Source organism: Nelumbo nucifera, chromosome 7, assembly GCF_055504915.1.
Source record: "Nelumbo nucifera cultivar China Antique chromosome 7, China Antique-T2T, whole genome shotgun sequence".
NCBI lineage: Eukaryota > Viridiplantae > Streptophyta > Magnoliopsida > Proteales > Nelumbonaceae > Nelumbo > Nelumbo nucifera.
In genome coordinates, this window is record NC_142655.1 from 60,856,483 (window position 1) to 61,000,661 (window position 144,179).

The window sequence follows — 144,179 nt, forward strand, 5'->3', positions numbered from 1 at the left end:
TCAATAAGTGATAAAATGAGGGGGAAGTAGAGTAAGATGGTGATAAAAAATGTTTTTAGAGCGAGATGAACAAACTTAAGGAAGAAAACAAGATTTAACCAAACTATATAAAGATCCATATGATGAACACAAACTTAGGATATAAGTGAAATAGATCGAAGGAAGCAAACAAACTTTAACCAGATAGTTCTATAGGTAAGTAAAGATCATTGACTAATAGGGTTCTAATTTTTTTTCTCTGCTTGAAGCGTAGACTTCCCAAGGCAGTGCTAGTGGACAAATTCGGTATTTTTAAGAATAAAAAATAATTATCTGTTTATCTGATTAGCAACATTCAACCACTAAAATTTATAAATGTGTTCCAAAATAAAGAAAAATGTCCTTTACAGACAAAAAAGAAAAAAAAAAATGCAAGTGTTTCCAATATGTCCATTCACAATTTTTTGTGGTACTAATAATCCAGAAAACAAACTTGAGATCAGAAAGGAGACTGTAATGATTAGGCTGCATAAAAAGAAAAGAAATGGTAAATAAAAGATAATAGCTCCAAGAAGAGGATGTACTGATTTGGAACAAGAGGACTATAGACAATATTTGGCTCCACAATCCCCCCAAAAACCAATATACCTCCACCAATATTAGCTCCTATCAAGCAATGAGAAAGCATGGTGCAACTCCTCATGAGGACAGTTGTAAAATGACAGATAGTTCGTACTGCATAGACCCAAAAATCCCATCAATGGCTTGGCTTGGTCAAGTCTCCAAACTGATAGTTGCTGCATCCGTCTCAAGCACAAATCTCAATCATGTAAGTTTCAAATAACATAATACTATTCCCACCACCCAAGTCATGCAAATGAACAAATCTAATACACAATGCCTACCCTAAAATTATGGTAGCCGAAGAGTTTACAATCAAAGACTTCCTGAGAATTGTGTCTAAGAAGAACATATCTTATACATAATAATCCAATGTCCGACATCTATCACTATATCCGTCTCAAGCACGAATACCCTCTTCTACCTTTTAGGATCTCGAGACTTCCCCCAAAAATAGAAGTCCTCTTCGTATTGAAAATCATAAAATCCTTGGCATTTGTCACCTAGCACTCCCGAGTACTCTCATTCTCTCCAATTCTCCCATTTTCACATCCTTTATCCAAAAATCTCATTCCCTACTCACATGCCTCTCTCTGTCTTTCAAATAGACCATTCCCTAATTGTGCCTTACCCCTCCTACAATTGTAATATTATTAATTATTAAAAATAGTAATAAAATAATTGATTTAATTATTTATGAAAATGATTATTAATTATTATTTTTTAATATTAATAAAAATAATTAATTATTATTGGTAATTAATTAAAATTTTGTTGGTTATATATCTAATATTAATTACTAAAAATAGTAATATATTTTGGTAATTTTTCTTTAATGATGAATATATAAATAATAGATTTTTAACTGAGTTTCGGGAGTTTTTAATTAATCTTGATATTAAAGTAGTAATAAAAATAATTAATTTAATTATTAGTGGAGATAATTATTAAATTATAAATTTTAATATTAATAAAATAATTAATAATTACTATTAATTAATTAATTATTTTGTTGGTAATAAATAACTAATTAATTATTACTTAGTTGCTACATGATTGTATGTAACATGTGTTATGTAATCTTCTATATAAGTTTGGATGCATGCACGGTGTAATTTTATATGTAAGTCTACATTTTCGTAAAGGTAGTAGAACCTGAATTGAGAAACAAACAAACATGAAATTTAGCGCGGAAACTCATGTTACTCTATAAGAATCAAATGACCTTTTTTTTTCCTGGCAGATTAAATGTCATTTAAATCTTGATCTATTTCGTCGCCTAAACCTTTAATTCACTTTGAACGTTTGATCAAACCCTCCAAAAACACAAAAAAAATCTCATCTTTCAACCCCAAAGCCTCCAAATTCATCGTTAAATCTATTCGATACCTATCTAATAGCCTCGACCACCCCTCACTTACACCCCAACCATTATATCATACACAACCATCTAACCCATGACCTCCCAAAACACCTACTCATAAAATTTCATCTCAAGATTCCCCCATTTACACCTTTATCAAACGAAGATTCCATTTTGACCTCTCTCGTTAGCCTAAATACCCACTACCCAAATCACCCTGATTCAAATACATTCAAACCAATCAAATCACATCTTTAAACTCTAGGTACATCAAAACAACTGCTCATAAAATTTCACCCCCAAATTCTCTCACTTAACCTTCTATCAAACAAAGATTTCATTATAGAACATCCGGTTGACCTAAATTCCCATGATCTTGACTCTCTAAGACTAATCAGACCTCGTCATCAGATCATATCCCAAAATACCTCCATTTACCCTTTAATCGCACCAAGATTATATTTCAAGGTTTCAGATTGACCAGATTACAAATCTGCTCGATTTAGGCCCAATTGGCTCAATCCAACCTTACCAATCACCTTAGGCTACCAAAAAATCATATCTTGTGAAATTTCATCCAAAATAGACTTTGTTTGCCACTCAATCATACAGAGCTTTTGTTTTGAAACCAAAATTAACCAAATTAAGCCCTTTTTAGATAATACCCAATTCGAGCCTATTTGGGCCAATTTGACCCCACCAATCAATTCTGAATGTCTAAAAACCCCACCCTATAAAATTTCAGCAAAAAATACCCTAATTTACCCTTCCATTTAAAAAAATTTCATTTTAACAAATCTTGGTAACTTGTTCATACAAAACCTTTTTCAGCGGTCAGACCCATCAATCTTCCACCTTTTGACCCGAACCACCCATCATTGAACCAGACCCCGGTCTGCCTCCCATAGACTGATCCTGACACAAATTTACAAAATTACAAAACTACCCTCGAACTTTCAAGTATTTACAATACTGTCACTATGCCCTAGTATAAAGTGGAACTTATTTTTCCTATTTGAGGGAGGAAAAAGAAGGAGAGAGGGCACTGTTCATCATCTCTGATCTCCGTCGAACAAAGGAGTGGCGGGTTAGTCTCCCACTCTTCGGTTTCTTTCATTCTTTTGTTTCATTCACTCCCTCCTTCTTCTCCTTATCCCTTTCCACATTTCTCTCCGGTCGTCATCTCTCCTTTCATCTTCCCACTGGCGGAAGTGGAAGATTTGCAGCGGTGGATCTGAATTCGACGACATTCTCGATCTCAGCAGACCCCTTTCATCTCCGATTTTTATTTCACACTCTCTCTTTCTCCGTCATTATGTTTCCTTCCCTATCATTTCCCCCCTCTCCTTCGTCACCTCTGGTCTCCTCAACTCGTTCCCCAGGCCCTGTTTGATCCATGAGCTAGCAGAACCAACCGCAGTAGAGGCTACTTGGATCTATCTTCTCACAGTCTCCGACAAGATCCCCACCTCAAGAGATTACTTCTGAACTATCCCGCTGAGTTCCTATCCATAAAGATCAGTGTTTGCAGCATCTAAAGGAGAAAGAGGTTAAGAACATTGTGGTACCGTCTCCTTTTTTCCGTCGGCTAATTCCAGGCTCAAACATAATTAGGTAAACCTTGATATCACCCCTTTGTAGTTAATATCCTTTTTAGTTCTTTTTGTCACTATTTGTTTTCTTGCATTTTGCGCAATTAGGATTTGAGGGAGAATCAGAGGGTTGACGGAACTCGGTGAAATTGGTTCCTATAAACTCTTGATGCCTACCCAACCTTGTCGTTCTTGTTCTCTCACGAGATCTTGAATGCCTTTGTTCTTTTATGCAATTGATCTTCTTCCCTTATGATTATAGTTGCTAGCCTGCCTCTATTTGTTTTTTCTTTTTTGTTGTTGTTATAGTAGATAATGGAAGACGATCCAGTTAGATAAAAACAATAATGATAAAATATGTGATAAGAGTGGAAAGAATAGATGAGGATGCCATAGTTCAGACGGTGGTCAGTAGATCAAATCAGGGGGAAGGGAAAGTGTCAGTTATTGAGAGTAGTCCAGTTCTGATAAAAAGTTATATGTATAAAAAAAACAAAAAAAATTAATTATAAAACTTGGTCATGATGGATTTAATTTGTTAATCGAATGGCTCACTCAGTAAATATGGGATATTAGCAAGTTCAGCGGATTCAGAGAAAAAGAGTTGGCTGATCAATAATTGATAAATAAATTTACAAATAGGTTTCAGCAAGAAAATTAACCAAAAGATGAATAATTAACAAAAATAATGCTTTTTGGTATTTGTTATTGCAATTCTTGTGGTTATGGTTGTTTGGAATTCCATGTGGGCCCCACCTATTGGACCCGGGAGAGGGGTGCCTAACCCCTTCCCTCTTCAGTTTTAACCCCCTCTTGAACCCTAAAACTTGTTTTGAGAAGCTGATCAAGAAACTAAACTTATCACAATCAGATGAAAAAGAAAATATATAGAAGATGTTAGTGCACAAGCACTCTTCATATACTGTGGTATAGTTCCTCCGTACACCACCGTACTCCATGAAGAATGAGATTTTTTGGGAAGGAGGCTCATGTAACACTTGAAGCATCTATTTTGTGACGCTTCCATGCCCTTTGGTTGATTCTAGGGCCGCAACATGTGGAATGGGAAGGAGGCTAATGTAACACTTAAAGGATCTATTTTGTAATGCTTCCATGCCCTTGGGATTAATCTAGTGCCCCCAGCCTGTGGAATGGAGAAGTACGGAGGTTTAGTTCCTCTGTACACCATCTTCCCTTCAAGGCACCCTTCCCCAACTCTTCCACCTTCTTCCACCTCCAATCGTACCCTTGTTGTACCTTCTAGGTGGGATGTTGCTACCTCTGTTTTAGGCATACTACATTGGTTAGTAACCAAAAACAAGTTGACATCCATACTTGGTTGGAAAGGGATAGCACAAGGAACGCTAGGACTAGACTGTTTGCCAAATCTGACTGAAGTTGGTGTCGTTTCCTTACAGGGAGACTTCTGTGGAGTAGACATGGTGGAGCAAGCACCACCGTCTAGCCTACCCTCTTGAAAACCCAACCCTAATACTCCCCTTCCTAGTTCACCCTTATCCATGCTCACAAGAGAGAACTATTCTCTTACATTTAAGTCTTGTACGCCTTGAGACTTTTTGTTGGCTCCCTCATGATGGGATAGTGGAATCTGTCTAGCAAATGCAGCACCTCCTACCCTTTGTTCTTCCTTGGGAAAATCTGTAGTAGCCCTTTCTTCTTTTAAATACAACACCTCCGTATTCAAGCTCCCTGTTTCAATCAGATTTTGTTTAGCTTACAAATCGGGGCTACCCAAACTTGAGGCTCCATCTGACTCATAGTCATCATCATTGATGCTTTCATCTCCAAGCCAAACTGCAAATTCTAGCTTTTCTAAAACAATGCGCTTGACGCATCTAGGATACCGCCTTTCAGGCGACAACCGAATCAAACTCTTAGTTGGGATTCATTGAAAAGAGTTACTAGAATGCACACTCTGCCCTGCTTTCTGAACTCGACCTAAGGAACTAAAGGAGGAAGAAGATAGACGATTAGAATTGTCTATCAACAGATCCCCCCCAACTTCAGTCATGTGAAGGTTTAAGTGAGCATGTGACTGAGCCCCCCCCCCCCCCAACTCTAGTCACATGTTTTAAGTGGGCATGTGACCCCCCTAACTCTTGTCGTGTGAGGGTTTAAGTGAGCATGTGACTGAGCACCTAAGGAACTAGAGGAGGAAGAAGATAGATGATTAGAATTGTCTATCAACAGATCCCCCCAATTTCAGTCATGTGAGGGTTTAAGTGAGCATGTGATTGAGCCCCCCCAACTATAGTCACATGTAAGTGGGCATGTGATTGAACCCCCCTAATTCTAGTCATGTGAGGGTTTAAGTGAGCATGTGACTGAGCCCCCCCAACTCCAGTTACATGTTGTTTTAAGTTGCATGTGATTGGACTCCCCAACTCCAGTCATGTGCTGTTTTAAGTGAGCACATGACTTAACTTATCCTTAATAGCTATGGGCTTAAAACTGGGCCCAAGAGAATTAAGATTTCCTCTCTCCCTTGGCCTAGGAGAAATAACTGGGTCCATGGGTTCAATGCTCTTAACCGACCCCACAATGCTACTTAGCCCACCAACTCGACCCACCTCAGCTCCCAGTTCAACCATCTTGTTTCTTACTTCAACTCGCTTTTTAACACTTGTCACCTCTTTACTCTCCTCTTCAACATTAAAGTTTGCCTTGGCAGTATTCTCAACCACCTGTGCGAAGGTTCTGCTATGCGTCAAAGAGGTTTCTTGTGTTTTAAGCCTCTGACTTTCCATATGCTCCAAGTCTTTTTGGCTCCCCAGAAGTTGTTGGCCCATTTTAGTATAAGTTCCAGTCTTTTTTGAACCCTTCAATCTGCTTCTTCCACGTATAGCTTCTTCCTTAAACTCCTCACCTCCTTCCATTCTAGCTTCCTTCCACAAGCCTGCTTTAATGGAGGAAGCCAGCCAGATTGAAATGAAGACACCCTCCACTCTTATTTCCACCTTCCTTGGTATATCTTTAGGCCTCACTCTGCTTAGGAGAATAGCCGCAGAATGGAGGTCTCCCCAGTAAGCACCATCCAGTCTCCCTCCATAGATTAGTGCAATGACATCTGCTACTTCTTGCTTCCAAAGATGGAAAGGCAATCCAATCTACTTCTTGTTTTTCTTTTTTTTTTTTCTTATAAACATAGTCACATAAACATTACAGTAATTATTATCGTGAAAGGTTTAAAATGTCAAAAGACAAAAGACAAATAAAAGAACTGCTTATATATATATTGTTGATGTGCTTATGCAATCAATTATTAAATGGAGCAAAATGGATCTGCCATTGAAGCTTTATGCTTCAGTTGCAAAACATAATGAAGCACCATGATCGGCTAAGGGAAGTATGATAAATGTAGGGGGCATGTGGAATCATGGACAATGAGAAGAGGTGTAAATGTAGGGGGTGTCTGACAACTCTTTCTAAGTGATCTTTCAAGCTTTTAAAAGCTTAGAAGACCTGATTTTGGTTATTTTTTTTTGTTTGGTAACCAGAAGACAGAAGCTGAAAAAACAGCCCCCTACCCTCAGAAAGCTTAGATTTGTCTTCAATCTGAAAGCTTCATTTGAAGCTTCAGGTCTTTTTGAGCATATGGATATTTTCATTTGAGAAAGGGCATTCGAAAAACCGTCGTTTCCTCTTCGAGTGTTTAGGCCAAACAGATCTGCACCAGGTATGTTGTCCTCCGTCTTCTTTCTTTTTTCCTTTTTTTTTCTTTCTTATTAGATCCAAATCTTTTCTCGTACCTCGGTTCCTTTCAGATCTTATCTCTCCCCTCTCTTTCACTTGCTCCCGTCTGAAGCTAGGAAATCTAATTCGAAACCAGGTATCATCTCCATCATTTGATAGTGATGCGATCTCCTGATTTGCTCGTGGAACCATTTTTAGTTTGTTTCTTATTTGTAGTTGAATTTAGTAAAAATGAATGTTTACAGAACACATAAGAGGGCAATTTGTAGAACAATTTCATCAAAATGATCGCCCGATTGACAAGTTAGTTAATAACTATTGTTAGATACCCTTTAGGGCTGTTTAGTTGTGCAATAAATTCTACAATGATGGAATGAATCTTCATCTTGAAATTCCTTTTTAAACTTGTTTACGCCGTCCAAAACCAAGTTCATATTTAAACTTCAAGCTTTAAAATTTTGGTGAAACTTGTTTCCACTATATCAGACTAGCTCAGAGAACTTGTTTCCACTTTCCAAATGAATTCAACATTCAGCTCAGACCAATCCAAATTGATATTTGGAACCTTTTAATTTACTTACATCATAATATTGGACCCAGTGCATGTCATTTTGAACAATGCACCAAATGTTTTTCTATTTTACTTGAGCATGTCCTGGAGTTAAACAACTTCTGGACTGGTATCCATAATAAGAGTTTGCATAGCCTATTCTGGAATGGAGTCCATGAAGTTGGAGCAAAGAATAAACACTTTTACTTGTTAACTCATGGGATTCAAATATTGTGTTCATCTTTGATATCTCTATATACTTGTTCTTTTTGGTTAATAATTGATTCCACGTCTTAATTGTTGAGTCCATGATGAAACTAATAATTTATCTAAGGAATTGTAATCATATCTAGATTGAATACTAATTTATAGTCTGTGAGTAGCCTAACTAAATCCTTGAACTTGTTCTTTTCGGTTAATAATTGATTCCACGTCTTAATTGTTGAGTCCATAATGAAACTAATAATTTATCTAAGATATTGTAATCATATATAAGATTGAATACTAATTTATTGTCTGTGAGTAGCCTAACTAAATCCTTGAACTACAGTGTAACCTTTTTTCCTTCTTATTGTGTTTTTCAGGACTTGAAGTCTTAGAAAGTGATTGGGAGTGGCCATGAGGCGAATGGAATATACCTGCTGGATACTCTTGGACAAAGCCAATGACAACCTGGGAAAGCTGTTTTTGAATCTACCTCCAGAGTTCAGAGTCTTTTAGTCGTGTCATGTTATGTCATTTTCGTTCGGGTCATTTATCTTTTTCTCGTTTGAGTCATTTATTTCCAAAATTGTTTAAGGGAATTAATTTGTTCAACCTTCACTATGAGTCCTGTGAGTTATCAAAACATTGTATAAACAATTATCCTTTGAGTAATAAAAGATCATCCTCTCCATTTCATATTGTGCAATCTGATGTGTGGGGGCCATACCACTACCCTCTATGGGAGGTTATAGATATTTTATTTTGTTCATTGACGATTTCTCTCGATATACTTGGTTATTTTTGATGAGATCCCAAGATGAAGTTCCCAAGCTTGTGAGGTAGTTCCATGAATTTGTTATTCACTAGTTTGATACAAGAATCAAAACATTCAGTTTTGAAAATGCAAAAGAATAATTTGAGAAAAATCTAACCTATTATCTCACTGATTTTGGGGTCGTTCACCAGATTTCTTTTGTTTGTACTCCAGAACAAAATTTAGTAGCTAAGAGGAAGAATCGTCAAATAGTTGAAGTTGCAAGAAGCATTTTGTTTGCCTCACATGTCCCTACAAGATTTTGGGGGGATGCTTTTCTCATTGCAACCTACCTAATCAATCATAATCCATCCAAAGTGTTGGGTTTTAAGTCCCCCTTTAACCTCCTTCATCTGGGTAAGGGCCTTTTTCCTATTCTCCTTCGTGTCTTTGGCTGTATTTGTTATGTATACATTTTTAGTGCCTAGAGACATAAATTTGAGCCAAAGGCTCATAAGTGCATATTCCTTGGTTATGCCTCCACAAAGAAGGGTTATTACTGTTTTGATCCTAACATTGGAACTCGTTATGTTTCAATAAATGTTATGTTTGATGAGTCCACTCCTTTCTATGATTCTACTTTGAGGAAGCATTATTCGAAGGGGGAGAATTTGTCACAGTTGTTTGTACTCTCCCTTCTTGTCCCTATTGAGTCTCTTATTCTTGAAGAGTCAAGGGGGGAACAATCATCTTCAGTTCCTTCCAATATTTCTATTCCTCCTCCATTACCTCCTCGTCCCCTTTTTAATCCCAGGTGGTACTAGCGGCGAAGGACCAGAAGTGAGTAGATTGTTTCCTCTACATCACATGAGCCTCCTGCACTTTCAGTTACTGAAGGGACAATAGGTACTGATACCATCCCTTTGCAGCTACCCTTCCTAGATCTTGATGTCCCTATTGCTATCAGGAAAGGTAAACGGAAGTGTACTGCACATTGCACATTCAAAACATCTTTTCAATGGCTTGATTTCTCCTTTTTTATTCTGTTGCTTATAACCTTATACCTAGGTTTGTATCAAAAGCACTTACTTTTCCAGAATGGAGGGATGCTATGAGAATTGAAATAGATGCTCTGCACAAGAATGACACATGGAAAGTGGTTGATTTGCCTGAAGGGAAGGAGCCGGTGGGTTGTAAGTGGGTGTATACCATTAAATATCATGCTGATGGCTCCATTGAGAGGTACAAAGCTTGGTTGGTTGTAGAAGGTTATACATAAACTTATGGGATTAACTATCTGGAGACTTTTGCTTCTATTACAAAGGTGACATTTGTGCGGGTTTTACCATCTTTGGTTGCTCAATTAAATTGGCCTCTTTATCAATTTGATGTGAAAAATGCATTCTTGAATGGAGAATTACATGAGGAAGTTTCTCTATGGATTCAAATAGTCACCTAGGTCATGGTTTGAAAGGTTTAGGGCTTCCCTTGTTATAGTCTATGTTGATGATATAGTAACTGGCACCGATTTGACAGGGATTGATGATCTTAAATCTTTCCTTCATACAGAGTTTGAGATCAAAGATCTGGGGGAGTTGAGGTATTTCCTTGGCATTAAAGTGGCTCGGTCTGAGGATGGAATTTTTATTTCTCAACGAAAGTATGTACTAAACTTTCGCACTGAAACAGGCAAGATGGGTGCAAGACCAGTGGCTACTCCTATTGATATTAGTCACAAACGTTTTGCCTCTAATGGAGAACTGTTGAAGGATAAGGGAGTGTTTCAAAGGTTACTAGGGAAATTGCTATATCTTTGCATAACTCGGCTTGACATTGCATATGTTGTTAGTTGCATTAGCCAATTCATGCATTCTCCCAGGGACACTCATATGGTAGCAGCAGAATGGATTTTATGTTATTTGAAGAGTACTCCTAGGAAGGGAATTCTTTTTGCTAAGCATGATCATATGAAACTGGAGGCTTACATAGATGTTGACTGGGTGGGAAACATTGTTGATGGGAGGCAAACTTTTGGATACTGTAGCATGGTGGCAGGTAATATTGTTTTTTGGAGAAGCAATAAATAATCAGTTGTTGCTAGATCTTCAGCTGAGGCCCGAGTACAAGGCTATGGCTCATGGAGTTTTTGAGTTACTTTGGCTTCGATCATTGATGGAGGAACTAGGCGTTGAGTATGATAAGCCATTGGTGCTATATTGTGATAATCAGACTGCCATCAACATTGCTCACAATCCGGCACAACATAATAGGACTAAACATATTGAAATTGACAGGCATTTTATGAGAGAAAGAGTGGCTTCTGGAGAAGTTTGTTTACCATTCATTACATTTGAGGAATAATTAGCTGACATTCTTACCAAGGGAATCTCCAAGGCCAAACTACAACATGACATTGGCAAGCTGGGCATGATTGACATCTATGCTCAGCTTGAGGGGGAGTATAGAGAGAATGGGCCGAATGGCCCATGGGATGTTCTCATTTAATTCTATTTCAGTTTCTTTTGTTAATGGGGCTTTTATGTTTCTTTATGTTTATGCGTCCAATTAAGGGCCTCTTTATAAATACCACAACTATGTAAATTACTTTTTAATGAAAAGGATTAAATGAGAAGGGAGTAATGTTTGATTGACTCTTCTCCCAAAACACTATTGCCGCCAACTTCTTCTTCTCTCTTTGTTGCTGATATCTACTCATTTTTCACAACTTTTAAATCAGTCCTCTCATTCTTTTGGACTGTTTTTCTTCTTATACATATTAGAAAAATACACTTTTATATAAATAAAATGCACATATGTGTTTATTCTTCTCTTACAGGCTTAGGTTGGGTTTGGCCAGGCTTGGGCTACCCTAGACCTCAACCAAAGCCCAACCTAAGTTTAGGTTGGGCCAAAATTTTCTAGCCTAGGCCCAACTCGTAATCCAAACACTTACGCCCAACTCGTGCAAAAACTTGGGTTGGGTCCGTTCGTGCTTGGATTGGACCCACCCAAGTTGCACCCCTATTGAGGACGAGCCGAACAAGGACCAAAGGACCGATACACGATAACGAGTAGGGGTGGAAATTTTTAACCCAACCTGTTGAACCCTCCCAACCCACCTGTTAATTAATAGGCTTAAAACCATTATTTTAGTCACGGGCCATTTGTAGGTTGGTTAACCCAAGTAGTCATTTAACAGTGGAAGTGTGAAGAGATTGGCAAGTATTCCCCCACCAATGCAGAATCCTTACTACTACGAAAAGCAATTTTGGATGATTGTCTCTGTTTTACTATAGTTTTCTTTTTCTTTAATAAACCATATAATTGTGTCTGATGACACTGGCTTTATCCTTTTCTTTTGCTTCCTTAATAGATCTTGTCTAATTAGATGTGTCTTCATTGCAAGGGAAGTTTCCAAGGGGCATTGTGGACAGTCATGAATATTTGGATATCCTCTAGCCAAATGTTGTTGCAAACGAATAACATCACCACATTTAGATTTAAATCCAGGAAAAAAATTGTATTTCATTTTAAGTCTATTCCCATCAATCCTGGTTCCAAAATTCTAGCTTATATCAGCTTCTTCATCATCAGAGGTGCCATGTCCAATCTAACTATTGTATCCATAGAAATTAATTACAATCATAGAATGACAAAAGACTCCGGTTCTTTTTATTTGGAAAAGATGACAAGCTCTCTACCATGATATGCTAGACATTCTTTTTATTTGGAAAATACCTTGCTAACTTTTTCTTGTCGTTTTCAGAAGAGAAATCTTTTACCTCTTTTGGTAGTGGTTTTATCTTTGTTGGTAATTCCCTCAAATTTTCAGAGCTACTTGAATTGCTAGCCCTTCAGCAGCTGAACTTGCAATCTGAGGATAGCTGGACTTGGAACTGGAGTTCAGATGGCCAGTTCTCTCAGTGAAATCCTTTGCTCATTACTTATCTGATAACACCCTGGAAGAGATGCCTGCATCTATAATCTGGAATCCACTCTCTCCTTCAAAGATTAATGCTTTGGTTTGGGATGCAATTCTAGAAAGATGTTTAACCAAGGTTCATCTCTCAAAAAGACGTTTTCAGCTTCAAAATTTGCTTTGTGTCCTTTGCGGCCAAGATTTGGAGGATATTAATCATCTTTTTCTTCACTGTCCTATCTCGGCTAAGACCTGGAATCATTACTTTTCTGCCCTGGATCTTCACTGGGTCATGCCTGGGTCTGTAAAGGAGCTGCTGAGATGTTGGGAGCTGCAAGGTCTGTCAAAGCTGGCAAAAAGTCTGTGGAGGTCCATTCCGGTGGCTGTAATCAGCACTATTTGGGCAGAAAGAAATAAAAGAATTTTTCAAAATCTGTCCAAAGATCCAGAAGATCTGATTGCATTTACATTTGGAAAATTGCTCTCTTGGATCTCTGCCCTAAATGGGTTTTAGGTCTCTCATCTGGGGCTAGACTGTCTTTTGAGGATTTATGGAATTTGTAATGTTGTATGTTCTGTTTGATCTTTTCCCTGAAGTCTGTTTTTTTTTTTTTGGGGGGGGATCCTCTTGTACTTTTATCTCATATTTAATGAAATTACTTTACCTTTTCTAAAAAAAAAATAATTCCCCCAAATTTTATTCGTGCAGGTTCTGCTAATTTGTGGATAAACATTGCATCCATCACGGATTCTATTTTCACTTATGTTTGGAAGTCCTACAGCAATTCCTTCTAATAGTCCTCATCTACGGCGTTCTGGTAGCAGGCCTATTTTGTCTGACCTAGGTATCAAATTGAAAGGTTTGAGCAATGAATTTGAAATGATTTCTCCTTTTCTGCCACATTTTGTGGAAGCACTATTTACACTTCTGATTTGGTTGATCCTTATTTTGGTTCAGGTGAAGCTGGAAACAATTTTGAAGAAGGTTCTGTGAACCTGGGAGAATTGTTTGAAATGAAAACTGCAAATTCTCCAATGCAGGTGGCTGCAATAATGCCATTCCCAATCCTTCTACGGAGATTCAAGGTATTTGTTTCTTATTGCTTAAGATATATACTTGGTACTCACTTTTGTTCTTTTTTTGCTTTAGTCCATACTGTGCCTTGATATCAAGGGGTGCTTAGTTAAAGATCCTATGCTCACAAGGAGTTTCTCCTTGGTGGTGGGAGGCATTAACATTTGGAATTTCTATTCCTTTTTCTTTTTTTTAAATCCCAAAAGAATTCACTAAAACCTTGATACCTTGCAGTTGAGGACTTGTTTGGATGTTAATGATCTCATTGTATTGTGCATTTGCAACTTTTTAAGTGATGTGATGATAACTTGTTATTAGACAAAAAAAAAATAGAGAAAATTTTTTGTTGGTTACATTGTTTATTTGCTGTACTTGCAACTACCACTATCATACTGTTACTATTCATTTATAATGAAGTACTGTTACTACTGTATTAGAGTAAGAGAAAAAAAATACATAGGAATGTGTTGATGGAGCTAATTTGAGAGTTTGAAACATTGGGACTAAAAATCTCTGAGGTTAGGTAACACTATCTCATTTGCACCCTTGGCACATGTTGGCATACTTTAATTGCATTAGGAAACATATTGAGCTTGAAGATGCACAGTTTTGGTTTTTATGTACTTATTTTGTACCATTTTGATACTTGATACTATATGTGTTGTTTCCATCCTCCTAATTCTAATCATGCTTTGACATAGACCTGATTGAAATTGATTTTTCCAGGTTTTGCTGTTTATTGTCTGGGGTTTTGGTTGTTGCAAGGTCAGTTGTGATTCTTGTGTTCTTGTTTTATGCATGGGACATTTGGGAGGTTGTTGAGGATGTATTCGAAGAACCTTTAAACTTGATTGTCTTATTATATGTTTTAGTTGGATCGATTTGTCCAAATTGCAGATTGGCTGGGATTCTGTCATGAGAATGAGTGTGGATTTACGGGATTTGTTTTTGTATGAAGCTTTCTTGTATTATAATCCTCTCCTTCTTGTGGTAAGTTAGGTTCGCTTGTTGATAAGTCATGAGAATGGTTGTGGATTATTTTCTTTTTTTTTGATATTAAAGATTTTTTCGTTGTGTCACAGCTCACATACCATTTTTTGGTTTTGTTGTGGCAGACTATGATGGTTTGGCTTTGGGGAGTTAATCTATGGGTTTTTGCTCAGTCTGGTGTCAGTTACATGAAGATATTTGACCTTGATCAGAACCATCTTACTCATAGGGAAATATGGAAGGTATTAACATTCATATGTTAATTGGTGAATTATATAATTTTGTGCTTTCAATAACTTGTGTATATCCTTAAAAGTTTAATTTATTTTTGATTCTTTAAGCCCCATGGATATCACGGCCTTGGTTGGCTCCAATGTTTGAGGAGAAATAGGTTGGGTAAGATTGAAAGTGGCTGGACCCCCTGGAGGAGCTGCACTATGTATCCTCTGGAGAGGGATCAAGCCATTGTAGTTCATGCGGCAAGTGTAAAGTTTGAGAGAAACTGAGAGAGGAAGAGGGGAAGAGAGGCTGTGCCCTAATGTTGGGGGTGCTACCATTTAGTTTAGGAATATTTATGTTTTGCTCTTTTTTTTTTTAATTAATTTTTGAAGGGCTACACAATGGGGGGTAGCCCATCCCCCAACCTATTACCCCCCAACTCTGGTGCAGGTGGTATTCGATCCCAAGTCTCTGCTACGACCAGCAGGAGACCTTACCAACCAGCTGGTTGGCACCTTGCAATATTTATGTTTTGCTCTGACTTACTGCTTGGTGACTTGGGTTGGTCATTGGACTGAGTTGACTTGGTTTCCACTTGGGTGGTTTAAACTAGGTTTATGGAGGTTTATGCTCTCAAAGAAGCAGTTTTTGTAATGTTCTTTTTTTTTTTTTTTTTGCTTCTGTAGGAAAACTTAATACTAACAAAAACCCAAAAAGCAAGAAACTTCTTCTATTATCGATATAGGCATATATGAGCAAGACACTGCTCCGCCTGTGTTTAGTAGGGGTATTTGGTGGTTTATTTGGTTAACAAGGTATTTGTTGAGGACGATCGGGTGGCATAATGTTAGACCTCCACAAGTCTTTGGTAGGGATATTTGATGGGTGTCATCTTGAGTTTTTGAAGGTTGAGAGATGGTTATCGCAAGGGTGGCCATCATGAAACCAACTTCTGGGTAGAGCTGGAGGCTCTTTTTTTCCCTTGGTCATGGTGATGGGTTGTTCAACACCTTGTGGCTTTGCTTTGAGAAATAGGGAGTGTTTTGGGGAGATCACTTTTTCAGGTTGTAGCAGTAATGGTTGATGGTGGGTCTAAACTCTTATGTTTCTTCTCAATTTTTGGTGTGGAGATACATTCAAGGAAATTTGAGATGCCTTGAATGGATTCTCAGTGGTGGAAGAAAATAATTTTTGTTCAATGGAGAATTGCAAATTTGGTGTGTCTTCTAGTTTAGGGGAAGTAACTTTTGATGGTGCCAATTTTTTTGATCAGCAACACAAAAAATTTCATTAATTATGAGAGGAACATGATTACAACAAGAAGTTGTGAAAAGAACCAGCTATAGAAGCTGTCCCAAATCAGTATTACATTTGAGCCCAAAACATGTGTTCTATGTATCCCTTGCTTGGCTAAGCTATCTGCCAGGCTATTAGCAGTCCTCACCCATTTCACTCGGATTAACATGTCCTGTGACAGCCATTTGAATTTTCTGAATTCATTCCTCAAGTGCCACTCCACCCCCTCCCCTTCAACCAGCCACTTAACCACAGTTTTAGAATCTCCCTCAATAATCAGCCTACTAATACCCGGTTCTTTTGCCTTCTCAATCCCAAAAACTGCTGCCAAAAACTCTGATCTTGCCACATCACCCTGCTCCACAGGGCCAGAGTATAAAGCAATTATGTTCTAATCTTCATCCCTAATGACTCCCCCAATACCTGAGGGGCCTAGGTTACCCAAACAGCTTCCATCAAAATGCAGTTTCTTCCAACCATTTATTGGGGGAGACCAAGCCTCAACAGATCTTTGTCTTGTAGTTGAGGATGCAGCAATAATATCCCAAGCTCTGAAGAAATCTTCAATCTTGAAATCCGAAAACAGCTTCAAACTTTTTGCCCAGTGTGCTACTCTCAATGTTTTGTTTTGAAATATCAGTAGAAAAATTTCATTAAATTGAAAAAGAGGTACAGTACAAGAACTTTTGGTTGTCAAGTTGACAAACCGAGCAAAGGTACAACACTCAAACTGAAAAAAAAATCTTCATTATGGGGCTGTAGCTCAATAGTACTCCAGAAGTTTTCTAACAAATCAACTTTGTTCACTGTGTCTGGGAGCTGTAGCACCCAATCTGAAATCAGATTGCTCACTGCGGCTACCAAGTGATCAATGGACTTATCTTCAAAGATCCTTCTGTTCCTCTCATTCCATATAGCCCAGAAACTGCAAATGGAGTGCAGCTCCACATGATTCTGGCTTTCTTGCTTCCTCTGAATTTTGGCCATTTGGAGAAGATTTCTGCTGGCGATAGAGGTTGAAAGACATTGACCCCGAACATAAAAGAGAAAAACTTTTTTTTTTTGATGAATAATAATAAATTTATTAATTCGGAAGCAGATTTAGAGTGAGTTCATACAACATCCTAGAGAGAGGCGCGAGCTGCAGCCCCTCCTTGAATCTTACAAGTAAACTAGGAAATAAAAGCAAGAATCACAACTGAGCCCAAAACAATTATTCCCTATTTACCCCTTGCTTAGCTAACACACCTGACAAAGTATTTGCTGATCTCCCCACCCACTGTACAGTGACCAACATATTCCTTGTCAACCAACTAAATTTCTTCATTTCATTCTTGTAACGCCACATAGCCTCTTCAGGATTTTTCAACCAACCCACCACCACTTTGGAATCCCCATCGATTGTTAGGTGTTGTACCCCCAACTGATAGTTTAAAGAGTTTAATCAAGAGTTTTTATAGGGCTTTTGGAGTCTAAAGGCTCCTAAAGTTGACTCCATCACCATTTTTTTAATCAATAACAAATAGCTTCTTTTGGTGGGAGAGTTAAGAGAGCTTATCTCCCCCCTTATTCCTGTACTTGATTTTCATATTTTAATGAAAGCTATTTGTTATTGATTAAAAAAAACAAAATTACACATGAGCCCAAAACAAAGCATCCCTATTTACCCCTTAGCTAACCCATTCCCAAATACAATTAACAAAATGGTTGGAAATTCACAAGTGATAACCATTCTCACTATTAGCTTTGCAAAGAACACACCGACGAGGAGACAAACAACTTTTACGTCTCTTTTTCTGAAGCAAGTCACAAGTGTTGATTTAGTTCAGAAATGTTTCACAACAAAAACCCCCAACCCTAGGAGGAATAGGATTACACCAAACTTCCTTAATAGGGAAAGACAGCCCAAGGGAAAATTTTGGTTGAGCTAAGGGTTTGAGAAAGAAGGCACAAGTGAATTGCCAGAGGCCGAGACAGTCCAAACCCTACAATTTGGTTTTGTAGGGTCCAAGTAAACCCCATCAAGGATACCCAAAAGTGAGGATGTTCTATTTAACTCTGAATCCCTAAATGCCCTTCTTAAACCCAAATTCTAACCAAAGCTTGAGACAGAGTTTGAGGGTACTAGAAATGTGGTAATTGGTCCTTCAAAGGGAATCTCCAATCCATACTTGTTCCTAGAATTTAATAAGGTTACCAGAATGCAAATCATACATGATCCAAGGCAAAAAAAGAGACAGGATAGCTTGAATGGCTTTCCATGGTAAAACTCTTGTAGTCCTAGTCAGAATTCCAGCATCCCAACCATTATTTTTCAAATCCATGAATACTTCTTACTACCTTAGCCCACAACTTTTCCTTATCAAGCAGAAATCTCCATAGCCACTTCCCCAAGAGAACCAAATTCCTTTTCTGAATATTTCCAAGACCGAGACCTCCAAACTTCTTATTTCTACATACTAGTTCCCACCTCACCCTATTGTCTCTTTTCTCCTCCCCTGGTTCCAAAGGAAATCTCTCATTAGCTCCTCCAACCTTCTTCCAATCCCTTTTTGAAGCCTAAAAATTGACACAAATCTCCTTTCCTTGGGCTATCTCATAGAGGCATTCCTAAATAATTCAGAGGCCAAATGGACACCGTACAACCCAAAATACTTGCACACTCTACTACCTCCCCCTCCATATTGATTCCAACTATACAACTTTCAAATTAGACAATTTTTGTTCACTTTTCTGATTCAATCAATAAAGCTTTGAAATTCTTAATGCTTTCTATATCTAAATAACTATATATTATTATTCATCCTTCTTGTTCTTCCCTAGATTACTGGCAAGTAAGTTTTGTATTTCTACTAGGATGCTGTTTTGAGGAGTTTTGTTGCATTTCTATTGGCAACTCTTTAGTTTCTTACAGTCTAACCCAAAAAAGTGAACCCTAGATGGAACATTGGCCTTTAACATTTCGGTCTCAAGGGAAAGGATCGTTGATGCACCTGAGCAGTGAGCTGTGCTACATTGGAGGATTTAACTGAGAAAATATAATGGGCCTTGCCTTCCATGTTCTAATTTTGCTGCCTTCCATATCCTACATACATCTAAGTTCTTTTTTCTGTAATAAATATATGCCTGAGTCTTCATTTTAGACAAAAGTGGTGTTAATTTTTAATTTGACGTCAGTAAGTTTGAATATAAGTCTGCAAATGGATTAAATTGTGGCTTTTCTTTTTCTATTGAATTGAGCATTCTCATATTCTTCATTTCTTTGTGATTAATATTCATTCTGGTAACTATCTTCCTCTGGTTCTGGATTGACTAGTTGAACTCTCATTTAAACTTCTAGGGACTTGTTTTAAAGTAACTTGAGTTATGAAATTTGTTGTTTTGCAGTCTGCAACATGGATGACAATTATTGTCCCAACTAGCATGACAGCTTATCTTTATCTCTACTCCCATGGAGAAGTATCATTGGCTGCCTCACAACCAGTATAGTATCTGCCTGCTCTATCAAGTCTCAATTATAAATTATGGGTTTTATATGAAATGTTTTTCTGGATCCTTCTAACTTCATGCTGTTAATTTATGACATAATAAAGTTTTGATTTGACCTATTCTGGACTAGATTTCATATTTTCTACAGGGTAGAGAAATTGCATGTCAAATTCTAGTTGCTAATGAGTGTGGACTGATATTTTCTCTTGATGGTCATATTTTCTACAAGGATTGATCTATAAACTTGATATTGATAAAGCATACAATAAAGTGGATTGATATTTTCTCTTGATGGTTATGAGAAACTGTGGTTTTGAGGAAAAGTGGTGCAAGTGGATATTGGGTTGCCTCGAGATTTTTCATTACTCGTTCTTGGTGAATGGGCCAGCACTAGATTTTATCTTGACATTTGTGCTCTTAGACAGGGTGACATTCTTTCTCTCTTGGCATATGAAATATCTAGAATTACCCCCAAGAGCAAGCCCCCAAAAAAAGAGCATAGATTTGGACCCCTATGATTGAAAGAGTGTCAAAGAGGTTAGCCACTTGGAAGAAGGGGTACGCTACCTTTGGGGGCATGATTACCTTAATTAGGTTAACATTGGCAAATCTCTTGGTTTACTACATGTTAATTTTTAAGATAACATGGGTGGGAAAGCAAATAGAAAAATTGGTGATAGACTTTTTGATGTGAGTAGATGTAAGAGGCATGGGGGGTTGGGAATTGGAAATATTGGAAAGAAGAATTTGGCATTGCTGAGAAAATGGCAGATAGGAATAAGTTATGGTATAAGGTGGTGATCAACATTCATGGGCAATTTGAAGGGAAGGGAGATCCATCATATGGATGGCCGAACCATGCAGGGTGGCTGGGCAAAATTTCAAAAATTTTCTTTCTACCTTTGGGGAATCGTATTCCCAGTTTTAGAAAAACTGCACTTTTCAAGGGTCGTTCTTGAAACAAACCGGACTAGATCTGAAACCAAAATAAAGGGAGGGCTATACCTTTTACGGAATCCACAAACATAGCTCCCAAAGTAGGTGTTCGCGCCCAAAGAGGGTACCAAATCCTGCCTTTACTGAAGATGGCGCAGCTTGAGGTGAAGTAGTATCGGCAATGTAGTCCTTCAGCAAGAACTGCAATCCTTCAACAAGGATCAAGCAAAGGGAGGTGAGCACGAATTCAGATATGATTTTTCTTGCAAAAATCAGAATCAAGATCCAATCTTGATCAGTCCAAGAATGAAGATCGAACAGGGTATATGGCAGCAAGAGCAGAAGGAGAGGGAGAACTAAAAGCAGTGTGTAACCTTTAAGCAGTTCGCCCTCATCTATTTAAATAGATCTTAAAGAGTTAATTTCCTAATCTAATTAGGAGTTTCCTAATCCAAATCTTTATTTGGATCTGAACTCTTTAAGTGGATAAGACTTATCCTCTTATTCTTATCTGCTGATCCAAACCCATATCTAAACCAAGATTCACCCATATTGATTAATCATATTAATCTTGGGCCCTAGGCCCATTAAGTAAGTGGGCTCGCCTCCCCTTTTTATTGCTAGCTAGTTTGACTCTCTTTGTATGGCGTGGGACCTTAACATTGATCTTCACAAAAGCCATATGAGTTCAGCCTAGCCTTTGTTACAAGGTTTGGCCAGATTCACTATTGAACACAGTGAACCCCTGAGCCTATCAGTATGGGCTCTTAACAAGCCCAACATTTACACTAAATGGTCATTGAGTCCAGCTACCTTAAGTGAGATTAGCCCATCAGGTTTATAAGCCCTAAATGGTATTGCACTTAACCTCTCAGCCCATAATGATCAAACACTACCCGACAAGAGAGGACCTCTCCCTCGGCTGCATGGTACAGTGTCACACTCTCTGCTCGGGATGGATTCCGGGAATTAAAACCTTTGCAAACCTTTTTCATAAAACATAATATATATAAATATATTTTGCAAAATAAATCTCAAACAAGTTTGAAATCAACTGCTGGCAGTTTAGGTTTCTATCAGAGAGAGTGCTATCCCCGATTATTCACTTCGTCCGACAAAGGGGCTGATTCTGTCACTATGATCACCTACACAGGTGAATTCTCAGACTGCCCCAACATACCCAGGTTTTGACCCCCGCTAAGGATCTCACTGATTGGCATATCAAAGATAACCCAATCCAACACCTAGTGCAGTGCCATAATCGAGTCTAGGAGTTAGGTGTAACTTTCCAGTTTTGCCCATTTGTCTCCAAGGTCCAGGGCATAATTGGAAAATGGTCTGGTTCAGAGTTTCAAGCAAACCCACACTACATGTGCTTCAGGTCTAACCCTGGTAGCTGAGACAAGTTGCCCCAACCGAATTGGCAACACATTAGTGTCAGCCTTGGCAGGATAAACCTCCCTAGGTCTATCCAATTGTAGTGTCAAATCGGATGTTCCAACTTCTAGAAGCTTGCTTAAGTCCGAGTTTACACACCATGTGTTCCTGACCTGCAGCAATGAAACCTTGTGGTTGCTGCATATAGATATCTCCAGTAAGATCTCCATTCAAGAACGTGGTTTTGACATCCATTTGCCAAATCTCATAGTCATAGTGTGCTGCTATAGCTAGCAAGATCCGTATGGATTTAAGCATGGCCACTGGCGAAAAGGTTTCCTCATAATCGATTCCCTCTTTTTGAGTGTATCCCTTCGCTACAAGACGAGATTTGTAGGTCTCAATCTTCCCATCAAGGGCCCTTCTCCCTCTTGTAGATCTATTTGCAACCATTTGCTTTCACCCCAGGGGGTGGATCTACAAGAGTCTAGACCTTGTTGGTTTCCATATAAGTCATGGGATCTTCCTCACTGATTGTGGCGTCCATCAAGTAACTTTCTTGATCATAGCCGTAACGAACTGGAGGCCTAGAAACCCGAGTAGATCTTTGGAGCCTGTGGGACATCTCCTACTACTCCTGAGCTCTCCTCATTAGGAACGATTTCCTGACGATGATTGTTCAGGATGCAATCTTCTTCCAAGAAGTAGGCATTTCGACTGCAAAACACATTTTGCTCTTTTGGGTCATAGAATAGGTAACCTACAGAGCTTTTTGGGGTATCCTATAAATAGGCAACGATTGATCTTGGATTCCAATTTGTCAGCACTTGTTCTCTTAACATGTGCCGGACAACCCCAAATGTTTAAGTGTTTTACACTTGGTTTCTTATTGGTCCAAAGCTCATAGGGAGTCTTAGGAACGGATTTGGTTGGAACCCGGTTCAGCATGTATATTGTAGTCTCCAATGCGTATCCCCAAAAGGATATAGGTAGTTTTGAGCGGATGAGAAGTGAGTGGACCATATCCAATAGAGTCCGGTTTCTCCTCTCCGATACACCGTTTAATTGTGGTGTAGCAGGAGGAGCTAACTATGATACAATCCCATTGTCCTTTAAGTAGTCCCTGAATTTGTTGAAGAGATACTTGCCTCCTCGATCTGATCGAAGGGATTTGATCTGTCTCCCCAACTGTTTTTCGACCTCTTGTTTGAACTCTTTGAACTTTTCAAAGGATTCAGACTTATGTCTCATTAGGTACACGTAACCATATCGAGAGAAATCATTGATTAAGGTTATAAAATAAACGTGTTGGTTGCATGTCCTAACATTTATGGGACCACATACATCAGTATGTATTAGGTCAAGTGTGCCCCGTAGATCTTTTAGGCTTTCCTGTAAATGGCCGTTTCGTCATCTTACCCTAAAGGCAAGCTTCACAGGTTGGAAGATCTTATACAATTAGAAAATCCAAAGGACCATCCTTTACCAACCTTGTGATACGATCTATATTAATGTGGCCAAGTCGGTAATGCCACAGGCACGTGTGATTAACCGTATCACGTGATATTTTCTTGGGGATAATTTCTGACGTAGTTTCGGTTGTGCTTGTTTCTAGAGAAGGACAGAGGACATAGAGACCATTCTCCAGTTCTATGTAAGTGAGGAATTTGTTATTCAATTTAATAGTAATCGTATTACTAAACAAAATAGAATAACCATCCTTGCACAATTTTGAAACGGAAATTAGATTCATTCTCAAAGTTGGTACATAAAGACAATCTTTAAGTGTAACAATTCATTTTCTGAAAAATAAATCTATAGTTCCTATGGTTGTAGCTGCAACTGTTGCAAAAGTCCCCAAGTGTCACTTCACCGTCACTCAGCCTTCTGTTTGTCTTGAATCCCTGCAATGCGTTACTTGCATGAGTAGAAGCTCCTGAGTCAATACACTAGGATGCAGAAGTGACTAACATATTGGTCTCATTGACAAAAGATTCAAAATTACCTTCTTTCTTGGTCTCCAGATACTGAGGACAATTCCTCTTCCATTGTTTGGTCTACTTGCAGAAATGAGTGTATTGACTTCGGGGCTTCATTGTTAACAGTTCTAATGGATCGGATAGTGTGGCTGGTTCGTCAATGGGGACTTGCGTTCTTCATTGTGGTGAGTCTACTGTGGTGTATGATGTTTCTACTGTTCGGGACAATGCTTTCGACTTTCAAGCCATGTCAAGAAGCTAGCCCTTCTTTAGTTGAGCTGCGTTTGAGAGGTACAGAGGAAGCTGAAGGGGTGGAGTCACGTTTGGGGGATAGTGAGAACTAATTGGATGTCATTTTGAAGACCAAAATTGTTGGGGTTGAAGAAGGTAACCCATTTGGAGAAGCAAATGACAGTTATGGCGAGCTTTGACCTATTTCTCTAATTCATTTTCAGAAGGTTGTGGTCGGTAAGTTAGGTATCTATCTGGGTCGCAGGAGGAAATTGGGGGAAAGATGTGAATCTATTGAGGATGACTTGGTTCCTAAGAAGCACAGGGCTTCTAGTAAGATGCATATTGTCCATGTAACTAAAGTTTTTTCTAGACTGAAGCTCGACCTGGTTGGAGTTAGTTGATCCTGATGGGGGAGTCTCGAATTATGATCCTATTTTAGCTTTAGAGATGGTAAACACTCGACAACTATTCAAGAATATTGAGGAAGGGAATGAAGCTGACATGAGGATAGCTGGCACGATTTCATGAGAAAAACATAGAGGGTTGGACCAGTTATTGAGAAAATTGCTGAAAAAAATAATGAAGTTGGAAAAAATTTAGTCTTTTCTGTTTGGGAGGAGAGGCGTTTCCAGAAAAGCCATTGAAGAATTTGAGAGGAGGAAGGAGAGTCTAAAGAAACTTATTATGGGGGAAGGAGAGGCTTGGAATGAAGAAAAAGATGAGAGTGACGATGGGTATACAGAGGAGTCATGGTGGTTGGCTCATGTCTTCCCTGTTTTGTTTTTGTTTTAGGTTGTGTCTGTTGTTTTGGGGTCTAGGTGGAACGGAATGTTGGGTTAGGTTTTGAAGGTTCTCTTCGAAGGCTGTTTTGATATTAAGTCATGTCTGTGTTGGGGTCTCCTCTTCTTCGTGGGTGACTGCTTGTTACCGCTCTCTTGCTGGCTTTTTTCTCTTTCACTAAATTTTCTTTTATCATAAAAAAAACATACTTGGGTGGGGCAGTCCCCTTTAAATGAGCAATTTCTTTCCTTATATTCTTTGTCCTCTAAAGGGGAGGTGGTATGCTAGTATTTAGGTTTACCGTTCCTTATTCTACAAAACTTCATTTTTTTCCTTGGACTCTTAAATATCCCAGATGGCATGTTCTAGCCTTCTAGGACCTACTTAAATTGGATGGTCAGATTGTCAACTTGGATCATATCAAAGGAGAAAGAGTTTAGAGTGAAAAGGGTGTGTTCTGTCTTGAACCACACACCCAAAAATATTTAACTTATATATGAAAGAATACAATGTTATGGAAAGGACAGTTATGTCCTTGTCTTACAAGAAATAATAAAACTAAAGATGGTATACATAAGTTATAACATAAAAGGGTGGTCCCAAGGGCCAAAAAAGGAAAGAAGATGTCAGAGACATAGATCAGTCTCTACACCCCCTCTCAAACTGATCCGAGGTACGAGCATTAGTTTGTTAACTAGAAACTGGTAGTGCGCATGGGTCATAGCCTTCGTGAATATGTCAGCAAGTTGTAGGGCAGAAGACACGTGCGGTAGAGATATGTGTCCAACAGAAAACTGGTCTCTAATGAAGTGGCAATCCATCTCTATATGTTTGGTGCGCTCATGGAAGACCGGGTTGGATGCAATCTTGATAGCACTCAAATCATCAGCATAAACAGGAATTGGGGATGACAAGGAGATGCCAAGGTCATTAAGGAGGGCTCTCAGCCATATATAATCTCACCGCAGATGGATGACATAGCCCTAAACCCATCGACATCCAACCACCTTTCTACTAAGAGGTAGAGGAGTGAGATCCTAGGTATTATTGGAGTGGAGAGTACAAATCCTTATATCCATTACCTCCTTGTAGTAAGAAGAGACAAGGGCTTCTTGTAGAGATTGAGAAATTGACACAGAAGAAAGAAGAGACAAATTGTTGATGTGAAGGAGACAAACAAGTAAAAGAGGCATGCTGGGAAATGGGGTGCTGAGTACTAAACTTGCCTTTCCGAAGTGCAATAGGCAAGTCTAACTTAGATGGATTTGTTGATGGTGAAGGTAACAATGGTTGAGGAGAGGCTAGAGTTGGTGTAAAAATTCTCTATGGTCCCGGAGTAAACACTTTGTGAATTAGTGGGCGTGTGGGTGCTTGCACAATGGAAGTTGGTAGGGAGACCTCTATAGGAGCAAGGAGAGGAATAGGTGGAGGCAAAGGAGACTCAATTGTAAAGAAAGAGGGAACATTTTCAAACAAAGACACATTTGGAAGAACGAAGGATCAACGAAGAGTAGGACTATAACACATGTATCCCTTTTGAGTATGAAAATACCCCAAAAAGACACTTGTGAGCACGGAAATCAAGTTTTTGCATCCTGGGACCAAGACGATGAGCAAATACATCCAAAAACACGATGCTGAAGTAGAAAAGGTGGGAGGGATGGAAACAAAAGAGAAAGGAGACCTACCATTGAGAACCACAGAGGGCCTACTATTAATAAGGAAGCTTGACGTAAGAATAACATCACTCCAATAAATTTTGGGGACGGTGTAGTGATTTAAAAGGGGTGATCCTAGGCGCATAGGTGAGGCACTTCGAAGCTCTGGAAACCCCATGTTTGCTAATGTTGCTCATTCATTCATCTTAATAAAAGATATTTTTAAAACACAAAGTTATAATTTTTTTTTATAAGGGTTAATAGTTTAAGACCCTGATATAGACTTGTTTGAGCTTGCCTCGAATGGTTTGTTACAAAGGCAATTCGTATAATTTGGAATGCATAATGTTTAACATCACATTAGCTATTTGAAGTAATGCAATTGGGAAAAGAATAAGAGATTGGGCGTTTTACATGCTTGAATATGTTTTATATGTTATGCTTGGTTTTATTTTTAAAGTTTCATTTAAATATGTTTTATGTTTTATGTTTATGTATCTTAATTTGAGTTAATAGGTTTTTTAAAACATTTATTTTAAAATTTAAGTTTATATTTTTAACTAATATTATGTTTAGTATTTCTTTTGCTTTTTCAATTACCAAAAAAATATATATATCTTTTGCTTTTTTGGCTCTTTTTTTTGATTTTTTAGCATTTTTGTGTCTTGTTTCGAAAAGGCACGTGTCTTGCACCTCGGGTGCAAAATGCTTGTTGCACTGTTTTTGTGCCTTGCACTTTTAAAACACTGGGATGAAATTTGAATGACAAGGGCCTGTGCAGAATCAAGTAAATGCCTATTTTTCCCTTAGAGAGAGAGAGATCCCAAGGAATCACTCTAAGCCCAAGGGTCCTAGACTCAATCTTAGGGTTTATAGAATCACTTTATACAACAAACTTGCAAAAGAGCTTTCAAGAAATCTTCAATCATTAGCTTCAAAAGGAAGAGAATACATCTTTTTATAGAGTGACTTGTGTGGTCCGAAGTACTATTCATTATATTTACAAAAAAATGCTACTCCTAAACTGGAGGAACAAGATATTATGGCCTAGGCCCACATGATACTGCTCAAAATGATGAAAATGTCCTTGATCAAATTTGTCCATATCCCAAGAGTCATCCCCATGCTAAATCAGAACCTGTTTGTTGGCCACCTTCTTACTAGAATGTGTTATAATGTCACTGACTAAAAAAAAGAGGAGAATGTCTTATAATGTCCAGTGATTTAAAAGGCTCGCTTAGGCGCACAAGCGAGGCGTATTTTGGGGTATGCGCTTCGCCCATGTCGTAGGCACACCCCTTTCAAAAGGCGCACGCCTGGTGCGCCTAGGCGTGTGCTTGATGTGCCTTTTGCCTTTTTAAAATTTTGTGCTTTTTTCTTTTTTTTGCTAATGTTGTTCATTCATTCATTGCAATAAAATATCTTCTTAAAAAGCAATGAAAGTTATAAAATCATTATTTTTATGTGAGAAGTAAGAATTTCAGACCCTAACATAGACTTGTTCGGGCTTGCCTCGAGGGGCGTGGTACAAAGGCGACTCATAATCAAGAATGGAATATGTTTTACATCACATTTGCTACTTGAAGCAATGCAATTAAGGAGAAACAGAGATTTTGGGTTTTATATGCTTGAAAATGCTTTATATGCTTGCTTTTATTTTTAAATTTTCATTTGAACACGCTTTATGTGTTATGTTTATGTATTTTAATTTTAGATAAAATGTTTTTTAAAACATTTATTTTAAAACTTAAGTTTATATTTTTATTAACATTATGTTTAATATTTTTTGAATTTTTTGCATTTTTTAAACGTTTTTTTGACAATTTTTGAATTTTTTGACACTTTTTTTGATTTTTAGCTTCTTTTTTTTTGTAATTTTGCTCCTTTCTTGAAAAGGTGCACGCCTTGCCTTGCGCCTTGCGCTCTGGTGCAAATTGGCCCTTTTGCTTTTCTTGCGCGTTGCGCTTTTAAAACACTGTCTACAGTGATCCCCATCAATGGCTCAACCAATCTGAATGGTTGGTTCAACTGTGGGCTGAAAATATTGTTACAACCTAGAAGTCTTTCTTAATTTAGAGAGTTAGTCACATACATTGAACTCAAAAGAACCAATTTTTGTCATATGGTCCTAGATCCAGTAGTTCAACCATGCATTTAAATTGTTCAGCCTTAATGCATTAATCGTTATCATCATCAGTGTCATATGGTCTGGATCCAGAAGTTCAACCATGTGGAGGCCACTGCTGCCCAACTCCTTCAAAGTTCATCACTAGAGTAATCCACAAAGAGATCAATAGTTTTTAGCCAAAGGGTTGCCCCTGTCAGTATACAATCCTTTCTTTCCTCCCAAATGGTCCATAATAGGGCTGCCCTAGTACATTTACACATTACTTTCCCTCTCTTTGCTGTCCAACCAAAAAAAGACGGATCAAAAAGCATATTTACTTCAGGAGGCATGTTCCACCTATACCCAAACAAAAACCCAATTCTAAATATTTACTGTAAAAGAGCAAGGAATCAGTAGGTGATAACAGTCCTCATTTTGCACTTTACATAAAATGCAGCAATTGGGGGGCAAGCATGAATAAAGCCTCTTTTTTTGTACATTGTCCACAATATTAATTTTTTCATAATAAACTTCCCAACAAAAAACTAGCAATTTTAGGTGGAATTGGCCTTGACCAGACTTCTTTAACTGGGAACAACAAAGGGGAAGGAGTAGAGCATAGGGACTTACAAAAGGAAGAACAAGAGAAGGAGCTAGTCGAGGTCAAAGACCAAATTCTTCTATCTGGTTTAGGAGGGTCCAAACAAATAGAATCAAATAAAAGTAAGAGCTCAGAGGCAGGAGCCGATTCCTCATCCCTCAACCCTCTACGGAACCCAAAATCCCAATTAGGAGACAATGGGAGAATGGAGGGAGAAAGAAACCTCGAAACACACACTTTTTTATAGAGGGAAATAGAAAAAAAAGGGAGGGATAAAGGTCTTTTAATGGTTGGTTGCTCACCCAAACATCTTTCCAAGAAAGCACAAAATTACCATTGCAGACATCATACCTTACAAAATTAAGAAAATTTGGGAGAATGCCAAAAATTGCCTTCCAAGGTGTAGTGATTGTGGCCTGTTGAGATACTTTGGCATCCCAACTAGATCCAAAACAACCATAGATACTAGCCACCACCTCATGCCACAACCTCTCTTTCTAGAGGCCACCTCCATAACCACTTGCCCTGAAGAGCTTCATTCTTATTTACTAGGTTCCCTAACCCTAATCCCCCTCGTTCCATGCTTCGACTCACGACCTCTCATCTAATCAAATGATCCTTTATCTCTGCACCTGGCTCTCACAAAAAATCCCTTATCAACTTTTCTATCTTCTTGGCTTCCCTAACAGGTATCCTAAAAACAGACAAAAAGTAGATGGGTAATTTTGCGAGTGTGGCCCTAATCAAAGTTATTCTACCCCCAAGAGAGATATAGTTCTTTTTCCAGGTCACTAGCCTTTTTTCAAACTTCCTCTACCACTAGGATCCAAAACCTACTTTCCTTTGGATTTGCACCTAGGGAAGTCCTAGATAGGTCAAGGGCCAAGCTGAAGTCCTAGATAGGATTTTCAAGGGCCAAGCAACAATAGACTCCAACTCCCTACCCTTCACATTTAGCCCCACCACACAACACTTCTCAAGATTTACTTTTAGGTTTGAGTCATTCTCAAAGAGGGTTATGATATCATCTGCAAACTGTGTTAGATAGTTTTGTATGCCCTTAGCTTCAATCAGTATGATGTACTTTATGAGTTTATTGTAAATGAATAAAAGTGCATATTTGATTCATGTTCCCTTGGTATGTTTCTGTGTAATACCCTTAAATTGGACACTTAATGACACTCGTGTTAGTTTAGAATGTTCACAGCCAGTGGGTCGGTCTGGGGGGACCTATCCTGATAAGGCAGACACTATGGTACCACCAAGTCGGTTGGGATGGCCTGTCTCAACTGCTAGGGTGAGACCCTAGGCACATACAGTGTAGGATTGATTGAATCTTTGAACTGGACCAGATTTCCAGTATTGCCCTGGACCTTGGAGATTGATGGGCAAAACTGGAAAGTTACACCCGACCCCTAGACTCGATTATGATACTACACTAGGTGTCGGATTGGGCTGTCTTTGATGTACCAATCAGTGAGATCCTTAGCGGGGGTCAAAACCTGGGTATGTTGGGACAGTCTGAGAATTCATCTGAGTGGGTGATCATAGTGAAAGGATCAGCCCCTTTGTCGGACAAAGGTAATGATCGGGGATGCGCTCTCACTGATGGAAACCAAGATTGCCGGCAACCGATTTCAATCGTTGAGATTTGTTTTGCAAAGTATATTTTATATGAGATATAAAAGTATATATATTATGGTTTCTAAAATGTTTGCAAAATGTTTTAATTCTCGGGATCCATACAAGTAGAGAGTGCAACACTTTTCCTTGCAGCCGAGGGAGAGGTCCTCTCTTGTCGGGCAGTGTTTGATCATTATGGGCTGAGAGGTTAAGTGTAAGACCATTGAGGATAATACCTGATGGGCTAATCTTGCATCTGCCCACAGTCCCTGGGTGTTACAAGGTGGCTTGGCATAGGGACCACTTAGGGTAAGTGTTGAGCCCATAGAGACCATTTGATGGGTTTCAGGGGGTGCACTGTCCATAACAGTGTATTCGGCCAGGCTTTGTAACAAAGGCTAGGCCGAACCCATGTGGCTGATGTGTAACAAAGGTTGGGCTGAACCCATGTGGGAGAAGTCAAGATTCGATCTTGACATCAGTTCTTGGAGGAAGAATTGATAGGAAGCTGTGCTCACGTGCCATCCTACTGTTTTTTGCGAAGGATAGAGTTCTTGGAGAAGAACACTGTTGATTCTGCTCCATCCTGCACTGCGCCATCTTCAGTGGGAGCAGTCTTTGGATCTTTCCTTGGGCGTGAGCACCTTCGTTGGGAGGTACTGTTTCTCCGTATTAGGTATAATCCTCTCCTACTCCTTTTGGTTCAGATCTGGTTCAGTTTATGGTTTAAGAATGATCATTGAAAATATGATTTTCTAAATAGGGAATGCGACTCCCAGTTGAAGGGAGAGAAAAATTTTTGAAATTCGCCCCCTTATTCCGCAATCTTTGGGCGTCCATTCGATGGATCTCTCATCCCTTCAAACTGAAGGTGGGTAACTGAAACTTGATTTCTTCCTAATCTCCATTTTCTTATCAATCCAACATTGTTTGCTTTTGACAAAAGTCTAATAAAAACATCAACAACCACTGTGAAAAGGAAAGGGGACAACGGATCACTTTGTCTCAAGCCCTTATATGCTGGGAAAAAAACCCTTTACTATTCCATTTACTAAAATTGAGTAATGGTAAGATGTCAGACAACCACCTATCCACTTGCACCATCTATCCCCAAAACCACACTTTCTGATAACCTCCAGCAGAAAACTCCAATCCATTAAAATCATAGGCCTTTTCAAGATCCAATTTGCAAACAAAACCTTGCCTATTCAATCTTCTCATCTCTTCCACACTTTCATTTGCTATTAAAATTTGGTCAACTATTTGTCTACCATGAATAAAAGCACCTTGAGCTTGACTTATGATGGGGGGAAGAGCCTTTTTGATCCTCAAAGATAAGACCTTTGCCAGTATCTTATTAGGTGCTTGTTACCAAGTTGATTGGCCTAAAGTCTTTGGGATATTTGGCCTCTTTCTTCTTAGGGACGTGGGCTAGGAAAGTGGCATTTACTCCACGGTTAAGGACAGACTGTTCCTTAAATTCTTTGAAAACTTCGTATAAGTCTCGTTTAATTATGTTCCAACAGTCTTGAAAGAAAGCCATAGTAAAGCCATCTGGCCCTGAAAGAATGGTAGGATCCATCTAATGGACGCCATAAAGATTGCGGAATGGGTGGGCGAATTTCAAAAAATTTCCTACCTTCTCCCAACTGGGAATCGTATTCCCTAAATTGAGAATACAATATTCAAGGATCCTACTTGGACCATAATCGAACCAGATCTGAACCAAAAGGGAAGGGAGGAATTATACTTGATATAGAGAAGCAATATCTCCCAAAGTTGGTGTTCACGCCCAAAGAGGACACCAAGATCTGCTCCTACTGAAGATGACACAGCTGTATGTGGAACGGAACCAGCAGAGTGCGTCCTACACACTGGATCCTTCTCAAGAATCCTCTGGAAACTCTGAGCACCAAATCTTTTTCAGTCTTTTCTGCAAGACTGATGTCAAGAATTGATTTCTTGATTTCTTTCTTCTTCAAAGATTGAGTTTTGCCAGAAAGAATGGCGGCGGCTTGAGGAGAACTCCTGGGATGAAGATGGCTGAATTGCTTCTCTTCTTTCTGGAGTGTGTATGAGATCTAATCTCAGTTCGCAGGATGATTTCTTTCTCACAACCCTAGGTTCGGAATCTGATTATGATCTCTTAGGGTTTCTCCTCTTTTTTTTTCTTCTTGATTAAGAAACCTCCTAATTAGGAGTTATCCCAATCCAAATCAGTATTTGGATAGGGGGTGATCTTAATCCTATCTGCAGATTAAGTTAGCTTACTCCTGATCTTATCAGGAGGTTACCAGATTCAAATCTGATTTGAATTTAGTCTCCCAGAGTGGATAAGGTTAAATGACCAATCCTTTTGCTAACTTTAATCCCAGATTCGCCCCATAGATGGGTGATCACATCAGCCTAGCTTGAAATGGGCTTTTGGCCCATTAAGTGTTCAGTGCTTAACTAGTTTCCAATCTGCTGCCCAGTTGGGCTTCTTTGTATGGCATGGGACCCAAGCATTGATCTACACACCAGCCACATGGGTTCGGCTCAGCCTTTATTACAAGGCCCAACCGAATTCACTGAAAAGCTCAGTGAACCCCTGAGCCCATCACATGGACCCTATGGGCCCAACACTTACATTGAGTGGTCCCTGGGTCAAGCCATCTTATAAAAACCCAGGGACTGTGGGCAGGTGCAAGATTAGCCCATCAGGTATTATCCTAAATGGTCTTACACTTAACCTCTCAGCCCTTAATGATCAATCACTGCCCGACAAGAGAGGACCTCTCTCTCGGCTGCAAGGAACAGTGCCGCACTCTCCACTCACATGGATCCCGGGAATTAAAACCATTTGCAAACATTTTGAAACCGTACAAATATATATGTATATTAATTTTGCAAAACAAAATTCCAACGATTGAAATCAACTGTCGGCAGTTTGGTTTCCATCAGAGAGAGTGCATTTCCGATCATTACCTTTGTCCGGCAAAGGGGCTGATCCTGTCACTATGATCACCCACTCAGATGAATTCTCAGACTGTCCCAACATACCCAGGTTTTGATCCCCGCTAAGTATCTCACTGATTGGCATATCAAAGACAGCCCGATCTGACACCTAGTGAAGTGTCATAATCGAGTCTAGGGGTCGGGTGTAACTTTCCAGTTTTGCTCATCTGTCTCCAAGGTCCCGGGCAATACTGGAAATCTGGTCCGGTTCAAGGATTCGAGTAATCCCATACTGCATGTGCCTTGGGTGTTACCTTGGTGGCCGAGACAGGCCATCCCAACACTTGGTGGCACACCAGTATCAGCCTTGGCAGGATAAATCTCCTCAGACTTATTCAATGGCTGTGAACATTTAAAACTAACACGAGTCTCTATAAGTGTCCAGTTTTAGGGTCTTACACAGAATTATACCAAACAACATGAATCAAACATGCACTTTATTTATTTACACTAAAAAACCAAAAGTACATCAAATCGGATTGAAGCTAAGGGCATACAAACTGTCTAACAAATTTCATCTCTTCAGACAGTGTAGGCCAGTCCAACCCAGCCAACTCCACTCGACTAGCTATTTCCTCTTGAGAGTCCAACTCCACACTATCCACTTCAAGTTTAGTCACCATGTTTTTCCTTCTTCTTCCATTGGCCATCTCATGAAAAAATTTGGTATTCATTTATCCAAAAAAAAAAAAAATGGTATTCCTATCACTTTCCTTTATCCATTTATGCCTCCAAGATATCTCTTGTCGCTAAAGAACCTCCTCTAAATTCTTTTTCAACCTCCACCTTAATTCTCTTTCCTGAGTATTCATGGTTCGTTGAGATTCCTTCTTATCTAGGTCCTCTATTTTGGTCATCAGATTGGATTTCTGTTCCTCCTATCTCCCAATATAATAAATATTATAGGCCGTAACATAGATTTAAAATATGTACTTAAGTAGGTTTGATAAAGCCAACATTTTTAAGAACTAGGCAACCTAAAAACTATTTTGGTTTCTGACTCTAGTTTTTGAATATCTGTCTGCTTTGCCCCAAGTTTGACAACGTATATCACACATTTTATTTTATGAGGCAATTGGAGCACTTTTAGGTCATTTACCATTGTTGTGGGGTGAAAAGCAAATATTTGTAGAGTATATTCATCTTTTGTATCCTAAAAGATCTCTTGAATTTTTGATATTTGAAATGACTTTTTGGAAAGGCAAAACAAACACCATCCATGTTTTTCTTGTTTTGAGCTTTTTAGTGAATGTAGGGGTTTGGGGGTCAATGAGATAAAGCATGGCTGACTGTGATTATATTTTGCAAAGAATACACAGAAAATCTACAGAGAAGGGAAAGAGATTTCCCAAAATCAGGACAACTTTTACCATCTACATTTCCACCATGATTGGCTTGCATCAAGAACTTAATTTTTTTATCACTTTTATTAGCATTAATGTTGGATATTTAAATGCTGAGATTTTCAACTGTAATCATTGAGGACAATATATTGTAAACTTCTATATCGTGTAAAAAATTTTTGATACGTGGATTAAATTTTAAGTAGCTATTCACTTGCTATGTTTTAAGATATGTGCCATGACAAGTCTTGATGGCACTCTGTCTGTTACTCCTATGACAGGTACTCTTGTATGCCATTGTTGTAATGGTACTTTTATTTCCCTTTGATATTTTTTATTTATCGTCTCGCTACTACTTGTTGAGGACACTCTGGCGGATCTTTCTTCCATTACAGGTGAATAGCATTTTTGTAGTATTCTTGTACCTGTAATTACATGCTAAGGATTCATTACTGTATAATTATGTATTGTCAGAAATTCTAGAATAATGTGTTGTTGTAGGAAACTTTAAAATGTTTATTGGATTTTGCTGGACGATGTTGATTTGATTATCTTATAAATATTATCTTGGTGGAATGGATGGCCTGTATTGTTGGTTTCGGAGGAGAAGACACAATAAGAAATAATAAAAAATTGCAGGTTAATTGGGTGGTCTTAAGAAAGAGTCAAATGTTGGTATTTTTGGTTTTATCTTTGAAAGGTGATTCTAATGTCATTTGTCATCTTTCTTGATTGATATGCAGAATTATAGCTGTGTTTTAGAATAGATTGATTAGTGTTTTGAGTTCTTTTACTCAAAAGAATATTGGGAAACATTGGATGGCTACTTGTTTCTTGGTCATTGCATGTTTTTTGTGTTAAATATATGTATAATGATGAATTTTTCTGAAAGTACCTTGCTATCCATAGATTATCTCAAAGGGATTTGTTGTCTCCTTTTCTTGTATATTATTTATTCATAGGATTTTTCTGCACATGGTATATTCAATTTATAGTGTTACTAACAGAAAGAAAACTAAGAATGAATTTATTGTCGGTTGTATCTGGCATTACTCGTTCTAACCCAATATGGTGGATGATGCTGAATGCAGCCAATTTCATTTTCAGACTTTTTCTTGGCGGATATCCTAACTTCCATGGCAAAGGTATGGATCTTGAACGCCAATTAAACCATAGGAAACCTATTCCTCATTATCAATGAAATCTTAGTTATCGATAAAAAAACCTTAGGAAATCTATGCATATTGCTTAATTTAATTGTGAATGGTTGAATTATCCACTTGAAAAATGGGTGGTTGCATCGAAACCTTCTAATTTTGTGTTAGTTTTCCTTTGGGCTTTTATTTGAAATTTGCTAGTAACTTGCAAGAATCATGATACCATTTATTTATGTGTTTTGTTATTTACCTTTATTTTAGTTCTTTTTTCTTTGAGTAGCTGTGAGGTTGAGAGTTTGTTTGGTTAAGTGGAGTCTTTTATTGGTCAAGGATAAATAAAACATACAACCAAGTTTTTGACTTTGAGAAGGTACAACAATTGGTCCAATGAATGTAGCAGGCATTTAAGGAAGCCATACAAAAGCAAATATGCGCTCCATTTAAAATGTATGCCAACTTGGATTTGGATCAGGTCTGGAACTTTCCAGATCTTTGCTAGTCATTATTAATGGCTTAGCGTGTCTTGGCTGGTTTGATTGAGTGGTATTGTTAACAACATTTTACTGAAATCTTTGAACATAATGAATTTGTCTTCATTGTCTATTATCATGGCTTAATTACAGTGTTGATGTACTAGTTGTTAACTTTAGCTTCTATTGTTTCTTGATATTGTTTGTAATTGTTAATTATGTGCAGGTATTTTCAGATTTGGAGCGTTCGGTTTGTCGGATGGTCCATAGACAGGTTAGCATTTTGACGTCAAAATTGGTTTTTGTGCATATTGATGTACCTAAGCCTTGACATATTTATATTTTATGAGTTTCTCTCCTGCTGTTTGGCCCAACAAAATCAAGTTAGATCTCTACTATTACAGTTTTATTATATTGCTTTCATTGTGTTGGGAGGCATCTTTCTTTTTTTTTTTTTATTTTGACTATTCTTATCCATTTATCTTTATCTAGAAGAGATTTTCATATGAGATACCTTGTGCATTGGATATGTTAGGTTACTGCCTAACCTCTTGAAATGGACAAAAGCAGAGGTGAGAGAGTCGATTTGGACTCTGCTTGCATCAAGGACAACTGTCTGCCTATGTCGCCTCCTCCTATAGACATACTTGGTCACAGTCATGCCACACATGAAAAGTTGGTCAAATGCATCTTTTGGCATGGACCTAGCTTGTGGCCCAACAGGTTCCTTCCCCTTAAGCTGATCTTGTCCTTAAGGTCTATGCAGGGAAAATCCTTTTGGTACTTGAGGTAGGGCACCCAGGTAGTGTATTCTAACTAGTAGGCTGGTCCAAGACAAATGCATCTTCCATGTACTGAAGCAGTGTAGGGCAACTGATCACTCCTTAAGGCATTTTTTGTGTAGAGATAAATGAAATGTGGAAAGAAGCGTGGAGGAGGGAGGCCCAGCTTATAAGCTACGAACCCAATTCTCTCAAAAATCTTGAATGGCCCAAAGTACCATGGCGTTAAGATTGTTCCAGGTTCTATTAATAGTTCTGCAGTTTGAGGAAGGCTAGGTCCCCCACATGGTATCAACTGTTGCACCCACATTTAGTTGGACTTGAGTTTTTTAAGATTACATTATCTTTGTATACGATATTTTTCAAGAGTGACTACCATGGTGGAACATTTATTGTTAGGAAGGAAAGCGAGAGGTTCCCTTCCACGTAAATCTTTAGAGGGGGTCATTCAGGTTGCTGCTTGATAGGTGGTATTGTTAAGGGTGTCAATGGTGGAACATTTATTGTTAGGAAGGAAAGGGAGAGGCTCCCTTCCACGTAAATCTTTAGAGGGGGTCATTCAGGTTGCCGCTTTATAGGTGGTATTGTTAAGGGTGTCAATGGACCGGTTTTGGATTGGACCCCGTTCAGTCCAAAATCGATTTGGATGGATTGGACCAGTGATTTAAAAGGCGTGTCTAGGTGCACAGGCGAGGCGCATTTTCAGGGTATGCGCCTTGCCTAGGTCCTAGGCGCAGCCCTTTCAAAAGGCACACCGCACACCAGGGGTGTGCCTAGGTGTGCACCTGATGCGCCTTGCGCCTCAGCCCAGGCGTGTGAAAACTAATAAAATGTCTTCTTAAAAGGCAAATAAAACTATAAAATCATTATTTTTTGTGTGAAAACTAAGAATTTAAGACCTAACGTGGGCTTGTTTGGGCTTGCCTCGAGGGGCGTGGCACAAAACCGGCTCGTAGAATCAGGAATGTAATATGTTTTAACATTACATTAGCTATGTGAAGTACTGCAATTGAGTGAAAAAAGAAATTAGAGGTTTTACATGCTTGAAAATGCTTTATATGTTTGATTTTATTTTTAAATTCTCATTTGAATATGTTTTACATCTTATGTTTATGTATTTTAATTTTAGATAATAGGTTTTTTAAAACATTTTTTTTTTAAATTTAGTTTATATTTTTATTAATATTATGTTTAATATTTTTTATTTTTTTGATTTTTTTTTGATTTTTTTTGATTTTTTTTGATTTTTGATTTTTATTTTTGCGCCTTGCATCAAAAAGGTGCTTGCCTCGCCTTGCACCTCAGGCACAAATTGACCCCTGCGCTTTTTTTGCGCCTTGTGCTTTTAAAACACTGGATTGGATGGACCAGCAAGACATATTGGATTGGACCAATCTGGTCCAAAATATTTATTAGATTGGATTGGACCTGGTCCGTCCATAGAAAATTTATATTGGATTGGGTTGGATTAAGCCAATATCTGGTCCATTGATATAAGATAAGAATATAGGTGTCAATTGACTGGGTTTGGGTTGAAACCAATCTAAATTGGAACGAATTTGAATTGATTGGACTGTCCAGATGTTAAATTAGACCGACCCAAAATGGTCCATATCTGTGTCTATGTTTAGACCATATCCATACCCAAGATCAAAGCCCATGCCAGCCAACCCATTAATTGGACCATGAGTTGAGAATTAATGCAAATTTAATGAACCTTGGTAGAGTTTCTTAGAATTAACAATAGCATATAGAAGGTCAATAGTCTTCTTGAAGATTGGAAGTTTCTTAGAACTAAAGAAGGCATATGGAAGGCCAACAGTCATCTTAATTAGAATTTAGAGGGCAGTCATTAAGATTTAATGCTAGTTTCCTTCCTAGCATGGAAGCCTGCCTATATAAAGAGAAGCACTTATCTGTTTCAGTAGTGAATAAATTGAGTATTTTCTTAAGCATTTTGTGCTTTGGTGGTGTGATTCCATCATCTTCTTAGAGGTATAACTCTTCTTCTGATTGGTGTGATTCCAATCAAGAATTAGAGTTCTAAGGTGAGATGCTGAAGACTCTAATTCAAGGCCATGCGACTCAGCCCACTATTCTCTTTCTCAACATTCTATCACATATTTGTCATTGTTAAGCTGCATACTGGGGGTGTATGCTGTGCTGCATCAGTTTAGTACCAAGACTCTAGGTTGATTCTTGGTATGACAACTAGGTGAGATACACAATATCGTGGAAGCTGACCGAGTGGCAAGGTGCTCATTCATTGCTGAAAATAATGCAATGGATGGAAAACGTAAGTGATCGCTTGGCTAATTTGAGGATGGGAGATACTAGTCAACCATGCTTCAATAACTTTTGATACCACCAAGCAACCATAAGCAAGCCATTTCAATCAGCTGGGAACAACTTTGGCAGAGCTTCATCTGGGACATCAAGATGTGACATTGAACGCTACAAGTGTAGAGGTGAGGGTCACTTTGTTTCCATTTGTCCTACTAAGAATCTTAATCATTGTGGGGATGAAAACCATAAAGATGGGGAAAACCTACAAGGAAAAATGAGCAAGTGAAAGAGGGGGTTAATGGTGGAGGTTCCCTAAAGAAACTGATAAAGTATGGACTAGAGTTTATCTCAAGTATCCATGGACTGTCAAGCAATGGTTGGGATGCAGGTTGTTTGCATAGAGCTACGTTGGCTACTCTGTGGAGAGCCATTCATGATATTCTTCCCTTGTTTGTTCCCCACATAGGGTATGATTTGGCTTTGGGTCAGAAAATCAGGTTCTGGGAGGACATTTAGATTGGGGATTCGCCCATTCTGTGTTTTTCCCTTCCCTCTTTGCTCTTTCCAGCCTCAAGGGAAAACCTAGCAGTGAATTCATCAATTCATCCTCTTCATCTTCTAACCTGAATTGGAATTTGGGCTTTACTAGAAATTTGAGAGAATCTGAAATCTCTAATGTTTCTGCTTTGATTAATTTGCTAAGTTCAGTGGTTTAGACTCTAGAGTTTGGGCTCTCAACCAGTAATGTTTCTGCTTTGATTAATTTGCTAAGTTCTACCTCCTCCCATTCTTTCCCGGTCAAGGAGGTTTGGTGTCAGCCCATCCCTCCTAAAGTCAGTGCCTTCTGTTGGGAAATGTTCCATGGCTCCATTAACACTTGGGATTTGCTTCATAGAAAAAGACCAAATTGGTGCTTGTCCACGAACTGGTGTTTCTTATGTAAGCTACACGGTGAGACTGCCTTCCACCTTTTAATTTCCTGTCCTTTTGCTAACTACATTTGGGAATGGTTTTCCTCTTTGTTTGGTTGCAGCTGGACTCCTGTTAATCTGGAAGGATTATTTAATTCTCAAACATTCAGGTGCCCTAAAAGAAGAGGAGGAATTATGGGAAGATGCACTAGAGCAGCAGTGGTTTGGACAATTTGGGAAGAAAGAAATTTAAGGATTTTTGATGACAAGGAAAGAAGTAAAGAACACACACTACATATGCTTTGGGTCTAATTGGAATTAATGCAAGTTTAATGAATCTTGGTGGAGTTTCTTAGAATTAAAGGTAGCATATTGAAGGTTAACAATTATCTTGATGAATTGAAATTTTTTGGAATTGAAGATTGCATATAGAAGGTCAACAGTCATCTTGAAGCTTGGCAGTTTCTTAGAATTAAAGAAGGCATATAGGAGGTCAACAAATTGAGTTTTTTCTCGAGCATTTGTGCTTTGGTGGTGTGACTCCATCATTTTCTTAGAGGTGTGACTCCAATCTAGAACTAGAGTTCTAAGGTGAGTTTTGAAAGACTCTAATTCACTATTGTGTGCCTTAGCTCACTATTCTCTTTCTCAGCATGCTATCACATATCCTTCATTCTCAAGCTGCATACTGGGGTTTTTGGCTGTGCTGCATCACTGGGTATATAAGGGTTGCAACAACCCCGCCTGTAATTGAGTGTAATGATAATAAGGTGCCTGTCTAGTTGCCTAGGCAACAAAAATCACAATGCAGGAACTTCAATGCAATATTATTATTGTGGTACATATTATTATTATGTTGGTACTAGGTGCCTGTCTAGTTGCCTAGGCAACAAAAATCACAATGCAGGAACTTCAATACAATATTATTATTGTGGTACATATTATTATTATGTTGGTACTAAATCCTATAAGGGGCCCTTGCTTGGTGTAATGGTAAAATCTTGGACTGGCAATTTTGAGACTGCAGATCCGAGTCTTAGAGCAGTCACTTTGTGCAAAAATAGAAAAAAAATGCCTGAGGTTAGGATGCCTTGAAAGCAGGACAATGTACAATCGAGCCCAAAAAATCCGATTCTTATGCACCCCTTTCTTACCCAAGTAATTTACTACCCATTTGCTGATCTCCTTTCCCAATGACAAGCAATTGCCATACTTGTTGTTAACCACTTGAATCTTCACAATGCCCCCCTAAAGGACCAAGCCACCATTGCCGGATCCCTCAGCCACACGATTACCAGCTTAGAGTTCCCTTCAATTAATATCAAAACCCAGTTCTCTAGCTAGCTCTGCTCTCTTTAAGACTGCGTGGAATTCTGCATTAACAGCATCCCCAATTCCAATGGGGCCTGAGAATAAAGCAAGATTTTGACCTTCTACGTTTCTAAACACCCCCTCAAGACCGGAGGGCCCCAAATTGCCTAGGCTGCTTCCATTTTAACTTGATAAAACCTTCTTCAGGGGGTGTCCAAGCTACTACAGGCTTATCCTTGATGGTGGAGCTTTTTGCAACCCCTTCCCAATTCCTCATAAGTCATCAAAGGAAAATTGTGAAAACAAATATGAGGTTAGAACTCAGTTTATAGTCCTATACACTCACAGACCACATCCTTATCTCTCTCCTTGTCAGTAAAGATTCTAACATTTCTTTCCTCCCAAACTGTCCACACTAGAGCTTCCCTAGCACACCTCCACATGACTTACCTCTTCTCTTAGGCCATCTGAAGGTTGTAGGGTCAAATAGATTACCAATCTATAGAGGCTCAGCCCACTTGCAACCAAAGAGACTAAAAGGCTTTTCCGAAGACCTACAACAAAAGGGTAGGAGATTAGTAAATGGTAACAACTTTCTCCATTAGCTTTGCAAAGTATATACCAATTTGGGTAAATACTAAGTCCATGTCTTTTCTTTTGTAACCTGCATCCCAACCATTGTCCGCATGCCCATGAATACTACCAACCACCTTAATTATTTATGTCCAAACTTCCTTGCTCCTTATAAATTACATCCCACCTAACTAAATAGTCTTTTCTTCCTTTCCCAGACTCCCACAAAAAATCTCTCATAATCTTATCTAACTTTATAGATCTCTATAGAATCCTAAACACTGAAAGCAAGTAAACTTTAAAATTTGCTAGTGTGGTGTTAATCACCGTTGTTCTACTCCCAAGAGAATGTAATTTTTCCTCCACGTTGCCAATTTCTTTGCATAGTTTTCTACAACTAGGTTCCAAAACCTTCCTTCCCATGGATTAGCTCCTAAGGGCATATCTAGGTGCCTCAAAGGTTAATTAGTAGTAGGACAACCTAAATCCTTCACTACTTCCACCAGCTCCTCATCCCTCAGATTTAACCCCACTATGCAGCTCTTGTCAAAATTGATTATCATCTTAGCAATAAGCTCAAATAGTTTTATTACCCACCTCAATTTCCAAGCCTTCTGTGAGTCCCCACTCTCACAAAAGATTATTGTATCATCTGTGAATTGTAACTGTGTGACCACATTGAGCTCCAAGCCTTCTAGTCTATCAGCTCTCATAATAAGCCTATTGAACACCTCAGCTATCAAGTTAAATAAGAAAAGAGACAGGGGGTTCCCTTGTCTCAAACCTTTAGTAGCACTGAATAGTGACAAGTTTTCAAACACCCCTTAGTCCAACCACACCATTTCTCTTCAAACCCGTAATTCCTCAGAATTTCCAAGATCACTCAACCATATCATAGGCTTGCCAAAAAAAACCATATCATAGGCTTTCTCCAAATCCAATTTACATACAAAACCATTCTCTTCCTTCTCTTAAAATCCTCCACACATTTGTTGGCTATTAATATTTGATCGGTAATATGCCTTCCTTGAATAAGCGCCCCTTGGGATTGGCTTATCAAATTGGGTAGGACCAATTTTAACCTCAAATACAACACTTTGTCCAAAACCTTATAGATACTAGTCACTAGACTGATGGGTCTGAAATTTCTTGGTTGAATTGCCTCACCCTTCTTGAGTATTAGAACTAGAAAGGTGGAGTTAATCCCAGGACTAATAAAATGTTCCTGAACCAACTCTTCAAAGACTGACCATAAATCCTCTTTGATAATCTCCTAACAATCCTAAAAGAATGCCATAGTGAAGCCATTCGATCTTGGAGATTTAGATCTACCCATTGAAAACACAAAGTTCTTTCTTTTTATCCCATTGGCTATTGCATGGAAAAACTTAGTGTTGCCACCCCCCTCCTTAGTCTGCTTATATCTCGATTTTTTGCCTCCAACAAATCTCTACCCTAAGTAGAATTTCTTCCAACTCCTTCAGAGGCCATCTTAAAATCCCATCCTCCTCTCTTAACAAACCTTCACTTTCCTCATCGTCCAACTGCTCAGTTTGGAGCACCACTTCTACTTTCCTTTCCTCCACTCTTCCAAAATGCTTATTATTCCATTCTCTTATTTTGCACTTGAGCCTTTGTATCTTCCTATGGAACCTAACTCCTTTCCATAAGACATCCCCCACTTCATCAATCGACCATTCCTCCACCTTGTTCATAAAGTCTAGGTGTGAGCCACATATTTTCAAATCAAAATAGTGTGGGGCACCTATAAAGTCCTTAGTTCTAATACTAATTGGGCAAATCAACCCTACCTAATGGTCCTCCCAGTCATGATTGAAAAGGGACCTATCCAACTTGGAGTAAATAGAGGGAATTTGTAAATTGGACCAAGTAAACAAAGTTTACTAGAGAGGAATCTCTTTTAGAGCACAATCATCAATAAACTCATTGAACTTCCTCATACTAGTTGCCACCATCTAATTGAGATTATTTGTCTCATTTGTAAATCTTATGACATTAAAATCTCCACAAAGACACCGCAGTTCATCCCATAGGCTTCTAACATCAAAAGTTCTTCCCTCATTTCACCTCTCTCGATATTTGTTAGGACCATAAACATTAGATAGAACACAAATGAAATCTTCTCCTAGATTCCTAAATTTTAGAGAGACTGAGAACCGGCATATTAGCTCCTCAAAGGGCTCCATCACCTCATTCTTCCATATTGTTACTAGACCCCTAGAAGCCCCTTATGAGGGCACAAATGACCATCCTATCTCTTTAGAGCTCCAAATGCTTCTCACCCATTTCCTATCCTAGTCTACCACTTTTGCTTTCTTGTAAAATCACTATATCTGGATTTTCCTTTCTAAGCAAATTTTTACTACCCGCCTTTTCTTAGAACTCCCCAGTCCTCTGGCATTCCAGCATATAATCTTCCCAAGACCTTTTGGCATAAACAACACCAAATTACCTAACCCTTTATTTTGGTCTATTCCTCCTCTCCCCCCTTGTACTAAACTCTAAGTCCCCTATCTCACCAGATTTTAGCCTCTCTTCCTCTGTCAATTTTTTCTTTATTTGCTCTTCTTCTCCTTTCTTCTTCTTGGAATGGACTATAACATTTTTTACTTCTTTCAATTTCAACCCCATTTCCAAACCCCTCCTTCATCACCTTCTTCCTTACAAGCTCCTCAAATGATTTGCTCACTAAATTCCATTTTTAGCACCTCTTCAGCACCTTCTCCTTCACCTTCACTTCCCCTCAAAATCCTCCCTTATCCAGCTTTAGATAATTGTTAGACCTGGAAAGTATCTGTTATAGGCACAGAAAACCTACCAGTAAGAGACATAGGAACCAGAGTATCTGGGCTGACACTCAACCCACAAGTACCAAACTCCAAGGGAATGGGGTTGGGTTGAAGCTGCTGTGGGTGAAGTGTTTGGTTGTTGTTAGAAGAAAAACCTCTTATTGGTGTAACTCCAATTTTCTCAGGAGGGCAGTTGGAAACCACTAATGGGACACCCTACGAATGTGAAGGAGAAGGTGCCGAAGAGGTTTCTAACTCCTCTAAGTTGGTCTCTTCTTCATTATGCAAGTAATCTCCTTCCAAATCACCAAACCCGTTGTTCGGAGGTTTCTTCTTGTTGCTTGGGTTCCTTCTTTCATGTGAGCCCTTCCTAGCAGCCAGTGTAGGCACCCATAGAAGTGAGCTCTCCCATTTGGTGGTCTTGGACTATAACGAACATCGAGTGAGGACAATGATTTAAGTTGCTTGAAAGGCCCAACCCATTTGAATTTTCTTTTGTCCCCTTTGAGACATATGTGTGACCTTTTAAGTTGTCACATGCTCCATTCCTTTTGTAATGGGCCCAACCCACTTGAATCCTCCTTGCACCCTTGGATGGCCTCACCCTCCTTCACCCCATTTAGAATTCGACCTAGCCCACTTTCTAACGGTCGGGCTTCTATTGCTTTGTGCCCATTCGAGCACCCCACTAAAGGAACGACCTCAATTGGTCTGTTACCATTTTTTCCAAGATTCAAAAGAGCCCCTTCTCTTCTTGTACCCACATGACCCACTACCAAATTAGAGGCCCTGCTTATTTGACTATTTAGGCTCTGCTTTTGTCTAGTTCCTCCTCTTAGATCGTGTACATTCTTATTCGGTAACACCTAGGGGTGAGCAAAAAAAACCGAAAAACCGAATCGAAAAATCGATTAACTGAACCGGTTGGTTTGGTTTCGGTTTGATATTCTTAAAAAACCAAAAATTTTGGTTCGGTTTCGGTTAACCTTGTACAAAAACCGGCGGTTAATCGAACCGACTGGTGTATATATAATGTATATAGGGTATTATATATTATATATTATATTTATATTTATATTTTTAAAATTGAATAACCTTACTGCTGTGCGTCTGTCACACTGAAAAGGTGTTTGTCACTCTATCCGCCTACTGTCTGGCGTGCCAGGTTAGCCTGGCACCTTTTCAATTTTCAAACAAGTCCAAGAAAAAGTAAAAGCTTAACCTTAGTACCTTACCTCTCCATGTAAATTTGTTATTTTTAAAATCCAAATATCCAATAAACAAACACACGTGCGTCTGTCTCCGCCTGGCACCTTTTCAATTTTTCCTCTTTTCAAGTTTTTCCTCTTGGAAAACTAAACCGTAATAGGCCGTAGGCTTTCTTTCTCTTAGTCTCTCTTGTGATTCTTCACTTTTTCCTCGTTGACTCTCTTCGTCTTCCTAGTTTTTCCTCTGGTGCGTCCTCCGACCAATGGCCTCTCAAGTCTCACATAGTGGCCAATTCTCCTCTTGCTTCGGAGCTTACCTGTACGGCTGTGCCCCTTTCTCTCTCTGTTGCCTATCATCTTTGTCTCTATCGCGCCAACCATGAAGACGCCGGTCGCTGCCTCAACTCTGGTTTTTTTTTTGCTTACCCCTGCAACAACTAACCAAGACGCCGGTCACCGCCTCAAAGCCTGGGCATAAGACCTGTCACATGCTATATCTTCCTTTCCTCCCATTCATTCCAAACTGGGTTTTGGCTTCTTTCCTTTTAAACTCTCTTCTGCAAGACTTTCCTTATACATGAAAGTCTCAACAACATTTGAACGGGCCAATCCCTTGAGTCCACCTACCCAATCTTCAACCTTCTCATCTTCTTCCCTCCTACCTTCATGCCACAAAGAAGATTCAATGGCTGTCACCAACCACACAGAGTAAAATGTCCCATCAGCAAACACCTCAACCTTCCGGGGGATTCCTTCTGGTCTTACGTTTCTTAGATTGACAGCAGCTGAGTGCAGGTCTTTCACAAAGAAACCATCCTTCTAAGCCTTGTACAGAGAAGCAATGAAACAAGAAACTTCTAATTTCCAGAGATGAAATGGTAGGCCCAAGATTTGAACAACTTTGTCTTCCACCTGCAGACTTTTGGAATTAGACAGGGGGCTCTGCCTGAACACAGTAATATTTTCAAACTCCATTTGAAAGCATGCTGCATCAACCTCAACCTACCACTTCCAAGACAGCCTTAACTTCTGCAATTCAACTTTAAACCTCTTATCACACCATCTGCAATTCTCGTCCAGTCTCTTGGTGATTCTTTGGTAACCACTACTAATATATAAAATATTACATATAATTTTTGCTTCTGTTCCTATAAAATTGTTGATAATCATCGTTATTGTGATATAACAAAAAGAAACATATTCATATATTGTATCCTTCTCTTGTGTTACCAATTGGATTTGTTATTATAGGATTAGTGAAAGCTAAAGTAACTTGCTGCTTACTGTTTGACATTACACTGTTTATCTGACTTTCATATATACACTCCTTGTTGCATGTAAGAATGTATTCTGTTTTTTTTTTTTTTTTTTTTTTGAGCAATATCCTTTATGCAGGTTGCTACAATTGCATGGTTTGAAGCTGATTCTGTGTGTGGCAGTCATTCCATTGCTATCCCACTGGTGCTTGTTTTCCCTTATATGTGTCGTTTTCTGCAGTGCCTGCGACAGTACAAGGACACCAAGGAGAAAACCACTCTTTTAAATGGTATGTACTCTTAATTACGTTTTCTCATTTGTTATTTGCCTCCCCCCCTTCACTCCCCATCTGAAAGTAGCCATTGTGTGCCAAAAGTTATGTTTGTCTAAATTCAACACCTTTCAAGACTCTGGATTGTCATGCCCAACATTTTTTTTTGCTCATGGGCTACACAATGGGGAATGGCCCTTTTTTATCTCCCTCCTTTTTACAATCATGCATTGATCACTGTTTCAATGAGACACTATAGTTTTGATTTTTGAGTTTCTATTTTTCCTTTAAATTGCTATTGGTACATAGTGGATGGATACTTTTTTACTCGTAATGATAAGCTCAAATAGATATTCAAATTAATATTTTAGCCCTTAACATGTTACTGTTAAAATATTTGTCAAATCCTTCGTGTATGTCTTCTCTTAGTTGACATATTAAATTAGCATTTTTTTTCCCTTTGGTAGACTATAAATGATGTTTTGCTTTCTTGTGGAGCAACTTAGTTGAAGTTATAGAAGTTGTACTTCTCGCATAGCTTATAATTGAGTTGAGGACTTGAATTAGATTGGTTTGTTGAAGCAGTGTAATAAAATTATTCACTAAATAAGAATAAAACTAGTTTGAAGGTAAATAGATCTGTATGTCAAATCAGGACAAGTATTCATGGAGTGTACCAACACATCTAGGGTAGTGTTTTCCTTTGTGTGTGTAGGTGGAGAGAAGAAAGCAGGGGATCATGGTATATGATTGAGTTGAGTTCTTCCATTTATTTCTTAATGTAAATGTACTCAATATCTTTTTCAGACTAGAATGTGTTCTGATGAATGCCAATTTGATAGCTGATGGTCTTTTTGGGGAGTGGGTATGATTTGTTTTGGGGGAAAGTTCCTGAGGTAATTTCTTTCCTGGTTATGAGTTATTTTCTTTCTTTCTTTCTTTCTTTCTCTCTTTCCTTCCTTCCTTCCTTCTTCATGCTTTTTTGTGCTCTGCTTCTTTGAGGCCTCTTGGTTTTTCCCTTCTCCAAAAAGTGTTCTTGCAGGTTGTAGAGTTACTTGATTCTAGATTCTCAAAAAATTAAGTTAAAATTGATAAATATGAAGCAAATAATTTTACTGAGAAGCTTGGAAGAAAATGCATATATGAAGAACTGAACATTCTTCTGTGAAGTGGAATCTTGAAAGTATGGATACCCATCTGGTGCTGGATGCAAGGAAACTTAGTAGGGTTTCTGCTAAAGTTTCACATTTTTCTCTTCTTTTTTTGCGCAGCATGGTTGTTCTTTTTATGCAGATGGTCATAGCCTTAGGTGTTGCTAATAGGATCTCAAATAGAAAATTTTTCAATAAAGAAGCAACAATAATACAGAAGTGAATTTTGTATAGTGTCCGGGCTGGGAGATCTGCCCTGGCCAACCCCCCCCCAGTACTTTCCCAGATATGAACTAAGGTGGAGTGTTTTAAAAAACAGTATATGGTCAAAGTAGACTTGTGTGAAACCAATCTTCACCAGTGCTTCCTCAAACCGCTTGAACCAAGCCAAGGATTTCAAAGTATCGATATGTATCGGCCCGTATCAGCTGATACATATCGTACCGGAGCCTTCCCGATATGCCCCTACAGGGTGTGTTTCGTGTCAGCAAGTGGTTCAGGGGGTAGACTGGCCCCTCTGAACCAGATTCGAAAAAAAAAAAAAGAGTACCGATACAGGTCAATACTTTGAACCTTGAACCAAGCCCTAGGAGACTGCTTAACAACGTAAGGCCATATAAAGATTTCTTTAACGTGCAAATCTTTATACTTTTTTATGTTATGCTTAATTAAGTTAGTCGCCCAATTAAGGGCCTCTCTGTAAATACCGAAACTTTGTAAATTATGTTTTAATGAAAAGGATTAGGGAAGGAGAAAACATTCGATAGACTTCTCTCTAAACCCTATTGCCGCCAACTTCTTCTTCTCTCCTCTCCTTTTCTCTTTACTGCTGATATCTAACACCTTTTCACAACTTTTAAATCAATCCTCTCATTCCTTAGGACTGCCTTTCTTCTCTTTCCTTTCTTTACTCTTAAGGATCCCCATTTACGAAAGAATTCTTGATGTTGAACTGATATAGTGGCCATGAGTGTGTAGCTACTAAGGAAAGAAGAACCCTCACATAATTCATCTTCATAAATGGGAGCAAATGTCTCCAAGTAATTGACAAATGCTTGTGCATAACCCTTAGCTACCGATCATGCTTTATATCTTTGTTAGTGGATTCAGCTATTCTTTACATTATGTTAGAGACCCACTTTTTTCTCATTGGTTCTTTTTAATTAGAGAACTCAACCATATCCAATGTAGGTTCTTTCCATAGTTTTCAAGGCACCAAGGCGAGGCTAGGCGACCGTGGGGCACCCAGGCGCCTAGCCCTCGCCTAGGCGATGGAATTTAAAACTAAGGTTGCCGATGGATTTGTACCCTTTTGAACTAGTTTTTTTTTTGGCTTTATGTATTCTGCACTTACTTTTGTGCTTGGGATTTGAAAGAACTGAAGGGGGCAGAGCCCCTATTTTAGATCAACAATACACAGGGAACAAATACTAAAATAAAAGAAGAAAATGAAAAAGAAAAGTTGGGGGCGGAGCCCCTGTTCGAGACCCAGAAAATCTGGTGAAAAAATATTAAAATAAAAGAAGAAATATGAAGAAGAAAATAAGGGACGGAGCCCGTTTCAGAAACCAATGATGAGAACAAAAAAAAGCTGAAAAAATGGAAGAAATTAAGAACAAAAGAAGGGGGCGGAGCCCCTGTTCTAGACCCAGAAAAGCTGGTGAAAAAAATATTAAAATAAAAGAATATGAAGAATAAAAGAAGGGGCGGAGCCCCTGTTCCGCCCTTGTTTCAGACACCAATAATGAGAAAAAAAAGCTGAAAATATGCAGGAAATTTAAGAACAATAGAAGGGGGTGGAGCCCCTGTTTTAGTCCAATAAAATGATTCAAAAAACTTGGAGATAAGATACAAAAAGGAAGAGGAGAAAATGGGGCGTAACCACTGTTTTAAACCAGGAAACAGAGAACAAAACTAACTTTAGAGGACTGTGTGGGAATGATGGAGGCTGTTGTTCTCTCATCTTCCTCAGTTCGATACTTCAATTCTATTGTCAATGTGAAACCCTCGAAGATTAACTTTGTTTTTACTTTCCTCAATACAAAAGCATGATAACATGCAATAGGTTCTATTATAATAACTAAAACAACCAATAAAATATTATATATTTTATATTTTTTTATTTAATAAATATTTATATAAGTATGTGCTTAACATAGTTGGCGTTTGGGCGAGCTGTTCTTTGAAAAGCGCCTAGTTGCCTAGGCGCCCACCTAGGCGTTGCCTTGACAACTATGGGTCTTTCGTATTTCAATGTGATTCTAATATAGTCCAAGGGACAAACTTAAAAGAAACATGCTAGGCAAAAGTGGATGGTTATAGAAGGGTTTATGATACATGCTTGGAGATAAAAGTATAGTACAAGAATGATGCTTACCTTGACTTCAATGCAAAAGGGATATTTATGTCCGGGAAATCAACAAAGTAGGGTGAATCATAACTTATCTTCTTATTGATGACTAGACTGAGTAATGAGGGAAGAGGCTCATCTACTAAAGCGGGAACTCTTGACAGTAAAACTGATTAGAGATTACAACAAAAGAGAAGAGAAGAGAAGAGGAGAGGAGAAGAGAAGGAAGAAAGAAGAAGGATTGAGGCAATGGAATAGTGCTGGCGGCGCCAGCTTCATTATAATATATAGGGCGGAAAAATAAGAAGGGAAATGACCTTTGTGCCCCTACTAAGTGATGGTACAATAATAGATTAAAATAAAAAAAGCTTTAATCAGACAAACATACCCTAACAAACATAAAATCAATTATTTCAACACTCCTCCTCAAGTTGGAGCATAGATATCAATCATGCCCAAATTGTCACACAAATCATTATGTCGCACATGATGAAGACCTTTAGTGAAGATGTCTGCAAGTTGTTCTTCTGAGCTGACATATGGGGTGCACATTTCTCCATTTACATGTTTTTTTCTAATAAAATGCTTGTTCATTTCAATGTGTTTCGTTTTATCATGGAGGAATGGATTAGCTGCAATGTTGATAGCAGCCTTATTGTTGCAATAGAGTGACATAGGTTGCTAACTGTAAAACCCAGTTCTCCTAACAAATTTCTTATCCACATGATTTTAGCAACTTCATGAGACATAACTCTGTAGCTTCAACACTAGACCTAGCCACCACACTTTGCTTCTTACTTTTCCATGTGACTAGGTTTCCCCCTACAAAGGCACAATATCCACTGGTAGACTTCCCAATCAGCATCAGTATATACCTCCACATTTAAATGTCTATGTTTCTGGACTAGCAAACCAGCTCCAGGAAACTTCTTGAGGTATCTGAAGATCCTCTCTGTAGCTTCAAGGTGAGTTGAGTTGTCCTAGGATTGTGCATGAACTGGCTAAGGACACCCACTACATAAGGAATATCAGGCTTGGTCATAGACAAATACAAGAGTCCCTACAAGTCTCTAAAACTTCTTCACATCTTTCAAGAACTCTCCCTGACTGTCTCCTAGATTATGGTTAGGTTCAATTGGTGAGTCAATTGGTCTCACTCCCAGTTTGCTTGTATCTTCTAGTAGATCTAGTACATATTTCCATTGGGCAATAAAGATGCCCTTGTGAGAGCGGGCAACTTCAATTCCAAGGAAATAACGTAAGGGGCCTAGATCTTTCACCTCAAATTGAGTGGCTAAGAACTTTTTGAGTCTCTGTATTTCAGCCTCTCAATTTCCTGTGATCGCTATGTCATCCACATACACAATTAGAGCTGAAATTTTCCCTTCACCTTTTTTCACAAATAGTATGTGATCTAACTGGCATTGTTTGAATCCCATCTATTGAACTGCTAAGTGGAACTTACTAAACCAGGCCTGAGGAGATTGTTTCAGCCCATATAAAGATTTTTTTAACTTGCACACTTTTTGTTCATTGCCTTTAGCACAAAAACCTGGAGGTTGGATCATGTACACTTCCTCTTCTAAGTCACCATTCAAGAAAGTATTTTTGATGTCCAATTGGTGAAGTTCCCAATCAAGATTTGTCGCCAATGAAAGGAGAATTCTGATAGAGTTCATCTTGGCTACTGGGGCAAAAGTCTCTGCATAGTTCACTCCATATACTTGTGTAAAACCTTTTGCCACTAATCTGGCCTTGTACCTTTCAACAGTTCCATCAGCCTTGTGTTTCACTGTGAACACCCACTTGCACCCCACTGGTTCCTTCCTTTCAGGAAGATCCACCAATTTCCAAGTGCCATTTTTGTGTAATGCATCAATCTCTTCCTTCATTGCATTTGCCCATTCAGGTTTGGATAAAGCTTTTGCCACATTCTTAGGAACGGGGATACTATCAACAGAGGAGAAGAATGCACGATATGAAGATGAAATATGATCATTGGACACAAAGTGAGAGATAGGATGGTTAGTGGTATAAGATCTAACACCCTTTCTCTTAGGAATAGGAACATCAAGATCATTAGTGACAGAGGAATCAACATTGAGAGGAGCAGGCATATCAATAGAAGCAAGTGTACTTGGCTGATGGGAAGGATCAACCTCCGGTGAAGCCGATGATGTCGGTTGCATAGTGTCAGGTTCCACGGCTCTTGAACTCTGCTGGCTTTCGTGGCGGCGAAGAAAGACACGGAATGGAGGAGGGTCAGGTTGAGGAGGTAGTTGAGTTTGAGCCTGTTTCTCCTCAACCCTACTCTCCCTCTAAGGGGAAACCGAGAAGAATGGGGAACGATGGAGTTATAGGAAACAAAAGCTGACATGGGGCTTTATACTCTAGTAACCGAGAGGGCATACGGTTGATGATGTACGTAGCACACAGAACAACACACATCAAAAAACGTTTCAGAACATTCATATGGATTAACAAGCCATGAGCTACTTTAAGAAGATGACGGTTTTTTCTTTCAGCACACCGTTTTGTTGAGGTGTCCTAGCACAAGAGCTTCGTTGAAGTGATCCACTCGAAGCAAAGAATTCCGTGAGATCACTATGGAAGTAATTCCTTTGCATTATCCGATTGGAAAATATGGATTTCAATTTGGAGCTGAGTGAACACCATGCATTGAAAGTCTTTCACAATTTTAGGCACTTCCTCTTTAGATCGCATAGGGTAAACCCAGGTGTATCTAGAGTAATCATCAACCAAGGTAATGAAATACTTATATCCAGCCTCAGTAGGTAGAGTAACCGGGCCCCAAACATCAGAATAAACAATATGAAACGGAAATTAAGATCTTTTATTTCTCAAAGGAAAAGTGCTTCTACAATGTTTACTCAATTGACATATCTGACACTGCAACTGACTCACTAACAAAGACTCAAACAACTTTGGAAACATAACTTTTAATGACTCAAAAGAAAGATGACCACAACGATTGTGCCATAATTAGGCTTGACTCTCACTGGACGAACTCAAGGACTTTGTAGCCAGACGACCAGCTTTATTCTCCAACACGTAGAGGCCATCCACCATGCTTCCTCTACCAATCGTCTTCCTTGAGGCCAAATCCTGAAACACACATGAAGACGGATAGAAAGTAGCTGAACAGTTCAAGGAGTGAGTAATACTACTAATGGAAAGCATATTTATAGGTAATTTAGGAATATATAGTTCGTTAGAAAGGGTAAGGTCGAGTGGGAGAGATATGGTTCATTGGTCGGCTATGGTGGAGAAAGAACCATCAGCTTGTCTACCCTTATCTCTCCCAGAGAGAAGATTGTATGCCTGAAATAAATTTGACTTACTAGTCATGTGGTTTGAGGCTCCAGAGTCAATTACCCAAGGGGAATTAGAGGTATGAGATGACACATGGAAGGTAGTGGCAGTGTTACCTTAAGCAAATGCAAAAGAGGTAAGAGTAGGATCAGTATCCATCTGGCGATTAGTACTACCATATAACTCCAAATGGTCACAGAAGGAGTTGATGATCTCTTCCTTAGGGTCAGAACTGAGATGCCTTTCTTGAGTTACCATGGGACCAGTCTCTTGAGATGCCATATTAGTTGAGTTATACATTTTCTAATTCTGCTAACTTGGTTTCTTGCCCTGATCAGTTGTTGGCTTCTTACCCAAATCCTGTGCCCATTTAGGTTTTCCATGGAGATCCCAACAGGTATTTCTGGTGTGTCTTGCCTTCTGGCAGTGAGGGCACCAAAGCTTACTCTTATCATCTGTTTTCTTCTGAGAGTCACCCTTTTTAGAACCACCTCCGACATTAGTATCTGAACTTCCTCGGACAGCTAGAGCAACTAGCTCCCCCTCTGTAGAATTCATCACATTTCTTCTACTTTCTTCTAACTAAACCAAGGCATAAACCTCTTGAACTGATGGCAAGTCTTTACTTCTCAAGATTTGCACCCTGATGTACTCATGAAGGATTTGGCCCCAAGAGGAAGGCAAATACTCGCTACTGAGATACAAGTGATTTGCATGCCTTTGCATCCTCATCACACTTCTAGTTAACATTCTGATAGTGATCAAGTTCTTTTCATATCGATGTCAGATCTGCATAGTACACCGAGAGACTCCTTTCTCCCTGCTTACAAGTGGATGATTCAACTTGCAGTTGGTATATCTTGCCATAGTGTCTCTGCTCTGAATAGGTGGACTTTGCTTGTTCCCATATTTCACAAGCAGTTTCAGCCCACATAAAAGTTTTTCACCTGTGGCAGCATGGAAACCAAGAACCATGACATCACCATACTATTTTCTTGGTTCCATCTATCATATTCAGCACTTTTGCTCTTTGGTTCCTTCACTTTTCCATTGATGTATCCTATTTTTCCCCTAGCAGTGATGTACAATTTTTATTCCTCTAGATCATTCAAGGTAATTCGGACCATCAAAGGGAATAACAACCATGGGGAAACTCATATCCATTCCCCCACTTACCCCGTTTTGATTTCCAGAAATCCTTGAAGTAGCATAATTCTCAGAAGTGAAGGGATGAGAGATCCATCATATGGATGGCCGAACCCTACAGGAAGGTTGGGCGAAATTTCAAAAATTCCTCTCTCCCATGTGGGAATCGCATTCCCTATTTTAGAAAACTGCATTTTCAAGGATCAATTTTGAAACCAAACCGGACCAGATCTGAAACCAAAAGGGAGTAGAGGGATATACCTGATACGGAGTAATAGTAAGCCCCCAATGAAGGTGTTCACGCCCAAGGAGAGAACCAAAGACTACTTCCACCGAAGATAACACAGTGTGAGGTGAAGCAGAATCAGTAGGACGATTCTTCAGCAAAAACCGAATTCTTCAGCAAGAATATGATGGAGGGCTGGTGAGCACGACTTCAGATTGCCTCTTCTAGCAAAAGGCAATATCAAGAATTGTTCTTGATCACTTCCACCGGTGGAGATCGAACTGGGTAGGGCGGCAAGAGCAGGAACAAGAGCGGAAGTTAGAAGCAGTTGAACTGTATATTGTCTTCTCTCTTAGTTCAGCAGACTATCTGTTGTTGTATTGAGGGTTCGCCCTGCTCTCCTATTTATAGCCTTAAAGAGAGGTTCTCCTAATCCTATTAGGAGTTTCCTAATCCAAATCTTTTATTTGGATCTGGACTCTCTTTAAGAGATAAGGACAATCCCTTAATTTATCTGTAGATAAAGATCAGCCTTCCTAATCAAATTAGGAGTTTCCTAATCCAATCTATTATTTGGATCTGGACTCTTTGAGTGGATAGGGATAACCCCTTATCCTATCTGTTGATCCAAATCCCAGAACCGCCCTCATTTAACTAATCTTATTAAGCCAGTTCGAATTGGGCTTTAGGCCCATTAAGTCTATGTGCTCACTTAACCTCTTAATCTGCTCAGTTGGCTATCTTTGTATGGTGTGGGACCCAAACATTGATCTACACATCAGCCACATGGGTTCAGCCCAGCCTCTGTTACAAGGCCTGGCCGAATTCACTGTAGGAGACCGTGAACCCCTGAGTCCATCACCATGGGCTCTTAATGGGCCCAACATTTACACTAAATGGTCATTGGGTCAAGCCACCTTATAAAAACCCAAGGACTGTGGGCAGATGCAAGATTAACCCATTAGGTATTACCCTCAATGGTCTTATACTTAACCTCTCAGCCCATAATGATCAAACACTGCCCGACAAGAGAGGACCTCTCTCTCGGCTGCAAGGTACAATGCTGCACTCTCTACTCACATGGATCCCGGGAATTAAAACCTTTTGCAAACATTTTGAAATCGACTATCGGTAGTTTTGGTTTCCATCAGAGAGAGTGCATCCCCGATCATTCACTTTGTCCGACAAAGGGGCTGATCCTATCACTATGATCACCCACTCAGATGAATTCTCGGACTGTCCCAACATACCCAGGTTTTGACCCCCTCTAAGGATCTAACTGATTGGCATATCAAGGACAACCCAATCCGACACCTAGTGTAGTATCATAATCGAGTTTAGGGGTCAGGTGTAACATTCCAGTTTTGCCCATCTATCTCCAAGGTCCAGGGCAATACTGAAATTTTGGTCCGGTTCAGGGTTTCAAGAAAACCCACACTGCATGTACCTCAGGTCTCATCCTGGCAGCTAAGACAAGCTACCCCAGCCAACTTGGCGGCACATCAGTGTCTGCCTTGGTAAGATAAATCTCCTCAGATCTATCCAACGACTGTGACGATTCTAAACTAACACGAGTCTCATATGTGTCCAGTTTAAGGGTATTACAAAGAAACACAACATAATAACATGAGCCAAATATGTACTTTATTCATTTACATTAAATGTCATAATGTACCTCATTCTGATTGGAGCTAAGGGCATACACTGTCTAACAAGAAGACATGGTCAACACAATTTTTTTATCGAAAAGCTTCAAACTTAGGATCCCTCCTTATATTAGAACAAAAAGCTCCACACACAACAAGTGATTAGTCCACCCACACTGCAGTTTTTGGAGTTAATCTGAGCACAAGGCCAGCATCAATTTCTAGAAAAAACAAGATGACAGATCTGATTTTCAGACCTGTACGGAGTAGCAGTCCTAGCCTACTAGTTTTCTAATAAGGTATACAAGCAATAATCACAAGAGGAGATCCTTACACACAAGGCATCAAGCCAACAAGTAGAGAAAACAGGTCATACGTGATCTATAGCAACCTTTCGCAGGTACAGGATCACGCGATCCAAAACAAACAGAGAAACCTCACAAGGGTGTGCCGACATTCAGTGGTTCTGGTGCATTCATTTTCCTCTTGGTACACGACCAACGGAAGAGAAGAAAAGAAAAAAAAAAGGGGCCGTACCTGTTTCAGGTCTGATTCGATCAACCCAGATGTACTCCTTTGTTCCGCCCATATTCAGCAGCTTGGAGAAGACACTTGATTGCCCTGATGGCCACACTTTGATACCATCTTGACAGTAAAACTGATTGGAGAATACAACAAAAGAGAAGAGAAGAGAAGAGGAGAGAAGAGAAGAGAAGGAAGAAAGAAGGATCGAGACAATGGAATAGCGTTGGCAGCGCCAACTTCATTATAATATATAGGCGAAAAAATAAGAAGGGAAATGACCCTTGTGTCCCTACTAAGTGATGGTACAATAATAGATTAAAATAAAAAAGGCTTTAATCAGCCAAACAGACCCTAACAAACATAAAATCAATTATTTCAACAGGAACAATTATTTTGTGCCTTTGATACACTTGTAAATCATTTTTGGAACTCAAAGAAGACGAAATAGTGAGACTATCATTGGAATAGTGTTTTAAAAGCGCAAAGCGTAGAAAGGCACAGGGGCCAATTTGTGTCCAAGGCACAAGGCGAGGCACGCACCTCTTTGAAGCATGGTGCAAAAATGCAAAAAAATGCTAGAAAATAAAAAAATGTTAGAACATTCAAAAAAATGCCAAAAATTAAAAAAAAAACATAAAAAATATTAAACATAATATTAATAAAATATAAACATAAATTTTATAATAAAATTTAAAAAAAACTTATTATCTAAAATTAAAATACATAAACATAACATGTAAAGTGTATTGAAATAGCTAATGTAAAACCCACAATCTCTTTTTTTTCCTCAATTGCATTACTTAAAATAGCTAATGTGATGTAAAACATATTAGATTCCTGATTCCACGAGCTGCCTTTGTGCCACACCCCTCGAGGCAAGCCCAAACAAGCCCATGTTAGGCTCTTAAAATTCTTAATTTTCACACAAAAAATAATGATTGTATGTTTTTAATTGCCTTTTAAGAAGATATTTTATTAAGATGGGCTTGTTTAGGCTTGCCTCGAGGGGCATGATCAGGGTTCGGGGGTGGAGCCCCCAACCCAGTTGCTAGGTTCAAAAAAATAAAAAATGCAAAAAATTTTTAAAAGGTGTTGAAATAGGATTACAGCCTCCGTATGTTCCTTCTTAGTTCTTTAATACAATGTGAATGGTATACGGTTGCTTCTAGAAATGAAGGAGAGTGAAGAGAGAGTAATAGAAAAGAGGGAGGAGGGAAACAAATGGAATAGAAGAATGGGAGGGAATAATCAACCTTCCCAGTCAGCCAGATCTATTACTTATCTTAATATCATACAAAGACTAAACTTTCCCTATGTAAGTGTGGGTGTGGTTAATTAAACTTGGACAGACCTGTAACAACATAATGAATATAAAATAAGGTAGAAAGAGTGAAAGACTAGATTACTCCTGATTAGTCAACTGACTCTTAATAAAAATGAACTAAAGATAACTTCAATTTTGTATATCATGAAAAAATGAATTGAAAATAATTTGTTTGGAACTTGAATGCATGATTCTTGAGTCAAACAAAACATTCCAACCTGCTTTATTGATGCAAGATGCATATAAGAAAATTAGATCAAATTGGGGTATCTCCATATTTGATCCAATTGTAATGGATTGACTTAGGGTCACCCTTAACCGGATTGAACAAATGGGTAATGATTACTGCCTTAGTCTTCTATAACAGGGGCCTGTTGGAGGTGCATAAAAGTGGGAGGATGTTTTAGACGTTGTTAGTAAAGTGATATTTTAGGTAATTTCTGTATATGTAAGGAGTGGATTTCCTACTCCGTTGTTTAATGGGGGAACCCTAGACAACTTGGAAACTTCGCCATGGCAACTTTGTTTCTCAGAAAGAGTCTGTGTTCTTGCATTATGCAATATAAATCTTCTTTTATGCTTCTTTTAAATAAAATCTTATCATTTGGATAGGTATTCATTAGTTGGGCACAACTTTTACTGGCTGTACACACACACACATGAGGGAGGGAAAAAAACTTCTGCTCACATGAGGGAGGGGGAGAGTAAAAAAAAAACTTATGCTGCTTTTATTTTGAATAGGGGAGTTAATGCAACCGGTTAGGAGGTCCCTCTATATTATGGATATTTCTATGTTTGGCTACAAAATTCTTCCACATGGCAGAGATAGGTGAGGTTGTATAGGAGCTTCCCTATTTAGTGTGTTGAACAACGGTTCTTCTGTTGCATGTACAAACTCTGTTTTTGATTAACTTGTTGGTCTTGTATGCCCATTTGATTAACTAGTTGGTCTTCCATATATATTGCATTTTTGTCCTAATGACTGTTTTGGTAACCTTACTTGTATATATGCTTTTCAGCTTTAAAATATTCAACGGCTGTCCCAGTGATTTTTCTCTCAGCCCTTAAATATCACGTCCTCCCTGATAGGTGGACAAATATTTTTCGCCCCCTTTGGCTTCTTTCAAGTGTTGTAAATTCGCTCTACTCATTTTACTGGGATGTGGCCCGTGATTGGGACTTGAGGTATACATGAATTTCTTTTCTTATCAAATATAACCTGACAATTTCTCCTGTTTTGAGTACTTGTTCATTGCACCATATGAAAAGATGACAACCTTGTGCTAGTATTAAAATATTTTCGCTTGGCTTCTAAAATAATTTATTATGTAGTTTAGGCTGTGATTGGTTGCAATGCAAATAAATTTGCACAGTGCAAATGATTTGAGTGTAAATCTGACTTTCTGTTTCAAATTTTAGCTTATTTTGTTTGATTGCAATAGTAAATTAAGACATGAAACAGAATAAAGTAAAATCCAAAACAAAATTAAACAATAATTTGCACTTTTTACATTTGCACTCTCATGCATTTGTACAAGTGCAAATTTATTTGCACTACTATTTCTTCTTGGAAACAAGAAAAAGAAAGAAAATTGTGTGCTAACTCGTCTTCTCATTTGATAGTGGCTTCACTCGGATTTTCAAGTTCAGCAAACAGTATATCTGCTCAAACCTATTGTATGGACGACAATGGGTAAGGTTTTGGCTATGATGAAATTCTGGTAGTTTTAAACAAGGTTCAAAGTATTGATACTGGCGATATGCCGGTAGGGCGTATTGGCTAGTATCGGTCCTTTTTTTTAGTTTCACTTTTTTTTTTTTTCGATTTTGGTTCAGAGGGGCCGGTTTAAGTCCCGGTTACCCCCTGAAGTCTGAACCAGGCCTTGACCCAATACAACCCCAATAGGGGCATACCGTGAAGGGCCCGATATGATATGTATCGACCGATAACGATTTTTTGAACCTTGAAAAGTTTTAAATGTGCACAAAAAGTAATTATGAAATGTTAAGTTTTGCAGGTTTACTTTTGGGTGCTAGGAAGCAACCTTGTCCTCCGTTGTACTTGGACATATAAGCTGTCTGCCCATCTTCGCCATAACTACCTGACTGTTTTTACTATCACGGCCTTGGAGATTCTTCGACGCTTCCAGTGGATTTTCTTCCGTGTGGAGAATGAGTGGAATAAAATTAAGTCAGGCATGCAGGTATCCATGAGTGACATCCCAAAGGAGGAAGACAAATTAATTGGTTCCTCAAACTAAACATATAAGCTACTCAAAGGGGTATATTGCCCTATAATAGCATCAATTTGCCCCCTTATAATGATATTTAATGGTTAATTGGGTATCTCTTGTTTTAATTGCTGTAAATCAGTTGGTATTTTTTTGATTGAAGGGTTTCTGTTTTGGAGGATGTAGTAGTGATCTCAGTGTCTTACAGGTGCAGTAAAACATCACTGTCAAATGATGTTGGCATGTTGCGCAAGGGCTTTGAGTACTGCATTGTATTGTAGTTCCCTGTGAAATTAACTCATGGTTATCCTTATGGCGGTGATAGTTAGTGATGAGGGGCATTTTGGTGACCTCGCACAATCACCGGCATGTGGACGCTGTTGACAACATAACGTTCAATTTAGTAGGACAGCTCGATAAGTCAATACGTGGCACCCAACATCAGGTGAGCAGCCGATTTGGGGCAAATACGGGCTGCCATCAATACAAGTTCGCCTAAACCATTCTGTGTGCCACACCTCCGTACTGTTGCTGTGGCCATAGGAACAATTCGACGAAAAGTGTGCCACAAAACCCGTAGGCGACTAGTAACCGCTGTGCGAATCTAGCAATTGGTATGCCAGCATGCCTTTAATTATGGAAACAGCTCTGCAGGAGACTCGGAGGCGTTGCCTAATGACACTTGAACCTCAGATAACTATAAAAGAGCATCAAATCCACTCAAAAGGGGTATGTGCACTGAAGCACTGAAGCACTGAAGCACTCACACATTCTCACAAAAAACCCCATATTGACTTAAAGCATTGGAGTGTTTTTTTCGGTAAAATCTCTTTGAGCACTAACACTTTTTTAGCTCGGATGTACAGATGCCAGCTTGGTTGTGCACCTCGGCATTGCTAGATCAGATCCTTATTTGAGTTCAGTCACAGGACACGAGGGAGCGAGCAGATTGTGCATTATCAATTGGCACTGTTTGTGGGAAACACAACAAAAAGCTAGAGTTTCATTATTTTTTGAAAACTTATCCATGGCCTCTTCCAATAACCCTTTTGCTAATAACAATGTCAATGGCCAAATTCCCATCGTCATGATAGGCCAGATCGACGTTCCCCTACCTCCAATCGAATCTCAAGGCAACATAAATGTGCCTTCCATGGCTATTTACACTACAACCCCCACGGAAGTCGATGTACAGCAATTCAACGACCTAGTACGATGTGTACAGACCATGACTGAACAACTTAGGTCCTGGGAGAACAAATTCATCTTCATTATTGGACAATAGTAGTAGCAATGGCAATATCAACAACAACGACATCCTCAAGTGCCCACTTAGCAAGTGTCGTGGAATAGCCAACAAATGTCGTGGGACAGACAATAGGTACTGCGTAACAGTTAGTAGCAACCACTTAACAGTTAGCAAATGTCACGCAACAACCCCGAAGTACCTAGGAACAGCCAGCAGATACCTCATTAGAACAACGGCTTGAACTGTGAAGACCCACCTCGCCCACGAATACGTGGCAAGGTTCAGGTCCCTGATAGGGTTGACGATCGAGACCATGCTCATGCTACAACTCGAAATGATCAAGTCCCAGCAAAAAGTCGAGTTGAGGTTCCTGCCGGGACCGATGTTGCCAGATCGATCGAAGGTACCAAGAAGCACAAGAAGTGCATGCATCGTGCCGGAAGGAAGATTTAGCTCGCCCCCGCAAGTAGTATAGCCCAACATGGGGAAAACAACGTGGCTACCAGTAGGATTGTTTCCCTCTTTGAACCACCCTGATTGATGCGAGAAACCCCATTGGCCCCTGACTTGGCCTTGGCTTTGGAGTCCTACAGAGGTAAGACAGATCCGGTGGAGCATGCGAACAACTTTTAGGCCCTCATGCTCCTTCATGGAACAAACGACGCCATCATGTGTATAGCATTCCCCATAACACTAAAAGAAGTCTAGCTCTAGTACTCCAGATTAACTCCTGGTTCCATAAAAAATTGGGACCTGTGTGTCACTAGCAAGAGACACTACAAATCGGCAACCTGCTTGTTTAACGTCGTCCAGAAGTTGAATGAAATACTCAGGGAATACATCAGGAAGTTCAACATGGAGCGTCTACAGATCCCAAACCTGGATCTTGCTGTACAACTTATAGCAGCAAAGAAGGGAGTGAAACATCGCAAGCTGAAATGGGAACTTGAGCTACACCCACCAGCTACCATGGACGTGTTTCTTGATGTGGCCCACCAATTCATCAAGGCAGAAGAAGTAGTGGGGTCGAAGTCTGACCAGAATGGAAAGAGGAAGCGAACTAAAGAAGAGACAAGTACAAACAGAAAGGAGCAAGTCTCCCAGAAGGAGCAAATCACCAAGAAGTAGGCGCAGCAGCTCGCCACGCCGAAGAAGCAAGTTGCCAGCCCAAGAGTTGGAACAAGAAGATGACAATCCGTCCAAGCGCCCCCAGAAAGAGGAATTAATCTACTTCACTAAGGATGATATGTGTGGGATTCAATACCCACACGATGATGCCCTGGTGGTAAAACTACTGATAAATGACTTCAGGGGTAAAAAGGATTCTAGTGGACTCCGGTAGCTCGGTGGATATTTTGTTTATAGAAGCTTTCAAGAGAACAGAGCTCAGCATAGCTGACTTACAGCATACAAATATTCCACTAGTAAGATTCAATGACGAACTAGTTCGCCAGTTGGCAGGGTGAGAATATACAGACTTGAATCGAGCTTGTTCAAAAGACAACTTTCCCTTACCTAGCATAGACCGCTTGGTGTATGCGACCTTGGGATATGAGTTGTTCAACTTCATGGACGCTTATTCAAGCTATATAACCAGATCCTGATGGATCCAGAAGACCAGGAGAATGCTGCTTTTATTACTGAAATAAGCTTGTATTGTTACAAGGTCATGCCCTTTGGTCTGAAAAATGCTGGGGTGACCTTCCAACGACTCGTTAATTCTGTTTTTTTTTTTCGATTTAATTGGTGATAAAGTAGAATGTTACGTAGATGACATGGTTGTAAAGACTCTTTTTTCAAAGAATTTGATTTTTGATTTAGACCTTGTGTTTAATGTTTTGAGAAAGAATAATTTGAAGTTGAACCCGAACAAGTGTGCTTTTGGTGTGACATCGGGTAAGTTCTTGGGTTACATCGTCAGCACGCATGGTATAGAGGTGAATCCCAATAAAATTCAGGCTATCTTAGACATGAGACCACCTAGCTTGGTTAAGGAGACCCAGAGACTAACTGGACGGGTAACAGCTTTGAACCGATTTATGTTCAAATCGGTTGGGAAGTGCCTTTCCTTCTTCAAGGCTATAAAGAAAAACCAGGCCTTCAAGTAGATTGATGAGTGTTAGCTAGCCTTTGACGAGCTAAAGCAATACCTTAGCTCGCCTCCTCTGTTGACTAGACCCAAGATTGGGGACAAGCTCAAACTCTACCTCTCCGCGAGTGATGTTGTGGTTAGTTACGTAAGAGAAGTGGATAAAACACAGCGAACCATATACTATGTAAGCAGAGTCCTACACGCGGCAAAAACAAGGTACCCCGACATAGAGAATCTCGCCTTTGCATTGGTGCTAGCCACCCGAATGCTAAGACCATATTTTCAAGCCCACACCATTAGTGTCCTAATCGATCGACCACTAAGGCAAGTCTCTAGAAACTTGAGGTCTCGGACAGGTTGACAAAATGGTCAATAGAGCTCAGTGAGTATGACACCCGGTACAAACCGCAACTAGCAATAAAAGCGCAGGTCCTAGCAGACTTCATTGTTGAGTGTACTTTCAGCTCGCCACCCCCTATGATGGCAGAACCCAAAGCGGAAGCTTCATCCAGTGTGGCACCACCTCTAGCTCGTGAGATAGTAGGCTGGGATGAGGAGCCCTGAATACTTCATGTTGATGGTTTGTCTAACCAGGGTGGAAGCAAAGCTGGGTTAATACTCTACGGACCTTGCGAGGTAAAGCTAGAGTACGCGCTCCAGTTTCAATTCTGAGCTTCAAATAACGATGCTGAATCTGAAGCACTATTGGTTGGCTTGGCACTAGCAAAGGAAGTGGGAACTAAACTCCTAGTAGTTTGTAGCGACTCGCAGCTCGTCGTAAACCAGGTAAATGGGGACTACGAAGCCCAAGAGCCCTCCATGGCGGCCTACTTGGCCAAAGTAAGAGAACTCCTCACCAGTTTCAACTCTTGGTACCTCCAACAAATTCCAAGATTGAAAAATACAAAGGTTGATGCCTTTCTAGACTTGCAAGTACGATTGACTCGACAAAACGAACAGTCTACATAGAAGAGCTACCTCGCCCCTCGATAAAAAATGGGGGTGAGGAGGTCGCCAATATAACCGATGTAGAGCCGGACTAGATTGACCCGATCTATAACTACCTGAAACATGGAATGCTACTGACAAAGAGGAATGAAGCTCTGCGAATAGAATGACAGGTAGCTTGCTATGTGATAGTAGGCGAGCTGTTCTATAGGAGATCCTTCACACTACCTTATTTACGATGTCTACGATGAGCTGAAGCAGACCAAGTCCTGCACGAGATCCATGAAGGCCTCTGCGGCGGACACATGGGGGCAGGGCCCTCGCTCAGAAGGCTTTACAACAAGGATACTACTGGCCCACCATGAAGGCAGATGCAACCGAGCTGGTTCAACGATGTGGCAAATGTCAAGGGCATGCCAACATCCTACACTAGCTAGTCGTCGATCTAAGGTACTTAACCAACCCATATCCATTCGCACATGGGGCATAGACTTGGTGGGCCCCTTTCTGCTGGCAAAAGGAGAGAAAAAATTCTTGGTGGTGGTAGTAGATTACTTCACAAAGTGCGTAAAGGCCAAACCCCCAGTCACCATAACAGCTCGCAATGTCCAGAACTTCTTCTGGCGAAGCATAGTCTACAGGTTCGACCTACCTAGATTATTGATCTCAGACAATGGGAAGCAATTCGATGACATTAAGTTCCAGAATTGGTGTGCACAGATGGGAATAAGACAAAACTTCACCTCAGTGGCGCACCCTCAAGCTAACGGACAACCTGAAGTCAGCAATAGAGCCATTCTACGTGGCCTCAAAACTTGACTCTCTCGAGCTAAAGGTTTGTGGGTGGATGAGCTACCTAGCGTTCTATGGGCCAACAGGACCACCATCAAGACATCAATAGGCGAGACACCCTTCAACCTAACTTACGGGACTAAGGCAGTGATACCAACTGAAATGGTGGTCCCAACACTGCGATCTAAAGCATACATTGAAGAATCAAATGAGGAAGACTTGCAAGCCAACCTTGACTTAGCATAGGAAGTTAGAGACCTCGCCTATATTTGGACTGCAGCGTACCAACAATGTGTAGCTCGGTACTATAACACCCGAGTCAAAAAACACAACTTCAAGGTTGGCAACCTGGTACTCAGGAAGGTTATGGTACCCGAGCCTGGTGTGGGGAATCTTAGCCCAAATTGGGAAGGCCCCTATAGAGTTTCTAAGACTATAGGTGGAAACACATACTAGTTCAAAATACTTGATGGGAAGGTTGTGCCCCAGGCCTGGAATGTGGATAACCTGCGTAGGTACTATTCTGATAACTAGGTGTTTCGAGCTGCGAGCTCACCAGAATCAATTAACAGCTCGATTCAACATTATGAAGATCGATCAACAGTATTAAAGAACAACAGAGTTATGCTCTACAACAGAAGCGAGCTAAACAACGTAAAGTTAGCCAAACAAACAAAAAGTACTGCAAGGGACAACTACTTTTATTAACAAAAAGGAGGGCCAAACGACCTTACAAGAAAGCAGACCAAGTGGTCGCTAAGAAAAAATAAAGAGAAGGAAATAGAGAGAAAGAAAAAGTTCAATAAGTTCAGACAATACAGGGCATGCAGGCCCTAGAAATCTTACAGGAGCATCAAGCCCCAAAAACAGAAAGGGAAACCACCACCATCGCCACTGGACCACCGACCGAGCTGTAGATTGAGCTACTTATCACCATTGACATCATCTCGTGCCTCCTTGTCACCTTCGTCCTCGACCCCCTCTTCGGCATCTTCCTCCTCCTCCTCCTCCTCTGGGGTCAAGGGCTCTTCATCCACCTGTGTGACAAGCTCGCGTGGGACAGAGCTAACATCGAGATCGAGATACAAGGATTTCAGATAACGACGACACAGTTTGAATCCCATCTTCATCGATGGGATACCATCCACTGCCCTTTGCTTCTTGTATGCGGGGACTACAAGTAAGAAGTAATTGCCTCCTCTCTAGCTCAATCAACCTCCTGGGCACACCTAGATTGTGACTTGTTAAGCTCGCGCCAGGATTGGGTCAGCGCAAGCTGTAGACTTAGGTTCACGTTATAAAGGCACTGGCTCTCCTGGCGCTCTCCCTCTGAATCGATCTTGAGCCTCTTCACCTCGGCGTAAAGTAGGCCAATGTTAGCCTGCATACTGGCTCTTTCTTTCTGCCTAGAGTGAGCACGGTCCAACAAGGCTTGACTATAGGTGTTCACCTACAAAAACCAAAAACGAAGTAAGATGCCTCACAGAAAGAAATCAAGAAGTTTTTATTAGGAAAAGAAACAGACCTGGATGATACATGGGTCAACCGAGCCCCAGTCTCGACGAGGTCTACCTCGTCGAACTGCTGCATGTCCTCAAGAAGAAGTATGCCCTTGCCCAACCAAAGAGCTATGCGAGCATCGCTCGACTGATCAATCACGGACACATTAGGATTGCTGGGGATAAAGGGGGGGATGTAGGACACGTAAGGGCTAGCCTCCCGCTCCTCCTCAGTGACCTGCAGCTTTGGCGGGTGTTGCTCGGTGCACATCGGGTCCCCTTCCCTCTTCATGTCGACGACTGGAGGGGTCTCGGATGAAGAAACCTTCCCCCTGGACGACCTACGCTTAGCTCGGCGCTTCTTGCGAGAAGACCTCAACTCCTCTTCGGCTGACATCATAGAAGACAAGCTCACCATATCTGCAGATGCAGACAAAGATAGAAACATCAATAGCCGAGCTAACATGAAAAAGGAATATGCAAATGTACAACCTAAAGAGAATACGCAATGTGTGACCTGACAACCGACCCACCTATATAGCTCAGTCCTGCCTGCACAAGCATCAGCTCAGCTCGAAGCTCTCCAATCCTAACCCGTTCCTGGGTGAGCTGCTGGATAGCAGCCTGTAGCTCGGCGTCCTTGCACTTAGCAACTTTCTAGCAACTACTGTACCAGGTAGTGTCGACATCCCAACCACCATCCTTCTTAAGGAAAAAGAACCTCGACTTCCAGCCGCTAACCTTGTTAGGAAAATTAAAAATCTTCCTCCCGCTGCGGAACGGAAGGTAAAAATAAAATGGGCCAAAAATTCTTTTCATCTATACTCGAGCCGAGAAGACCTCGAGACTCAAAGGGAAGCCCAAGTGGTGGCATCAACTGATCAATCCAACCAGTGTCCTAACCCTGTTTGGGGCGAGTTGACCTTGCGATACCCTAGAGCACCTCAATACAACAGTGATGAACAGATGAAGGGGGAAACAGAGGCCAGCCGCAAGTGACTCCTCGTAGACGTACAACCCCTCCTTGCCATTGTCCCAATGATAATGACTAGCAGCAGGCTCAATCCAATGATACTTGTTGGGAATATCATACCTCTGACATATCTCAACTATTTCCTCCCCAGACAACTAGGATGGCTCGAACGAATCTATCACAGCCTCTACCTCCTCCCTCCTGCCCACTGGGGCCCCACCAAAAAAGGACTTGTATGAACCCTCACCAGAGGAGCTCGATTCCTTATCCGACCTAACGCCGAATGGCCTATCTTTGGCGAAACTATGAGACATGGCGAAAAAACAAAAAATACTCACCAGAAATGCAAAGGAGAACCAGAAACGACAGCATCAAACGGGATGGGGAGAAGTATAGCTCGCCAGCGAAAAACAAAGCTCACCTCAGTAGACCAGTGTTGGAGACTAACTTGCAGACCACCCTCCTCCTTCAAAAAAATCCAAAAACAGTGAATATGTGTGGACCTCACCAAAGGCCCCCATATTTATAGCTTGTGGGAGATGGGATCAACGGTCCAGATGAAAATGACAGCTGGCAGAGTTGCGCTGCCAGGAATCCAACGGCACAGACGTAGGACAACATGGCGCGCGGGCTCACCCGTTGAGCGTGCCAATTCAAAAATTCAAAAATAAGCACACACACTTGGTTTGAATTTAAGTGTGTGTTCAAATTCAAACCGCCCGCCACGAACACCACGCATGCGAAGCCACTCCCCTCTCTCCGAACTCCAGAAGATTCTAGAAGAACCAGCTCAAACCAAGCCCAAACTAGGCGAGTTGAACTGCCTACAATGGCGAGCAGACCAAAAACACCCTAGAAGGTCCTACTCTCTTCATCTACTGAGCAACGACTCGAGAGCGGGGGAAAAATGATGAGGGGCATTTTGGTCACCCCGCATAATAACCAACACATGGATGTTGTTGACAACACATCATCCAAGTCAGCATGACAGCTTAACAAGTCAACACGTGGCACCCAACATTAGGTGAGCAGTTGAGCTGGGATGAGCTCGGGCCGCCATCAACACAAGCTTGCCTAAACCATTCCGCGCACCATGCCTCCGTTGTCACCGTTACCACGACCATAGGAAAAGCTTGCCAAACTGTGCGCCACAAGACCTATGGGCGACCTGTAACCGCCGTGTGAATCTAGCAACTAACACGCCATCACACCTTAGACTGTGGAAACAGCTCCGCTGGAGACTCAGAGACGTTGCCTAATGGCACCTAAACCTCAGATAACTATAAAAGATCCCCAAATCCACTAAAAAGGGGTATGCGCACTGGAGCACTTAAGCTATCTCACACATTCTCACAAAAACCCCCGTACTGACTTAAGCATCGGAGTGTTCTCCTTGGTAAAACCTACCTAGGCACTCTAACCCTTCTTTCTTTACAACTCTTTCTAGGTCGGACGTATAAATATCAGCTTGGTTATGCAATTCAACACTGCTAGATCAGATCCTTGTTTGAGCCCAATCACAAGACACGAGGGAGCGAGCAACTGTGGAGAGGTAAATTTGGGCTTGGGGTTGAGGTTCGATCCAAGCCTAGCCCAACCCAACCATGGCTTGAACCCAACTCTAGCCCATCTGAACAAATACATGTTAGGCAGTTTTGTATGCCCTTAGCTTCAATCAGAATGATGTACTTTATGAGTTTATTGTAAATGAATAAAAGTGCATATTTGATTCATGTTTCCTTGGTATGTTTCTGTGTAATACCCTTAAACTGGACACTTACTGAGACACGTGTTAGTTTAGAATGTTCACTGCCAGTGGGTCGGTCTGGGGAGACCTATCCTGACAAGGCTGACACTGTGGTGCCACCAAGTCGGTTGGGGTGGCCTGTCTCAGCTGCCAGGGTGAGACCCTAAGCACACATAGTGTAAGATTAATTGAATCTTTGAAACCGCCCTGTTTGCCAGTTTGATCTCCAGTTGTGGGAGAAGTCAAGATTGGATCTTGACATCAGTTCTCTAAGAAAGGATTGAAAGGAAGTTGTGCTCACATACCATCCTGCTGATTCTTGCGAAGGACAGAGTTCTTGGAGAAGAACACTGCTGATTCTGCTCCATCCTGCACTGCGCCATCTTCAGTGGGAGCAGGTTTTGGATCCTTCCTTGGGCGTGAACACCTCCGTTGGGAGATACTACTTCTCCGTATCAGGTATAATTCTCTCATACTCCTTTTGGTTCAGATCTGATTCAGTTTAAGGTTCAAGAATGATCATTGAAAATATGATTTTCTAAATAGGGAATGCGATTCCCAATTGAAGGGAGAGAAAAATTTTTGAAATTCGCCCCCTTATTCTGCAATCTTTGGGCGTCCATAGGATGGATCTCTCATCCCTTCAGTGGTATCAGAGCCATGGTTCAAATCTTGAATCATCTTGTTTCAGATCTGAACCTGCGCAAATGGGCAGAAGGTGTTCTACCCGATTTGCGCCGATATGGGTTTTGGAAATTCTGTTCCCAAAATTAATGGGCGAATAATCTGAAATTAATTTTACATAAATCTGATTATTATTTAGAATTGTTCTTTATGATTTTCTGGATTTATGGGTTGTTCATACAAGAGAAGATGGGAGAATCGCTATGTGCGATTTGCAGTTTGTGAAACTGCATTTTGTGATCTAACCACTGTTTTGCAGGATGGATTGTGCGAACAGCCCTGATTGACTAATTCTTGTTTTTTCTTTTATTAGTATTTAATTTCAGATTATTTTCTTGAATTAAAGATTTGATTAAAGATCAAACCCTAGACCATTCGAACCAAGATTGGTTCAAATAGTTTGAACCGAATCTAGGGTTTAATCAAGGCTGAAAGTCAGCCCTAATTTTCCCACTAATGGGCCTAAGGATTGGTGTTTAATTAAATGGTTAATTCGGCCCAACCTGTAAAGGCCCAATTTTAAAAGGTTAAAACTGCTAAAAGCCCACTTGACATTTAAAGCTATATGGGCTGAACCATTCGGCCCATATACCTAGATAATATTAATAGTTAATATTATGGATTTGAAATGGGCTTCAAATGGGCCTTACAGATGATTAATTGATTGGATCAATTTATCTCTGCATGTGATGTATGGATGTGTGATGTGCTACGTACATGGGCCATAAGTACTTGGCCCATGCTCCATCGACAGTGGCTCTTGCGCACACCATGGCTGAATGCACATCATTGCCATGGTGTCCCTTTTGGTCATTGGATGACCTCCCTCAGTGGTGGGCCCCACACCTCATCAAGAGGTTACGTGCGGAACCCTATCCGATTTAGGCCCACCGAAATCTGGCTTTATGAAAGTCAGTGGGAGTCACTTTGGTTTGACCTAAAATGAGAACTAGGGCGTAATTAACTGTTCCCTCCAGCTAATATAAGTGCATGTGATAGGGGGATTCATATGATGAACTCTCTAAAGGCCTTCCATCATTAGCATGAGGATGGGTCCTTCAGTAATGAGGAAACGCACTAGGAAATGAGCTATCCATTTGCTGTTGGGCTTGTCTGAGTGTTTCATAAGATGGTAGGGGCGTCAGAGACCGATGTGGGAGAGGCTTCACTAGAAAATGGGAACTCTCTCACGGTACCTTGGCGTTCATGAATATGATGGGTAAGCACTCACTAGACAGAAAGGTTTACCTGAAAACAGCTCTGAACCTTGTCTGACAGAGGCCAAAGGGAAAACTCATATGATGAGTGGATATGATCATTCACAGAAAGGTGGTGGGGTTATGTAGCTGAAACAGTTGACTCCATGCACCCTATGTGATTTCCCACATTTCCAGAGACAACCCGTAGTCTCCGTCACTGAGAAAGGAGGGAAATCTCAGAGATGAATAAATGGAAATGGAATGTAGATTAAAATCCATATCTATAAAATGAACATGAATCAAATTAGGTTGTGGATTGATGTTTGCTCTTTTATCAGAAAATGGCAAATGGATCATTTGCAAAACTGCTTGATGACAACAAGTTGAAGGGCCCAAACTATGCTGACTGGTATAGGAACCTGATGCTGGTCCTAGCTTCAGAAAAGCTGGACAAAGTGACAAAGAATCATGCCCCGGAGCGTCTGGGGGATAGGGCTTCTGAGGTCCGAAGGAGAGACTATCAAGAATGGGAGGAGAAAAACTCCCTTGCCCGATGTTACATCATTGCCTCATTGGACAACCCGATACAGAGGTAGTTCGATTAGATCGAACTTGCCAAAGACATATTGGACAGTCTTAGGACAATGTATGAAGAGCAGAATCGTTCTACTCAACAATAGGTCTTGCAACAGTTCATGACCGCACAAATGTCCAATGGTCAACAAGTTCACTACCATTGTCTTCGGATGATGGGATACATCAGCGAACTGGAGGCTCTTGGATCCGGGCTGGACCTTGCAACCCAGATAGATGCTATCCTTAATTCTTTGCCTCCTTCCTTTAATCCGTTTATCATGAACTATAACATGAACAAGCTGAATGTCAGCTTGCAAGAGCTCAACAATATGTTGCAAAGAGCTGAAGAACTGATTAGAAAGGATGAGCCTGTAGCCATGCTTGTTGAACCTGACAAGACAGGCAAGAGAAAGAGGAAGGCAAAGAAGCCTCAGAAGAAAACCACTAAGAGCAAGAAGTAGAAGAAAGACAAAGCATCGGATGCCTGTCACTTCTGCAAGAAGACCGGCCACTGGAAAGGGAATTGTCCTGCCTACCTGGAATCCAAGAAAGGTAACTTCGAAACTTGTGTTATAGAAACCAATTTATTGGTAGCTTCTACGTCCTGGTGTATTAACCCCGGGGCTTCAACTCATGCGTGTAACTCACTGCAGGGATTCAAGGTAAGTAGAAGGCGGAGTGAAGGAGAAGTCACACTCTACTTGGGGACTAATGCAACTATTGCAGCTGCGGCCATAGAAACCGTTGAGTTACTTTTTTGAGAAGGAATAATTATACTGAAAGATTGTCTTTATGTACAAAATTTAAGGAGAAATTTGATTTCTGTCTCAAAACTGTGTGCAGATGGTTATTCTGTCTTCTTTAGTAGTACGATTACTATTAAAAGAAACAACAGATTCATCGCATACGGGGAACTGGAGAACGGTCTCTATGTTCTACATCTTTTTCTAGAAACTAACATAACCGAAACTACGTCGGCTGAAATCCCCAGGAAGAGAGCCCGTTTTACAGTTAATCCCACGTGTCTGTGGCATTACCGACTTGGCCACATCGGTGTTGACCGAATCACAAGGTTGGTAAAGGATGGTCCTTTGGATTTTCTAACTGTAGAAGATCTTCCCACTTGTGAGCCTTGCCTACAAGGCAAGATGACGAAACGGCCATTGAACGGTAAGCCTGAAAGATGTACAGGCACACTTGACCTAATACATACTGATGTATGTGGTCCCCTGAGTGTTAGGACACGAAATCAACATGTGTATTTCATCACCTTCACAGATGATTTTTCACGATACGGTTACGTGTACCTAATGAGACACAAGTCTGAATCCTTTGAAAAGTTCAAAGAGTTTAGACAAGAGGTCGAGAAACAGTTAGGGAGAGAAGTTAAAGCCCTTCGATCAGATTGAGGTGGCGAGTATCTCTCTGACGAATTCAGGGACTACTTAAAAGACAATGGGATAGTATCACAATTAGCTCATCCTATTACACCACAACTTAACGGTGTTTCAGAGAGGAGGAATATGACCTTATTGGATATGGTCCGGTCGCTTCTCATACACTCAGAGTTACCCACCTCCTTGCATTAGAGACTGCGATTTATGTGCTGAATCGGGTTCCAACCAAATCGGTTCCGAATACTCCATATGAACTTTGGACCGGAAAGAAACCAAGTGTCAGACACTTGAAGATTTGGGGTTGTCCAGCACACGTTAAAAGAACGAGTGCAGACAAGTTGGAATCCAAGACCAGCTGTTGCCTATTTGTAGGCTACCCAAAAGGCTCTGTAGGTTATCTATTCTATGACCCAAGTGAGCAGAAAGTGTTCTACAGTCAAAATGCGCAATTCTTTGAAATCGATTATATCCTGGACACCCATCATCAGGAAATTGTTCTTGATGAGGATAGCTCACGAGCAGTGGGAGATGTCCCACAAGTTCCAGGTAGTGACCAACCTAGAAGATCCACTCGGGTATCCAGGCCACCAGTCCATTATTGTTATGACCAGGATAGTTACCTGGTGGAAACCTTGACTAGTGAAGAGGATCCTGTGACTTACGCGGAAGCTATGTTGGACATAGATTCTCAGAAGTGGGTGGAGGCCATGAGAGCAGAGATGGACTCAATGGAGACAATGGAGTCTGGACTCTAGTAGATCCGCCCTCCGGGGTAAAAGCAATCGGTTGCAAATGGATTTACAAGAGGAAGAAGGGCCCCGATGGTAAGGTTGAGACCTTCAAAGCTCGTCTGGTGGCGAAAGGGTACACTCAGAAAGAGGGCATCGATTATTAGGAAACCTTTTCGCCTGTGGCCATGCTTAAATCCATTAGGATCCTGTTAGCTGTAGCAACATACCATGATTATGAGATTTGGAAGATGGATGTCAAAACTACATTCCTGAATGGAGATCTTACTGAAGATATTTATATGCAGCAGCCGCAAGGCTTCATTGCTCTAGAACCGGAAAACATGGTATGTAAACTTAACAGATCCATTTATGGACTTAAGCAAGCTTCTAGAAGTTGGAACATCTGTTTTAACTCTGCTGTCAAATCGTTTGACTTCGAGCAGAATCCGGATGAACCCTGTGTCTACAGGAAGTACAGTGGAGATAAGGTTACCTTCTTGGTTCTGTATGTGGATGACATTCTACTCATTGGGAATGATGTAGAAATGTTAACTACGGTGAAAGTATGGCTATCATAGCAATTCTCTAGGAAAGATCTTGGAGAAGCCTCCTATATACTGGGTCTTTGACTGTATAGAGATAGATCGAAGCGGATAATAGGATTATCCCAATCTGCTTAAATTGACAAAATAGTCAAGAGATACAGCATGGAAAACTCCAAGAAAGGAAATGTTCCTTTCAGGCACGGAGTCACTCTCTCCAAGGAAATGTCTTCCAAGACTTCTGAGGAGATTGATGGCATGAAAGACATTCCTTATGCCTCATCCGTAGGGAGCATCATGTATGCCATGCTGTGCACTCGTCCTGACATAGCTCAGGCAGTGAGTGTAGTAAGCAGATTTCAGGCCAACCCAGGGCAGGAGCATTGGACTGCTGTGAAAAACATACTTAAGTACCTTCGAAAGACAAAAGAGTTTTGTCTAGTATTCGATCGTAGCTCACTAAAGATCCAAGGGTGTACAGATGCCGATTTCCAGTCAGACCCAGTTGATAGAAAATCTACATCTGGATATGTTCACGATAGGATCGTGTGCTGTTTGCTGGAAAAGCAGCAAACAGGGGTCGACTGCAGACTCCACGACCGAGGCCGAGTACATTGCCGCAAGTGAGGCTACCAAAGAAGCCGTGTGGATGAAGAAGTTCGTTCACGAGTTGGGAGTAGTTCCGTCCAGCACATCACCCATCCCATTATTGTGTGACAACAATGGAGCCATTGCTCAGGCTAAGGAGCCACGAGTCCACTCGAAGTCGAAGCACATCGAGAGGAAGTACCACGTACTGCGGGAGATTGTTGGTAGAGGGGACGTCCTGATTCAGAAGGTAGCGTCAGCGGAAAATGTAGAAGTCCCATTGACAAAGCCACTATCACAGAAAGTGTTTGTGAGACACGTGGAAAGCATGGGACTCCGACAAGTACCTGATTGGACCTAAGTGCAAGTGGGAGCTGTTAGACAGTTTTGTATGCCCTTTGCTTTAATCAGAATGATGTACTTTATGAGTTTATTATAAATGAATAAAAGTGCATATTTGATTCATGTTCCCTTGGTATGTTTTTGTGTAATACCCTTAAACTGGACACTTACTGAGACCCGTGTTAGTTTAGAATGTTCATTGCCAGTGGGTCGGTCTGGGGAGACCTATCCTGACAAGGCTGACACTGTGGTGCCACCAAGTCGGTTGGGGTGGCCTGTCTCAGCTGCCAGTGTGAGACCCTAAGCACACACAGTGTAGGATTAATTGAATCTATGAATTGGACCAGATTTCCAGTATTGCCCTGGACCTTGGAGATTGATGGGCAAAACTGAAAAGTTACACCCAACCCCTAGACTCGATTATGATACTGCACTAGGTGTCGGATTGGGGTGTCTTTGATGTACCAATCAGTGAGATCCTTAGCAGGGGTCAAAACCTGGGTATGTTGGGACAGTCCAAGAATTCATCTGAGTGGGTGGTCATAGTGACAGGATCAGCCCCTTTGTCGGACAAAGGTAATGATCGGGGATGCACTCTCACTAATGGAAACCAAGACTGCCGGCAGCCGATTTCAACCGTTGAGATTTGTTTTGCAAAGTATATTTTATATGAGATATAAAAGTATATATATATTATGGTTTCTCAAATATTTGCAAAAAGGTTTTAATTCCCGGGATCCATATAAGTGGAGAGTGCAACATTGTTCCTTGCAGCCGGGGGAGAGGTCCTCTTTTGTCACGCAGTATGTGATCATTATGGGCTCAGAGGTTGAGTGTAAAACCATTGAGGATAATACCTGATGGGCTAATCTTGCATCTGCCCACAACCCCTGGGTGTTACAAGGTGGTTTAGCCCAGGGACCACTTAGGGTAAGTGTTGGGCCCATAGAGCCCATTCGATGGGTTTTAGGGGGTGCATTGTCTTTAACAGTGTATTCGGCCAGGCCTTGTAACAAAGGCTGGGCCGAACCCATGTGGCTGATGTGTAAATCAATGCTTGGCTCCCACGCCACACAAGGAAGCCCAACTGGGCAGTAGTTAGGAAGGTTGAGTGAGCACATAAGCTTAATGGGCCTAAAGCCCATTACGAACTGGGCTATTCATTTATTTAATTAAAGGGGCGAATTCTGAGATGGATTAGCAGATAGGATAGGGTCTTGACCCTATCCACTCAGAGAGTCCAGATCTGAATGTGATTCAGATATAGAAACCTCCTAATGAGATTAGGAGAAAGCTAATCTAATCTGCAGATAAGATAAGAGTTTATCCCTATCACCTAAAGAGAAGTCTTATCCAAGTATGATTTGGATAAGCTGCTCCTAATTGGATTAGGAGCTGATCTTTTAAGTTAACAAAAGAAGGGGGCGGCAGCCTAAGAAATAGACATCAGATTTTCTTTAGTGTTGAAATCAAGAAGAGAGAATTCTGTACCCTGCAAATACTCTCTTGCCGCTTCCCTGTTCTTGCCACCCTGTTTGCCAGTTCGATCTCCAGTTGTGGGAGAAGTCAAGATTGGATCTTGACATCAGTTCTTTAAGAAAGGATTGAAAGGAAGCTGTGCTCACATACCATCCTGCTGATTCTTACGAAGGACAGAGTTCTTGGAGAAGAACACTACTGATTCTGCTCCATCCTACACTGCGCCATCTTCAGTGGGAGCGAGATTTGGAGCATTCCTTGGGCGTGAACACCTCCGTTGGGAGATACTACTCTCCGTATCAGGTATAATTCTCTCATACTCCTTTTGGTTTAGATCTGATTCAGTTTAAGGTTCAAGAATGATATTTGAAAATATGATTTTCTAAATAGGGAATGCGATTCGTAGTTGAAGGGAGAGAAAAATTTTTGAAATTTGCCCCCTTATTCCGCAATCTTTGGGCGTCCATAGGATGGATCTCTCATCCCTCCAATACATACATGCATCGTATATATAATTAAAAGTTGAGCATCCAAATGGAAGTTTCTGTGATGACTGCAAGAAGCTTCCCCTAGAACCAGCCAAAAAAAGTATATATTCTTTGATTGACTTTGGCAGCCCCAAAACAACTGACTACACGTTCAGAAGTGTTTTGTTTTAGGATTGTAATTTTGAAAAAGCAAAAACAATTTTTTTTTTTAGTTTTTGGCTCAGCTTTTTTGTTCAAAATAGCTTATTGCATGTTGCAACTATAAAAAGGTACTTTCTTTTAACTTTGCCTCTAATGTGGATGTTCCCTTGGATTTTGGGAGGAGTCTTAGTCACCAATTCGACTGCAGGTCAGGAAAACATGGTATGTAAACTTAACAGATCCATTTATGTACTTAAGCAAGCTTCTAGAAGTTGGAACATCCGTTTTGACTCTGTTGTCAAATCGTTTGACTTCAAGCAGAATCCGGATGAACCCTGTGTCTACAGGAAGTACAGTGGAGACAACGTTACCTTCTTGGTTCTGTATGTAGATGACATTCTACTCATTGGGAATGATGTAGAAATCTTGACTACGGTTAAAATATGGCTTTCACAGCAATTCTCCATGAAAGATCTTAGAGAAGCTTCCTATATACTGGGTTTTCGACTCTATAGAGATAGATCAAAGCGGATAATAGGATTATCCCAATCTGCTTACATTGACAAAATAGTCAAAAGATACAGCATGGAAACTCCAAGAAAGAAAATGTTCCTTTCAGGTACGGAGTCACTCTCTCCAAGAAGATGTCTCCCAAGACTTCTGAGGAGATTGATGGCGTGAAAGACGTTCCCTATGCTTCTGCCGTAGGGAGCATCATGTATGCCATGCTATGCACTCATCTTGACATAGCTCAGGCAGTGAGTGTAGTAAGCAGATTTCAGGCCAACCCAGGGCAGGAGCATTGGACTGCTGTGAAAAACATACTTAAGTACATTCGAAGGACAAAAGAGTTTTGTCTAGTATTCGACGGTATCTCACTACAGATCCAAAAGTATACAGATGCCGATTTCCAAGTCAGATCCAGATGATAGAAAGTCTACATCTGGATATTTTTCACGATCGGATTGTGTGTTGTTTCCTGAATGTCAGCAAACAGGGGTCCTAAGTAGCAAATTAAAAGTCCACAACCGAAGCCGAACACATTGTCGTAAGTGAGGCTGCCTTATGAATGGAAGTGTTCATTCCTGAATTTGGAATTCATCACATCACCAATTCCACTGTTGTGTGACAACAGGAGGTTGATGTTGAGAGGTAGCAGTAGCGAAGAATGTGGCAGACCCATTGATTAAGCCACTGTCACAGAAAATGTTTGAGAAACATGTGGAAAGCATGGGACTCCGGCTTGTACCTGATTGGACCTAAGTGCAAGTGGGAGTTGTTAGACAGTTTTGTATGCCCTTAGCTTCAATCAGAATGATGTACTTTATGAGTTTATTGTAAATGAATAAAAGTGCATATTTGATTCATATTCCCTTGGTATGTTTCTGTGTAATACCCTTAAACTGGACACTTAATGAGACTCGTGTTAGTTTAGAATGTTCACAGCCAGTGGGTCGGTCTGGGGAGATCTATCCTGATAAGGCAGACACTGTGGTGCCACCAAGTCGGTTGGGGTGGCCTGTCTCAGCTGCCAGGGTGAGACCCTAAGCACATACAGTGTAGGATTAATTGAATCTTTGAAATAGACCAGATTTCCAGTATTGCCCTGGACCTTGGAGATTGGTGGGCAAAACTGGAAAGTTACACCCGACCCTAGACTCGATTATGACACTGCACTAGGAGTCGGATTGGGGTGTCTTTGATGTACCAATCAGTGAGATCCTTAGCGGGGGTCAAAACCTGGATATATTGGGACAGTCTGAGAATTCATCTGAGTGGGTGATCATAGTGACTGGATCAGCCCCTTTGTCGGACAAAGGTAATGATCGGGGATGCACTCTCACTGATGGAAACTAAGACTGCTAGCAGCCGATTTCAATCGTTGAGATTTGTTTTGCAAAGTATATTTTATATGAGATGTAAAAGTATATATATTATGATTTCCAAAATGTTTGTAAGAAGGTTTTAATTCCCGGGATACATAGAAGTAGAGAGTGCAACATTGTTCCTTGCAGCTGAGGGAGAGGTCCTCTCTTGTCGGGCAGTGTATGATCATTATGGGCTGAGAGGTTAAGTGTAAGACCATTGAGGATAATACCTGATGGGCTAATCTTGCATCTGCCCACAGTCCCTGGGTGTTACAAGGTGGCTTGGCCCAGGGACCACTTAGGGTAAGTGTTGGGCCCATAGAGCCCATTTGATGGGTTTCAGGGGGTGCACTGTCCATAACAGTGTATTCGGCCAGACCTTGTAAGAAAAGCTGGGCCGAACCCATGTGGCTGCTGGTTAGATCAATGCTTGGGTCCCACACCATACAAGGAAGCCCAACTGGGCATCAGTTAGGAAGGTTAACTGAGCACATAAGCTTAATGGGCCTAAAGCTCATTTCGAACTGGGCTATTTAATTAGTTAATTATGGGGCGAATTCTGAGATGGATTAGCAGATAGGATAGGGTCTTGACCCTATCCACTCAGAGAGTCTAGATCTGAATGTGATTCAAATCTAGAAACCTCGTAATGAGATTAGGAGAAAGCTAATCTAATCTGCAGATAAGATAAGGGTTTATCCTTATCACCTAAAGAGAGGGCTGATCCAAATTTGATTTGGATAAGCAGCTCCTAATTGGATTAGGAGCTGATCCTTTGGGTTTATAGAAGAAGGAAGGGGCGGCAGCCTTCAGGGAATGAGATATTCACATCCTCTTTAGTGCTGAAAGACACAGAAGAAAGAATTAAGCAACCCTGCAGAATTCTTTCTTGCCGCCTCCTTGTTCTTGCCGCCCTGTTTGCCAGTTTGATCTCCAGATGTGGGAGAAGTCAAGATTCCATCTTGACATCAATTCTTTGAGAAAGAATTGATAGGAAGCTGTGCTCACGTGCCATCCTACTGTTTCTTGCGAAGGACAGAGTTCTTGGAGAAGAACACTGGTGATTCTGCTCCATCCTGCACTGCGCCATCTTTAGTGGGAGCAGTCTTTGGACTTTCCTTGGGCGTGAACACCTTCGTTGGGAGATATTATTTCTCCGTATCAGGTATAATCCTCTCCTACTCCTTTTGGTTCAGTTTATGATTCAAGATTGATCTTTGAAAATATGATTTTCTAAATAGGGAATACGATTCCCAGTTGAAGGGAGAGAATTTTTTTTTTGAAATTCCCCCTTATTCCGCAAGATTTGGGCGTCCATACGATGGATCTCTCATCCCCTCAGAAGCCACCGCACTACCACCCAAATCACCAACTTGGAGCATCTGAATTTATTTTCCATTATGCGCCTATTTCTCTCTTTCCAAATCTCCCAAATCGCAAAGCAAGCAATCAGCCCTATCCCAATAGCCCATTGATTCCTGGTCGATGCTGCTAAAAACCAACTGAAAAGAAGCTCCTTAATACTCTCATTCCACCTGAAAGGCAACCCTATATTTCTATTGAAGAAGAACCACACTTTCCGAGCTAAACAATTACGCACCAACAAATGATTGATGTTTTCTTTTGAAGGGTCACGAGAACACCCACATCTGGACACCAAAGGAAATCCCAATTGCTTAATATTAGGATCCACTCCGACCTTCCCAACCATAAGTTTGCAGACAAGGAAACTTATCTTGGTTGGCAATAGAGCATTCCAAACCACCTTGGACCAGTTCACAAGAGGATGAGTAGTCCTATAAAATGACCAAGCCGATTTTACAGAAAATTCCCCCTTGGCCTCAACTAGCCAAACTATTTTGTCGTGGAAATTGGAGAGCCTCATACTAGACCCCTAAATGCTATCTAGGACCTCCTCCTCTAGAAAATCCCGAACATAATTTAGGCGTCAAACCCCTTCTTTATCAAGGACATTACAAACCCTCAATTGTAAATTTATTCCTTCATGTTGAAGTACTTTTTTTAATCAAGGGGCTATCGATAATCCATTTATCACACCAAAAGCTGATTTCTCCCCTCCCCACCATCCACCTCGAAAGATGAACTAAACCACGTCTTAATTCCACGTTAACCTTCCAAGTACGTGGAGTGTAGCAAAGAGGAATGACTGTATAAAAGCGACCATGTTTCAATACCTTGGCTCTAAAGAAATCAGCCCATAAAGAATTGTGAAAGAGGACCTGCCATAGAGCCTTCATCTGAAGAGCTTTATGCACATCATATAAATTCTTAATTTGGAGGCCTCCTTTAGAGAGAGGTCTCACGATTTTTTCCAAGCAACCCACTGGTAGTGATTGGCTGAGTCAGAAGTAGTCCATAAGAAACCTTTCATCAACTATTCCAAACGCCTAATAACACTTTTTGTTGTTGCTACTGCCGACATCAAATATATAGGGATATTGTTTAGGACATGTCTGATTAAAACAACCTTACCTCATACTAAAATCAATTTCCCTTTTCAACCAGAGATTTTGGCCACCATTTTCTGCACTACACCATCAAAGGCTTCTACTTTCACTCGACCTTTATCAATTGGAATACCAAGATAAATAAAAGGAAGTTTCTTATGTAGATAACCTGTGACTGAGGTGATAATCTAGATTCTGCTGTGAGAAGCTTTTGTTGAAGTGAAAAGACATCTCTTTGTCTTATTCACTAATTGACCCGAACACTTCATATCTCTGGATGACTTCCATAACTTTCTCTAACTCTTGTTCGAATTCCCTAGTGAAGATAATGGTGTCATTGGCATAAAGACTATGAGTAATAATCGGATAGCCTGTGTGAGTAACATAAACACCGGTAGGATGATCCTCACCCAACTTAGATAAATTTCTGCTTAGGACTTCCTCTGCAATGAGAAACTGGTAAGGCGATAGAAGGTCCCCTTGATGCAACCCTCTCGTGGATTGAAAGTATCCTGTAACTCCTCCATTCCACTAAACTGAAAACCAACAATTATCAACCATTTTTCTAACCAAATCGATCCAAGCTTCACTAAAACCGAACCTTCTCAAAACAACCAATTCAGCTAATCTTAGGCTTTGGCCATATCCAGTTTCAACACAACATTCCCCCCACCGCCTTCCTTTCAATATCATTAACCATTTCCTGCACCAATACCACATTATCCATGATATTTCGTCCTTGTATGAAAGCACCCTATTCTTATGAAATCAACTTAGGTAAAATGTTTGTCAGCCTCTTAGTAACAACCTTTGCAATAATTTTGTAGCAAAAATTACCTAGGCTTATGGGACGAAAATCTATAAAACTTTTAGGAACTTTACATTTATTATAATAAAAGAGGAAGTGTAACTCACTAGGAGTTGGCCACCATTAAAAATGTATTGGACAGCCCCTACCCCATCAGCCCCAACATTATCCCAACACGAGACAAAGAAATGTCCTGTAAAGCCATCCGGACCTAGAGCACTATCTCTATGCATGGCGTGGACCACATCATGGATTTCAGTCTCTAAAGGAATGACCAATAAGATATCATTATCTTCCTGATTTACCACAGACGGAATAACCTCCAGCAAATCATCATCGCAATCCGCCCCTTCCTCTGACGGAACACTGCAAAAGTAGTTGACTACATTTTGTTTCATTTCCTTTAGGTTTGTAACCTAGTATCCTGTCAAATCTTTGATTTTGCAAATTCTGCTTCTCATTCTATTCTGTTTTAAAGAGAGATGGAAAAAAATGGAGTTTCTATCACCATCTTTCAGCCACTTGATTCTAGATTTTTGTCGCCAGAAAAGTTCCTCAAATTTGTGAATCTCATGAAGCTTCTTCTGCTCCTCTCTAAGTTCAGAGAGACTGACAGTCGAATTCACTTGTAAATGATTCATTTCTACTCCTTGAACTCTGTCTTCAGCCTCTTTCACTACATAATGGATATTTCCAAAAACCGCCCAGTTCCATTATTTGACTTTACTCCTAAATTTATGTAATTTGAGAAGTAAACTCATCAACAGAGTAGCATGCACATCTTCATTCTAGCAATCCCTAACTATAGTGTGAAAAGTATGGTGAGAAAGCCACATCTGCTGAAATCTTAACGGCTTGGGACCCACCTGCCTTTCCTCCTCAATAGAGAAAACCAAGGGACAATGATCTAAACAAGTACGATTAAGACGGCTTACTGGTTTCAAGGGAAAAGATTGAGCCCATCTAGAGTTTACCAGAAGCCAATCAAGTCGAGCCCAAACACAGTCCAAACCTTCCCTATTATTGCACCAGGTGAATCTGCTTCTTGAGTAACCCAAGTCCACCAAACCTACTGCATTAATCATATCAACAAAACCCTCCATTGTAGAGACACCAGGACTTCTCCCTCAAACCTTTCCCTCTCTACACGAAACCACATTAAAATCACCAGCTATCAGCCAAGGTTCTGAGATCCCACAAGCTAAATTCTGGATTCTGTCCCAGAGAAATGTTCTCTCCAACCGATCACATTTGGCATAAACCACAGAAAGAATAAAAGCCTCATTGGTAGAAGTAGTAATTCTCACAGTTAAAATCTGATTGCAGTCCTCTATCAACTATACAAAGAAAAAACCATTCCGAAACAAAACAATTTTGCTACTAATATTTACAAGGAAACCAATCATGTTAAGTCTCCTAATAATCAAAGAGAGTCTATCATCCCCAATCATGAGTTCAGCCACAACCACCACACCTAATTTATGTAATTTGTAGAGTTTTTTTAAGTGAGTAATAGAGGGATCATTCGCAATCCCTCGGATATTCCAGAAAAGACCATTCATTGAGAACAACTAAAAGTTGGCTTACCTTGGCATGTCTGCAATCAAGTTACTAGCCTGTTCTCACTCTGCACATATTTCTATCAAGCTTTTTCTTGCGAACCACCTGTGTCTAGTTTGCCTCCACATCGAAACCAGCTTCTTCCTCAGAAAGAGCACAAGAAGGACCTTCCATTCTTTCAGTAATTTTGTCGAGCAACTCAGCATCAGATTTGTTGGCACTGTTGTGTCCCCAATGATTAAATCTTTCATCCAATTCCAATTTGGAATTTCTCAGATCCTCCAAACTCTAGAGCCTATCTGGCATCCTAGAAGAGAGGGGATAAGTCATCTCCAGCAAGTACGACCGAACGTGCTTCACACCAATATCATCTTTGGAGGCAAAGGATTTTCGTACCCCCTCAACAGGGATCTCCATTGTCTTAGTAATTTCAGGTCATGGAGCCTGCACCTCCTCTATATTTGGGGTTTCAGTTGATTCCCTCTCTGTGGTAACTATAGGAACTCTTTGCACTTCCTAGTAAATCTACTTCACAATTTGTTTTCTTCTAGGAGTTGGTGCTTGTTCTACTAGCTTTGAAGCTGAAGTAGCATTGTTCTTGGCGACTTCTCCCTCTGCTTTTGATGATCTTTTGATTTTCAGTTTGCAGTCCCCTTCGCCTTGGTCATGTTTAAAGTAGAAAGTGCAATACTTGGAAAGGTTCTCATAAATTATTCTTTGCCCGAAACCCTCTTTATCGAGCCAACCTAAACACGACTAGGGTTTTCCTTCAATAGATCTACCTCCACACAAACCCTAGCCGCCGCAATTCTAGTCAAATGAGTAGTTGCCAGATCCACCTTCAGAACTTATCTTGCTACCTGCATAATCGAGCGCAGGTACCTATCATTGTATAGATTGATTGACAACTTCGGCAAAGATATCCAAAGTGGCACAATAATAACTCTGTAGTTTGATGCATTAAGAGCATCACTTCAAGAGTATTTTAGGCCTTAGAATAGTCAAAATGTCTCATTTTCCCAATTAAATTCAATATTGTGACCTCTGAGGATCTTTGTTCAAATCTTGTGAAAAGCTGAGAAGTTTTAAGGCAAAAATGCAGTTTTTGGGAAGCTGGTGTGAAATCCAGTACAGAGAGGGTGTATTTTTGTGAAAAACCGAGCACAAGAGGGTGCCTCCTATCTGCTAAGCCTAGAATGCCGCCCCTCCTACTGTATTAGCGTGCTCCCCTCTCCATAGCAAACCCTAGGGCGCCTTCTAACTCATTCTTTTCATCCTTAACAAACACTAGCTACCCCTAGCTGCTAAATCTCCACCTTCCGTCCCTTCTAATCTCTACCATTCATTCTAGGGCACCCTCTTTTTAGCTTTTTAACCTTAGGGCGCCACCTAACTTCTAATCCTCACCATTCAGCCCATAGCTATTAGATCTCAACCCTCTATTCCATTCTTTATCTCAGCCATCCACTCTAGGGCGCCACTCTCTCATTTTCTTCTCAGCCATAGAATCACCTTAGAACCATCCTAACCCTTCATTTTAAACCCTAGGGCGCCCATATCTTTGATAAAACCTAATTGCCACCCCCTCTTTTTTTCTAATCCCAGTTATGCCCATCCTTTTCAATAAAAAGGACCCCAAGGCCTTGGAGAAAGGGTTGATCAATTCACCCGGTTCACAAGGCTAAGGTTTTTTGAGGAGTTCAAGGGTTGTAGAAGGGGGAGGGGGGACACCCAGTTGTTAGGAGGAGTTCCTGCAAGCTATTCAACCAATCTACAACTACTGCCACTGGATCCGATCAACCGTCTTTTTATTTTCCTTATTCTCTTTTCTGTTATTTTTATTTCAACACTGTTTTAGATTTAATTTCTGTTCATTTTGCAGATCTGAATTCGTCCGGTTCAAGGCTAAGGTGTCTCGAGGGGTTTGAGGGCTGAAGAAGGGAAGGACGCTCAGTTCTTGTTAGGAGGGGTTTTGCAAGCTGTCCGGCCAATCTGTAGTTACTGCCACTAGATCCGAATTTTGGATCACTTTTGTTTATTTTTTTTTGTTGATTTCAGTACTCCGTTAAATTCTGAATTTTAATTATTGTCTTATTTAATTCTGAACCTTTAATTTCAGCATTAATAAATTTTATTTTCTTATTTTCTACAATTCTCAGTTCCATTTTCTTTTTATTTGTCCGGAATGAGAAAATAATAATTTTTCCCTCGCTTCCCTGTGGGTTCAACCCCTTTCACCACGTACTACGTTGTCTAAGGTTATGTGAGGATTGGAAAAATTTATAAATTATTAAACTTGTGTTACAAAGTGGTTAACGATACACTTTCAGATACACCAAGTTTTTGGGGTCATTGCCGAGGAAGCAAATGAGATAAATTTTTATTTGCTTTGTCTGGATTTTTTTTCATTATTTTTTTTTATTTTCGTTTGGTTACTTGATTTTTATCTTTTTTTAATTCTTGTTTCTCTTTGATTTTGTAGGACGTAATAGTGAAAGGTGGGGTACCGAAGCATTGTTGGACTACGGAAGAAAAGAAAAGAGAAGAATTAATTGGATTGCGTTTCAGGTGTAGTCATCACATTTTATTTTTATTTTTGAACTCTTTTTTTGTTAGAATAGTGATTTTCGAATTTTTAACTAATTTTTTTTCTAGATCCGATTTATATTTTTTTTAGTATCATTTTTATGTTTTGTTTCTAGATCTATTTTTTCTTTATTTTAATTTCTTGTTCGAATTTCTATTTTATTAGTTTTTTTTTTATTTTCAAATAAAAAAAAATTGTTCGTTTATTTTATTTGATTTTTTTGACGCATAATCTTTCTTTCTTTTTTTTTGTATTTTCGGTTTCATCTTTTGACTAGCTAATTTTTTTATCTTGTTAGAATTTATTTTGGTAATTGTTAATTTATTTTTAGCACAATTAATTTTTTATTTTCTGTTTGCAATAATTATTTGTTGCTTTATTTAGTCGCCCTTTAATTAGTTTTTTAATTGAATAATTAATTTTTAAATAGGAAATTGTTCAAATATTTGAATTTTAGTTTAAATTTCAAATCTGAATTTAAATTTGAATTTGAATTTCCAATTTTAAAATTTAAATTTCAAATTTCAGATGTCAAAAGATTTTAAATAAAAAAATAAGAAATATATTAAAATAATAAAAAAAATAAGAAAGTAAAAAAAATTAATATTTTAAAAAATTTGCATTTGCATTCCAACATTTTGGGTTTGATATGCTAGAGCATGCATCAATCGGCATTATTTAGTTGCTGAAATTATCATGTTAGTTGTGAATGTGTTAGGTTTTCTTTTTATTATTTTATTTGTTCATTTTGCTTAATTAGTTTGTTTTATTATTTTATATTACATTGCTGAATTGCATATTAGAAATATTTGTTCATGGATTGTAATTAGTTGCATTTGCTTTGTTTATTTTCTTTACCCTTCCTTGGCCCAAAAATCACCACCCTTCATGTGTTGTTCACCCTAAACCATAATTTAAAATTTGGATAGCAATGTCCTTTAAGGAGCTCCACATTTGGTTCAAAGGTGTACTGAATTTTAGGGAAGCTTGTAGTTAGTTTCCATAACCAGCGGTTGGTGTCTATGGAAAGAGGTTAGATGGTTAAGCCTAAGTGGGTTTTGTGGTTACTTAATTAGGTCATTGTGAGAGCAAGGGGAGCCTCCCACATCCACACCTCTTACCTGGCTAACCAAAGGAAGTGGAGTAATTCCAAGTGAACCTAAGATGATTCACATTGGTTGAACCACTAGTTTAGGAAACCTTCGTTTAGCCCGTAGGTCAAGTGTTTGAATTTATTGCATTTTTTAAATTTAAATTCAAATTTGAATTTAAATTTCAGGAATTTAAATTTCAAAATCTGAATTTGAATTTAAATTTTAAAAATTTAAATTTTAAATTTCAAGGAAAAAAAAGTAAATAAAAAAATTCAAAATTGAGTTTAAATTACGGAATTTAAATTTCAAAATCTAAAATTGAAATTAAAATTAAAATTTCAAATTTCAAATTTCAAAAAAAAAAGGACAAATGGGGTTAAAACAAAATAAAATAAAATGAATTCAATGGCCGAAGTTTGTGGAATGAGAAACTACTTCCAACCTGAGCCACAGATAGATTGGAACCATGTGTTTCAACAACTGGATAAGATTAATGGGATGGCGCAAAGACTTGATCAAGTCCTTTCATTTTGTCAACAAAGTGGCCCATACCCAACCTGTCATCCTATCCAACATGTTCCATCTGTGCAAGCCTGGCCCATCATGTTAGCCAGTACCCTACCAAGTATATGCATCTAACGGATTTTTCCAACCCAATGCTAACCCATTCTTCTGCCCATATAACCCTGGGTGGAAAAATCAGCCCAACATCACGTATGGGGCCCAAGCCCAAGAAACCCCCTGCTAGATTTGCGCTATCAATGGTCTGAAGCCTAGACTCACTGGGAGTATAATGATTACTTTGGGACTCAATCGACTCAACCATGTCGAACCTACACACAGTCCCAACAACAGTATCATCCATCTAACTCTATGGCCCAGCAATTTCAGAGGCCACAAGTGCAGAACCAATTCTAGTTGGTGTACCCTAGGAATCAACTGGCTTAATCTTATCAGGCCTACCCACAACCTCCTCAGACCTGTATAGTTAATGACCAATTCATGCAGTTTCAGCAACTGATCCTAAATCAGCAACAATCCATCGATAGATTAGGGAGCCAAATAGGATAGCTAGCCGAAGCCAAGGCGAGGAGAAAAGTAACGCAACTACCGAGTCAATCGGTTGCAAATCCTAAAAATCAGCCACCAGGTTTTCCTCGACAGTAGATTCAACCACCTCCTAAGAACTCTCAGCTTGAAAATACCAAGGTTGTTATAACCTTAAGGAGTGGGAGGATTTTAGATGACCCGTATGAGAAAATAGAGAGTTAGTTAAGAAGAAAATGAGCAAAAAGACCCTAAGTTGGGGGCAAAGAAAAAGGAAAGGAAAAATTAGAAGAAGAGCCTATAGTTCCCTTTCCAACTGCACTCATAACCGGTCCGGTGCGAAAGAAGAAAGAGACTCGCAACGAGGAGAGCAGGGGAGTCCATATTAACTTCCCTCTCATCGACACGATCCAACATGTCCCGACCTATGCCAAGTTCTTAGAAGAACTTTGTATTGAAATGATGGAGCCACGATCAGCCCCACAAAAAGTGATACTCTCGGCAAATGTTAGTGTGGTCCTCCTAAACCAACTCCCCCGAAAAATGAAAGACATGGGTGCTCCTCTCATAAGCTGTGTCATCTATGGAATCACCTTCGATCGGGCCCTATTGGATCTTGGGGCCAATACAAATCTGCTTCCGTCCATTATTTATAATAGGTTCAGGATCGACGAGTTAAAACCTACCCCGGTAATTCTGCAACTCGCTGATTAGTCAGTCAAGACTCCTTGAGGTGTTATTGAGAACATCATTGTCAGGGTAGAAGGTTGTCACTTCCTAGTGGATTTTATCGTCCTAGACATGACCCCAACTGAAGAACTAAACCATAACCCGATAATCTTAGGACGTCTGTTTCTAGCAACAACCAATACAAACATCAACTATAAATCGGGAGAAATAGACATTTCATTGGGGGAGTAGAAAGTCCAAGTAAATGTATTTAGTGCCACTAAGTATCTAAACTTAGGGAAAGATGAGTTCAAGATAGATATAGTGGATGATCTTTTAGATGCCCTGTCTACCCCTTGGTTATCCCAATCTGAGCCCTGTCTGTGTGAAGAAAAAAGCGAGTTTGGGAGTGTAGATGGGAGAAGTGCGGGAATGTGTCTGGCTGAAGACGTTAAACTTAGCGCTGGTTAGGCGGCAATCAAACATAATTTTTGTCTATAGGATTAGAGTTTTTGTTTCTTTTCTTGATTCGATATCAGTTGGCAGACCTTGAACCCCTTGGGAAAACCCTCTTGATTGTTCGAACTAATATTTGAATCTGGTAAATCGGGCAAGAAGAAGAGGAAGGCAAAGAGAAAGCCTTAGAAGAAAGTTGCTAAGTCCAAAAGGCATAGGAAAGACAAAGCATCGAATGCTTGTCACTTCTACAAGCTGGCTGACCACTGGAAAAGGAACTATCCTCTGTACCTGGAATCCAAGAAATAAGGTAATTTTGAATCTTTTGCCATAGAAACCAATTTGTTGGTAACTTTTGCTTCCTGGTGTATTGAATCTAGGGCTTCGACTCATGCTTGTAACTCACTGCAGGGATTCAGGACAAGTAGAAGACTGAGTGACGGAGATGTGACTCTTTACTTGGGGACTTTTGCAAGTGTTGCACCTACAACCATAGGATCTGTAGAGTTAATTTTCAGAGAAGGAATTATTGTACTTAAAGATTGCCTTTATGTACCTAATTTGAGAAGAAATCTGATTTCTGTTTCAAAACTGTGTGCGGATGAATATTCTGTTCCCTTTAATAATACGATTATTATAAAAAAAAATATAACAAATTCCTCGCATACGGAGAACTTGAGAATGGTCTCTATGTTCTCCATCATTCTCTAAAAACTAACATAACCGAAACTACGTCGGATGATATCCCCAAGAAAAGAAGTCATGATATTGTTAATCCCATGTGTTTGTGGCATTACCGACTTGGCCATATTAACATAGATCATATCACAATGTTGGTAAATAATGGTCCTTTGGATTTTCTAACTATAGAATATCTTTTAACCTATGAAACTTGCCTTCAGGGTAAGATGATGAAACGACCATTTAACGGTAAGCCTGAAAGATGTACAAGCACGCTTGACCTTATACATATTGATGTATGTGGTCCCATGAGTGTTCGGACACGTAACCAACACGTTTATTTTATAACATTTACCGATGATTATTCCTGGTATGGTTACGTGTACCTAATGAGACATAAGTCTGAATCCATTGAAAAGTTTAGAAAATTCAGACCAGAGTAGGGAGAGAAATTAAGACCCTTCGATCGGATTGAGGTGGCGAGTATCTCTCTAACGAATTCAGGGATTACTTAAAGGTTAATGGGATAGTATCACAGCTAGTTCCTCCCGCTACACCACAGCTAAACGGTGTGTCAAAGAGGAGGGACCAGACTTTATTGGATATGGTCCGATCACTTCTCGTACACTCAGAGTTACCTATATCCTTTTGGGGTTACGCATTAGGGACTGCGATATACGTGCTGAACCGGGTTCCAACCAAATCAATTTCGAAGACTCCCTTTGGGCTTTGGACCAGTAAGAAACCAAGTGTGAGACACTTGAATATTTGGGGTTGTCTGGCACACGTTACCCCAAAGGCTCTATAAATTACTTATTCTATGACCCATGAGAATAGAAGGTGTTCTGTAGTCAAAATGCCCATTTTTTGGAAGATGATTACATCTTGAACAATCATTGTCAAGAAGTTGTTATTGATGAGGAAATGTTAGGGTAGTGGAAGATGTCCCACAAGCTCTAGGTAATGACCAACCTAGAAGATATACCTAGGTTTCTAGGCCTTCAGTTCGTTTCGGCTATGACTAGAACAGTTATTTGGTGGAAGTCACGACTAGTGAGGAGGATCCCGTGACTTATATGGAAGCTATGTTGGACATAGATTCTTTGAAGTGGGTAGATGCCATGAGAGCTGATATGGACTCAATGGAGACCAATGGAGTCTGGACTCTGATAGATCCACCCCCTATGGTAAAAGCAATTGGTTGCAAATGGATCTATAAGAGGAAGTGATCGGACCAGACTCGTCTTGTGGCGAAAGGGTACAATCAGAAAAAAAGGAATCGATTATGAGGAAACCTTTTCACTAGTGGCCATGCTTAAATCCATTACATTCTTGCTAGCTGTAGCAACATACCATGATTATGAGATTTGGCAAATGGATGTCAAAATTGTGTTCCTAAATGAAGATCTTAGTGAAGATATATCTATATGTAGCAACCGCAAGGTTTTATAGCTACGGGTCAAGAGCACATGGTATGTAAATTAAATCGATCAATATATGGACTTAAGCAAGTTTCTAGGAGTTGGAACATTCGTTTCGAATCTACCATCAAAAGGTTTGACTATGAGCAAAATCCGGATGAGCCCTGTTTATACAGTAAATCCAGTAGGGACAAGGTTACGTTCATGGTTCTATATGTAAATGACATTCTATTCGTTGGGAATGATGTAGGAATGTTGACTACGGTAAAAGTATGGCTTTCACAGCAATTCTCCATGAAAGATCTTGGAGAAACCTTCTACATATTGGGTCTTCGGCTCTATAGAGATAGATCGAAGAGGATAATAGGATTATCCTAATTTGCTTACATTGACAAGATAGTCAAGAGATACAGCATGGAGCACTCCAAGAAAGGAAATGTTCCTTTCAGGCATGGAGTCACTCTCTCCATGGGTATGTCTCCCAAGACTCCCGAAGAGATTGAGAGCATAAAGAACATTCCCTATGCCTCAACCGAAGGGAGCATCATGTATGTCATGCTTTGCAATCGTCCTGACATCACTCAAGTAGTGAGTGTGGACACATAAAGTACATATTTGATTCATGCTATTATGGTGTTGTTTCTGTTTAATACCCTTAAACTGGACACATATGAGACTCGTGTTATTTTAGAATCTTCACAGTCCTTGGATAGATCTGGGGAGATTTATCCAGCCAAGGCTAACACTGATATACCGCCAAGTTGGTTGGGGTGGCTTGTCTTAGTTGCCAGGGTGAGACCTGAGATACATGCAGTGTGGGTTTCTTGAAACCCTGAATCAGACCAGAATTCCAGTATTGCCTTGGACCTTGGAGATAGATGGGCAAAACTGGAATGTTACACCTAACCCCTAGACTCGATTATGATATTGCACTAGGTGTCAATTGGGTTGTCTTTGATATGCCAATCAGTGAGATCCTTAGAGGGGGTCAAAACCAGGGTATGTTGGGACTGTTCGAGAATTCATCTGAGTGGGTGATCATAGTGACAGGATCAACCCCTTTGTCGGACAAAGTGAATGAACGGAAATGCAATTTCTCTTATGGAAACCAAAACTGTCGGTCGATTTCAACCATTGAAATTTGTTTTACAAAATATATTTATATAGATATATATATATATATTATGGTTTCAAAATGTTTACAAAATGTTTTAATTCCCGGGATACATGTGAGTAGAGAATGCAACACTGTACCTTGCAGTCGAGGGAGATGTCCTCTCTTATCGAGCAGTGTTTGATTATTATGGGCTGAGAGGTTAAGTGTAAGACCACTAAGGGTAATACCTTATGAACTAATCTTGCATCTGCCCACAATCTTTGGGTTTTTATAAGGTGGCTTGACCCAAGGACCATTTAGTGTAAATGTTGGGCCCATTAAGAGTCCATGGTGATGGGTTCAGGGGTTCACTGTCTCCTATAGTGAATTCGTCCAGGCCTTGTAACAGAGACTGGGATGAACCCATGTGGCTGATGTGTAGATCAATGTTTGGGTCCCACGCCATAAAAGGATATCCAACTGTGCAGTAATTTGGAGGATAAGTGAGCACATAGACTTAATTAGCCTAAAGCCCAATTTGAACTGGCTTAATTAGATTAATTAAAGAGAGGTGGTTCTGGGATTTAGAATAGTAGATAGGATAAGGGTTGTCCCTATCCACACAGAGAGTCCAGATCCAAGTAGAGATTTAGATCTAGAAACTCCTAATTAGATTAGGAGGGCTGATCTTTATCTACAGATAATATAAGGGATTATCCTTATCTCTTAAAGTGAGTCCAGATCCAAATATAAGATTTGGATTTGGAAACTCTTAATGGAATTAGGAGAACATCTCTATTAAGGCTATAAATAGAGGATAAGGGTGAACCCCAAATCATCTTTCAATCTTACTGATTCAAGAGAGAAGACAACATACGGTTGGACTGACGCCATTTTCTGCTCTTGCATTCTCCTGCTATTGCTGCCATTACCAGTTTGATCTCCACCAGTAGGAGCGATTAAGAAGAGTTTTTGATATTATCTTTTGGGAGAAACGATAATCAGAAGTCGTGCTCACTTGCCCTCGATCGAGTTCTTGCTGAAAGATTCGGTTATTGCTAAGGAACCATCCTGTTGATTCTGCTCCACCCTATGTTGTGTCATCAAGGGAGAAGACAACATACAGTTGGATTGACACCATTTTCTACTCTTGCCTTCTCCTGCTATTGCTGCCATTACCAGTTTGATCTCCACCAGTAGGAGCGATTAAGAAGAGTTATTGATTTTATATTTTGGGAGAAAAGATAATCAGAAGTCGTGCTCACTTGCCCTCGATCGAGTTCTTGATGTAGGATTCGATTTTTGCTGAAGAACCATCCTATTGATTTTGCTCCACCCTACGCTGTGTCATTTTCAGTGGGAGTAGTCTTTGGTATTCTCCTTGGGCATGAACACCTTCGTTGGGGGTTACTACTATTCCGTATCAGTATATCCCTCTCCCACCTTTTGGTTTCAGATCTGGTTCATTTTGGGTTCAAGATTGATCATTGAAAATGCAGTTTTCTAAAATAGGGAATGTGATTCCCACATGAGAGAGAAAAAAATTCTTGAAATTTCGCCAAACCTACTTGTAGGGTTCGGCCATCCATATAATGGATCTCTCATCCCTTCACCAAGGTGTTTGCCTAACAAAAGAAGAACGGTACGGTTAGAACAAGAATCACACAAGTAAAAGATAAAAGCTTCGAAAGAGGACAAACCTGAAGTATACGAGTCATCCGAGTTCCAACATTGGTTAGGTCCAAACTGCAGTAATATTGCACATCTTCCAAAAGCAACATGGCCCCTTCCCAACCGAAGAGCTATATACGGGTCATTTAGGCGATCGATCATAGAGACGTCGACATTCGAAACGAAGTAAGGTATGTCAGAGGTGTAAGGGATGGCAACACGTTCCTCCTGTTGACCTGAGTTTGAAAGGTTAAGGGCCCATAGAGTCTCGATCGGTACTCATAGGGTCATCGCCTCCCTCAAGGTCGACGATAGGAGGGGCAAATGATGACGACCTCACCTCGACACTAGCCGAGGTGCCCTGCATTGACGAACGATTGGCCCTTCTCTTCTTCCTCGAAGCCTTTTTCTTGGATGCCACCAAAAGTGATTCCATACTCGCCATATCTGAAAAAAGCAAGAAAAAGATTAGTCAAGCTGCGAATTAAATAGAAGAAACAAAGTTCAAAAAAACAAGTCGGGTGACCCACCTGTATGGCTCAGGCCTGCCCGAATAAGCATCTTCTTGGCCAAAAAATTTTCTACGTCAAAGTTCTGGCGCACAAGGCAATAGACCTGATGTTTCATCCCATCGTTGAACTCTACATCGTATTTCCGGAAATCCTTCTGCCATATTGTGTCCACATTCCAACCAAAACTACAAGAAAGGAATAAATACATGTTCTTCTAACCTTTGATTTTCAAGGGAATGCCTTCCAAGAGCTTACGACCTTGGCGGAAGGGAAGATAAAAGTAGTTTGGCACTTGGGGGACCTTCTTCATAATACACAGCCTCGCAAAGATATCTAAATCTAAGGGAAAGTTGAGGTGGTGGCATAAAGAAATTAAACCTACTAAGGTGCGAATAGCTTTGGGATGAAGTTGACCTAAAGAGACACCATAATGAGAGAGTACAACAGGAAAAAAAGGATGCAGAGGGAAGCGAAGGTCAGCGATGAATGCCTCCTCAAAGACATAAACCTTGTCTCGAGCGTGACTCCAGGGAACATGGTTAGGGTCGGATTGGATGCAGTCGAACTCATTGGGGATTTGGTAAAGGGTGTACAACTCGACTATTCACTCCCTAGAGAGATCGATAGGGTTGAAGGGGAACTCCTCCTTTCGAGCCATCACCTTGGCCTCTGGTTTAGACGACGAAGTCTTGGCTGGAGAACCCTCCTCTCTATAAGAAAAAGCCAAAAACAGTGTGAGTGGGGCCTCAGTGGAGACCCCATATTTATAGTCCGCTAGGAAGAAGGATCAACGATTAAGGCACTCTTCCAACAAATCCACGATCAAGAAGGCTCTACTACGCGCTGACAATTTTGAATTTTAAATCTTACATGCCCATTGAACGTGCCCCATTTCATATTTTGAAATTTGAATTCCACCGCGACCCTGCCTTTTCTGTGACCGGATCAGGTGAGCGAGTTGGGTGACCTACGAACCAGTTAGACCAATTACCTTGTTGAGAACTACTCCCTTCGCTGAGTATATGGGGGCTCTAGAATGGGGGGCAATTGATGAGGGGTAATTTGGTCCTCCGAATTACACCATGACATGTAGCCTTCAAGTGACACCTCGGCGCTGGCTAAGCAAATCATCTCGGCATCTCAACCTAGAACTCCTTGCCTATGCCGACCTCAACTACCTTAGCCAGACCGGGCTAATAGGTCTCCCAGCATATGGTGACCTACCTCAGAGACTGGCCGAATTGTAAGAAAAACCTATGGCGATCTGCAAGGCGAGCCTACTGACTTGTCTCATAGATCCGTTACCAGCCCGAGTTCTCTGGAGTACTAATGAATCGACTGTTAGGCCAACCTATCACATCGCATGCATTAGAGTTAAACGGACGGACCATAACCCCCCGCAAGAATTATGTAACCGACGTAATTACCCTCTTGAGTGAACAGATACGGCTCCGCAAGAACTTGAGACCCATTGCAAGAGGACTTAAGACACTCATATTTATATAAAGCCCTCATTCTTACCTGTGAAAGTATGCGCAACTAAGCCCACAAATTCTCTCATCTTCTAAAAATTCTCAAAACAACTCATTGACTTAAGCATCGGAGTGCCCACCCCGAGTAAAAACAACCCAGGCACTCTCATTCTACTTATCTTCAGAACATAACAAATCAACTACTCTTAACTTGGTCTAGAGCAGCTCGACCATTGACAAGGCAAGCATTTGAATCAGCGTCCAAGTCATCAGATACGCGAGAGCAACCAGATCGTGCTACATCAACTTTTAAAGAGAATAGACATGTAGAACCAAATAGATGTATTGGAACTTAGAAATGGTGACAAGGAGGACTATTGTATTTTTGTTTGGCAAGTTCCCCTTTCACTCTTCACCTCTTGGGGCTGTTGGTTTAATAAACCCAAGAAACCAATGGTGAAAGTTTTAAAAGCTACTTTTCTTGTGCATCTCTATTTGAATTGATTTTTGTAAAAACAAACTTGTTTTTGTTAATACTTAATTGCTGAGGGTTTTTTTTTGGCGATAGTAATAGCTAACCTTTGTTTTACATTCAGAACTTCATTTCATTCAACAACCAAGTGGAGGATTAATGCTTGATGATCGTGTTAGACAGTTTTGTATGCCCTTAGCTTCAATCAGAATGATGTACTTTATGAGTTTATTGTAAATGAATAAAGATACATATTTGATTCATGTTCCCTTGGTATGTTTCTGTGTAATACCCTTAAACTTGACACTCAATGAGACTCGTGTTAGTTTAGAATGTTCACAGCCAGTGGGTCGGTCTAGGGAGACCTATCCTGACAAGGCTGACACTGTGGTGCCACAAAGTCGGTTGGGGTGGCCTGTCTCAGTTGCCAGGGTGAGACCCTAGGCACATACAGTGTAGGATTAATTGAATCTTTGAACTGGACCAGATTTCCAGTATTGCCCTGGACCTTGGAGATTGATGGGCAAAACTGGAAAGTTACACCCAACCCCTAGACTCGATTATGATACTGCACTAGGTGTTAGATTGGGCTATCTTTGATGTACCAATCAGTGAGATCCTTAGCGGGGGTCAAAACCTAGGTATGTTGGGACAGTCCGAGAATTCATTTGAGTGGGTGATCATAGTGACAGGATCAGCCCCTTTGTCGGACAAAGGTAATTATCGGGGGATGCACTCTCACTGATGGAAACCAAGACTGCCGGCAGCCGATTTCAACCGTTGAGATTTGTTTTGCAAAATATATTTTGTATAAGATATAAAAGTATATATTATGGTTTCTAAAATGTTTGCAAGAAGGTTTTAATTCCCAGGATCCATATGAGTGGAGAGTGCAACATTGTTCCTTGCAGCCGAGGGAGAGGTCCTCTCTTGTCGGGCAGTGTATGATCATTATGGGCTGAGAGGTTAAGTGTAAGACCATTGAGGATAATACCTGATGGGCTAATCTTGCATCTGCCCACAGTCCCTGGGTGTTACAAGGTGGCTTGGCCCAGGGACCTCTTAGGGTAAGTGTTGGGCCCGTAGAGCCCATTTGATGGGTTTCAAGGCGTGCACTGTCTTTAACAGTGTATTCGGCCAGGCCTTGTAACAAAGGCTGGGCCGAACCCATGTGGCTAATGTGTAGATCAATGCTTGGGTCCCACGCCATACAAGGAAGCCAAACTGGGCAGCAGTTAAGAGGGTTAAGTGGGCACATAAGCTTAATGGGCCTAAAGCCCATTTCAAACTGGGCTGTTTATTCAGTTAATAAATGGGCGAAATCTGAAGTGGGTCAGCTAATAGGATTGGGCTTAGACCCTATCCACTTAGAGAGTCCAAGATCTAAATAAGATTTAGATCTGGAAACCTCCTAATCAGATTAGGAGATGGCTGATCTGATCTCCAAATAAGATAAGGATTATCCCTTATCACTTAAAGGGACTTCTAACCCAAATATGATTTGGATTAGCAACTCCTAATCTGATTAGGAGTTGATCCCTTTAAGATTATAAAAGAAGAAGGGTGCAGCAGCCTAAAAGATATATACACAGATCATCAGGTTTTCTTGAGTGCTGAAATCAAGAAGAGAGAATTCTGTTCCCTGCAAATACTCTCTTGCCGCCTCCCTGTTCTTGCCGCCTTGTTTGCCAGTTCGATCTCCACTTGTGGAAGAAGTCAAGATTGGATCTTGACATTAGTCCTTTGAGAAAGGTTTGAAAGGAAGCTGTGCTCACGTACCATCTTGTTGATTCTTGAGAAGGACAGAGTTCTTAGAGAAGAACACTGCTGATTCTGCTCCACCTGCACTGCGCCATCTTCAGTGAGAGCAGTCTTTGGATCCTTCCTTGGGCGTGAACACCTTCGTTGGGAGATATTATTTCTCCGTATCAGGTATAATCCTTCCCACTCCCTTTTGGTTCAGATCTGGTTCAGTTTATGGTTCAAGATTGATCATTGAAAATATGATTTTCTAAATAAGGAATACGATTCCCAGTTGAAGGGAGGGAAAAATTTTTGAAATTCGCCCCTTATTCCGCAATCTTTGGGCGTCCATAGGATGGATCTCTCATCCCCTCAGATCGTACACTCACAATTTTATTTGTTTGTTCAGAACCCCATCCCCAAAAGTTTATTTAATTCAAACATTGTTTGCAAAAAAAGAAAAAAAGAAACATGTGAGAATTCAAATTTCAGCATAGATGATTTTTAGAGATCATAAACATCAACCTTTCAATACTAGAATTTGATCAAAGAACCATATGCTTTTTTGTAAATATCAACCTTTCAACATCCATCAAGAAGCAAGTCATTTCAGTATTTAAAACAAGTCCTTAGATCAACACATCAATCACAAAGGAGTTCAAACTTGAAAAGCCACATAAAACCTTTCATTTCAGCATAGGGATGCTTCTAGAATCATGCGCTACTTGAATAGTAGAGTTAAAGAATACCCAAAACCCAAAAGTTTCAGTAATAGAACATGCTTTTAAATCAAACATCTTTCACACATTTGAGTCAAAGAACCCAAAACCCAAAAATTTCAGCAACATTGTGATTCCAAAAACATGCATTTTCCACATAAGGGGATCAAAGAGAGCCCAAAACCCCAAAAATTCAGCAATGGGTATGCTTTCAAAACCATCATTTTTCACGTTCTATAAACAATAGAACACTAGCACCCAAAAATTCAGCAATGGACATAATCCCAAAACTTGCATTTTTCACATGTTGGGGTCAAAGAGAACCCAAAACCCAGAAATTTCAGCAATCGGTATGCTTTCAAAACCATCATTTTTCACACTCTTGAATCAACAAGAAACCAACACCCAGAAATTTCAGCAACGAGAAAGCTTTTGGGACCAACATTTTTCACTCTTGAATCAACAAATATCCAAAACCCAGAAATTTCTACAATGAGAAAGCTTTTGCAACCAACATTTTTCACACTCTTGAATCAACAGAAAACCAAAACCTAGAAATTTCAGCAATGAGAAAGCTTTTGAAACCAACATTTTTAACACTCTTGAACCCAAAAGAGTATCAAAACCTAAATATTTCAGCAATGAGAATACTTTGAAAATCATCATTTTTACATGTTGGGGGGTCAAAGAAATCCCAAAGGCTAGAAAATTCAGCAATGAGGATAATCCCAAAAACTTGCATTGACCTTCAAAACTACCCAATTTTAGCATGATATTCATATGTAAAGACATTTAAGAAACAACAAATTCTAAGTTTTGCTAGTGTGACATGCTTCCAAAGGCAATGTCATAGTCAAATCCTATCCAAATCCATGTACAAAACCATTGTAGACTAGGATTCAATACTATTGATAGTCCATGAAGTTCAGAAAAGAGAGAGAAAATGATTAAGAGAGTGGTGCTTACCTCTTTGGAAGTCCTAAACATTGGCCATAAGCATTAAGAAGAGAAATCCATGCTTGCCCAAGTAAAAGCCATGCTTCTCATGTGAAATGATTCATTGACAACCCATTGGATTTAAGTGTACATATGCTTTCAAAACTCCTCAAACAATTTGCATGTTAATTCACCACATAAAGGAATTGTGAGAGAAAATACACATATGGAATTCAGTTTCCATTTTCCTTCCTTGTTTTAGCATTCATTCTCGCACAAATTTACCCTCATCCTTATACTCATTTTCTCACTTCTACACTTGAATTAAATTAGGGGATAGAGATAGGGAACATGCAATTTATTGACAGTCCCAACCACTTCCCCACATTCAACTTGAACTTTGTTTCTCAACAAAACATGCAAATCTACTATCCAAACACGAGTGGCATAAGAGCATGCAAGAGACTTATTCCCTAACCTGAAATTCCTAATTCAAGAAAGTAGCATGCATACACAAAGCAAATTTCCTAATCCAAATTCATGTAAATCAAAACTCGAGAAACTAAGAAATAATCCATTCAATTGATGAAAGTAGATTGATTATGCAAGAAAAAAAATAAAGAAATCAACAAGCCAAAAATGGGACAAGAGAGTCACACTTGTTATCAACAAAATAACACAAGAAACATTGCATTCAATAACCTAAACAGGTGGTAAGAAGAACAGGATTATTTCGAATAGGAAAAAAGAAAAACCCATTGGCTCGGCACCCCATGGACCACACCTATGGTCCAAGAACTCCCCAGTGGAGTCGTCAATCTGTGAGCGTCGAAAAACCGGCTCACTTGCCAGTTGGGCTAGAAATGGAGTCACCACCCATCAGTTATGGAAATGAAGGTGATGGAACCTTCAAGAATGGCATCAAAAATATTTTGGTTTGATAATGACTCCAAGGCCCAAGCCACTGACTACACTAGTCCGGGTAAGACTCGGATTGAAGAGGAAAGGGGTTAGGCACCCCTCTCCCGGATCCGATAGGTGGGGCTCACATGGGATACTAATATCCAAGTATGAAACTAAACAATTACCTAAACAAGAAAAGGTAATAAAGAAAGCAAATCACAAGAATAAGCCAAAAAAGTAAAATTTCCCTAATTTTGCTTGTCTATCCTTTTATTTTATTTTTGCTTTGGCTTTTTATTATTTTTTATTTATTTGATTTTTTTATGTTTATTAATTTTTTCAAAGTTTTTATTTATCATTTATCATTTTTAATTTTAATTTTTTATTGTTATATTTTTATAGTTTTTTCTCTCCTTTTCTTTTTATCAATTATTCATATTTTTTTATTTTCTTATGAAACCCTATTAATGTATTAATTCATCACTTACTTGGCAGCATACTCTCCCCTCCAACTTTTCCTAACTTGCCATTATGTCCAACTACAAATCAGCCCCATTATCATAGATTTTATTATCATTTTTTATTACTTTTATTATTATTATTTTTTATTTCAAAACAGCTTTCCTCTCTCTTTCTCTGTAACTGATAGCCCTTCCCCTTTCTTGGTACTCTGTAAGAGTCTTTTCTCCGTCATCACCTCGCCTCTCTCTTCTTACCCCATTTTTCATAACATTTTTGTAAGATTTTTTTAATTATATTATTTTCATACATTTATTCCCACATCTCTTATTTTCTGTCTTATATCCTAACACAAAACAAACAATACGAACAAAATAAACGGAACCGGGAAGGAAAATAGTATATTGAGATTCAAAACTTTCTAAACATGCTAGCCAAATTGAATCCAATCTTTAATGATAAAATCAGTAAAATGGCAGTAAAAGAATAGAGCGCTGCAACAGTATCTCGAAAAAGCGATGCATAATGAGTTAATAGTGATTTCTTTCTCAAAATTCCTAGGTAGAAGCATTCTACTGCATGAACAAGACAGATGGTCGGACTACAATGGGACCAGGGGATCTTAGTCAATCTGGATCGGATTTTGGCCTGGACTCATTCGATGCTGCAGAGAACGAGAATTCTGTTTAGCCTAAGACTGTCTTCCTTACACGGCAGATGAATGTGGAGGTTGCAATCGAGGAATCGGCTTTCAATGTTCGAAACTGAGCGAACGAAGAAGTCCAATGAAGGCTGCTACCGTCGATTCGCTAAGAGGGCCCTCGGTTTATGTGGCGATCAAGGAGTTCAGTTATGCTGCTACGGTTGGGTTTTGTCAAACTGGAGAGGAAGAACAAAGCGGCTATGTTGGGTTGGAATCTGAGAGCTGAGGAAAGGAGTGAGTGGCAAACTCGATCACCGCCGGTTACATCTGAGTTTGCCGTTGTGGGGTGCTCTGTTTCGACAAGAGGAAGACGAACAGCAGTTCGCCGGCGGAAAATGGAGATGCAAAGGAAGGGAGATGAGAGGGAAAAGTGGAGAGAATGGAAGAACAAAGAGGAATATAGGGAAGATCGCCGCTGCTGTGTCCCGCGCGCCGCTCTGGCGGTTGTTCCTCCGCCACCACTGTTTGAGGCCGAGATGTTAAAAGACGAGGTGTGGATTATGGGGGATGAGAAGAGCCATAAAAAACGGTAAGAGACCGCTGGAAATCGCCGCCGCTCCCTTGGTTCGCCGCTCTACCGCCGTGTGTCTAAAGGAGGAAGAGAGGACCCTCCTTCCAATTCTTCGGATTCGGCGAAATGAATGAATCGGCCCCTTTTTAAAGAGTGTTGGGGTTCTTTTGTAATTTCAGGGACGTTCAGGGGCAAATTTGTAGTTTTGTAATTTTGGGTCATAATGAGTCCAAGGGGTCGGACCGGGGTCTTGGTTCAATGGCGGGTGGTTCCGGGTCAAAAAGGTGGAGGGTTGAGATGGGTCTGAGTGCAGATAAGGATTTTATGTGAGTGGGCTAGTGAGATTAACCAAAATCTTTTTAAATGGAAGGGTAAATGAGTGTAGTTTTGGCTGAAATTTCATAGGGTATAGGGTTTTTGGGTAGTCTGAGGTGAATGGTGGGTTAGTTTGGCCCAATTGGGCCTGGATTGGGCAGATCTGGAAAGGGCTCAATTCGGTGAATCTAGGACCTTGAAATAGAATCTATGTGTGACCAAAGGGCAAAGAAATGCAGTTTTGGGGTAAAATTTTGCAGGATAGGGTTTTGGCGCAATCTGAGGTGATTGGTGAGGTTATTGAGCCAATTGGGCCTGGATTAGGGAGAATTGGAATTTGGGCTTTCTAGGTGTGATAGAGGGGTAGACGAAGGTGTTTTGGGCTGACGATTGTGTCTGATCTAATGGTTGAGGTATAAGTGGGGGTCGATTGGGGCTATCAAATAGGTATTGGGCAGGTTTAACAATGGATCTAAAGGCTTTGGGGCTGAAAGTTGTGCTTTTTAGGTTTTTGGGTGTTTCGGAAAGATTGGAAGTGTCTGATCAGATGTTCAGGGTGAATTGGCGGTTTGGGCGGCGTATTGAACAAAAATCGTGTGCTGACACACCTTACTTGATAGGTAGTGCATTTTTTTTTTCTTTTTTTGGAATTTAAGAAAAATTATATATTTTAGTTTGCAATTTTTGTCAATTGTTCAATACTTCCTAACCATTGGGTCGTATAAATCAATCATGCAGTGAATTGATAATGGAACATAGAATATCACTGAAGTTGAATCTCTTCTACCCATTAGAATTGTTCATATGGTTAGAGCAATCCCTCTTAAGACAAATGGGTTTGGGGGCCAGTCGACTAAGGATGACAATGTAACAGTTAAATCAACCTATGAAGTTCTCTTCACTCATAAATATGCCCAACATAACTACTTTCCTTATCGAATTTGTTTTTATAGGATTCAACATTTTTTATGTGGTTGCTAATTCAAGGCAAACTTTCAACATCTGCTCAACGTTATCACATTAATATCAATCAAAACCTTGTTTGTCAAATATGTAATCAGGAACTTGAGGATTTAAAGCATTTATTTACAAATTGTGATGTCAGTAGAAATATTTGGACATATCTAGATATTAATCCAAGTGCTGATTAGGACTTCATACAATGGGTAAGTCATTTGTTAAAAATTCTGGACAACAGAAACCTATCATTATCATGTCACACTTTGTGGATAATATGGAATCTAGGAATGAAAAGATTTTTCCAACAAATAAATACAACTGGTAAACCAATCTGGTCATCCATTCAATATTATATAGATGTTTTCCCTACCACTAATTCAGTTGTTCCGAGTGATTCCAGGATTTGGAGAAGTATCAAATGGAACCCTCCCCGACATAAGTCTTATGGTTCAGTCGAAAGAAGCATAGGATTGACTACTGTAGTTATAGGACTATTTAGGGGTTTGGAGAAGTATCAAATGAAGGATTTTGCATCAATATTGGAGTTACTATGGTTGAATTAAAACAACTGAACTTTGGGCAGTATATGAAGTTGTTTCAAACTCTAAGTCCATTATATCAGATGGAGGGTGATTTGACCTGACCTCATCATAAGAGGATACGTGGACGTGACTCAGCATAAGTGACAACTCATCATGACTAGTCTGCCAAAATCCAGTGTAGCAGCTCGATACCAGGTGATACTCCGATTACCCCAAGCTAAGATTCTTCCAAGGAAGCGCCTCGAGCTAAGATTCCCCCAAGGCAGGAATCTCCCGAGCTCAAGGCACTTCGGGTTGAGCTTGGGAGCCCCCTAAGTTAGAATAAATTTACTCCTGCCCAAACCTAAGTAGGCCACCTCAGGTAGAAGCACCTTGATACGATACCTGCAGCTCGGCACAGGGTAGCTCAGTACAAGGCAGCTTGTGGAAGAGCAGCTCAGTGTATCACAGGAAGATCTTCTGTCTGACAACCGTACCTAACAAACCTGGAGACCTGCACCCACGTCTCTTGCCAGGCGGCGGCGTGCCTGTCAACTCTGAGAGGTGTCCCCTGCCTGGCAGGGCCGTACTCTGCAACAGTCACCTGCGCAGCCCTGGCAGGTAACGGCTGCAACAGAGAATCAGAGGCAATTATGCCTGATTTGACAGGGCACCGCTATATAAGAGCTCCGACCCCCAAAGAGCAAAGGTATTGCAACTTGTGTGATCTGCACTCTAGCTCTCTCATTTCTTGTTCTACAACTCTCTTCCTGCTACTAACTTAAGCATCGGAGTGTTCCCGCCGGGCAAGTCCCCCGAGATCATTCACCTTCTTCTCCTCCTCAGGTATCTCGTCCGTCGCCAGATAGGAGTGCAGCCCCTTCCAGCTAGGAGTGACCAGGTCGCGCATCATCAATTGGCACCATCTGTGGGAATGCTTCGAAAAGTCTTCTTCCACCAAACTCTGCAACTTCGGTTTCCATGGCTTCCTCCAGCAACGCCGGATGCAGCGCAGAAATGAGCACTACCGGAGAGCAACTTCAGGCCCCAATAGTTTGTATTGGAAAGTTTACCGTCCCCCTCTCTACAGACGGGGTTCCTACACTGAATGTGCCTCTGATAATGACACCTGTGAATGCTCCACTCCCCTCCACAGTTGGAGCAACTTTCGCCGAACCTTCCATTGTTCCTCCGGCGACCGGCCAAAACCAGCTTGAAGTCCTGGTGCACTGCATGCGAGCTATGCAGGCCCAAGTGCAACAGTTTCAACAGTTTCAGTTGTATCAGCAGCAAGTGTTGCACCAAGTCTATCAGCACTAGTATCAATAGCAGTTTCCACCATTGCCCCAGAACCAGCAACAAGTTCCTCCTCAACACTCCACTGCGCAGTAGGCCAAGCCCCACCATCGCAGCGGGCAACCCCCCCGCCGGGGAGAGACCTCCCAAACTTAGAACCCTCTTGGGAGTCAGGTCTCATCCCGCACAAGGAGCTCAAGTGGCACGTGGTTGTCAACAGACCTAGGGATGTAACTGAATTCCTTAAGCTCGTGGACCAGTTCATCGGAACGGAGGAGGAGATGAACCAGAAGGGCGAGAATCTGCCTGAGAAGGGGAAAAGAGAAGGTGAGTCCTCGACCCACGGGGACAGCAAAAAGAAAAAAGAGCCAGCTCAGGGAGGAAGGCCAGACCAGTCTTTCCGAGCTCCTCCAGCCGATAGGTCGAACTACACGCTGTTGAACGCGAAGCGACCTGAGATCCTCATGGCGATAAAGGACGCGCCGTACGTGAAGTGGCCACCTCGACTGAGAGGAGATCCAAATGTTAGAAATAAGAATTTGTATTGTCATTTTCATAAAGATCACGGTCATAGTACCGAAAGTTGTAAAATCCTCTGCGATGAGATAGAAGAACTTATCCATCGTGGATATTTAAGAAATTTTGTACAAAATGATAATAAAACAGGTCGGTAGAGCGAGCAAGGCAGAGACGCTCCGGAGTCCAGCCACAAGCAAGGTGACCAACTGCAGAGGTAGCCACCCGAAGAAAGGCCAGTTCGAGGAACGATCCAAATGATCACCGACGGATCAATTGTCGCGGGTTGCACCTCAGCCGCGGCAAGGACCTCAACTCGTGAGATCGAAAGAGAAGAGCGGAATCCCCCGAAGTGACCCAAGATAGAGGAACCAATCTTCTTCACCGAGGATGATGCGCACGGAGTCCAGTACTCCCATGATGACGCGCTCGTCGTAAAGATAAGCTTTAGCTTTAGCTTTCGGCAGACATACTCTTCAAGCCCGCTTTCGACAAGCTTCAGCTTCAGGAGAGCGATCTCAAGCCCGCGAACACTCCCTTGGTGGGCTTTAGCGGGGAGGAAGTCAGGCCCCTAGGGAGAGTCCTCGTATTGGTGGAGGTCGGCACCTAGCCCAGCATAGTGAGGCTCGAGCACAACATTTTGGTGGTCACAACTCCCTCTCCATACAATGCTATAATAGGTCGGCCCATCACTCATGCTTTGTGAGCGGTGGTCTCCACCTATTATTTGGCCATGAAGTTCCCCACGAATTTCGGAGTTGGGGTAGCGCGAGGCGATCAGCTCGAGTCTCGTAAGTGTTATGTTGCCGCCCTCAAAGGAAAAGACAAGGTAGCAGACGACCTCGAGCTGGAGCGACCTATGGAGCACTATGAAGAGCGAGCTGCACCTATAGAAGAGACGGCTTCTGTGTCTTCTTCAACAGAGGACCCAGCTCGGACCCTCCAGATTGACGCTTCAATTGAGAAGCCTGTACAATCTCAATTGGTAAGATTTTTACTTCAAAATTTAGATATTTTTGCATGGTCCGCAACCGAGATGCCCGACATAGACCCTAAAATCTTTACTCACAAACTGAACACTGATCCTGTAGTTAGGCCCGTTAGACAGAAGAAATGCAACCTAGCCCTGGAGCATTGTAGGGCAGTTGACGAGGAAGTTGGGAAGCTCCTTGTAGCCAATTTTATCAGGGAAGTCCATTACCCGAGCTAGGTAGCCAACCCCGTTCTGGTAAAAGAGGCTAACGGTAAATGGCACATGTGTGTCGATTATACCGACCTGAACCGAGCTTGCCCGAAGGACTGCTTTCCACTCCCTAAGATCGACCGTTTGGTGGATGCAACCTCAGGGCATGAGTTGTTGAGCTTTTTGGACGCCTATTCGGGTTACAACCAGATCAGAATGGACCCTGCTGATGAAGAAAAAACGGCCTTCATAACCGAGCTCGGCCTGCACTGCTACAAGGTCATGCCCTTCGGACTGAAAAATGCTGGGGCAACATTTCAGAGACTTGTAAACTGATTGTTCGAGCCGTTGATCGGAAAAAAAAGTAGAGTGTTATGTAGACGACATGGTCGTCAAAACCCACTTTTCAAGCGAATTATTAAATGATTTGCACTCTGTTTTTGAAATATTGCGCAAGTTTAATATGAAGTTAAACTCGAACAAGTGCTTTTTTGGTGTCACCTCAGGTAAATTCCTAGGTTACATCGTTAACCAACATGGTATTGAGGCCAACCCTAATAAAATTAAGGTCATCTTAGATATGAGACCACCCCGAAAATTGAAGGAGGTTTAGAGGTTGAATGGCTGAATAGCCGCTCTGAGCAGTGTCTAAATCGGTAGATCGTTGCCTGCCTTTCTTTAAGGCAATTAAGAAAAGCAAAGACTTTGAATGGACCGAAGAGTGCCAGCTCACTTTTGACGAGCTTAAAAGGTACCTCGCTAGTATCCTGGTGTTAACCCGACCCGAGGAGGGAGACATTTTGGAGCTGTATCTCTCCGCGAGTGATGAGGTAATCAGCTCGGTACTGACAAAAGTAGTAGATCGGGTCCAACGACCCATCTACTATGTTAGCAAAGTGTTGCAGGAAGCAAAGACAAGGTATCCTGAGATCGAAAAGTTGGCGTACACGCTAGTTGTTGCAGCTCAGAAACTGTGACCGTACTTCCAAGCTCATGCAATCATCATCCTCACCAATAAGCTTTTGAGGCAAGTCTTTCTCAAGCCTGAGGTCTCCGGTAGGTTGACAAAGTGGGCAATTGAACTCAGCGAGTACGACATCTAATATAAGCCACAAACTGCTATCAAGGCCCAAGCCTTACCTAACTTTGTCGCAGAATGCACTTTCAGCACCGAGGTCCCTGAGTTGGCCGAGCCTGAGCACAGCGAGGGGACTCCAACTAGTGCGGCCTCTCTCATGGTTAGACAGAACCTGTCTTGGGATGAGGAGCCTTGGCTCCTCCATGTTGATGGCTCATCAAATTAGTAGGGCAGCGGAGCTGGAATCGTTTTGTACGGACCAAGCAACGTGAAATTGGAGTATTCGTTATGCTTTGAGTTCGCTGCGTCGAACAATCAAGCGGAGTACGAGGCGTTGATAGCCAGGCTGGCCCTAGCAAATGAAGTAAAAGCCAAACACGCCGTTATCTGCAGTGACTCCCAGCTCATGGTCAACCAGGTCACTGGCGAGTACGAAGCTCGCGAGCCTACCATGGTCGCCTACTTAGCCAAAGTCATAGAGGCTCTATTCAACTTCCAGTCATACTTCATCAAACAGATCCCGAGATCCGAGAACGCTGAGACCAAGGCCTTGTCCCGATTAGCTAGCACAAGCGACAACACCATGAGGACCGTGTACATAGAGAACCTGCCTCGGCCTAGCATTCTCAGGGGGGCAGAGGAGGTCACTCTTGTCGTACAAGCAGAACCGAGCTGGATTGATCCACTTGCGAGCTACCTACTACACGAGACCCTCCTTGCAGATCGTAGTGCTACTAGAAGGGTAGAGCGTCAGGCAGCCAAATATGTCATAATAGACGGACGGTTGTACTGAAGATCCTACACGCTCCCTTATTTGCGTTGCTTGTGACCTTCTGAAGCCGAGCTCGTACTCTGCGACACTCATGAGGGCTTGTGCGGCGGACACTTGGGGGGTAGGGCCCTCGCCTAGAAAGCACTATGACTGGGGTATTATTGGCCAACATTGAAGGCAAATGCGATTGAGTTCGTCAGAAGGTGTGATAAATGTCAGAAGCACGCCAATATCCACCACCAGCCCACTGGCGACCTAAAGTATCTCACCAGCCCATGGCCCTTTGAACAGTGGGGGATCGATATACTCGGACAGTTTCTACCAGCGACAGGACAGAGGAGGTTCTTAGTTGTAGCAGTTGATTATTTCACCAAGTGGGTGGAGACCGAACCTCTCGCAATGATCACAACGCGAAATGTGCAGAACTTCTTCTAGAAGAATATATTGTGCCATTTCGGACTACCCCGAGTACTCATCTATGACAACGACAAGCAGTTCGAGGACATTAAATTCCAGAACTGGTGCAAATATATGGGAATACAACAAAATTTTACCTCGGTGGCGCACCCTCAAGCAAATAGCCAAGCGAAGGTCACAAACAGAGCCATTCTCCGTGGACTGAAGGCACGCCTAGACCGAGCTAAGGGACTGTGGGCAGATGAGTTGCCTAGCGTACTATGGGCTTACCGAACTACGGTGAAGACCGCAACAGGCGAGACCCCCTTCAACCTCACTTATGGAACCGAGGCCATGATCCCCGCCGAAATCAAGGTCCCCACGTTATGCCTGGAAGCATACGACGATGAGGCAAACAAGGATGAGCTACGCACCAACCTCGACCTACTTGATGAGGTACGAGACCTTGCATACATTAGGACCGCGGCCTACCAGGAGAGAGTAGCTCATACTATAACACCAGAGTCAAGAAGCAGAACCTCCGCGTCGGTGACCTGGTTCTTCGTAAAGTCATGGTACCTGAGCCCGGTGTTGGTAAGCTCGGCCCAAATTGGGAAGGTCTCTACCGAGTAAAGCGGGTGCTCAACGCCTAGTCGCCTCTTCGGCATGGGCAAATTCCAGAGGAGTGGACTATAAGTCGCTCCTCCAGCCTAAGGGCTAAAATGCCGAGCTAAGGACCTCGGCACCCAGTCGCCTCTTTGACATGGGTGAACTCTAGAGGAGTGGACTATAAGTCGCTCCCCCAGCCTAAGGGCTAAGACGCCGAGCTAAGGACCTTGGCGCCCAATCGACTCTTCGGCATGGGCGAACTCTAGAAGAGTGGACTATAAGTTACTCCCTCAGCCTAAGGGCCAAAATGTCGAGCTAACGAAAGATCTCGGTACCGTGTAAAACCTAATCGCCTTATCGGCATAGGCTAAGTACTTTTAATGCCTAAGGCGCAGGCAGCTCGGGTGTGAACCCTATGATGCATAACCCGTCCTGGCATACAGTGGGTTGAACCCGTTAGGGACAACCGATGTCAACTTAAGTAACCCAGGTGCAGACAGGTCAGGCATATACCCTACTATGTCGCTCACCTTGGTGTACATCATAGAATCACCCCTAAGTAGGAGATAGTTCGGAGTGACGATAGTCGAGAAACCTCCACTTTGGGTACTTAGCTTGATAGCTTAACAGTTCGAGGTAAAATAGTTACTTCGACAAATAAACTTAGCAAAAAGTATATTTTCATTACAAAGATGTATTTCGTTACAAAAAGTTTGTTACTAAAGGGGAAAAGAAAAGGAAAAACTGAGCTCGCAGTACAAGGACTGTCTGAACTACTTAAGGGACCCATCACTCTTGCTCGAATCCTCCGCAGAAGTGTCAGCTTGGTCGGGAGCCTGGTTGGTAGTGTCAGCCTCCCCGATGTCTTCGTCGCCCTCCTCCTTAGAGTCCGGGTCTTCAGCGGCCTGACGGGCTACATCTCTCGTGATTCGCAAGGTAGTGATAATGCTTACATCGAGCTGCGGGAACTCGCGCTTTATCAACCACCTGCTGAGCTTGAAGCCCTTGTGGTAGGCATCCATCATCACCCCGTCGAACTCCTCCGACCTGACGTAGTCTTGGACGGCCTTGACCTTGGCCTCCTCCATAGCACCAAGAAGGATATCAGTTCGCTCCTTGACATCAGCTTCGAGATTCTCTACTTGGCACTTTGAGATTCTCCTCGCACAACAACTCCTCCTTCTCGCGCTGCCACTCCTCTTTCTCTGACATCAATGACGTAACTAACTCTTTCTGAGCTAGCACATCGCCCTCCAGCCGGTGGATTTGGCTGCGAGCTAGCTTCAGATCGGAGTGAGCTGTGCAGGCTGAGTCTTCGGCAGCCAGAGCTCGCTTTAAGTGCTGCTCAGACTGGTAGGTCAGGGCGTGCATGACATTGTTCACCTGCCAAGAGAATCCCAGTTAGGACCAGTAAAGCAACAGTTGCAGAAATTGAAGTTGAAATACGAGACTTACCATCATGCAATGGGGAGCTGCTCGAGCTCCGAGCAGAGCAAGCGATAGTTCGGCCCAGATGGAGACCTCCTTGGCACACGCAGCCCCTTTGCTCTTCCGGAGGCTGTACTGCCGATTCAGAATACTCTGGTCTGATCCCCGGGCTGATTCCCCACTTCCCGAAGTAGTAGCAGCAGTCTCAGAAGCAGGCTCCGCAGTTGTCTCGGGAACGGTCTCCGCAATCGCCTCGAGCTCCCGAGGTGGGGGGTTCTCCGACTCCTCCAAGTTAATCACTGGAGGAGCATCAGCAGGTTGCTCAACAGGTAGCTCGGGCTCGGGAGTAGGAGCCCATGGAGATTCGATGCGAGCTCTCTTTGCAGCTCACTTCTTTCTCCCCTTCATTTTTCTAGAGAGTTTCTCTGCACTAAGTCACTCCATAGGACCTTGAACAGAGTTCGACGTCAGTAATGCTGCCAAGAAGTAGAAACTGGCTATCGAAGAAAAAATACTAACTCTAAACAAGGTGACCTACTAGGACTCAGACCGGCCTCCAAGAAGTAGAAACTGGCTATCGAAGAAAAAATACTAACTCTAAACAAGGTGACCTACTAGGACTCAGACCGGCCTCAATGAGCTTGTTCTCGGCGATGAAGTCCTTGTAGTTGAAGCCGAGCTCTGCCCAAGACTGGAGTGTCTCCCTTGTATCCCGGTCCAGCGTAATGCCGGAGTCCTGAATGGCCACCCTTCAGTGAGTAGGGAAGGGCCATCCCACAGGGTTTCGAACTACAAAATAATCTCGTTTCCAGGCTAGGATTTTATTGGGGAGGTCATGTAGCAGCTTGTAGCCCGAGCGAGGGGACAGGTAGTAAGTCCGCCTGTGCTCGGGGAGAACGCTAAAAGAATTCTTCTTTATGGAAAGTATGGAGGCAAAAATGTCAAGGTCGAGAGGCAAGGTGTAGTTGAAGCAAAGGGAGATGGTATCGACCACGTTCCGAATGGAGTTCAGGTGAAGCCGGTCTATAGTGACGTCGAAGTGATTTAACACTTCAAAAATTAGGGGGTGCAGTGGAAGGCGGAGTCCGACCACGAGCTATTCCCCGAAAATCACGATTTCGTCGCGACCGTGTTCCCAAGGGAAGTCGCCTGTAGGAAGGTGGTAGGTATACTCCCTAGGAAGGTTATACCGAGCTATCAGGCTCCTAAGCCTATCTACCGTCATGGTAGAAGGACCGAACTTGTTTGTTATTCGACCTCGATTAGAGGTGGATGTCGGGTTGCCCGAGGTCTCCCGCACCTTGTAGGTGGAATGTGCCTCAGAGGCACCTACTTGAGCCGAGGTGCCCACCTCGGGCTCATCTAAAAGACTATCGAAGCTATGGTCTAACATAGCTACGAATTGAAAAATGAACCAAGGGAAGCTAGCTACAAAACTGAAAAGACTGGAACCGAACTGAAGAGGAGAGGCTAAGGAGACTCACCAAGGGAAGACGAGCTAACTAGGAAGAATGGTGGACTGGAAAACCCGAGCTGAAGAGCTTAGCCGCGACCTCAAGACGAGTGTTAGTGAACTTATGGCGGAGAAAATGGTTGGGGTCCCCCTCTATTTATAGCCGATATGCTCGAGATTCAATGGTCGAGATCAAGACGATCTAACGACTCTCAAGAAAATCGGCTGCACGACCCCTGAGGTGAAATCAATTTAGCGCGTTTTTTGACGTCTGCAGAGTTTATAGATCGCGTGACGTCCACGCGTGAACTGTACGCGACCCGGGTTATCCTTGATTGAGCCAAGCAACGAACTGGTCTGACCGACGAACTCTAACAAGGCGGCCTAGACTTCAGGCCAAATCCACCCATCACGTCGTAAACTCCCCACATCAGGTCGGGACCCCTGGCTCGAGGACTGGGGGGCAATTGATGGAGGGTGATTTGACCTGACCTCTTCATAAGAGGACACGTGGACGTGACTCAGCATAAGTGACAACTCAGCGTGACCAGTCTGCCAAGATCCAGCGTAGCAGCTCGATACCAGGTGACACACTGATTATCCCGAGCTAAGATTCTTCCAAGGAAGTGCCCCGAGCTAAGATTCCTCCAAGACAGGAATCTCCCGAGCTCAAGGCACTTCGGGTTGAGCTCGGGAGCCCCCTAAGTTAGAATAAATTTACTCCTACCCAAACCTATGTAGGCCACCTCGGGTAGAAGCGCCTCGATACGACACCTGCAACTCGGCATAGGGTAGCTTGGTACAAGGCAGCTCGCGGAAGAGCAGCTCGGCGTATCACAGGAAGATCTCCTGTCTGACAACCGTACCTGCCAAATCTGGAGACCTGCACCCATGTCTCTCGCCAGGTGGCATCGTGCCTGTCAACCCTGAGAGGTGTCCCCGGCCTGGCAGGGCCGTACTCTGCAACAGTTACCTACGCAGTCCTGGCAGGTAATGGCTGCGGTAGAGAAGCAGAGGCAGTTATGCCTGATTTGATAGGGCACCGCTATATAAGAGCTCCGACCCCCAAAGAGCAAAGGTATTGCAACTTGTGTGATATGCACTCTAGCTCTCTCATTTCTTGCTCTGCAACTCTCTTCCTGCTACTAACTTAAGCATCGGAGTATTCCCGCCAGGCAAGTCCCGAGATCATTCACTTTCTTCTCCTCCTCAGGTATCTCGTCCGTCGCCAGATAAGAGTGCAACCCCTTCCAGATAGAAGTGACCAGGTCGTGCAATCCCAAAAATACCCTAATTGGAAGAATGAATTCCTATCCCAAAGCACTATCAATCTCTTAAGCCAGTGTCCAAATGTTTTTTTGACTCATTGTTATCGAGAAGCTAATATGTGTGCTGACTATCTAGCTAATATAGCTTGTGAGTATCATAATTCTGTTTTTTGGAATAGTCTGTGGAAGTCAGGCAATTACTTTGGGAGAATATTAGCTTAGTGATGTTTATTAGTGGGGCCCTTGTAATGTGTATATTTCTTAATGCTATGATATTATCTTTTGAATAAAAAATATTGATATTATTTGGTATAATTTATACCTTAGTTCCATTTTCTTCCCTTTTTTAGATTAAGGTGGCGTACACTTGTTAGGTGAATATTATATTTGAGAAAAATATATAACCACCATTGCTTATCTTATGCAATTCATCAAACTTAGTTGCAAGTTCTTGCAACAATTAAAAATTGTTTCATGTTCTTAAAATTTAATATACCAACAAACTTTAATTGAGTAGCCTCTATATTAATTAAAGGGACAAACATTATTATTCTTAATTTATCTATATTTTAACCTGATTTATTGTATAGCTATTTAGTTAAACTTCACTAGGAATCTTCAATGAATAATATACTTAATATTGTATAATTGTACAAGCAAAATGAAAATAAGGATTATATCTACCCAATTATTCGTGACTAAAATATGGAGCTAATTAATGATTATACCTATTACTTATGGTTCAAGTATATTATTTTGGGTTCTATCTTCAGTTGTCTACTATTCGTATTGGTAAGATTTAACACTATAGTTTATACTTTGCTATTATTCCTATTTCCTATTGGTAAGATTTAACACTATACTTTGCCTTTTAACTACTATGGTTTGATTTTGTTTTTTTTTTGTTTTTTTAATTTTAGTTGCTACCCCTCTCTAAGTCTTATTAACATATTCTTCCTCTTATTTCTTATAGTTAAGCAAAGCTAATTGGATAATAATTTTTTCTTACTTTGTATGTGATTTAGATCTATGTTCCTCTTTGTGTTCATTAGCAAATATGTCAACACTAGCCTACTTGGGAATGCTCATGAAGGTAAAAACATTCAATTTAGAACAGGTTAAATTTATTGTCTCTTCACCTCTTAAATTTCACGTTAGTTAATTTATTCAAGATAAACTTTTAATTTATTTAGCTTTTCCTTATTTCATAGATTTGGGTTTTGTAAGGTTTGAGACAACGAGAAAGAAGTTGTTATACACCTACTTTTTGGTTTGCATGATTCCATGGTAATGTTGTCAGTGTAGGCTTTTCAATTGAACGATGTGATCTTGTATATTTGTTTCTTATTTTATAGCCTAATTTATTGTGTTTTGATTTTACAATTTCATTGCTTCTCAGAGTAACATAGTTGTCTTAGGTTCAGATAGCATCAAAGCAAATGCTTTAAGGGTTAAAGTCATTAAGTCATCGAAGATGTTACTAAATGAGTGGTTAATTTACTTCTAATCATTAGTAGTAACTATTTTTCAAGGATTTTAGGCAATGCCAAAAAAAAAAAAGATTGATTACTAGTGGCCTCTCCATCAATTCTTTGTCAATTCTTATCATTGATTTGGTACATTATTGTTCCAATCTAATGCATTTACATCTGCCATTATATTCAAGTTATGAAAATCACATCTTAGTTTTTTGGTGAGGACTTTCTTTTCCGCATTATATTTATTATTGTTTGAAGACTTGAACTATATATTTAAACTTTCAATTTTTGTGCCCCAGATATGAGAAGTATAGTCAAACATTACCATCATTGTCATTCTTTCAATGTTGCACTAGCATTTTAATTTGGATTAGAAAGGACATTAAAGCTTGATTTTAGTCTCTGTTTAATTTTTAAATTTTTAGTATTATTTTTTTTTTTGTATTAGAAAAGACATTTCACCTCACATGCATGCAAATTTTCTACAACTTTTTTTATTAAGCTGCGTTTGTTTTAGGTGTAAATTCAATTTTACATCGATGAAAAAGTTCATGCCGGTTCGATGATCGGTGGAAAATAGAACCGAGTGAATTTAAATTTTTACACTGATGATGTTTGGTTGTCACAGTGTAAAGTGAAAGGCTTTCACTCTGTTTCTACTCTGAAACTCTCCCTATCTCGGCAATGCAATGCCGGAGACTAGTGTGTCATTGCCAGATATTTCTCTTCGGAAAATACAAATTCGGGAACAATTCTCTCTCTCTCTCGATATTCCCCGCCCTAGTCTCCTTCACCGCCATCCTCTTTCTTCGTGAGGTCCCACCGTCCTCTGTCTCCAACCAAGATGCAAATACAAACAAGGAGGCTCTATGAGGAACCTCAATCTCAATGTTCTCGCAATTGCACCTTGCTCTGTCGGCCTTATTATTGATCGTGGTCTCTTTGCTGCCTCCACCACCGCCATGTCACTGGAACAACTCTCACTTCGTATGGCTGTCATCTTCTTGGGTGGTGCAAACAACCGAGGAGCATTGCAAAATGCTTCCCGGATGGTGGAAGGTCCAACCATAGCTGCCCTCCTCGTTACACAGTTGATCCTCTCCGACTCTTCTAATCCCAACGATTGCGACATCAAACTTGATACCGCAGCCATCACCAATTTTATATCAACCTGCTCCCATTGTAAAAATGTTTTCTTCATAGAAGAGGTGGTGGAAGATGAAGAGCAGATGGTGAAGATTATTCGATCCATTCACACTAGCTCTGACCTTATATTGGTGGGAAGGCGCCACATCATGGAATCCCAGATCATGGACGGGATTGGAGAATGGTCTGAACACCCGGAGCTAGGTGTGATAGGGGACGACATACTTGCTTCATTCGATATAGATGGCCGATTTTCAGTCTTGGTGTTGCAACACCACACGGTTAATTTAGATCAGCTTGGCTCGACATCGTAGGCTGCTACAGGCAACATTAATTAAAATTAGACCCTGTATATAATTACAAACAAATTACTTAGTTGTTCTAGTATAGAAATCATGGCCGACTTCTTTCAATCGCTTTTGCCGTCATGCTTTTCATCCTTCTAGTTGCACCCTTGGCTATACTGTTGTACTCTGAATTTCAAAACTGGAGACTAAAGTCAAGATCCAGATATCTTGAACATCAGATCAAAGAGCCATTGTTGGTTTATGGAACCACACCGGTGACCGCAGCAGAAGCCACAGGCGAAGATGGGGGAAGTGGAGGTGAGGCCGTCGCCCCCTGTGATCGGAGAAGAACACACAATCCTAAAAGCGATCAAAACCTTGGATTTCTAGATCTTGTGGGTACGGGGTTGGTGGTAATGAACAACATGGAGTAGAAGCTATTTAACCGTTGTAGAGTTTTACACCGAAGATGGAGATTTACATGAATTTTATAGATGGTAACTTTTCACCGATTCTTCATATAAAATTTATCCTAAGTGGAGTTTTATGTTAATTTATGTTGTAAAACAACACCTAAAACAAACATATGGAAATTTGAACCAAGGTATAAAATTTATCCCGATTCTCATTTACATCCAAAACAAACGCAGCCTTAAAAAAATGTTACCTACAAACATGTTATTTCTTTCTTTTTCTTTTTTTTTTTAAAAGATAATGATTCAAAACTTCATACCTCTAGTTTACCAAAATAAAACTCAATGTCTAATCTCCTTATTTATTGCAAACATGTGGTTTTATTGGTCAAGCTTTAACATTGCAAACACGGATTGATTTTATTGGTCAACCTTTAACATTGCAAACACGGGCCATTCTAGTAGTATATCGAATTACACACCGCCAATCTGAAACCGGAACCGAGCAGAAATAGTAGAAACTTTAAAACCGATTAACTCGGGTTAGTCGGTTCGATCGGTCTTAAACAGCGAACGGTGTGATGCCGTGTGAAGACGGATTTTGTGAGGAATTCGAATGGATGGATTGCACTTACACCTACGCTCGTGCACTTATGCTCTCCAAATACTTCTCACACGTCAATGACCACTTGTCGACTTCCCTCTGTGGCTCTGTTATCGACTTAACGGCTTTAATCTTCGACTGTGACTGTACGAATTGAAGTGTTGACTGTTGGGACGTTAACGTAGCGTCGCCGTTAGAAGCCTGTCGATGGGCGCGAGAGAACGGAACTACGCCCCCATCTATTCGGAGCAAGTATATATCCATGCGTCGCGCCTTAAATATCGACTTGCGATCGCCGAGAAATCGATCTTTTAGGCTCTCGCCTTGCTTTTTAAAACCCTAAATTTCCCATCCATTTCGATACTTTTCTTGCGGGGGTTTGAGCAAATCGGGTCTAATTTCAAGTGTTTTTTTCCGGAAAGATTGGGGTTTCGTTGGATGACTCGAGATCCTGCTAGTTATCGATCTAAATCTAGGTTTCAGATGTGTGAAGCATGATTTCCCGGCAAAAACCAGATTTTTCGGAGAAGAAATGTGGATCATCGGCGAGGTGGATAAGGTTAGTTGTTTATGAATGGACTCTATAGTGTTTGTCTTAGTTGATGTGGAGTTAGGTGTAGTATATAGTTGGAATCTTTTTGTTATTTTTTTCCTTGAATAAAAGATTGGGTTTTCCGATGTTTTAGGGTTTTGATAGGAAGGAGTTTGGAAGGTCTGTCTGTGACATGAGTTGCTTGCTTAAGGTCACGAAGAATTTAGGATTTAGGAACTTACAGTTGTGACATTTTTTTTTCTTTTATAATGGGCACGGAATTTTATAGATTTGAGTGTTTTTTTAAGAGGGTTTTGCATGCGAATATTCAAAAGACTCGGTTTTCGTTGGTTTTCAAGATCGGGAAAATTCCATGGAATTCGTTTGTATCTGTATAAATCCTAAAAACATAGCTGGAAATTTCCGATGTTCTTGTTTGGGAACATATTTATCTTTTAATTAGATTATCCTTTTTTGGTTGATCAGGCATAGATAGTCAAAAGTTTTGGTCTTAGAAGCAGCGTAGACCGTAGTTCCCCGACTGGGCTTCAAAAGTTAAGCATAAGGTTCTGTTCTCATGTTCATGTTCAACACTTTTCCAATATTGCATTTTTCTTCTGTAGTCAAGCTTTGAACAATTACTGTTTTATTAGTTAAACACCAGATTTTGATTCAGAGGGCTGGATAAGTTATCAAAGACAGAAAGCAATCGGAGGTGGTTTCTTGGGTATGCTGTAGAACATCCTTCCTTTCATAACTGGAAATTTGAAAGATAGGGCGAAAAGAAATGCAGTCCAATCGAATTTATTATGCTGATCTTGATGATGATGTGGATCAAGGCGAGTTTGATAAAATTCCTGATTCAGTAGTTCTTATAATCCTCAACAAGCTTGCCGACATTCGGTCTCTTGGGCGCTGCACTGCTGTCTGCAAGCGTTTCAACTCCCTCGTGCCCTATGTCCAGGATGTCTACATCAATATTGACGAAGTTGTAACAATCAATGGCGACAGTGACGATAGCTCATATTCTTCTTCCCACAAACCCCGTAATTTCTTCTCCAACCTCCTCAAATACATGTTCTTCAACCTTCTCAAACCCTTATATCATCTACGAAACAGCAACAACACAAACAAAACCCTTCTCCCCCAAGTCTCTCAGTGTACTCTTGATCAAATCCTCAGGAATTTCCATCACATTCACAACCTATGGATCGAACTTCCAACTGCCGATGTTGAAACTGAAGATGGGGTTCTTCTAAAATGGAAAGCAGAGTTTGGAAGCACACTCCAAAATTGTGTTATTTTGGGAGGCACTCAGATAGAAAGGAAACCAGTAACTGATCAGGGATCACTTGAGGACAATGGGAGTATACCAGAATCATTTTACACGAATGGGGGTTTGAAACTGCGAGTTGTGTGGACTATTAGCTCATTAATTGCTGCTTCCACAAGGCACTATTTATTGGAACCAATAATCAAGAATCATGCTACTCTGAAAGCTGTGATTTTTACAGATGCAGCAGGTCAGGGAACTTTGAGCATGGGTATCGAGCAGCTGAAGGAATTTAGGGAGAAACCCTTGGCGGCATCAGCCTCTTCGAGACGGACTCAAGTGCCAGCCTCAAACATGAAATTGAGGTATGCTCCATATTTGGATCTTCCAAAGGGATTGGGCATGCAAGGGGCAACGCTGGTGGCTATCAGGCCAGCAGGGGAAGGCAGTGGGAGTAATAAAAAGGAGGTAGAGGCATTTGTTCATGGGGCGTTTGATGGGCCATTCAAGGCAGCAGTGAAGGCATTGGTGAAGCGGAGAACTTACCTTTTGGAGATGAATGGCTTCTAGACTTACTACAGTTACGTGGTTAAGAGGCTGCTTTGTTTATTCAAGTTACCAATTCAGTTTTTTTAAGTGAAATTTAGTCAAAAACTTCAGTCAACTCTATAACCAACTAAAGATTAGAGGGAAGGCTGTGAATTCAGTTGCTGCGTTTCCAGGGAGATGTGGTTCCTGGGTAATCGTTGTATTTTTTTTTCGTTTCCCGTCTGTTGCTCTCTAGTTTTTGTACGTGTACAGCGATAACTATTTGAGAGGGGTTTACTGTCGCATGTATAAAAACAGCTGTATTGGCGGCTTAGCAATTGGCATATGAAATTGAAAATTTGAAATGGCTTTTTAACATTTTGAAGGGGCCTGGTCTGAGGGCCCTGACAATCCGCATTCTTCAATCGTCTGCATGATTTGCAGTATTATGTCAGGGCGTGCATTGAGGAGATTTGTACTTTTGTAGTCTCTTCTCATTTTTCATCACCGCCACTGCCCACTGCACCTTGTTTGCAGCAGCGGACCCCTCCACCTCCGGCCCTCTCTCGCCGTCTCTTTCTATCCCTCTTCCCCTTCTGCAACTCGTCTCAGATCTGTAAGGAATCCAGATTTGAGAGAGACTCAGATTCACTGTCGTTGGGTCTTGGGTACTTTATTGTCTTTCCGGAGACGGAGAAGGTTGCTCCAATTCCAAGGGAACGTCTCCAATGATCCTTGAGCTCTTGGGATCCCAACGGAAGTATTAACGTCGAGCTTATCTGGCTTTGCGGAACACCAGCCTTGTTGGAGTATTACCGTCGAGCTTATCTGGCTTGAAATCTTTAATATTGCCGTATGGGAATCGGTTTACGGGCAACATCCCACAAGAATTTGCACGGATTACGACTCTGTGGAAGCTTAATTTGTTGAAAGAAAAAATCAAAACCCTCGAGATTCAAACAGTTGCTGGTGTAACCCTCGAGATTCAAACGGTTGCTGGTGTGACAATTGCACATGGATCTCCCCAACATCAATCCTATGCTCTTGCCTAAATCTCTGTTAAAGGCCACCAAATCTCCCAAGAAGGCTTGAATGGCGAAAGCCAGGACGACTTTTTATTCCACTTTTTCCCCTTCCCTTCTCTTACCCTCTGTCTGTATGTACTTTTATTTATTTCACGAGTAGGACTCCCATCTTTGGGATTTCAAACGGGGATTTACTGTACTTTGTGATAGTGTACTTGGATCGATGAATGAAACTTGTTGGTAGTTTCATCCAAAAAAAAAAAAAAGAATCCATCAATTGAATTGTGAACCTTTCCATTTGATCGATGACTGTGAATCAGTATTACTGCACAGAGCGATATGTGCCCTTGCAATTCTGAAGACCTCTTTAATGGTGTTTATTATCTTTGTCCTTTTGGAACAAATTCGACAGTAAAATGCGATGTTCAGCGAGAACCGTGTGAGTGAAAGAAGAAAAAGGAGTCATTGGGGAGATCAAAAAGTATTTATTACCATAAATCTTGCCGCCACCAGAGGTTCCTACGTTCATGGATTCCAGTGTATATTGGGATGACCGGTGAGATGCTTCTTTGAATCAGGATTCGGTGGAGAGGAGTATATTGGAGGGAGTTCGATTGAAATCCTTTGAAAGAAGTGGGTTTAAGTTTTTGTGTTCATTTTCTGTCTCGTTCCGCATCGTCTGTCCCCTAGGGACAGAAAATTTTCTGTCTCAACCAACGAGACTGAACACGTTGCTCTCCCTTCACATATTAAACTCATGTAATCCTCGTCTTTTCTTGTTCCCTCTCTCTTCTCTTCTCCTCCCTCCCACCGCCCCTACACAGTACCGAACCCCCTTGTATTTTCCTCTGATATTTTCCTCACATAACGTTAATGGCAGTTAAACCCATCATCTTAACAAATCTAATATTCCTCTTCATCTGTTCTCTTTGCTTTTCTCTCTTGTATCCTCAACCTCAAATTCAAAAGACGTAGGTCGAACTCTAACCCTATGCCCCCCCCAATTTTACTCATTCTCGTCGTAAATTACAACAGTCACTGGAGATTATCGATCTTTGGTATGACTGGTCCAATGGCTGCAACCCCAACATCATCCAGGACCAGCTGGGCCGACTTCTTTATCACCTCGAGTGGAACAACAACACTTCCTTGTAGTACACCTCAGACTCTTCAAGGTGTACAAGACTCAACATTTCGAAGCGGGGATCCTAAACCCAACTGGCTAGACGGTGCAAACCACCTTGGCTACCAATACGTCGATGGGTTCCTCTGCAATGCTTGGGAGATTGTTGATTTCATTTGGTAGTGATGGTGCACGATCTGGATGCTCCTATCTGGATGACAGCTGTCGAACTACAATAAAGTAAACTAAGAGGACGCAAGGTGACTTACCCAGTGTGGGTGCTCCGATGCTTAAGTTAGTAATGGTATGCGAGTTGAAGGCTTGTAAGTTAGAAGGCTAACGAGCAATAATCGTGCCTACTTTGTGACGTTGGGGTTGAAGCCCTTATATAGGCAAGCTGTCGTAGGTCTTACGAAACTCCTCCAAGATCCCCGACCCACGCTTCTAGGAATCCATTCTGCACTCGGAGGTGGACTTCGTGTGAGCTGATAAGGCTTATCGAGTTCGTCAAATCCGGGAGGGATAAGGATAAGGCTTGCGGGCGTGCGGCGTGATCCCAGAGAAGCCGAGGACAGTTGGCTATCTTCTAGAAGTTGGCTACATCTCACCTCGGTAGCTTGGGCCACCACAAGCTGCTCGGACCTCGATCTTGGCCGAGGTGCCTGAGGTACCCGAGCTGACTTAGCCTACCAAGGTGGCAGGGAATGCTGAATCTCCATCCATGTCATCAAGTTGCATCCACGTGTCTGCGTGCTAGTAGGTCATCACAATTTATCCCTCATCAATTGCCCCCACTCTTATTCCAGGGGTACTTGACCCGATGTGGGAGTTCACGACAAGCTTGGATGGATTTGACCTAGTCTTTGGTTTGGCCGAGGTCCGGTCTGTAGGTTACCTAACTAACCCAACTGTCTCAACCCTAGAGCTAGATCGCGTCTCTGGAATGCACGGATGTCACTTGGATTATAAACTCTGCGGACGTCAAACACCTGCTCAACCAATTTCGACCTCGAAAGTCATGTGATCGCCCTCATGGGAACCGTCAGATCTGGTTGATTTGAGCCGTCTTTGATTAGATATACCGGCTATAATTAGGGGCCTTGGGGTCCTATTTCCTTTGTCCTATTTTGAGCTTTTGTGTTCTAGAGGTCACGCACTAACTCTGGTGTCTCCAAGTCGGTTGTTCATTCTTGAGGTCAGCCTTTTTCCTTTTAGGTAAGTTGTCTTCCCTTGCTCTAGTCTTTCCTTTATCTTCATTTCCTTCATGTCTAGTTGTAGTAGCTCATTTGGCGAAGAGTGTGCGGGGTTTGATCGGGCCGAGGAGGGCACCTCGGCTCAAGGGCTGGAGTCTGGTCCAATTGAGGTGGGGACTTCAGTTCAGGATCAAAGAGCCTCTCATAAGAAGGCTTTGTCTTCACGCCGTGCATGCTAACCTAGAGAACCAGATAGCTTCGACCCTTCCATGATGTTCATCAAGCATATTTGTGATCTGGTTGCTCGGTACAATTCCCTGACCACTACGGTTACTACCTTCCCTTGTGTTAGATATTGTATGCCCTTAGCTCCAATCAGATTGATGTACATGCCCATTTATTGTAAATGAATAAAAGTACATAATTGATTCATGTTATATCGGGTATGTTTTTGTGTAATTACGCTTAAACTGGATACTTATAAGACTTGTGTTGGTTTAGAATGTTCTTAGCCATTAGATAGACTTGGAGAACTTTATTTGGCCATGGCTGACATTGATGTACTGCCAAGAATGTTGGGGTAGCCTGTCTCAGCTGCCAATGTTAGACCCAAAGCACATGCAGTGTGTGTTTGTTCAAAACGTTGAACCCGGACCAATTTCCAGTTATGCCTTGGACCATGGAGACTAGTAGGCAAAACTGAAAAGTTACACCTACCCCTAGACTTGATTATGGTACTGCATTAGGTGTTGGACTAGGCTGTCTTTGATGTACCAATCAGTGAGATCCATCAGGGGTCAAAATTTGGGTATGTTGGGGCAGTCTGAGAATTCACTCAAGTGGGTGATCATAGTGACAGGATCAGCCCCTTTGTTGGACAAAGTGAATGATTGGGACTGCACTCTCTTTGATTGAAACCAAAACTTTCGGTAGTCGATTTCAAAGTTGTTTGTTTGAGATTTGTTTCCTAATCTAATTACGGGAGAGTTTCCTAATCCAAATCTTATATTTGGATCTGGACTCTTAAATGGATAAGACTTATCTTATCCTTTACCTAATCCTAATTAGTTTAACAACTGAATTCACCCCCTTTTAATTAGCTAACTTAAGCCTAGTTCAAATTGGGTCTTAGGCCCATTAAGCTTATGTGCTCATTTACTCTTTAATATACTGCCAACTTGGCTCTCTTTGTATGGTGTGGGACCCTAACATTGATCTATACATCAGTTACATGGGTTCAACCTAGCCTCTGTTATAAGGCCTGGTCAAATTCATTGTATGTCACAGTAAACCCCTGAGTCCATCACCATGAACTATCAATGGGCCCAACATTTACATTAAATGGTTCTTGGATCCAACCACCTTATGAAAACCCAAGAGCTATGGGTAGATGCAAGATTAGCCCATCAAGTATTACCCTCAATGGTCTTATACTTTAACCTCTTAGCCCATAATGATCAAGCACTGTCCGATAAGAGATGACATCTCCCTTAGCTACAAGGTGCAGTGCTGCACTCTCTAACAAGTTTGAAATCAACTGTCGACAGTTTAGGTTTCCATTAGAGAGTGTTTTTCTCGATCATTCACTTTGTCCGATAAATGGGCTGATTCTGTCACTATGATCACCCACTTAGGTGAATTCTTAGACTACCCCAACATACCCAGGTTTTGACCCCATCTAAGGATTTCACTGATTGGCATATCAAAGACAGCCCAATCTGACACCTAGTGTAGTACCATAATCGAGTCAAGGGGCCAGGTGTAACTTTCTAGTTTTTCCCATCTGTCTCCAACGTCTAGGGTAATACTAGAAATTGGTCTGATTCAGGGTTTCAAGAAAACCCACACTGCATGTGCCTCAAGTCTCACCCTGACAATTGAGAAAAGCCACCCTAACCAACTTGGTGGCACATTAGTGTCAGCCTTGGCAGGATATACCTCCCCAGATCTATCCAACGGTTGTGAAGATTCTAAACTAACACGAGTCTCATAAGTGTCCAGTTTATCAATACATAGAAACACACCACAATGACGTGAATCAATTATGCACTTTATTCATTTACAATAAATGTCAAAAGATACACCAATCTGATTGGAACTAAGGGCATAACTGTCTAACAACTCCCACTTGCACTTAGGTCCAATCGGGTACAAGCCAGAGTCCCATACTTTTCACGTATTTCTCAAACACTTTATGTGTAAGCGGCTTAGTCAATGGGCTGCTACATTCTCTATTGACGCTACTTTCTGAATCGAGATGTCTCCTTTACTAACTATCTCCCGCAGTACATGGTACTTCCTCTCGATGTGCTTCGACTTCGAGTGGGTTCGTGGCTCCTTAGCCTGAGCTATAGCTCCAGTGTTGTCACACAACAGTGGAATGGATGATGTGTTGGATGAAACTATTCCTAATTCCTGAATGAATTTCTTCATGCAAACAGTTTCTTTAGCAGCTTCACTTGTGACAATGTATTCAAATTCGGTTGTGGAATCTATGGTGGAACCTTGTTTGTTGCTTTTCTAGCTTACTACACAGTCCCCCATCGTAAAGATGTACCTAGATATAGACTTTCTATCATTTGGATCTATCTAAAAATCGACATCTGTATACCCTTGGATATGTGGTGAACTACCACCGAATACCAGACAAAACTCTTTTGTCCTTCGAAGGTATTTCAGAATGTTGTCATTCAAAGGTATTTCAGAATGTTTTACAACACTTACTGCCTAAGCAATGTCAGGAGGAGCGCACAGCATGGCATACATGATGTTTCCTACGACTAAGGCATAGGGAATCTCCTTCATGCCCTCAATCTCCTCAGGAGTATTGGGAGACATACCTTTAGAGAGAGTGACTCTGTGCCTGAAAGAAACATTTTCTTTCTTGGAGTTCTCCATACTGTATCTCTTGACAATCTTGTCAATGTAACTAGACTGTGATAATCTAATTATCCTCTTCGATCTATCTCTATAGAGTCGAAGTCCCAAGATATAGGTGGCTTCTCCAAGATCTTTCATGGAGAATTGCTGTAAAAGCCACACTTTCACCATAATTAACATTCCTACATCATTTCCAATGAGTAGAATGTCATCTACATACAAAACCAAGAACGTAACCTTATCCCCACTGGTCTACCTATAAACACAGGACTCATTCAGATTCTGCTCAAAATCAAATTGCTTGACAGTAGAGTCAAACCGGATGTTCCAAATCTTAGAAGCCTGTTTCAGTCCATATATGGATCAATTAAGTTTGCATACCATGTATTCCTGACTTGCAGCAATGAATTCTTATGATTGTTGCATATAGATATCTTTAGTAAGATCTACATTCAGGAATGCGGTTTTGACAACCATTTTCCAAATCTCGTAATTATGGTATACTGCTAGAAGTAGCAGGATTCTAATAGACATCATAGCCACTGGGGAAAAAGTTTCCTTATAGTCGATTCCCTCTTTCTGAGTGTACCCTTTCGCCACGAGATGAGCTTTGTAGGTCTCAATGTTTTCATCTGGGCCCTTCTTCCTCTTGTAAATCCACTTGCAACCAATTGCTTTCACCCCAGAGGGTGGGTCTACAGAGTCCAGACCTTGTTGGTCTCCATCGAGTTCATATCGGATTTCATGGCATCTATCTACTTCAAGGAATCTATGTCCAACATAGCTTCCACATAAGTCGTGGGATCCTCCTCACTTGTTGTGGTTTCCACCAAGTAACTTTAATGGTCATAGCCGTAATGAACTGGAGGGACATCTTCCACTACTCCTGGGCTCTCCTCATCAAGAACAATTTCTTGCTGAAGATTCTCTAGGATGCAATTTTCTTCTAAGAAACAAGCATTTCGACTGCAAAATATCTTTTGTTCTTTCGGATCATAGAATAGGTAACCTACAGAGCCTTTTGGGTAACCTACAAATAGGCAACGATTGGTCTCAGATTTCAATTTTTCTGCACTTGTTCTTTTAACGTGTGTAGGACAACCCCAAATCTTCAAGTGTCTCACACTTGCTTTCTTACTGGTCCAAAGCTTATAGGTAGTCTTTGGAGCGGATTTGGTTGGAACCCGATTTAGCACATAAATCGTAGTCTCCAATGCATATTCCCAAAATGATGTAGGTAATTCTAAGTGGATGAGAAGTGATCGGACCATATCCAATAAGGTCTGGTTCCTCATCTCCGACACATTGTTTAATTGTGGTGTAGTGGGAGGGGCTAATTGTGATACTATCCCATTATCCTTTAATTAATCCCTGAATTTGTTAAAGAGATATTCACCACCTTGATCTGATCGAAGGGCTTTAATTTCTCTCCCTAACTGTTTCTCGACTTATTGTCTGAAATCCTTAAACTTTTCAAAGGATTCATATTTATGTCTCATTAAGTACACGTAACCATACCGAGAATAATCATCAGTAAATGTTATGAAATAAACGTGCTAATTACGTGTCTTAACATTTAGGAGACTAAATACATCAATATATATCAAGTCAAGTGTGCCTGTAGATCTTTCAGGCATACCGGTAAATGGCCGTTTTGTCATCTTACCCTGAAGGTAAGGTTCATAGGTTAGAAGATCTTCTACAGTTAGAAAATCCAAAGGACCATCATCTACCAACCTTGTGATACAGTCTATGTTGATGTGGCCAAGTTGGTAATAACACAGGTACGTGAGACTAACTGTATCATGGATTCTTTTCTTGGGATTTATTATCGATGTTGTTTTGGTTATGTTTGTTTTTAGAGAGGGATGGAGAACATAGAGACCATTCTCAAGTTCCCCATATGTAAGGGATTTGTTATTCTGTTTAATAGTAATCACATTATTGAACGAAATAGAATAACCATCAATGCACAATTTTGAGACAGAAATCAAATTTCTTCTTAAATTAGGTACGAAAAGACAATCTTTTTGTACAATAATCCCTTCTTTGAAAACTAATTCTACAGTGCCTATGGTTGTAGCTGTAACAGTTGCAAAAGTCCCCAAGTAAAGAGTCACTTCTCCATTACTTAGTCTTCTACTTATCTTGAACCCCTGCAGTGAGTTACATGCATGAGTAGAAGCCTCGGAGTCAAATACACTAGGAGGTAGAAGTGACCAACAGATTAATCTCTAGGATGAAAGAATCGAACATACCTTGTTTCTTAGTTTCCAGGTACTGAGGACAATTCCTCTTCTAGTGGCCGGTCTGCTTGTAGAAGTGACAGGCACCCGATGCCTTGTCTTTCTTCTACTTTTTGGCTTTGCGAACCTTCTTCTAAGCCTTCCACTTTTTCTTGCCCAATTTGCCACCTTCAACAAGCATGGCTATCGGCTTATCCTTCTTAATCAGTTCTTTAGCCCTCTACAACATATTGCTGAGTTTCTGAAAGCTAACATTTAGCTTATTCATGTTATAGTTCATGATAAACTAATTGAAGGAGGGAGGCAAGGAGTTTAGGATGGCATCAACCTTGGTGACATGATCTAGCCCTGACCCGAGTGCCTTTAGTTCATTGATGTAACCCATCATCTTAAGATAATGGTCATGAACCATCTGGCTCTCAGTCATTTTAGCCGTCATGAACAGCTTCAAGACCTTCTAACGAGTAGAACAATTATGCTCTTCATACATGGTCTTCAGACTATCCAATATATCCTTGGACACTTTGATCTTATCGAATTGTCACTATATCGGATTGTATAAAGATGCTATAATATAACATTGGGCAAGAGAATTTTTCTCTTCCCATTCTTGATACTCTCTCATTCGGGCCTCAAAAGCCTTGTCACCCGGACGATCCAGAGCAAGGTTCTTAGAAATTTTGTCCAATTTCTCGGACGTCAGAACCAACATAAGGTTTCGGAACCAGTCAACATAATTAGGGCCCTTGAGCTTATGGATGAGACATCCATCATATGGATGGCCGAACCTTGCAGGTAAATTGGGCAAAATTTAAAAAAATTTCTCTCTCCCATGTGGGAATCACATTCCTTGTTTTAGAAAAACTATATTTTTCAAGGATCAATCTTGAACCAAGAACCGAACCAGATCTGAAACCAAAAGGTAGGATAGGGAGATACCTGATACGGGGAAATAATAACTCCCAATGAAGGTGTTCACGCCCAAGGAGAGGCCAAAGACTGCTCCCACTAAAGATGACACAGTACTGGATGTCGCAGAATCATCAGGTGGTTCTTCACAAGAATCGGATCCTTCAGCAAGTATTCGATGGAGGGTATGTGAGCACGACTCCATATCAGTTTTTCACAAAAAACTAATATCAAGAACCTTTCTTGATCGCTTCTACAACTGGAGAAAGAACTAGCAATGGCGGCAGTAGGAGGAGAAGACAAGAGCAGAAGATGGTGCAGTCACACTGTTGCTTTCATTATCTCTTGTATTTGAGATCAGATTGAGTGAATGGAGGTTCGCCCTCCTCCTCCTTTTATAGCCTTAAAGGGAGCTTCTCCTAATCTCATTAGGAGTTTCCTAATTCAAATCCTTATTTGAATATGAACTCTCTTTAAGAGATAAGGATTTATCCTTATCTTATCTGCAGATAAAGATCAACCCTCCTAATCTCATTAGGAGTTTCCTAATCCAAATCCTTATTTGGGGATTTGGATTAGGACTCTCTGAGTGGATAAGGATAATCCCTTATCCTATCTACTGATCTAAATCTAGGTCCACCCCTCTTTAATTAATCTTATTAAACCAGTTCGAATTGGGCTTTAGGCCCATTAAGTTCATGTGCTCACTAACCTTCCAAACTGCTACCTTATTGGATTTCCTTGTATGGTGTAGGACCCAAACATTGATATACACATCAGCCACATGGGTTCAACCTAGCCTCTATTATAAGGCCTGTCTGAATTCACTGTAGGAGACAGCGAACCCTTGAGCCCCTCACCATGGGCTCTTAATGGACCCAACACTTACACTAAGTGGTCATTGGGCCAAGCCACCTTATAAAAACCTAAGGACTGTGGGCAGATGCAAAATTAGCCCATCAGGCATTACCCTCAATGGTCTTACACTTAACTTTTCAGCTCATAAATGATCAAACACCGCCCGACAAGAGAGGACCTCTCCCTCGGCTGCAAGGAATAATGCTGCACTCTCTACTCACATGGATCCCAGGAATTAAAACCTTTTGCAAACATCTCGAAACCATTATATATATGTGTGTGTGTGTGTGTGTGTGTGTGTGTGTGTGTGTGTGTGTGTGTGTGTGTGTATCTATATAAATATATTTTGCAAAACAAATTTCAACGATTGAAATCAACTGCGACAGTTTTGGTTTCCATTAGAGAGAGTGCATCCCCGATCATTGCCTTTGTCAAACAAAGGGGCTGATCCTATCACTTAGATCACTCACTTAGATGAATTCTTGGGCTGTCCCAACATACCCAGGTTTTGACCCCTCTAAGGATCTCACTGATTGGCATATCAAATACAACCCAATCCAACACTTAGTGCTGTTTCATAATCGAGTCTAGGGCTCAGGTGTAACATTCAAGTTTTGCTCACTAATCACCAAGGTCCAGGGCAATACTTGAATTCTGGTCCGGTTCGGGGTTTCAAGTAAACCTACACTACATGTACCTCGGGTCTCACCCTGGCAGCTGAGATAGGCTACCCCAACCAACTTGGCGGCACATCAGTGTCAGCCTTATCATGATAGATCTCCCCAGATCAATCCACCAGCTGTGAACATTCTAAACTAACACGAGTCTCATATGTGTCCAGTTTAAGGGTATTACACAGAAACACACCATAATAACATGAATCAAATATGTACTTTTTTCATTTACAATAAATGTCATAATGTACATCGTTATGATTGGAGCTAAAGGCATACACTGTCTAACAACCCGGGCGATCCAGAGCAAGGTTCTTAGCAATTTTGTCCATTTTCTCAGACGTCAAAACCAGCATAAGGTTTTGGAACCAGTCAGCATAATTAGGGCCCTTGAACTTATTATCATCCAACAACTTGGCGAAGTTTCCATTTGTCATTTCTGGTAAAGGCAAAGTAGATTTATAAGTCCACAACTTAATTGATTTATGTCATCACATAGAAAGGGCTTTTAATCTATGCTTCATTTCCATTATGGGCATTTATGAGATTCTCTCCAATCTCAGTGACAGAGACAATTGTGTCTCTGGAAATGTGGGAAACCACATGGGGTGCATGGAGCTAATTGTTTCAGCTACAAAACCCCACCACCTTCTGTGAAGGATCCCATTCACTCATCATTTGAGCTTTCCCTTTGGCCTTTGTCAAACAAGGTTCATAGCCATTTTAGGTTAAACCTTTCTATCCAGTAAATGCTTACCCATCATGTTCATGAACGCCAAGGTGCCGTGAGAGAGTCTTCCATTTTATGATAGGTCCCTCCCACATCAGTCTATGATGCTTTTATCATCTTATGAAGCAATCTAGCTAACTGCATTAGTAGAGGGATAGCCTAATTTTTTGATGCATCTCCACCCACCAATACAACCAACCTTCATACTAATGATTAAGGCCTTTAGAGAATTCATCATATGAAATTCCCTATCACATGCACTTATATTAACTGGCGGGAACGCAAAGGATAACCCCCTAGATCTGATTTAGGTTAAACCAAAGTGACTCCCACTGACTTTCTTAAAGTCAGATTCAAAGTGGGCCCAAAATGGCTAGGGTTCCGGGGTGTTCCTCTTGTGGAGAAATTGAAGTGGGCCCCATTGAGAAGGGAGATCATCCAATGATCTTAAGGGCACCATGGCAATGATGTGCAATCAGCCATGATGTTCGAAAGAGCCACTATCGAATTAACATGGGCCAAGTGCTTATGGCCCATGTACGTAGAACATCACATCACATACATCACATGTATGAAAAACCACAATTGATCCAATCAATTAAATAACTATAAAACCCATAATTAAAATTTAAAACATTTTCATCCCATTTAAAGCCCATAATATTATCAAATAATACTATCTAGGTATGTGGGCTGAACTGCAAAGAGCAGTTCGACCCATATAGCATTTATGTTGAATTGGATTAAAGTAGTTTTAACAAAATAAACTGGGTTTTATAGAGGTGGGCTGAATTTCATCTTGTAATTAGCCATCAAACCTTCAACCTATTTAAGAAATTTTAGGGTTGTGAACAACCCCCATTGAGCCACATATTCGGTCCAACTAGTTCAGTCCAATCTGGGTCGAATGGGTCTAGGGTTTGGTGTTTAATTCAATATCTAATTCAAGAAGATGATATGAAATTAAATATGATTGATAAATGACAATCAATAATCAACAAATAAACAAAACAGTGGGTTGTTCGTGTGGATTCAAACCTACAAGAAAAATATTAGTCGTATCTTGCAGATTTGATTTCTGCAAATCGTAGATTGCAGATTTCTCATCTACGCAAGTGTCTTCTCCTCCACGCGAACTACCTTCTTCTTCCAATGAAATAAAATAAAAAAAGCGTAATTTCTCTATTAATTTACATCAGAATCAAATCCTATACATTCCGTCTAAAAAATAAAAAAAAATTATTTACAGACCAAGATTGAATAGAATACAATAGTTGTAAAGATTCATTGCGCCATTAAAAGATTTCGATCTCCACCGTACGAACAACCCAAAATCCAAAAAATATAAATAGAATAATTCTAAATATATTGTAGATTAATCAAGATTTAATTTTCAGATCATTCACCCAAAATCGGGAACTGATTTCCTAGCTAAACTGCAAACTGCGTAAATCAGATAGGACAATTCTGTCGATTTGTGCAGATTAGATCTGGTTTATTTTTTTTGGTTCAAGAATTGAACCTGGCTCTAATACCACTGAAGGGAAGGGAGATCCATCGAATGGATGGCCGAACCATCTAGAAAGGTTGGGCGAAATTTCAAAAATTTTCTCTCCTATCTCGGGAATCCAATTCCCAGATTTAGTAAACCACATTTTCAAGGTTCGTTCTTGAATCCAAAAGAACAACTGTTGACAAATTTTTGCCGATACGTGTTGAACCGGGTTCCAACCAAATCCATTTCTAAGACTCCCTATGAGCTATGGACCGAGAAGAAACCAAGTGTGAGACACTTGAAGATTTGGGGTTGTCCGACACATGTTAAAAGAACAACTACTGACAAGTTGGAATCCAAGACTAGCCATTACCTATTTGTAGGCTACCCCAAAAGCTCTGTAGGATATTTCTTCTATGACCTAAGAGAGCAAAAAGTGTTTTGTAGTCGAAATGCCTACTTCTTGGAAGAAGATTACATCTTGAACGATCATTGTCAGGAAATTGTTCTTGATGAGGAGAGCTCAAGAGTAGTGGGAGATGTTCAACAGGTTCCAGATAATACCTAACTTAGAAGATCTACCAGAGTTTCTAGACCTCTATTTCGTTGCGGCTATGATCAAGAAAGTTACTTGATGGAAGCCACGACTAGTGAGGAAGATCTCCTGACTTATGTGGAAGCTATGTTGGACATAGATTCCTTGAAGTGGGTAGATGCTATGAAAGTCGAGATGGACTCAATGAGAACCAACAGAGTCTGGACTCTCATAGACTTACCCCCTGGGGTGAAAGCAATTGGTTGCAAATGGATCTACAAGAGGAAGAAGGACCCTGAAGGAAAGGTTGGGACTTTTAAAGCCCATCTTGTAGAGAAATGGTACACTCAGAAAGAGGGAGTCAATTATTAGGAAACATTTTCGCCAATGGCCATGCTTAAATCCATATGGATCCTGCTAATTGTAGCAGCACACTATGATTATGAGATTTGGCATATGGATGTCAAAACTGCATTCTTGAATGGGGATCTTACTGAAGATATCTATATGCAGTAGCCGCAAGGCTTCATTGCTGCTAGTCAGGAACACATGGTGTGTAAACTAAACATATCCATTTATGGATTAAAGCAAGTTTCAAGAAGTTAGAACATCCGATTTGACTCTATGGTCAAACAGTTTGACTTTGAGCAAAATCTGAATGAACCCTGTGTTTATAGGAAATCAGTAGGAGATAATGTTACGTTCCTTGTTCTATACGTAGACGATATTCTACTCATTGAGAATGATGTTGGAATGTTGACTACGGTGAAAGTATGACTTTCGCAGCAATTCTCTATGAAAGATCTTGGAGAAGCTTCCTACATCTTGGGACTTCGACTCTATAAACATAGATCAAAGAGGATAATAGGATTACTCCAATCTACTTACATTAACAAGATTATCAACAGGTACAACATGGAGAACTCTAAGAAGGGATTTGTCCCTTTTAGACACAGAGTCACTCTCTCCAAGTGTATGTCTTCCAATGTTGCTGAGGAGATTGAGGGCATGAGAGAGGTTCCCTATGCCTCTGTCGTAGGGAGCATCATGTATGCCATGTTGCACACTCGGCTAGACATTGCTCAAGTAGTGAGTGTAGTAAGTTGATACCAGTCAAACACAGGATAGGAGCATTATACTGTTGTAAAGAACATACTCAAATATCTTCAGAGGACAAAAGAGTTTTATCTTGTCTTCGATGGCAGTTCACTATAGATCCTTGGATATACTGATTCCGATTTCCAATCAGACCCAAATGATAGAAAGTCTACATCTGGTTACACTTTATGATGGGGTCTTATGTAGTAAGAAAAATAGTCCACGACCCAGGCCAAGAACATTGCTGTAAGTGAGGCTACCTAATGAGTGGAGTTATTCATCCTAAAATTTGGAATCCTACCATATCACTCATTCCATTGTTGTGCGACAACACTGGATCTACGAGAAATTGTTGGTAGAGAGTGTTAGACAGTGTATGCCCTTAGCTCCAATCAGAATGATGTACCTAATGACATTTAATGTAAATGAATAAAGTACATATTTGATTCATGTTATTATGGTGTGTTTCTATGTAATACCCTTAAACTGGACACATATGAGATTCGTGTTAGTTTAGAATCTTCACAGCCGTTGAATAGATCTGGGGAGATTTATCCTGCCAAGGCTGACACTGATGTGCCGCCAAGTTGGTTGGGGTAACCTATCTCAGCTGCCAGGGTGAGACCCGAGGTACATGAAAGAATGGTAGGATCCATAATATGGACGCCGAAAGGGTTGCAGAATGGGTGGGCAAATTTCAAAAATTTTCCTACCTTCTTTCAATTGGGAATCATATTCCCTAAGTTTAGAATACAATATTCAAGGATCCTACTTGAACCATAACCGAATCAGATCTGAACCAAAAGACAAGGGAGGAATTATACCTGATCCAGAGAAACAATATCTCCCAAAGTTGGTGTTCATGCCCAAAGAGGACACCAAGATCCGCTCCTGCTGAAGATGACATAGCAATGTGTAGAATGGAACCAGCAGAGTGCGCCCTACACACTGAATCCTTCACAAGAATCCTTTGGAAACTCTGAGCACTGAATCTTTTCAGTTCTTTCTGCAAAACTGATATCAAGAATTGATTTCTTGATTTATTTTCTTCAAAGATCGAATCTTTTCAGAGAATGGCAGCGGCTGGAGGAGAATTCCTGAGATGAAGATGGCGAAGTATGCTTCTCTTCTCTATGGAATGTATATGAGATCCTATCTCAATTCGCATGATGATTTCTTGTTGAAAACCCCTAGTTTGAATTTTGTTTTCTCTCTTAGGGTTTCTCCTCTTTTCTTCTTGATTAAGAAATCTCCTAATTAGGAGTTATCCCAATCCAAATCAGCATCTGGATAGGGGATGATCTTAATCCTATCTGCAGATTAGGTTAGATAACTCTTGATCTTATCAGGAGATTACCATATTCAAATCTGATTTGAATTTGGTCTCCCAGAGTGGATTAGGTTGAAGGCCCAATCCTTTTTCTAAACTTAATCTCAGATCCGCCCCTTAAGTGGGTGACCATATCAGCCCAGTTCGAAATGGGATTTTGGCCCATTAAATAATCAGTGCTTAATTAGTTTTCAATCTGCTGCCCAGTTGGTCTTCTTTGTATGGTGTGGGACCCAAGCATTGATCTACACACCAGCCACATGGGTTTGGCCCAGCCTTTATTACAAGGCCTAGCCAAATTCACTGAGAAGCCCAGTGAACCCCTGAGCCCATCATATGGACCCTATGGGCCCAACACTTACATTAAGTGGTCCCTGGGCCAAACCATCTTATAAAAACCCAGGGACTGTGGGCAGATGCAAGATTTAGTCTTGTATAGGACATATTTGATACATAAAATTGAAGTAAACCATGGTAGGAATAGAATGTAAGAGAAAAGAGAAAGATAAGAAAAAATGCATAACAAAAAGACTAGGGGTAGAAAACATGAGAATTGGAGGGTTTAGCATGTGTGAGCTTTAGGTAGCTAATCAAGCTATGATGTGTGGAGGGTTGCATGGCTTTACGATAATTGAATCAAGCTTAAGAATACAAGTTCAATGTTGGGAAAAATGTAACTTGCTTTTGTAAAAAAGTGTTAAAAAACTATAATAAATAGAATAAATGGGGCTGATGTAAAATGGGTTTTCTTGACATGTGAAACCAATTTAATTGATCTATGATGTTGGGAGATGTAATAGGAGTCCAATGCACTTTTTTTCTTTGAGGTTGGGTGATGTAAAGTGCTTCTATGAGGGGGTTTAGTTCATGAGAAGGCCTTTTAAGCTCAACTTAATCAAATTATATTGGGTCTTGTTTGGGAGATGGATGAGATAACAAACTAGTTAGGTCAAGGGGTTTGGTTAGGGTATGGGGTAGAATGTGTGTAAATATAAAATCATGTTAAATAATTTTTAATTCAGCCAAGATTAATTCTTTAGGGTTTCCAAAGAAACAACAACAAAACAATAAAACAAAAAATTGAAAAAAAAATCAACAAAGAAAGTAATGGGGTAAGGGGGTCATAGAAAAACCTAGGCCCAAGCCCACATCCCCTTAGTGCCCAACTAAAGTCTTAACCTAAGCCCATTTCCACTTAGAATCCTAAACCCATTTCCAAATAGCATCTAGCTATGCCTAGCATCAAACCCATTACAATCTAGAATCCCACCTTAGGCCCAAGCCCATCTCAAACCCAAGTCCAATTCTACCTTGGCCATATAGGCCAAGCAAACACTAATCCAAGCCTATTCCAACCTCAACCTAAGGTGTTACTGTGTTCTCAAGCTAGGGATTTTACAAAAAAAGAATCATATCATACAAGTAAAGCTAAGAATTAACAGTTCCAAATTATTCAACCTAAGCACACATAAAAATAAAGCTATCAACAGCCCAAAAGATTACAGCCTATATGAATGTAAAGCAAGACATTAAGAGTTCAAAAAAAAAAAAAATTCAGCCATCATGTATGCTAACAAAGCTACCAACAGCCCATGAAATTTCAGTCTTCATGTTTGTCACCAAAGTTATTAGCAATTCAAGAAGTTTCAGCCCTCATGCAAGCAAACAAATCTATAACAGTCCAAAATATTTTCACCACCATGCAAGCACACAAGGCTATTAACAGTCCAAAAAAAAAAAAAAATCAGCTTTCATGCAAGAAAACAAACCTATTAACACTTTAACAATCTAAAGATTTCAGACTATGTGCATGCAAGTAAAACTATTAATATTCCTAAATTTTTAGCCTAAATTCATGCCAATCTAACCATTAAAGATCCCAAGCAAACTCACCTACATGCATGCAAATATAAGCATTAACAGCCCACTAGAATTCAGCTTATGTGAATATTAACATAATCATTAACAGTCCTAAAAATTTCAGCTTACAAGTATACTAATCTAACCATAAGCAAACCCAAAAAACATACTTACATGCATTCAAATATAAGCATTAACAACCCACAAGAGTTCTAACTTATGTGAATGCTAACAAAACCATTAACATTCCTAGAAAATTTCAGGTTATATGAAAGTCAATCTAAACATTAACAGCCCTAGAAAATCAAATTAGTTTTGTGCATGCATATGAGACTTTTGAAGGTCCTAAAAATTCGGTTTACATACATGCATTCAAGAGCATTGACAGCCCCAAAGAATCTTGCCCAAATGTACACAAAAGAGGTTATTAACAGTATATATAAAAAACAGTTTATATGCATGCAAGCGAAATTCTTAACGGTCCTAAAAATTGAGCCTTTGTCCATGTCATCTAACCGTTAACAGTACCAAGAAAATCAGATTTTATAAATGCAAACTAATTTTATAAGAGTCCTAAAAAAATCAATTAGCATGCATGCCAAAATAACTATTAACAGTCCTAGAAATTCAGCGAGTATGCATGGGGTAGAATGTAATTGCTTTCCCCACTCAAAGGGGAAGAACGAAATGGCAAACACACACACACCCCTTCCCTTCCCCAGTGGAGTTGCCATTCTGTGAACATCCAAATTGAAATTGGGTGTCACTTCATGGCAATGAGAAGAGCCGCCACCCATCAACAACTTGAACAAGGGAGTGATGGGCCTCCCTTGTTTGAGAAACATAAAAAAAAAGAAAAGACTCCCAATCCAAGACAAGACATGTTTCTAGGCATCAAAGGGGGGAGAGGGAAGGTGTTAGGCACCCTCTCCCTTTCTTATCATCCAAGACAAGACAAGACATGTTTCTAGGCATCAAAGGGGGGAGAGGGAAGGTGTTAGGCACCCTCTTCCTTTCTTAACATCCAAGATAAGACAAGACATGTTTCTAGGCATCAAGACATGTTTCAATTTCTCTCTAGAAAGGAAAGCTCCTCTGGATATGACAAAGCTTTTCATTTGAGCTAAAAAAGACATTAACATCGAAGAAGTAGATGTTGGTCAATGGGGCGGCTGAGTGACGATGTGACATGAAGTGTAAAGTGCATGATGAGCACATCAATCTGGCAGTGAGAAGAAAAGGATAGACCGGCGTGGGATTGTAGACTGTGGAGTCCCATGTCGACCTTCAGGAACTTCACGTCCCTCAACATGTCACCCACGTGGCTTGAGGTGTTGAAGTTCTAGGACAACAAGATAACTAGAGAGAAGTATTCCGAATTCAAGAAAGACCATGGCAATGACATGGAGGACCATAGGGACCTTTACAACCATATCAAGGGATTCCTTTGACGAGGGTACCTTGGGGGATCTGTTTCTGATGACAAGCTACATACAACAACAACCTAGGCGACATTGATGCACCCGATGACTGAGACACTCCTCTCGTAGGGATCATTGTAGTCAACTCTAAAGAAATGCAACATGGGGGAGAACTCAACGTCCTAGAAGGCATATGCTTGGTTGAATTAAGTGGAAATTTGAGCTTCGAACAAAAACGTAAAGAAGCACGATCGACATTAACTTTTACAAGGTATTCTAGAAAATGAAGATCATGTGTAAGCATGTAAAACTGATCAACATCCATTGGTCGGATTCTTCGATGATGAACTAACACCAGAAGGAAAGATCACCCTATCATTGATGATGTGTGAGGGACTAAAGAAGACCACCAAGCTGGTACACTTCCTCATGGTAAATGATCAGTCACCCACTCACCTCATCCTTAGTCGATCAATGTTGAATGCTTTCAAGGCCATGATGTCAACCTATCACTTGGTACTGAGCAAGCAACTAGTATCATTAGAGGAGACAAATTCATTGCTCATTATGAAAGGGAAATCAACTTGCTAGGAAGGTCCTATAGTTGACGCACTGTACATCTAGAATGAGCTTTGGTTGCAACAAGTTGAGTTTGTCGAGGGTTTGATTTAGGTACACCATACCCCTATTGGACGGTGATTGAGAGAAAACTGTACAAATAGATTCCATACTCATGAACGGACCCTATAATAACATAATCCAATTCTTAAAGACAAATGCTCTCATCTTCGTTTAGTTTGCAACAAATATGCCCGGTATCAACCCCGAGATCATAACCCATCGACACTGCATCGATAAGCATTACCAATCGTTGTGCTAGAAGAACAAGAGCTTCGCCCCAAAGTCGTAGAAAATATAAAATGAGGTGGTTGAGTATTTAGGGTTTAGGGTCTACGGTTCTTAAGAGTTTAGGGATTTTAATGGTGCAGGCTTTTAAAGGTTTACGAAATAGGGTTTGACGTTTTTAAGGGTTTAGAATTCAGGATTAGGGTTTT

General features: G+C 40.8%; 1 protein-coding gene and 1 pseudogene across 19 annotated transcripts; both read left to right on the top strand.

Annotated features, from left to right (window-relative positions):
* The first annotated feature begins 2,969 nt into the window (after window positions 1-2,969).
* Window positions 2,970-62,621, top strand: LOC104589868 (uncharacterized). Of its 13 annotated transcripts, none has more exons than XM_010248307.3 (15): window positions 2,970-3,577; window positions 8,404-9,749; window positions 13,406-13,556; window positions 13,655-13,782; window positions 14,498-14,536; window positions 14,669-14,761; window positions 14,887-15,003; window positions 19,664-19,759; window positions 35,682-35,795; window positions 36,492-36,545; window positions 37,254-37,301; window positions 48,304-48,454; window positions 61,157-61,322; window positions 61,761-61,830; window positions 62,156-62,621. In XM_010248307.3, the coding sequence occupies exons 3-15, from the start codon at window positions 13,460-13,462 to the stop codon at window positions 62,396-62,398; spliced, it is 1,416 nt and encodes a 471-aa protein (XP_010246609.2). In that variant the 5' UTR covers window positions 2,970-3,577; window positions 8,404-9,749; window positions 13,406-13,459; the 3' UTR covers window positions 62,399-62,621. The 13 variants fall into 13 exon arrangements, with proteins under 13 accessions (XP_010246609.2, XP_010246616.2, XP_010246610.2 ...); XM_010248314.3 differs by having other exon boundaries at window positions 48,406-48,454; XM_010248308.3 differs by having other exon boundaries at window positions 13,406-13,541.
* Window positions 62,622-121,495: 58,874 nt separating this feature from the next.
* Window positions 121,496-124,112, top strand: LOC104589869 (F-box protein At4g18380 pseudogene; annotated as a pseudogene). 6 transcript variants are annotated; one of them, XR_016078661.1, is made up of 3 exons: window positions 121,496-121,973; window positions 122,433-122,512; window positions 122,623-124,112. The product of XR_016078661.1 is annotated as an F-box protein At4g18380 pseudogene, transcript variant X2 (transcript). The 6 variants fall into 6 exon arrangements; XR_016078660.1 differs by having other exon boundaries at window positions 121,601-121,973; window positions 122,600-124,112; XR_016078662.1 differs by having other exon boundaries at window positions 121,601-121,973; window positions 122,611-124,112.
* Window positions 124,113-144,179: the final 20,067 nt, after the last annotated feature.

Bases quoted from the DNA above. Each gene is read 5' to 3' on its own strand.
- LOC104589868 (XM_010248307.3), top strand. From the start codon at position 13,460: ATGTTTGGAAGTCCTACAGCAATTCCTTCTAATAGTCCTCATCTACGG. The intron at 13,557-13,654 runs GTTTGAGCAATG...ATTTTGGTTCAG, and splicing joins CCTAGGTATCAAATTGAAAG to GTGAAGCTGGAAACAATTTT. The intron at 61,831-62,155 runs GTAAGGTTTTGG...TAAGTTTTGCAG, and splicing joins TATTGTATGGACGACAATGG to GTTTACTTTTGGGTGCTAGG.